We start from the raw sequence: 115,939 nt of genomic DNA on the forward strand, positions 1-115,939 counted from the left end.
CCACAAAGACTTCCATAATTGTTCTCTGCTTTTCCTCTTCCTGCCAACCTAAGAATCCCAGTTCCTGAGTGATCCCAGTCCCACAGGTGGTTTGCACATCCATGATGCAGCACTCAATGTCAACAGCAGGATCACCCTAAAAAAGCTGCTTTCAGGCATTTGAGCTTACCTATCCCATTCACAGCTGAACAAAAGCTTAACATTTCTTTTCATCACCGAGGCTGTAGAGCCTGAGTGCAGGGAGGGATTTGGTCAGCTCATGAACTGCACAAGATCTTAACCTAATGGTTTGTAGCTTGGTCATTCTCTCTGCAAATAACTGAACTGTGTCATTCTCCTCAGCCACCTTTACATGAAACCTCTCCATCCTCTTGGCAGCAGTTCATCTCTTTTCAACTCTCCTGCCTTCACAACACAAGAAGTCCTTTCTGAGGACTCTCTCACAGTCCCAGGCACCAATCCCAGCTATTAGGAAAATTACTGATCAGGGAATTGAGGCAACTCAAAGGCTGTTACTTGCCCCAGGTCAGATGATACACTGGCAGCTGAGCCAGGTGGGCAGACCCAAGGCTCGTGCTTGGGTCCATCGATTATGGCAAGATGATGTCTGATCTAACCCATCCAGCTCTCAGACACTCAGTTGCTGCTGAGACTGTAGAAGATATCCAGGAGCCAGTTTTTGCCACACGGGTGTAGACACTGCTGATGTTCCCAAGGTCGCATCTCCTGCCAGTTTTGGACAGTCACTGGATTTTGTCACCACATGCCATTAACCGTGAAGGAGAGGTTTGCAGTGCAGCAGCCCCATCTCTGCTGCCTCACACGGGGAGGCCAGCTTGGTGCTGTGGCTTCTGCTTTACAGGTACCTCCTGGAGATCTGGCCTAACAGCCAAAGAACTGCATCTTACTGAGCCTTGCTTAGAAACACACACAGTTCCATAACTCCATAGTTGAACTGGCATGTGAAGGAGAGGAAACTGTCTTAGCAACTACCTCAGGCACTCAGAGAACCCTCCCAGAGGAGACCAACATAGCATGAAATCTCTGAGCCTCTCACACAAAGCGTAAACCCATTTCCCTGGTCTATGTTTTTTGTTTGAAGAGCCTGCAAGGGAAAAGACAGACAGCCATGTAAGTAGCTCTCTTTTACCAAGTCCATCACCAGCCTATCTGGGGTTGTTGCAATGTTAAACACTCAAATCAGAGAGGGTTCTAAAACAATCACCTAGGGGCAAGGGGTGCTAAAAGGAAATTGCAAAAATGCTCCCATTCTGGGGAGAGGTATTATCCCCATTTTATAGACAGGGCAGCTGAGGCAGGAAGCCCCTCTCAGTCACATTAAGCTTTGCTCCTGGCACTCTTCATCTCAAGCTATTGTGGCTGGTCTGCATTCAGTGATTCAGTAATCCCAGCGGGAGTTAAATCCATCACACACACCACTATTTCTACAGCCAGGCAAGGGAACAGTGTTTAGTAACTGCCAAAGGTTTCTGTAAAGAATGTGTTGCCAAATCTCTGGTACACTAAATGTCCCTGAGTAACTGCAGCTGTTCTTCCATCATGGTGGCTGCTCCTTGGCCTGACACAGGATGGGGCAATGCATTAAATCTGTACAAATCCCACAGAATTCAGACAGAGATCATCAAAAGTGTTTTAATGATTAAACCATGTCAAACATTAACAATGAAGTATATTCAGATGAGCCGAGAGTTTATTTCTAGCACATTTAGACAGCCTATTTTGAACATTATAGCTGCTGTACTGAGCTATGTAAAGACTCTGCAAACCAGTACCTAGAAATGAAGACACACGCACAAGCTTTGATAATGTAAACATAACAGACACTGTCTCCTTCAAAACGAGGAATGAAAACCCACAAGGCTAGTAAGAGAACTTATTAATTCCTTAAGAGATGTGCAAAAATTTAAAAAAATATTTAAAAACAATTAAATGTGTTAAACTGGCATTTATATAAATATCAAAAAACCAAATAGTTAAACTTGAGCAATGACCAGCAGAATGTCTTGCACAATTCAATTTTTCAGAACTTAATGGACTCCACCATGGAAGATACCAGAATACCAGCAACAGACACTGGCTCTGCAAATGACTCCTCATATGTGCAAGACAGCATTTTACAAGAAGGAGTAACTTTAACCAGCACTCAAACCAAATCCTTAGATAACGAGCCAAAACATTACCAGTGATATACACAACTCACATTACAGAAACAAACATTTCCAGCACATTTCAGTAACATTTAAAAAACATTAGCTATGACTTAAACTGTTTAAACTTGCTTATTTGGGAAAAAAAATCTTTGTGTTAGGCACATTTTGAAAGTGAATATATGCTACATGAAGAACAGTTCAGATACCAACTTACATACAGACAATTCCATCAGAACAGCATCTTTCTGTCTCCACTTTTAAATATACTTTTAGATATGTCACAGACTTAAAACAGTAGCTCCTAAAATATGGATATGGCTATGGTAATAACACTTGAAACTGCCAGTTTCATATTAAAAACCACTCTTCATTTAGCATTTAAGAATTCTCAGAAATAAGAAAGAAAAAAAGAAAAAAGTAAAAAGAATAGATGGGTCCACCCTGTATATGCTCTAAACTTTAGAGACAATATTAAATCTTACTCGACTGTGTAAGCGCCAATTACTTTTATGTTAGTGATGTACTTCAAATAAAAAAATAAGATCTATTAAAAAGGTAAAATAACTTTTCCATCTGTTTTGTGACTGTTGAGTCAATTAAAGCCAAATATACAAAACTAAATGTGCCATTTCCAATTTCACTGTATCGAGTAAGAGATACGTGGTATCGTGTATCACATACAGAACAGTAAAATGATCAATGGATTCTTCTAAGAGACTTTTTGATAAAAAGTCAATCAACTGAAAAGTTGAAACATACCCTAATTCTTAAACCAGTAATAAGCTTTGGGCCCTGCTTTTTAATTTAAGGCATGTGTGTTTATCTACTGAAACCAGCATCATACAAATTACCTCTACAATCACATGCATGATCTATAGTTAAAAAATGGAGGTTTAGATTACAGTGTTTTCAAATTGTGAATCATAATTCAGCACCTATCATATTGACTAGTAAGGCAACAGCAGTGTCGGATAATATGATAATACTCCCTTCCATAGTCTATAGCAGGGTCAGTGACAGCCCAGAATTATTTTTAAACTTTAACCTACTTTTTTTATGTTCTGTATACAGTTTCTAGGGTGTTTGCACTGGTTAAGTCCTACATAAATCACACTATTCTAGGCAGGAATAGTTACAGTAGCCATTAGAGTATTAGTGCACAACTCTCATTGTGCTTACAATCAGATGATTTTGTTGTTGGGGTTATCAAAATGGTTTTTCAGTTTGGTCTTCAATCCTTCCTTTGTTTCCTTTGTTTCACATTGTTCTCAAGGAAAGAAAAGCTGTTTGTGTACCCGTTCGCAATGGCCGTGGAGCCATTCTGATACTCTTTCCTCCTCGAGGATGCCTTCTTGTTGTAAGTCTAAAATACACGGAAAGACACATGGTTTTGTTTAATTAGATACAAATAACCACTTCTTCACAGTAATTCTAAAAACACAAAAGTAAACTTGCATTCATCATTTTTAAAGACCTTGTGCCGGTGGTAAGAGTCTAACAAGCTCAACCACTTTTTGTGTATGAGACTACACTACGCCTTTCATTCATCACAGTGAGAGGAGTAGTTCACTTGAAAAGAAAAAGGCTTGGCAGTACGATGGCAGTGTTATACTAACAGTAAATTAGAAACAAGGGAAGCAATTTTATGAGCAGACTATGGGATAAGAATATACTCAAAATGACATGTGAGGAAGGAGGTTTGAGGCACTGCAGGTGACAGTACCTTGAAGAAAGCCAGAAGAAGTAGGTAAACAATAGAAGTGAGAGAAGTTCAGAGACAGAAATGTGATGGGAATTTCCATTGGCTAACACAAGAATCAAAAACTGACAGGATCAGGGAAACTAAAAAATTACAGACAGTAAAATATACATAAGTTTTTTTCAAAGGGGCTCAGCTGCCTGACAAAAGCACGTTTCCCCAAATTTCCATGTGAAAAGAATCTAAACAATTAAAAGTTAAAATATGAGCAAAATTGACAAAGAAAATCAAGTAACATCTGGAATATACTATAATGTTTAATTAGCATGTTCATATGCAGCAAGTGATAGAATTCATGGTTCTAAGAAGTACCAGAAGAACAGACAGGGAATCCTGCTGTGTATCCCCACCATGAATCATTCCAGAACCAAAACACCCAAATCTCTCAAATGACATTTGAAACATAACAGAGTTTGCTTGTCTGGGGGCAGCAGCCTGTTGGTTTGATTTTCTGCATTCAGTAGTACCAGATTTTCTGTGGACAGTAGTTGTACATCTTTGTACAGAGCCCAGTTATGAACTGCTCAGAATAACACACACCAAGTCTGGATCTGTTCAAACATGAAATCAGATTTGTAGAAAAACAACCAAACCCACTAATTTTCCATATGAAAATACAAAAAGGTGCCTGTAGAAGTGAACAAAATCCATATTTCTGCATGTTGTAAGTTTAGGAAATTTCCCTGGATTAAAAACCAAGCCTTCCCCTTGTAAAAGCAGAAATGAACAACTCCTTTGGGTGCTTCACAGGTTCACATGCTGCTGGTTTATTTCAGACTGGAAAGCTTTGTCTTAGATAAAGCTCCTCCTCTCCCTTACCTGCAGTTAAAATTGCAATAAGCCATTTTTTTGTATAACTGGCTTACTGAAATTACTAAGCATTCTGAATTATGGGTACAAAGCATCAGAAGATTTGAAAGTAGAGGGTGGATCACAAGCGTAGTACTTCAAGAACATATGCATGTTAGTGAAGGATAGCAAAAGGACATTTCAAGCATATCTTTCTGTCACAGCTTTCCAGTGAGATACAGCCAGCAGAATGCTAGAAAGAGTTGATAAATGTTGCTTTTACCTGAATATAGAAATTTGTGAAGAGGATAATCAAAGAAATCATGTAAGAAATCTGAAAATACAGCCACCCCTGAGGAAATGCACATGGCCAAACAACACCACAGCTGGTCTGGAAGATTGTCAAGACAAACTGAATCTGGGGAGAGAAAACAAAAATAAGAGAAATGGAGCAGATTAATGGAAGGAGGATAAAACCCATGAGTGACCAAAACCTCAACAGTAATTTCCAAAACAACTAAAGAGTATGTAATATTGTGTGTTTGGCAAGTGTTTTCTCCATAAACCTGAGGTAGCAGACATTCAGATTGTGGTATCCTGTTAAGCATGTTTATTTGTATTTTTCCATTTTAGAACATTAGAGGAACTTACGCAGAACTGATACATAAACGTCCCAAGGAAGAAAGACCACCTTCTTCCCAGTGAGACTTCAGTGGGATTTGACTTTACCATCCTAATGGAGTAGATCTGCATCTCACTGCTTCAGCTGCAAAAGACCTGGGGTTACTTGGTCTGCACACAGACCCCTGCAATCCCTTCCCACAGACAGGAACTGTCTAACATATGGCTCCAGTGGAAGAATTTTTGGGGTAAAGGCTGCAGGGAAGCTGGGGAGCCAGGGAGGAGGATAAGGTTCCAATTATCTTTAATTATCTATTTTGGAAAAACAGAGTTTGGGCTTATGTGATGCAGAGGGCCTTAGGCAAAATTCATCCTCACATAAAGGCTACCAGATTAGGGAATGTTTATTTAAAAAGGGAAAGACTGTTTGTTCTGCTCTGCTATTTTGCTGCCCTAACAGCTATGCATGCAGAGCAGGCAAGGAAGTGAAAGCAGCTATGACAATAGCCAGGGTAGCAACTGAAGCCCCCAGACACTGTACTCTGTAGCACTTGAACAACCAGGATAAAGAATAGAGCCTAAATCTGGAAAGAAAAACAGAAACAAAACTCAAACCAAAGCAACCCCCCCATGCCTCCCATGAAAATAATGAGCCCTCAACTACAATACTTAGCCATACTTCAGGAAGAACAGCGCTAAAAAAAAAACATGTTGAGAATCAACACTGTGAATTGCTGGCAGTAAATGTTATTAATCATCACCAGCAAATGTTATTGAAACTATTCACAGCTCTGAGAAGGAGTGGGGTGGGGGGGGAAGAATATAACAAAATAATATAGGTTTCAGTTTCTCCCCCTACAAAATGGGGAAGAGACAACACTCATGCACATTTCCTTGTGGTGTTCTGACATGTTGTACACATTGAAACCTGGTTCTCGTGCAGTATCACTACAGCATGTCCTGTATTACTTTATTTCACTGCTCTTACCACCTCCAGCACACAGTGGTCAGGCTTCATCACTGCACCCACTAGCAACAATGCAAACGGATACAAGGAGTCCAACACAGAATTACAAGAGGAAAAATCTGCCCATTTAAAGTGCAGAAAGTGAGCAGAAATATTGAATAGTTTTTAATAAACCACTTGCAACTGCATGCAAAAGTAGGACAGAAAAGGCATTGTCCTGCAGGACTAGAATGGCCCTTGTTAGCTGTGGATGGCATTGCACCCAGTTTCTGGTCTGTCCCAGCCTGACCAACCAAGCACAGCCAAGAGCAGGCTAGCTCAAGAGGGCTTGTAAGAAAAGCCTCCTCCCTGGCTACTGAGTGCCAGAAATCCCAGCACTGCAACTCCCAAATGCATCTAGCCACCCAACATGGTGTGGGGGAGAAAGATCCCACAGACCCCAGCATTGATTGATGTACATCCCCAGTCCCCATCGGCCTGAGAACAGAGCAAACAGATGTGCAGAAGCTGGATTTCCAAGGTGATGTAGGCACTAGGTGGAAGGTACTAGCTCTCATTCTCTCTTCTTCTATCCCCTGTCAAAACTTCCTGACCTGGTAAAGACAAGAGGAGCTCATCAGAACTACAAGAGCCTGCTGAAGCACTGAAGAGCAAACCACTCACCAGCTGCCCCTGAGTGATGTACTTCTTCCACCACAGATAAGGACGCATTGCTGGAACAGCAGACAATCCGTAGTAGGAGTACATGAGGACATGGATAAAGCTGTTCAGTGTGGCACCAAAGTAAGCTAAAAAAAGGGCAAGGGAAAAAGAAAGTACACTACATTACCAGGAAGGAACATGCTGTTTCATGGAACCTACAAAAATAACAAGTTCAAAATGTTACTATTTAAAATATGATTTCTCTTAGAAGAAAAGCAAGACGGTTCTTTTTTTACCCTGTTTTTTATTCTCCCTACCCAATGGACTAGCTGAGCTGCTTTGCAGCTTTGTGCTTTACACCAGCCTTCTGGTTTTGTTTCCTCAAATTACTCTTTTTTTACAACTATATCATAGTTTCTCAAGGGAAATGAGGAAACTGATAAAAAGGAGGAATGCTCACGTACCAACCAATCAATAGCTTCGCCCATCTACTTTTAGGCTGATTTCACTTCCTTCCAGGCAGGAGCCAATTTTTAAATTTATAACCAAAAAGCTTCAGATACCTTCAGAAACTGCAAGTTAGCTATTTTATTTGCCCTTGTTTACAGCATCTTTAGTCACTAAAGAAACTTCTAGCTTAACACCGAACTGCACTGAGCTGTGATTACATAACAGAACATAAAGCTTGGAAGAAGAAAAACACATGACTAGAAATAGTACAAAAGTGTTTTCAAGACCACATGAGCACAAGATAGATTCTACACAGACACAGTTTTGACTGCTGTATGAACAAGGACTGACTTCCTTGGAGGAGAATGTGTTTCCAGATGCAGACTTTTTATAAGTTCAGTATTACTCACTGTTGTGCTGACAACACAAAACAAATACAAGTTTCTATGCTGCTTGGCTCAGAGACCAGACTCCTGAGGAATGCAGCCTCTTAGTCTGCATTGCCTGTAGCTCACATCCATCAGGTTTGAAAAGGTTTCTCTTGAATGGAGTGTTCAACAAAGCCAGTACCTATGAACTGCACATCCTAACCACAGCTAAGCCATGATAATGCAGTTAGGAAACTAGATGCCAGCTAAATGCAGTAGAAGTAAAGAATTAAAGTCAGATGGCCAAAGGTTAGCAGGATTTAGACGAGAGAAACATGAAAATTTTCCACTTAAGATTAATTTGCTCATGTTCATCAGAGCTCAGGGGACAAGATTTTAATCGAAATTATTTGTTCTGGCCAGTGGTACAATGAGATTAAATTTAAAAAAGTAATATCTCAAGTGAATTTTACAGATACAAGGACTAGAGTCACTTTTAGCTGTTTTACAGCTGAAACAAGCTTCTGGCTTGACTTTCATCAGAGGGTCTGTAACTACAGCAAAAATAGAGAAACCAAGCTGCATGGGTATCTGACCTGGGGTAATGCACCTGATAAATGTCACACTGCCACACAAATTCTTCAATCTACATAGACATTCCTTCCCTAGAGGCTGTGCTGGCAGCTTAATTCCTGCAACCATCTACAATAGTCGCAATTCAGCAAAGAAGCTTAGTATGATACAGAACAAATCCTGCAGCTGAAGGTACCAGAGATGTTTGGTTTGATCACCAAAGACCACCAAAACAAAGCCCCTGTTGCAGAGGTTCCCCCACCATAACCCAGTACTTACAGTGACCACAAGGCACCCAGTTCATAACAAACCACCAGATGTTCAGCATTGTTGCATGGTGGTAGACATGCAGAACAGTGATCTGATGATTATTTTTCCTCAAAATGAAAAAGAAGGTATCCATGAACTCAATGAGTTTAGAGAAATAGTACCACCAGAGGACACGTATGATCTGGAAGGAGGAAACAAGTTTTAGAAGGATTTCACATTGTGGGGGTTTTCAACTCTTATGTTATCTAAGTGATTAAAAATCCAGGTTCTGTCCTGCACCACTAGGCTTGAAGACACTGCTGGGAGCTTCTGTAATACTTCTGCCTCGGGTTCTCCATAGGAGATATCAAGGTATAAATCTACAGCTACAGCAGAAAACAGGAAGACAAAGACGGCTTCATGAGGCTACTGCTGTGCACCTGGGTTCTCCTGGCAGAAATAAGAAAATACTTAATGAGAGCTGGTGCTGCAGTGCTCTCTGTAAAGGAAAGGTCACAAGTGTGACCAGAAGAAATCATCACCACACCTCAGAAAGAGAAGGGTAGCCTCAACACAAACTGGTTGGATACAGTCTGAAGACCAGGTCCTCATTTTTTGACCTGGGGACTCTTGAAAATTTGCATATAATTACTTACAAAAATACCAGCCATGAATATATCACAGATTAACTATTATGTCTGACAGTGCATTGTCTATTGTACTGCAAAAGGAGGAAAAAATATTATAGTTTAACCAAAATGTGCATAATCAATACTGTTCTGCTCTCCACTTACACTCAAGTGGACAATTTGAAACATTTCCATCTCTAAGTCTCAATTACAGTACCTTCATATCAGCCTCTCCTCCACTGTGTGTATCCTGACAGAAGAAATTGTATCCTCCTTCCAATACTCCTGTCACCAGCTGAGCAAATAAAAAAATAAATTGTTATTTGGGGAAGAGGCTGAACTCCATGGCACCTGCAAACCCACAGTGGCTCTGCCCAAACATCTGGTGTCAAGAAAATCCTGAGCACCTGAGGGTAGCATTAGGTGGAATTCAAGTCCCAAGCAATGACTTGAATCATAGCAAAGGGTGAATTAATAAATTCTCCCAATTGGGGTATACCAGAATAAAAACAGGAGAAAACATTTTATTCCCACTTATCCCACAGTGGGAGCATTTTCAGAGTGAAGTCTCCTTCTTTGCTGATGATCTCATTGTTAGAGAAAAGAAATAACCAAAGTTCAGTAAACACATTTTTCCTCTGATTACTTTTGGAAAGAGCTACATCTTTAAGAAATTTTATACTCAAGAGATGTGACTACAGTTTTTTCAACCACATGACAGGGCATATTTTCAGCTTTGCTCTCCTTAACAGCTAACAACACATGCTTCACTGCACTGCCATTCTTCAAGATCTTTTTAAGCAATTCACTCATCAAGCACATTACATCCTTCCCAACGTAAGTGACTTCCTCTGCAGGATATGCCACTGCCTGCCTGACTTCCTGGCATAACAAGTAACACCTCAAACATAACGGAGTTGCTATAAAGAGTAATGACCAGCTATTAGTCATGACAGATGACAGGGTGTCTGCTGTGGAGGGCTGGCTCTAATCTCTAGAGACACAAGATCCATGCTGGATGTTCTCACCCTTTCACAAATGGTAGGAGATGGTAGGACAGGTTGAAGGTTGAATGGGAGAAGGGAACATGTGCAAAGACATGCTTTAATATCTCCTTTAACAGCTCAACAGAAGGGACCATTGAATACTGTTTATAAACATGTTCTTCCTCTTGGTCATACTCCTCTTGGAGAGGAGTAACAACTTGAGGCAACTCCCAAGTGAAAAAAAAAAATTTTTAGGTATCTCATAAAACATCTGAAAGGCAGAAGCAAGTTGTATGCTTTTGGCCTTATCTATCTGCAGGATAAAAAACAGCTTTGCAAAGCCACAGTAGAAATTCCTTACACTAAAAGTAATTTTAAAAGATCACTTGATTAAAGGACTACAATAACTGGTATGACTAAATGCTGCTCAGAACTGTGAACGGGAAGCTAATTTTAAAAGGTTCAATAAAGATTATCACTTAAATGATCTACCTTTCCCCAAAGTTATTTTCTTCACGCCTCATTTTCCTCCTAAATTACCTTTTAAAATACTCAGTCAGCCTAGGTCATTATTTTTGACCTTCTGAGATAGTATTATTGCTGCAATTTAGGGGGAAAAATGTACATCTAGTTATATCATAATATACAGATCTGAAAGCATCTCTTGTATTAGAGATAAATCAATAGCACCCTGCCACAGCAAGGGCAGGGCAGCCGAGCACATCAGCAGCAGACCCAGGCACTTTCCCTACCCAAGCAACAAAGGGAAGGCAGCCATGGAAGGACTCCTCTCCTGGCTGCAGGGCCCTGCAGAGGACACCAGTTTAGCAGTGGTACCTTGCTAAAGGCCCAGCTGTGCCCAGAGCAAGCTTTGCACCCAGCCACTTTCAGCCACCGAGGGAAGACTGCGTGCCTTGCAAGCGCCCGCCAGTCCCCCAGACAGAACACCACGTTGTGCTGTGATCGTGTTAAGAGCTTACAGATGTTTTCTCATAGTTCAAGGAAGTGTTAGGAATAGAAGGATTATCACATTGTTTACATTGTAATTAATCCCAACAACATCCATCATTAATGCTGCACTACATAAACTTCTTCCCAGTAAAAGCTGGCATAGTGAATCCACAGCACTGCAAGCAGTACAGGTTCACCATCTAAAGTGTAATGCAACCAAAGGTGTCTCCATGGGTCCCACCGCTCTGAAGGACAATGGCATCAGTGTGGCCATGAGCAGTGGCTTCACCTCAACCTGAGTACTCCCTTGTTTACAAAAGAACATATTATTGTATGCTAGGAACTGTAATACTCTCACAGCCACAAATGACATAAGAAAAGCAACATTTGTAGGAAATGTCAGCATCTTTTATCATATAAATAGCTAGTATAGTCAGAAAAATAATTTTATTCCCCCACTTTCCAGAATGAACTAATTGGTTAGAAGATGCTACAGCTGCCCACAAACTGCTGTTGCTGCCCACAAACTTTACTCAGTGCAACATACAACATATAAATCATCTTCCCCATTTAGCCAGCTGCTCCTTTGCCTGGCATCCTTATTTCTTGCACCCACAATGCTTCCATCCCATGCTGGAAGGCTTCAGAAAACAAAACCAAGAGATCGCTCTGAAACATGACCACAAATGGCTCCATTATGCACGGGTGTGCAGTCGCAGGAAGCTGCTTCCCTGCCACCATAACAGTGGTAAGGAGGGGTCAGAAATTTCCAGCAGTGCATTTAAGTCCTTGCTCACACTTGCTGTGGTCTGCTCCCTGGATGGCCAGCGTTTCCAACACCTCCTGACACCACTGTACAGCAGGTCTGAAACTTGCCCAGACACAGAGCAGAGGCTCCTCTGCCAACACAGCCTTGAGACAACCTTTCATTCCATGCCCGCTCTCTCCAGAAGTCCTTGGTCTTCAGGCTGGCAGGAGTCCAGGCCTGCTGATGGCACTGCTGATGGACAACCACAGGCAATCTTCTCTTGAGAAATTAACATGTCCAGAAAAGGCCAATTATAGCCATTTGCACTTGAACAAACCACTTCACATGGTTTCTAAGCAGCACAAAAAGACAGTTCATAAGCCAATTAAAATGGTACTCAAATTCAATGTTAAGCCCCTCAGCTCAGGGGAAAACCTGCAGTTCAAGATTCCATTTGTGCTGAAACACATACTTTCTTCCCCTGCAATGAAGTCTTCTTTTTTCCTATTTCTTTCATTTTGTAATTCTGTTGCTGAATTCTTTGAAATGCTGTGGCCCATGCTTTTTTATCACCTTTGCTACCAAAATAGGCCAGGACACTAATACCAGTCTGACTGGGTGGAGGAGAGGTGTTACTGTGGAGGACTTTGTTTTTTTCTCATGATAAAACTAAAGTCTGAGACTCACTGGAGAGGGGCAGATAAGGGACCTAGCACTGCATCACAATGTCAGGGCGTGATGGGTTTACAAGGCTCAAAACAGAGCTAGATTAGAATGAGGAGAAACAGAAGTTAACTCTGATCAAAGCAAGCACATGCCTGCACAGATAGAGAACTTTATCTTTACATGAATGCAGTTACCCCAGGGCAGAGATAAGAGCTTCAGGAGGGTGGAGAAAGAAAGGGGAGAGGAAAGAGCAGCCCAGCTGCCACCCATGGCTCGTGTGACACAGCACCTCTGCACAGAGTCCCCTGCTTCCTACACTCTTCCTACAGCACATGCAACACCTCACTCATCAGGAAAACCTAAAACTTTTCTCAGGCAGATTCAGTAGGGAATTTTGCAGATGAAGAAAAAGGACAGTAAAGAGATCACTTAAGAAAGTGAGCTTTCATCATTGACCAGTTTTCTCTAATGTAAGCCCAGGTGATCCAGATCACTTGGCCAGTTTTGCTAACAAACTCCCCCAAAATAACAGGTCTGTGTGCAGTGTAATTGGGTACCTGGCACTCTCCCCTCTCAGCTAAGTTACCCAGCTGAGACTGAAGCAGAGGCAGGGGCCCTTGCACAGCCAGGGGTTGCAAGACACCTTGTGATCCCACACAGAGCAGCAGCACAGGGGAAGCAGCGCTGCCTCTGCTGTTCCAGCTGCTCCTGCAGCTCCTCAGACAGGCGTGCCAGCCAGCAGGTGATCAGCCCATGTCCCACACCCCCACTGCCAGGCCCTGCTAGCACCTTCTCCACACGCAGGAAGCCATTCCTTGATGCCCCTGCCTGAGACTTAAGAGTGTTATTCCTCCTTAAAGTCCAAGCATTGTAGATTTTTACAGAATACAGCATTGTTTGTCCCTAAAGAACATCCTGTCCTGCTGGAGTATGTGACAAATTAGCCTGGAAAAACCTCTCCAGCTCCCCTGGATGTGCCTTGTCTGTTATATTGTCTGGGACAAGAGCAATCCACTTCTCTGCAATTACCAAAACCCAGCCAAGTCATTAAATATTCTAATAAAAAGGTATAGCAAGCACAGACAGAAACTCTTAGGAATTCCACATAACAGCTCTAAAATTTCTAGTGATTTTAGACCAAAGTACACAACACCTAGAGTTACACGAATCCTATGATGCCAAATTCCCCCATGTTATTGCTTACAATCACTCAGACATAAAGGTCAGAAAACCAAGCAGGTCATCCTTTTCATCCCAGCTGGGAGGACACCTCACTTTAACATCTTGTTTTGGTCACATAATATGCAAACTGAGCTGTGATGCTATGACTCACGACCTGAATCACCATAGGTGTAACTCAGGAAAAACTTCAAAGTAGGGTTTCGGGTGTATTCTACACAAGCTATTAAAGCAACTTCTTTTCAGACACGCTACTAAAGAAGTTCATAAATGGTGACATTTTATGATTTCCCTCACAGTAGGACTGAAAAATTTCAATCCAACTGAAACTCAAAATGGAGTTTTGAGAGCTCCTCACAACAAGGAGGAGAACAGGGAGTTACTCTAGTTTTCTGAATGCTGTTCCTCTTCTTTCTGTCTTAAAAGCAAGTAAGTGTACTATAAAGTACTGATATATGGCTAATCCTTCAAAGGAAAATTTCCACGACTGATGAGATATGAGCAAGGGTATCACATGCTGTGCAGATACTTCAGATAGAGAACATACCTAGAGGTGCAAGAACCCAATTTTTCCCTATGCCCTTTAGTTCTCTCCCTGCAAACATCAAGCAGTGTGGTGTTAAGTCAGCATGGCTCTCTGCTTTGCATCATTTTTATGGGATCAGCCCCTTGTTGCAGAGCACCACTTGCCCTCACATCCAGCTTATAAGTGCTGCCAACCACATTTTACTGCCACTATAATGTGTTTAATAATTTTCATAATGCTCTAGCTTCATGTATGTCCATTTACAAGGAGAAGGTATATTTACAATACTAACAAACAGTTCCATATGGATAATACTAGATTAAGAGCAACACTCATTTTCATATTAAGTGTTTTATTATACAGGAAGGAGGGGTCTTAATATTCACTGTATTTTAGTTGTGTCATTGCTCCACAATATAAAAGCTATTTATCTGGTTACAAGTATGAGGACTTCTTCAGCATATAATGAACAGTCTTCCCTTAGTAACCAGTTTATTGTTAGCAAGAAAAAGACATTTACAGGATCAACAGTTCAGGTATTTTCTCACGTTCAAATTTACCAGCAGGTTTTGTAATACAGCAGAATGTTACAGTAATTTAGAAGCTATGAGTATTATTCCAAGTATTCACACTTGGTACAACTGAAGAAAAGTCTGCACTTCACTTTACTGGAGGTTAAAACAACAGATCACTATAATAACTGTAAATAATACATGCATCAAATGATGCAGATGGATATTGAAGTCAACATCAACGCTACATTTAGACAAATTAAACTAATCAACACACATTTTTCTGGATTATAACACCCTGACAAGGAATTTAGAAATGTAAGCACATCAAGAACACAAGTAGTTCCAAGTACCTACTGAATCCAACTGCTCCTCCAAGTACCTACTGAATCCTGAATCCTACTGCTCCCAACTGAACAATTAAGTATCAAATTTCTTAATAAACCAACCCAATAAATTTTGAGTAGACAATTCACTACACAAGAGAAACAACATTGAATTTAAATCCCTTCATCTCTAAACACTCCCCTTGTAAAACACTATAGAATTAACTACAAACTTAAAGGAGAAGCACAACTTATATACTCTCCTAAGCTCATAAAAAAAAAAAAGAGATTAGTAGTTTTAGTCCTAGGTTGTATTTGAATAGACCGTAGTGAAAGAATTGAAAAGAGGCTGTTGAAAATGAAATACCTCCTTACAGAAAGAAGAAACACTTTGGTTAAGAGTGTGCCAGAATATTCTGTACATTAAAGCAAAAGAGTAATTTTCTGACCACATTATTATTTACACTACCATAGTTCCTCATTTTCACTTGAACAAAAGCAGACAGTTCTGAGTAAAAGCAGCTAAAGAGCTCTCTGGGAAGTGGAAAACTTTACACTGCCTAAATCTTTGGGTTTTTACAAAAGAAAATAAGTCCACAGAAAGTTCAATTCAGTCTGAAATCTATTTTTATGTTTAGATTTTTAAGCTCAAAGAAACAGATGAATCACAATGGCACTTTTCAGCAACATTTTTTTTCCCAGCAAGACTAAGAGGATGCAAAAGAACCTATTGCAAGCTTACAGAAATAGATGCGAGGAGTGTGTGCATGATTAAACACAAATAAATAAAACATTTTGCCCTGCAGATAAAGCCACAGTTTTGCTACAAAGTACTTTGTACAGTCCACCAGCACAATCACATTGAGCAAGGAGACATTACTGAAGAAGCAGCCAAGTTCATGCTGAAGGATCAGGACCTCACTAGCTCTCACTGAGCAAAGTGCATTTGTAACATTGCTAACCAAGGTCTGCAAAGATATTTAAGGCAAGGTTTGTCTCACACCATCCTTAGAGGTAACATTACAATTAGGGTTTTCCTCCCAGACAAGTGACATTGAAAATGGTTGCACCTCTTCTGCAGATGCTTCCTGCATTCAGAGGCACTGCTCTACTTTCAACATGAGCCAATGTAATTAAAACAGACTCTGCAAAATAAGCCTGAGCAATCCTTTTTCTCTTACCTCATAAAACATATACAGAGAAAGCAGTGTAAGTCCAAGGTTGTAGACCACTAGAATACCCCGGCATGAGAAGGGCTGCTTGTTCCGCATGTACTTTGGTCCTAGCCATACAATCAGTAAGTACAAGGCTGAGAAGATAAAGGTAGGTGTATAGTTCTCCAGAAGAAGCCATCCTTTTACTCTGGGGTCTGAAACAAACAAACAAAAACAGACAAACACTCAGATTTTGTAAGGAGAGAATTCAACACAACTAAAAATAATTGTACCCAAAATTATTCCAGTGCTGGAATACCAAAGAAAGACAAAGGAAATGCAGCAAAGCCCTTTTGCTAACGGCCACGTTGCTAATTACAAACAACAATTTTATTTACATATTTAAGAAAGCAGAAATAATTATTTTCCTAAGGCAAAAATATTCTTAAGTTATTACTACTATTATTTTTAAATACTCATTACCATTCAGAACTGTCACCCACTTGAATACCACAGATAATTATAAAGAAAAGCTTCTACAAATCTCTCCCCTAGATTTTCTCAAACCAACCCTTCCTGATGGTACATATCTTATTTCCTAGAGTCAGCAAACCTAGGAGTGAACCAGATACCTCTGTAGTTATAGGTGGATGATCCTAATAATTATTTTCCACTCAATCCTAACACAATTAGACTTCGTACGTGCTATTAGAAAGAATTAAATTTTGGAGTCCTTGTATGAGCAATGGTACACAGAGCAGTCAGTCCTGCCTGAGTTACCAGTCTGGTTGGCAATGCATCAGCTTCTCAGGAAAAGCACATAAACCACCCTCCATCAGAGAATTTTAGGGGACTACTTGGAACATTAGTGCGATCCTTTTGAACCACATCTGTGTTGTCCATACCCAGCAACAGCACAGTACCTCACTCCTCTCACTAAAGTCATCCCAAAGTACTGAAACTAAGTTAACCAAACAATAAATGAATAATTCAAGTAATGCTGTCATTCACAGTCTCGACTTAGTTTTAAAGGAGTCATACATGGATCCTGAATGTATGAAAGGAGGCCTTAAAACTGTAGGTTGGAAAGTGGGTAGGCAAGGCAGGGAATTGTTTCGATTTGCCACCTTTATGGTTCATGATTTTTCTCATACAGCAAACAGAGACCATATGCCAGCACATGCAATATGTTATATCAGAACATCCAGGCTAATTTAAACAGGCTTAGTATGAAGAGAGAGGCAACAAGGGCACCAAGATACTAAAAAAAGCAAACAGAAAACACACTTAGAAGAATCAGAGGCTTGTTCCATCTCCTGCAGACTTTCTCCTGAGAAGAAGGGGCACCATCACTGGATCTTGAGTGGGACAGAGAAAAGGCATTACTGCAGCAGTCAGAAGAAGAAAGCACATGCCACTGAGCAGCACTGCTCTGCACACTCTGTGCAGGATGCAGCCATTCAATCCCCCTGGTCAGGACCAGGTGGAACTGGACCATCCTACTCAAGCCTGCAGCATGAGGCCACTGCTCGTCCTGGTTCCACAGTCTCTGGCTATCTCACACTGACCAGGACTGCAGTTCTTTACCTGCAGGGTTTTTCCCTGGGCAAAACCTACCAAAACTATTGCTGCTTCAAAAAAGAATGGTTTCAAAGAAGCAGTGTTTCTCAAAAAATATATATATTTTTAGTGAAAAATTCCAGAGAAGATCTAGTTATGAAGACAAGAGTATTTTTTTAAATTTCATTAAATGTAAATTAAATAGCTTTTTTAGAATAAAAGCTATTACTAAATTAAAAAAAGAAAGCAGCAAAGATCTGAGTGAGGTATGTCACCCTCTAAGACAAACAACACGATCTTAACTGATAGTAAGAAGAATGACCTCTTCAGGTCAAAATATTAGGAGCATTGAATAGACTCTTATTTATTACACTGTTCAGACATTTTGATGCTTTGCAGATCCTAAAGAAAGTAGTCACCTGTCAATATCAAGTTAGAGGAAAAATGTTTCTTATGTTCTAAGAAGATCCGTTTATTTATGTATTTATTATATTATATGATTTTTATTAATGCGTTTTTTAATTAACTTTTGAGACATCTTACCTCTGGGTCCAAGCCAAACATCAAAGTAACTATTGATTGTTTTATCCATAAGTTCCATTATACAAGCTACTGAAATGGAAAGAAAAGGAGAAAGTTAGTTTTTCTGCTCAGGAAAATAGTTTACTGTTCAGCATCTAAACACATTATGTTAGGGTTAACAAAGAATATACTAGTATGCAAAAATTCCAGCAAACATAAAGGACTTTCTCAGCACATATTAAGTACATAAAGCTTATTCTAGTCTCAGAGAGTCATTGGTGTATGAGCTACATTTCCCACTGAAGCACTTAATCATAGTTATAGGTGCACAGAAGCTTAAAATAATGAGTTCAGATTAACCTGAAGTTCTTTCTAGTTCTGTATTTTGTACATGGAAACAAAAGCTGGCATCTTGAAAGATCCCTCAGTGAGGAGGAGGACTGAACTTTGAGAAAGCCAGCAACACTGAAATTTTCAGATACAGACTATGAAGCTATTTTAACAAAGAGTCTCAAATAACTAGCAAGGCTAGCTAGGGAAGAGGAGGGAAGGAGGAAAAAAGTAAACACTGTCTCTGCTATCACCTGCAGATAGGTGACTGATTACAGCTCTGATTAACAGCCCATAAAACCAAGAGATCAACAGTCACCCAGGGACAGTGAGGGCTGCAGAGTCCAGGGAGAAAACAGCATCTCGTAGCATGAGCATCTCCAGTTCCACAAACTGCTTACTGGTAAGACATTACCAAATAAAATTCATCCAAAATCAGTAGAGTAATTCAAATGTCATCTGTCAGGTCCTCACACGGCCACTGTTTATTTGTTTATTGGTAGCACCTGATAACACAGAGGCACTCACGTTGTGGTACCCCACTAGGGTTAAAGCAGGAAAGAAGCAGCAACTGTCCACAAGCAGGGACAAGTGTGCACAAAGCTGTTCTCAAGAGAAGAGGAAGTAATTTTCTTCTTGATTAAGAAAAAACAAATTAAAAAAACCCACCAAAACCCAAAAAACCAAACCAAAACAAAAAAAAATCCAACTCTTCTAATTTCCTCTTTTCTATCCAGAACTTTACTGTATGTTCACTAATAAAATTTTACCCACTTCTAATACAATGGTTTTCACATTGTTTCTCCTTTCCTAAAGTACTAATATTAAGAACAATTTTAACTATGACAAAATAACATAAGCAACACCAGCTGTCAGTCAGCATACCCACAGCACCAACCAAAACAATTACACAAGCTTATATGTACTTGCTATGAAAAAAAAGTTAGTATTATTTTTTCAGTTCTACCTAAAGAAGAATCTTCTTTCCACCTGTGAAAATCCCATCTCTAGGGGATTTATGATTTATGCAAGTTAAATTAATCATATATCCTCTGGTTTTAGTCAGCTGGGACTGAAACCTCAATTTCATCCAGGTCCAACAAGAAAAGCCAAGCAGGATCCAAATTCAGTTTTCTGCCCAGTGCCAAGGGGCACTGGGAGGCAGTGCTGGAAGGCCTGCAGGGGCTTTGACTTCCCATGGGCCCAAGCAAATACAAGGGACTCGGGTCCTGCATTTCACTCTGTGCTCTCCTTCCCTTCCACTGCAGGGCCCCAGGCACCGCTCCCTGCAGGATCTCAGGAACACACAGAAGAGAATTCCCCTTCCGTGCCACAGTGCTTGGGACTGCAGAAAGCCACAGAAACATCACTGGAATCTGGTCACCAGGCACAAACTAAAGGGCCTGATCGAAATAACCAGAAGTGTTAAAAGTATTTTGCAGCCCTAATTCATACTGGTTTTATTTTCTGACTTAAGAAGCCCAGCCCAAGAAAGCAAACACTTCAGAATAAAGTGCATTTTTGGGATTATGTCACCTCACCAGCTATGGTACTGTGAGCACCTGTGTGAATGGCCACAGCACTGGCACACTGGTGTCTCAGGAGTAAGGAAATATAACTTGTGTCACCAGAAGCATGAACATCAGGAAGGCTGTGAGAAATGAGTATATAATTACAAGGAGAAAAAAAGATATTTAGAGAAAGCACCTTTTTTTGTCCCCCTTTTTTTTTCATTTATCAGCTATTAAATATTGCCACAGAACCCACTCCCTGCTGGATGATTCCTTTTGTTGTTTGAGATCCCCACTTAAACAATTTGTTGCTCTTTTCATCCAGTACTAATTGGTCTAGTTATGCAGCACTGCATCAGCCAATAATCTGCATCTGACTTCAACCTTGCTTCTCAGGCAAAGGCTTCAGATGGCAGAGGCTGGTACAAAACCAAAGGTTTGTTATACTAAAATATACAAAAAAGCTCAATCCAGAAGTGACTTGCTATATATATTGCAACATTTACTGGACACTAAAAATGCGTGTATGTAAAGGAAACAACTTAGAAACCAGAAACAAACTCTGCCTAGCTGTAGTAAAGACAGCAAGAAATGAAAGTCCACATTGAAGCCCTCTATGAAACTGGAAGAAAAACTCATTCCCCAAGAGCAGGAGGCTCTCTGCAAAGGTCTCAGCTTCTTTGGGCTAGTACCCCAAAGCAGCTTTTTGTGCCAGAATTATCCAACAGCAGATTGTAAAAGACACAGCAAAGGAAAAACTACTCCTGGTGTCGATTTCCAGAATTTGCAGAAAAAGAAATTGTTTCAAAAGGAACTCATTTGTGTAACAGAAAAACAGAAGGAAACAATCTGCTTTTGTTCCAGTGGGGGTCATGTGAAAATGCATCAAGTCTCCTGCCAACAGCCACACAACATTAAACACTGCTTCAACAGCAGCAACTACAAGGGTTCTTTTTAAATTAGAATAGTTTCCCAATTCAGAGAAACATCGACTCCCAGAAAAATTAAACCAGTGGCCATTTGAAACACTGTGATTGGCCTAATTCCTAATACTGGAAGTAAGGTAAGCAAATGCAGCAGCTGACCACATACATGAGCGGATCAGCAGCAATGCTCCTTTAGCTACAAGTCATCCCACAACAAGGCACACTGTTCACAGAATCATGGAACGGTTCAGTTTGGAAGAGACCTTTGAAGCTTACCTAGTCCAACTACCCCACCATCCTGCACTCAAGGTGCTCAGAGCCTCATCCAATAAAGGTTTTTGTGCATGGGGCATCTACCACCTCTATGAGCAACTTGTTCCAGTGCTCCAATGCCCTCACTGAAAAAACTTCTTCCTTACATCTAGTCTAAATCTGCCTTTTTTTAGTTCAAAACCATTGCCCCTTGTCCTAACACTACAGTCCCTATCCAAAAGTTTGTACCCATTTTCCTTGTAGGCCCCTTTTAGGTACTTGAAGGCCACAATAAGATCTCCCTGGAGCCTTCTCTTTTCCAGGCTGAGCAGCTCCAACTTGCTCAGCCTGTCTCCACAGGGAGAGGTGCTCCCTTCTCACTAACCTTGGGATCTACTTTAGTATGTCCATGTCTTTCCTGTGCTAAGGACCCCAAGCTGGATGCAGCATTCCAGGTGGGGTCTCACCAGAGCAGAGGGGCAGAATCCCCTCCCTCATCCTACTGGCCACGCTGCTTTTGATTCAGCCCGGGACACAACTGGCTTTCTGGTTAGCAAGCACGTGCTGCCAGCTCTCCACTACCTGTACTCCCAAGACCTTCTCAGCAGGGCTGCTCCCAATCCCTTCATCCCCCAAACCACACTGATGGTTGTGGACTTCCCCAGAGCAGGTACAGGACCTCACACTTGGCCTTGCTGAACCTCATGCAGCTCCCAAGACTCACTTCTTGAGCCTGTCCAGGTCCCTTTGGATGGCACCCCAGGCATGTCAAGCACACCACTCAGCTTGGTTAGTGCCAAACTTGCTGAGGGTGCACTCGATCCCACTGTCCGTGTCACTGATGGAGACACTGAACAGTACTGGTCCCACCAGGACCCCTGAGGGACACCACTGTGTACACCAGGACACTGAGTTGCTGACCAGTACCCTCTGGATGTGGTCATCCAGCCAATTCCTTTTCCAGTGAACAATCCACACATCAAATCCATATGTCTCCAATTTAGAGAGAAGGATGTTGTGGGGCACTGTGTCAAAGGCCTTGCAGAAAATGACTGATTACATCCATAGCCTAATTCAGCAACTACAGTCAGGGAAAAAAGACCCAACTGGGCCACAAATGCTTTTTAAAACACGTACCTCTTTATATACCAGTTATTTTTTCCTAACTTGCCTTTCAACAATGGAAAAATAAATCATCCTCTCTGCCACCAAATTTTACCAGTGTAGTAAGGTACTTGACCAGGGCAAACTGGATCAGAATCTGGAAGCAGTCAGGCTTACAGCCTGGAAGACATTTCACTCCTTCAAGTCCACATATCTAATCCAGAAAAAAACCCTATTTGATGCTTTAAACAAGCAAAATTACTGGACTTTAATTCTGCAACACAAACATAACAAACTTGCACCTTGTCCCAACAAGACTGAGCAACATCATTATAATATTACATTTTGAATAATCCTCTGGATTTTGACAGACAGGTTTTTATGGATCTTTTAGCATCCTGGGTTCATTTCTGGTACTACGAGCTGAGACAACCACCATGCTCCAGCAGGCACCCAAATATTTGGGCAGAAGACGTGAAGCTCTGCCCTACTGCTCAGTCCAGACATTGATAGTGCCGGTGCTTCTTGGTGTAACAATCAAAAATACAGTTTAAAGCCTATACAGAAACATGGTTTTTTTAATGTAGAATACATTTCAAAAATTTATTTATAGAAAGCTTCACGCAGGCTACCAGCATGGACAGTCTGCTCTTCTAATACACAGAAACTATTCTCTGAGGAAACAGCTACTACATACTGGAGGATTTCAACCAGCTTCTGCCCTTCAAAGGAAATTCTCTCCTATGCTTTCCACAAAAATGCCTTCTAGAGGGTTTATGCTATGAAGTAATTTAAGAATTCTTCATCACATTTTGATGGTGTTTCTTGAGTTTCTTCTTGGAGCAACTTTCCAGGTGCAAAGATGATGCGCAAAAATATAAAGGTTTGCTTTCTGTCCCATGGCACCCTATTTAAGCAAGTCAAACAGCAGCAGAAAAAAAACATTTTAAGCTGAAAGCACAAAGCACTGGGAGCCTGCTCCCTTTCAGAAGGATGCTCCAGCTCTCACCCGGCTGCTCAAGAACTCCCTGAAACAGATCCCAGTTTTCACAGCTAAGTGCCTGAACTTGAGTTCTAATAAAATCCCCAAAATAGGCATCTAAATAATTGTTCTGGCTTCTGAGAGAAATGTGCTGTCAGGCCTGGCTGCTCAGCCTTTCTGGAAAACAGCCACTTTCTCTGTTCTTAAATTAGGACTTCGAAGCCTAAATTTAGGCACTTGCTTTTGCTTTTGGAAATCTTGATTTGTGTTGTCTCTTTAAAGTAATGTTTCCCAGTCCCTGCCACTGCAGAGGTGACTCCTCTTTCTCCTCCAAAAGTACAAACTATCCCTCCTCCAAAAACCCAACAACCACGCTGCTGTTTGCTTTTGTAGATGTACTGGAATTGAAAACGTTCAGCTGTTTGAGAACTGGAAGACAGCACTGATAATCAAAGCTGTCACCGTTTTCTGTCCATTTGCTAAAGCTGCCCAGTTTCTCCTTTCAATTCCCCAAGCCTTAACCGCCCCTTGAATGTGTTCCTTTTGCTTTTCAACATCCTGCCAACTCCAGATTACCCTTTTTTTTCTGTCTGAACACCCTCGTATGGCCCAACCATGCTTAATGTTAGCAACAGAAATGACTTCAGAATACACTATAGTCCATATTGATATGAAAGTGTAGGTATATTTATTTTATGGGAAACCAGTTAAAGCATGAGTGCTGCAGATTATGCACTTTAGTTTTGTTAAAATACAAGAAGGTATTTTTAAACTTTATTTTGAATCTCTATCTTTAGCAATGTGGTTCAGATTTTTGGCCTCCTGGCATCAGCAGCAAACCTTCCAGCCTGCTGTTGACACATCAGGACCCACAGTGCTGAGCTTTCACACTCACCGGCAGCACCAGCATAAGAAAGTTTAGAAATAAATAATTTGTATAGAATTCAGAGAAGTGTAACAAATGTGGGACAAAGGAGAGAAGTTAGTTTCAAACAGTTTAACCTCAGTGGGATTTCAAACCATTTAAAAATGCATGGTTGAAAGAAATACTTTGAGCAGGGGGGTAACATATAGGAGAAGTAATGCAATGAAATTACATATATATATATATATCTGTAATTTCATAACATTACTTCTCCTGTCATTGCATTCCCTCAAATCCTTCAGTAATGGTTACCTTACCACATAAACAGAGATGTGGTAAGAAAGTATTTAAAGTATTTTACAGAACAGAAATGAATACAAGAAAGGATACTGCTAAACAGAATAATTAATTGCACTCAGTACGCAACACCTCACAAAATCAGAATCTAATCATCTTCAGATAGGTAAGTTAAGAGAAATAATAGGTTCCTGCAATTTTATTTACACCTTCAGCAGATCTAAAATAGATCAAATTCGGATTTGACTGTCCTAGGATTAGAACACACAAGAAATTCATCCCCTTGCCCTCAGCAGCTCTTGATATGGCATGGGATGACTTCAGACAGGGAAAACACCAAGGGTGATGGCCAAGCAGGAAGAGCAAGTTAGAAGCAAGCACACAAACACACTCATGGAAGTATTAAGAATCAGAGGAATATGGTTCATGACTGCCTCTACATGCCAGAAGATGCATCCAGCATCCATCTACAAACAAGGACATTTCATGCTGCAGAGCCCCCGTGAGCAGCAGCAGCTCTGGCATCACTCAGCAGCATGGTTTCCACAAGAGCATGCATTTTCCTGCAATGAAGTGTTCAAGGGGGTATATCCTGCGCCTGAACACCAGCACTGTGATCCTGGAACCTCCTCACCGCTGCCAGCGTACAGCCCCGTGCTGTGAGAGCAATACCATCAAAACTGAAGGAGTGTTTACAGAAATAAAACGTGGAGATAGAAAAGGCAAAGAATGCGGGTTTATTTCAACTGCTGTAATTGTAATATACAGCAATGACACTGCAGAGAACTTCTGCCTAGCGTTTAAGAACTGCTTCCTTTTTCTTTTTTCAATTGAAACAGAAGAGAGTGTCTGTAACAAACTAGGTTAGATGAAATAGGGGGAGTACGTACATGGCACAAGAGCAACAAGTTGACTTTTTCTAAGGAAAGCCAAAGCACAATGTTTGCTAGACAGCTTTGTTCCAAAGCCCCCCCTCCCAAAGCACTATGGGCAGTGTTTATTAACAGCTACTTTTTCAATCTGAAGCTCCATCTTTTTGCAAAGCTGTGCTGGTACTGCAACTGGGAAAACAAGAGAACTTGGGGGTCCTGGTCAATGACGAGTTTAGTGTGAGTCAGGGCCCTGGCAGGCAGGAGGGCCAACCCTGTCCTGAGGGCATCAGGAACAGCACTGACAGCCAGGCAAGGGAGGGGATTGTCCTGCTCTGCTCTGCACTGGGGCAGTGTCACCTCGAGTGCTGGGGGCAGTTTTGGGTGCCACAAGCTAAGAAAGAGATAAACTATTAGAGAGTGTCCAAAGGAGAGCAACAAAGATGGTGAAGGGGAAGCTGTGTGAGAAGCAGCTGAGGTCACTTGGTCTGTGCAGGCTGGAGGAGACTGAGGGGAGAGCTCACTGCAGCTACAGCTTCTTGTGAGGGGAGGAGGGGCAGACACTGATCTTTGCTCTGTGGTGATCAGTGACAGAACGCGAGGGAATGGCCTGAAGTTGTGTCAGGGGAGGTTTAGGTTGGATATTAGAAGAAAGTTCTTCACCCAGAGGGTGGCTGGGCACTGGAACAGCTCCCCAGGGCAGAGGTCACAGCACCAGCCTGACAGAGCTCAGGAAGTGTTTGGACAATGCTCTCGGGCACACGGTGACTCTTGGGGATGGTCTTGTGCAGGACAGGAGTTGGACTTGATGATCCCTGTGGGTCTGTTTCACCTCAGCTATTCTGTGATAACAGTGTTAGCTGCAGCTCACAATGGAAAATTAGCCTCAGGATGCCTGGGAAGCTAAAGAGAGTTGAGAAGATGAAGGGGAAAAAGCCCAGACTGCTATAAGGATTTTACTTTTCATTTCTGGTTTCCTATCTTTTATTCAAAAGCCACCTGCAAGAAAGTCTGAAAAGTTTTTCTCTCCTTTAATAACGGGATTCCTGGAATCTCTGTAATTACAGAGGAGAAAAATAAAGTTACAGTCCCCAAAGTCCATTTTAATGAGCCTTCTTGGTCAAAACAATGCATTTTCTAACAACAGAACCAATGAGACTACCCAATCAGTAGGGCCAAAAATGGAGAAGCCCAGCCTTGCATGGCCATTACATTCAAGAGCACTGTGTACTCAAGACAGTAAGCTTCAACTTACCTTTTCTTTAAATGCCCATGCTTCATAACTGAATAATAAAATTTAAAACTAAGTAGGAAAAAAAACAGAGTGACAAGTGGGACTTTCCCTCCACATGTCCCTCATTTCCTCCAACACCCACAGCTGCACCACCAAATCTGAATACCAAGAACATTTGTCATCCATCTGCCCACTCCTCCTGCCAAAATCTGCACTGAGCTCTGAACCCAGGGGACAACTCAAGAATAAAACTCAAAGCATGGAGATATATAACTCTTGGTTACCTCCCTTGCATTTAGTAGCTTGAAACATGAAAGTTTGCTATCTAATTTATAAAAGTACTTCAAATTCTCCTGCACATGTGAAACACTGTACAAAGCAAAAAATGGCTGTGTGCAGTTATCCTGTAAATGAAGCTTAGCTATAAAAGGTTATCTCAGGTTCACATGCTGACTAGATACAGCAATCCAATAAAAAGTAGAGGAATTAGAAGACCATGAAAGCTGAGCATGACAGTCACAGAGGTAATGCTACACCATACAAATCTGACTTGTACAGGGATAAAAGTGCACATAAAACCTGAATTAAGATGCCCTGCTAAGATGTGAAACTACAACCCCTGTGTTCAGGTGGGTAACTGACACCTTTCAGAGGACCACTTGTGTTTTGGAAACCAGATCACACTGAAAAAGCACACAAACAAGTCACCCTTAGGCAAGCTACACTATGTTAAGTATTTATTTGTGTGCTTACTCTATTTCCGATGCTTGTGGGGTCGTACCTGGAGTGCTGTGGGAGAAGTGAAATTCTCTGGAGAGCCCCAGCACACAAAATTACACACAATACACTGAAGCAGTTACGTTCCTCAATACAAGTGAATTTCTGCACTTTTACCTAAAATAAGAAAGGGTGCATACTGGCACTATAAATGCACTCCATTTCTTTATGCAGGCACCTATGCTATGAGAAGTCAATATTAAAACTTTTCTATGTTTTGGCTGTACACCTGTGAGACCCTGTGTGGTTGCAGCTGTACCAATACTAGGTGCCTTCATTTTAAGATGCTAAACATCATGCCAGACTGTACCATCATACATAAGTAAACAGTACTAACAGAGGAGAGGTCAGGCAAGTATGAATTACAGCTGGCTTTAAATAGAAGAAGGTACAAAAAAATCTTCCTTTCCCCACATTCTGAGAAGTGAAAAAAAATTACTTTAGGTACAAGTGTTATGCCATGGCATTGTACTGCTCAGGACAGAATCCTAACCATTATGTGCCCTGCCTTCAAAACAGTAATTAATTAATTTTTTTTAAGGTTAATTATTCAGAAAATCAACTACCTTTTAAGATCTAACTGCCTTTCTAAAGGAAAGAGCCGCTAGCACTATAGAAAGCAAGTTTTTGACCTTGTTCCTGCCCAGTATGCAGAAGGAGTACTGAAAGTGAAGACGACGTGTCCCTGCATAGGGACAGAAAACAAAGAGACAGGAGATTTCTTACAGATGCATTTGTCAGACCTTTCCCTTCGTGTACAACACTTTGCACATCTGTAAATTGCTATAGTTGCCAAAACCATGCAGCCATCTGATGGCATTTCTGTTACAGAAGCTCAGGACTGCAAAGCCTGGTGAGTCCTGAGGAGCTGAACATCCTTGCCTGCAGCAGACCCATGTCATACCAACTTCTGCTGAGAATTTTTGAAGTACCAAATCATTGCTGTAACAAAGGCCCATGAAAGAGGACTGACTCCTGGAGTAGTTAGAAAATAAAGCATTGGTACCTGCACATTTCCTTTGTTTGACTTTGGCAGCACTTTCTGATATGTTACTTCATCAAAATACCCTCCTCCAGGAGGCAAGTACTGTGGTTTCTTATATTTTATTATTTGTTTTAAGGCTAGAAAGACCAGCCAACCAATTAAAAGGAAATTCTGTAATGCTACAGCTGTGTGTGATCTTATCACTTACTCTTTCTATGAACTTCAAATAAAATACTGGAGGAAAAAAACTCCACATACCTGGCAACTTCCAAGATGTTTTCTGCAAGCTCATAATATAAAGGCTTCAGTTACTTGCAGAAGTTAGGCAATGAATTACAGGAAAATAGGTACCTTTCCTCCAAAGTTCAGCTACTCATTTCTTTCAATAAGAGGTATCAAATTCTTAGTGCACTGAAAACCCTGCTGCCATTAAAATCTGTTCCAAGGAAGAACACAGCTAAACTGAGCCTCCAGCTCCAGCACCAAGATGCAGAAGGTTTTGCTACATTTGCTTCCTACTTTCACAAGTGCTGGAGCAACAGGAGGGTCAGCACTGTAACCTGACGGAATATATCTGCCTTAAATACAGGGACAAAGCAATATCCAGCCAAACAGCAGGCAACAGGTTTCCTTCCCAGCCCTGCAGCTATCCCATTCTCTGCAGGGCAGCAGTCCCCTGGAAAAGGGGGCACCAGACATGCCTCCTCTGCTGCACAATGTGTGCAAAGCCTCTTAAACAACATCTTCAGCAACTTACTCTCCTAAAGATAAGCATCTCCAGCCATCCACTTGTGATGCCAGCTCACGTCCATCAGCAACCCTCAGGCTCAGTCATCACATCACTTGATCCTTGCTTAAGTTTCTCCATTCAGTCTGGGCCACTCTACAGCCATTACCATATCACCATCTATACCACCATACCCAGGGCAGACAAGAAAAGATTTTACACAACTGCAAGGCTGATTTCATTCCTTCCCTACTCTCCACCATGCCTTGGTGGAAGGAACCTGGAAAAACTGAGGTAGCCCCAAAGAAACCAAGCAAGCAAGAAGATCAGCTTTCAGCTGGGTCCATCCCACTGCTGATTCACTGCAGGAGGAGCAGCAGCACGAGGTGAACATGTGGGTGATGAAGAGGTCTTTCATGGCTGAAGATGAGCACAGCCAGCACACTGCACCAGGGAACCACAGCAAAAAGAAAGGCAAAATGGAAGACGTAGAATGTCTAATGCAGGACTCTAAAATGCTATTGAGAGAAGGCCAAAATAAAATGCATTGCACAATCAACATTTTACATGTAAGAATGGTCCTAGTGAAAAGTACAGAATTTGCAGAAAAAAGAAAGCATGAAGTAACAAAAGGTCACACAGGATATGTCAGGCAGAGCTAGCTGAGAACATTTCTTAATTATAATTGTAGCAGCATGAACTGACAGATTATTGCACTGTAAAAAGCAAACAACAATAAAAAACCCAACCTTGATATGTTCAAACTATGAAAGAGACAGATTTTAGGATGTGTTAGCCTGTTTCTGTCTTGAAAACTGCAGGACTAAGGATGGTCTCAAAGCAGGTGAGGTAGGGAAAGGGGAAAAAAGTAACCATCAAGAGACCAAATGCATGAAGAATCAAGAAAATGTTTCTTTCAAGAAAAGGCAACTTGAATGTTTTATTCAATTTAAACACGGCTAAAGTATTGCAACAGAAATGGTGCTAATGAAAATAAATACATAGAAAAAGATTGAAATAAAAAGCTAAGCAGACAGTGAATATGACCAAAGTGTCTTGCTACACCCTGGCCTGAGGGGCTTGAGAACAGAGGGGAAGAATCTCCTTTACTGCTCAGCCTTATATGTTATACTGTAAAGAACATGGTATGCTGTAAGAAACAACAAACAACTTACTAGTGATTTGAGACACATCATGAACACAGTAACCCAAGACTAAATTTCAGTGGGAAATTTGACTTTCTGATAACACCGAGTATTTTTTTACTTGATGGCCAAAGCTTATTATTCAATTTGTTAGATGAGAAAAACACATCGTTGTGTGATTTGTGATTTACACATAGGAAACAATGCTGACTGAAGCAAAGTGAAAACCTAACTTACAGTGCTTATGTTCTGCCAGGAGTGAAAGGACAGAATCAAGTAGTATTTCATCAGCAACACTTGTAAAGCAACTCTTTAAACTCTGGGCAAAAGACATGCTTTTCAGCCTCCATATTAAGATTCTGCACATTAATTATAAAAATGTCAGCATATTAGAAGTTGCTCAGCAAATAAACCCTGTACATTCTGAGTGTACCTATTTCATATATGTTTTGTACAGACTGTGGAGGATACAGTGCTTCAGGCAATTAAACTGCTTACTCATGTCAGCAGCTCTCTCAATGTTTTCCCCTCTGGAATCTCACCACAACCACATTTCTATTTTTATTGTATGCTAAAAGCAAAACATGTTTTTGTGCAAAAACCTCTTTCATTAAGCAATTTTTCAAGTATCAAAACACCATTCCTATAGTTGCAGGTTATTTTTCCACAATGTCCTTATCTCTGTGTAATACAAGCCCTTCACACAGATGTGTCATCTCTAAACCAAACAGCAGTGAAAGGACCCTTCAATTAAACAGACCTGTTATTCTCGATCAGGGAGTTAAGTGCTCAAGTTCATATCCCCACACTGCAACTGGTATGTGGTAGAGAAAAAACCAAAAATTAAAAACTACCAGAAAACCTTTGTTAATATTCTACTCTCACGTTAATGACTGACAGCTTAGGTGGGAATTTGGTAAGAATCTTAGAAAAGCAATGATGCTGTAAAGTGAGGATGTGCCAAACCACCAATGGCTGATTAGAGCTTCTTCACTGGTTTGGTGCAAAACCCAGCCTTGCTCCTCCATTCTCCTCCAAGTAAGGAGTGGGGTGGAAAACCACATCACTTCTCTGCTAGGCTTCTTCACACGTGCAATTGGCCACTTAGTCACTGTAGGTTCAAAGATGGTCATCTCCTTCCAAAGCCATGCATCTCTCCTTTGAAAGCAACACAACACTAAAGAATGTAAACAAAACACTCCAAGGGGATTGTCTTTCATACACTGTGTAGTTAAAATCTGGCAAAATTACTGTGCTCTCACAGAGAAATATCTCTGTTTCTCATCCTTCAGGATGCAAAACTGTACTTTAACAGCTTCCTAAATGTCTATTTTAAGACACAAAGTTAATTCCACAGATGCTTAGAAAACTGCACTGCTATATGCAACCAATACCTGAGCTGATGCATTGTTTGAGCCTGATGTGTTTTGTGACACCAAGAAGCATTCAGTCTGCACAACTGGAAATTCATCATAGCTCTGCAATTGTTCAACTAGAGTTTAGACTTGAGTCTCTGATCTAAACAAGTCCAGCATTGAATTTAGAAAGTATGATCCAATTAAGACAGACTTTAAAAAAAGAGAAGCATTTGAAAACAACATTGGCAGTCCCTTCCTGCACCATAATGCAGGCACTTAGCAGTGGTGATAGAACAAGAAATCAATACAAAGAAGTACCAAAGGATATTATTTTTATTCTGCAAGGCATGACCAGACTTGCAGCCTGCTTTTGTGTGTTTCAAAGGGAGATGATGATGGTTTTGAAGGGCTAAAAAAAGAATAAAGAAGTTAGAGGTTCTGGGAACCTGTCAAGTAAAAGTGGAGAATTGGGTATGGCCTCTAGAAAAAATTACCTGGGAACCTAATGAAGGCTGCAAAACCAGAGGACAGAGTGTCATGGTTTGACCCTACCTGGTAAATAACACCCCACTGCTCCTTGCTCACCCCTCTGCAGACCTGATGGAACAGGGGAAGAATCAGAAAAAGGTAAAGCCTGTGTGTTAAGAACAGTTTAATAAATGAACTAAAATTAACAATTACAGTAACACCAATAACAATGATGATGAAAAAGAGAGAAAGGGAGGAATAAAACCTAAGAAAGACAAGTGATGCACATTACAGCTGCTCACTGCTCATTGATGCCCAGCCCATCCCTGAACAGCAATTGGAGCCTCCAGCCAACTCCCCTCAGTCTACACACTGACCATGGCATTCTGCAGTATGGAATATCCCTTTGGCCAGTTTGGGTCAGTTTTCCTGATTGTGCTTCCTCCCAGTTTCTTATCCACCTGCTCACTGGCAGAGCATGCAACACTGACAAGTCCTTGATTTACAGTACACCCTGCTCAGCAACAATTGAAACATCAGTGTGTTATCAACATTATTCCCATACTAAACCCAAAACACAGCACTGTACCAGCCACTAAGAAGAAAATTATTCCAGATGAAACTAGGACACAGAGCTCTTAATATTTAAACTCACATGACAAGTGTTCTGACACTGTCAACTCTAAAAATGATTTACAGCCATGCACAACTTTTACCAATTAGAAAGAAGATGCAGCAGCAACAATGCATGCATTAGCAAGGCAATGATCCACATTGAAACACAGTGGCCTTTCTGTGATTACCTGTATTACTATTATTTTACTCCTCCTTTTTAACTGAACAAACAAATGCAGTACTCCTTACTGACTTGCTCAGTGGCATCTCTCTCAATCTCTGTGTAAGGATTTGCCACCCCATACCGCTGGTGTTCTCTCATACTTGTGCTCTCCTCTAGTCCTTACACTGTGTTTTCAGCTCTTGCAGATGGTGATGGAGACACTCACATAAAACTTCCCAGCTATGGCTGAGTCTAGTGGCTGAGGCCTGGCAAACACACCCACCCCTCCTACAGCCAGAGCAAACAAGAGGCTGCAGAGGCAACCATGGTCTAAACTGCACCTTCTGGGGGGCAAACAAGTCAGAATTCAAAAAAAAAAAGAAAAAACTTGCTCAAATCTTTTGAAAGAGGCTTTTCTGCTTAGGCGTGTTACAGACCCAGAGAAGAAAATCCATAAATAACCAGGCCTACTGGACTGGCAGCTTACTTTCTGTCACTGTGTCACATATGTTGATAAAAAAAGAACATTCTGCACCATGCTGTACAAACACAGGCATTTTCCCCATTAATGAGGCTTTATGCATGCACAAAGTCATGCTCACAAGATTAATGCAAACCTTAACAACACACCAAAATGCCACTGTACACCAAGTGAATCAAAGGATAAATGTAAGATGCAAGGGATAAATGCAAGATGCAAGGGATAAATGCATGACCCTAATTTAGGGCAACCAGATGAGTTTGCACAGTTCACAGGGTCAGTGATCAGCTAAGAGCAAACTCTCCACATCAGTACTGCAAAACGAAAATGAACCACCAAACCACAATCAGACATTCACCATAAGCATCTGCTGCCCTGCAATCCACAGAAGCACGTACATAAAATGCAAGCACAACTTTCACTGTGTCCTTCAAAGCCAAATCCAGATTCTTTTGTGTGTGCCTTTCCCAACAGCGGCCCTTCCTCACGAGCACACGAGCAGCCATGTGAATGAACCCACCCCACAGGCGGTTTCCAGCAAGCACACAGGCCATGCACCCAAAGTAACACGACATTTGAACTTCAACATGCAAAAAGGTTTCTCAAGTTTCTTTTTCTAAAGGGCAGGATGATGTTAAACATTAAAGAATGTCATCCTCCTAACCCGTTAAAGGTTTAATTATTGTTATTTAAGTCAAAGGTTCTCCCTACTGTTTGGCAAGGAGAAGATTCTCAAAATTATGATTTGAAACACTAGTATTTTTTAAAGTAACCCAAGAGCAGGAAATATTCCTTCAGAAAAAGGTTAACCGAAGCTTTCTGATTCAATTATGTGCATAGAAATAGTGTATCTATGGGGAAGCCTACACAGATTAAGGTATAAAGGCCTATAGCTTCCCAAATCTTCATTGTCTCAAATGAATCCAAACCTGAGGACACAGGATCAGCTCAAGGACTAGACCTCTACTTTCAGACCACTATATTGACAACAATACAGTAGTGGCAAATGTAAGAGTGAATTTATTATATTAATTTCTAACAGCTGGTTTTAACTCAGCAGAGGAGCTGCTCCTCCACAAAGTTGTGGTCTGCTCCAAACCTTAACCATATGGTGTCTAAGGGAAGAAGGCACTTTCCCACAACTAGCACTTGCTAAGGGCTCTTCAGTCACCACAGGCACAGCAGAAATACTGATTTAACCTGAAATGCTTCCCAGCAAACTTTTAACAGAAAAAAGTGAGGGAGAAAAAAAAGAAAAATGACAAACTTGACTGCTTATGAATTAACTAGCTAAACATATGAGGTATATTTGGTTTAATAAACTAAACTACATTATTCTGCAAAATTAATACATGTTAGTTATTGTCTAACCCTGATAACATCCTTAAGATGACATCAACAAGAACTCCCACTGGAATACAGAAATTACCTGAAATCAAGACTACATCCTTTTTGAAATCAAGCACATGTTTTAAAGCAGAGAGGCTGAACATGTGCATAGGAAGAAAGCACTTACCCTGCAATCACTGCAAAGACAGCTGGCAAGAAGAGAAACAGTTTTCTCAAGGTCAAGAGGGAGAGGAGAGGAGCACTTCCAAGTGATAACAGAAGAACAGTCACTTTGCTCAAATCACTGACCCAGAGTCTCACAGAAGAGGGTTATGTAGGGATCAAAGTGCAGGGCGCAATTTGATAATGCAGGAAAAAAGGTTTATTCCATATTTGCTGTATTGCACAAGCAAATTTTATCTCCTGTAAATTCTAGGGCAACTCGGCATATTTAGTCACTGTCCAAACATATCAGTTGGCAGGCATATGTCTGATACAAAGTTTTGACATAGAGGTCAATTAAATACACACAACTTTAGCTTAAATACAAGTTCATGAAATGTCTGTATATTTCTACCTGCCCAGTATGCCATTGGTCATTAACAAAGCTATCATTAATGAAGCACAAACTCTACAGTTAATAAAGGTCTAATAAAGACATGAAAAATACCCAGTTGCAAGGGGATGCCAAGGCAAGCTCAACTCACAGAACTGAGCTCAGCTTAAGTAGGATGATTAATTTCTTCATGGAGAAGTGACAATTGCACTTAGCAGCATGCATTTTTTTGTAAAATCTCTACATCTGGTAAGGAGGTTTATTCCTGTTTCACGCAAGATGACTATTTCACCAAGAAAATTAAATAATTCTCCAATGCATCCAGTACAGCAGGAAAGCATTTTACCAACCACATACTTCAGACAAGTTTGCTCTTGTGCTCTTATTTGCCCTGTAAGATAATGTGTTCTAAATGCCAAAACACAAACAGAGAAACCAAGGCAATAAATTTCAGGAGATTAATTTCATTAAATAGGTATAAGGAAACCAAATGCATACACAGTCCACAGCAACTCTACAAGTTATTTCCGTAATAAGACTGAAGGCAGCATTTATTTGATTTGTCAATCAAAAAAATCAATTCATGTCACTGTTTGCATTATCCTCATCAAACAAAGATCTAACTGCTGTTCTGTTGGATGATGGGGACAGGCTTCAATGCCCTCAGAAACCCAGCTATAAATCACTTTTACCAATCAGCACTCAGGAAATGCAGGGATGCCAGCCTAAGCAATGCCCTCTTAACTGCATTGCTGCAACACCAAATTTAAACAGAATTAGAAAAGGTCACAGCAAAGCAATCTGACCTGGAAAAAAGTTTTTAAACAGACCAACTTCTACGTAATTCATTGATTATCCTTTTCATTTGTCCTTGTGTGTTCTTCCATTTAAGGGAAAAAACATTTTCAATGCTAGTGTGCACAAACTGCAGGAATCTCTGCATTTTTAACAAATTTAAGAATCACAAAACAAATTAGCAACTACATTACAAAGATTATTGCCAGTTTTTTGAAGTGTCTGGACGCACATGGACAAGTGTGCTCTGACTACCATGCAGAAAGCATCAATTTCTCCAGTCTACTATATAGCAAAACAGCTTTGAAAAGCTTATGTTGCAGCCTGGAAGAATGTAATTTTGTACACTGTAAAAACAGAAAAACAAAAGCATTACTGCAGAGCTGAAGCAAACAGCCCCCATGATATTCCTATGTCTAAACAGTTTTATAGATCTCACTCCCACACAACCAATTCACGACATGGTAATGACAGAAGGTAACAAAAGGGGATTGACATTAAGAAGACAACATGAATGAGCTGTTATGCAGGGGAGGTTATAGTAAACAGCATAATTACCTACACATGCCTTCTCACCCTAAAGGAAGAGCTGCCAAATCTAAGTGAAGCTTTTGTAGCTGTGAAGAGCCAACACTTTGCTTGTGATCCACTTTAAGACAGCACGAGTAAAACAACATGCCAAGAATAGGCAGAGATATTTGTGGCTCTTCTCTTCAGCAATGAAGGAGCATCCCTGCCTCTCCTAGTTCAAAGTCAGAGAACAAAACCTTCATGTCCTGAACAAAAAAAAAGACGAAACAAAGCCAAAAAACTTAAAACCAAACCACCAAGAGCCCATTCACTCCAAAGGACTTTCTCAGTCCAAAAGAACCTTCCTGGCATGAGTTGTCACCGGGAACAACTCCACACAGCACAGGCATTCTGGCTTCCTGCCCTTGTGGTGGGAACCCAGACCCTGAGAGCTAAGTCTCCTGCCATGTGGGCAGCAGGGTGACAGCTGCCATGGCACGGAGCCCACCCTCCCATCCAGCCACTCTCCACACCACCACACTGCTCCTGCCCTGGGGCAGGCAGCAGCGAGAATGAATGCTCGCTGGTGACATCCTTTCAGCACTAGGTCCAAGAGGGTCAGAGGGGACAACAGTACACACAGGCATGACACTGTTTTAACACGGCACTGTAGGCAACTGCTGTTTCTCTCCCAAATTTTTTCTCAGGTGGGATGCAGACAGCATTAACTGGGAGATTTGCTTTATCTGCCACCGAGTGAGGGTTGCTGAGACCACCAGAAGAAGGCAGATGACAAGTATTTTAACCTTGTGCTTTAACTGGGTGTCTTTTTTTCCCCCGAGCTCAGCAGAAACAGAAGCTTTTGATGTTGCAATGTTTACTGCCCCAAAAATGAGGAAGGTAAAGGAATGAGGTCAGCTCAGTACTTGAGAGCATTTAACCAATTAGCAACTGAATGTCCCTTACAAGGAACATGCTTGCAAAGGGGCAGCTCTGGATCACTTAGCGCTGGGCTCTCCATCTGTGGCTGCTGGACTTGAGCACCAGGTCAGCTTGAAATCCTAAAATACTGTCAATTCCACCATCATTCCCAAAAATCTGAATCTTCAAACGTATTTTCAAAATCTGCTCCTAGCAAGCTGCAAAAGAAAGTGCAATTAAAGGAACTGCCCAGAGGCCTGACGGATCTACAGTACTATTTCATATTTACTTTTTTTTTGTTCTGTTAACTTATCTTCTCTAAGTTAATTCCTCTTATAAACAACACAAAATGAAAGTCAGCAGGGAAAGAAGACATTAGACTAGAGAATTCAAAATATTTTATTTCAATTCTGGCTGTACTAAAGACAAGGAATGTAACAAGAAGAATTCATGCTGAGAAATTTAAGAACAACATCCACTTACTAAAAATACTGCAATAAGTAAACCCAGAGGCTGGTCAGACAGCACATAAACTAAGTATCATTAATGATGCTATATTTAAGTACCAAATATGTATGAGTTTTGATGAAAGATAGTCCATATGATCAGCTGCTGCTAGGTAAAAGGCACTACCTCACAAAGTGCATCTGTTTTTTAAAAAGCAGCATGAGGCACAGAGACCATCAGGCAGACCTTTGCCAGCTTGCAAGACAAAGCCACACTGCATATTCATTGCACTGCTGCTCTCCCAGGTTGCATTTGAATGCTAAAACACAGGAGACTTAAGTCAGAACACATGACAAATACATTTAGCTACTTACAAATAAAAGTCACAAAGAACAGCTTCCAGCATGCATTACATATGTTATGTGTGCTTTGTATGAAATTCAATAAAGTCAAGCAAAATTCTGGCTTCTCTTCTAGTGCTCTTGACCAATATCAGCTGGCAACAGCATCCCAGGGGCAAATCCAAGCGTAATTTCAGTAAACTCAGCACAGCGGTCCTTTTCATTTGCTCCTAAATTCACATAAGTTGGGAGGAGATCTCCAGCCAGCTGACCCCAGCTATCTGCAGGTATCACAAGTTTCAGGTAAAATCCTGCCAATGTGTGAAAGAACAGCTGCCTCCAGCCAGAGTACACACGTTGGCTACTTGCTGCTATGAAAGCAGCACCACAAATACATGAATACTCATATTAAAAATTCAAGCTTTTATTGCTAAACAGCATCAGATGATCATGTGTGCCACAGGCTGACTCTCCCCGACACAGCTTCAGCTGCTGATAGCAGCCGTGAGCCTGCACCAGGACTTATCTCTAGCTATGGAGTATTTTAACAGCAGAGGAAAACCTCTGGCTGTTAAAAGGAGCAAGAAGGGCTTAGAGTGAAATACATCGCAAAACTCCTCAGCGTTATTCACAAGTTGTTACTTAATACTGATGCAGTAGCACCATTAGCTCGCATCTACAAAAACTTCGCAGCCGCCAGCCCTGCAGCCAGCGGCGATAGCTTCAGCCCGCGGTGCCAGGGAGCTGCTCTGGCACAGATAACCTCAGCCTGGAAGCAACCTGGCCCAAAACTCCGGCGAAAGGCTGCGCCGCCACGGGAGACGCCTGCACGCTCATCCTCCTCCAGTTTCAGCTGCAGGGCGTGTTTCCATTTGCACAGAGCGGTTTTAGACACTTCCTGATGGGAAGCATCCCAACTGCAGCCATGCCCCTGCCTCGTTTTCCCTCGCCATCGCTAGGAGCCGGCCGAGCTCTTTGCTGGAGTTTTCTGTCACAGCGCAGAGAACTCGGCCATGGCACTGAATCCCACGGCATCAGAGAACACCCGAAGCGCTGAGAATACAAATGAGCCGTACGGGCACTGCCGTTCAGGGCGGCCGGGGCACGGAGCGGGCGGAGCGAGAACCGCCTCTGGCGTGCCAGCAGCCCTCCGTGCGGAGCGAGCCAGGTGCTGCTGCTCCTGCCCAGGTCCGCAAAACTGACCTTCTGTCGGCACACTCACAGCACAGACCGAAACCAGAAAGCGCTCTGGAGCGGGATCCTCAGAGGCTGCATCCCTGGGAGTCGGGGAAAGGAATGAGGGCAGAAAGGCAACAAACCCAGGCAGAGAAGGAGGAAACACACTGCCCACGACAGCACCTCACATAACCCCAGGCACTGCCTCTAATGCTGCTGGTGCCCGAGGGCTTCCAGGAGAGGAAGAGATAAAAGCAAAGCCATAAAGTTTTTAAGAAAGTCCCTGCACAGGCATCTGACACACTGACACATTTCTATCGTCTACCCTTCCTTTTCTGCACATTTCCTAAGGCGTTTACTCTTTAATCACCTAAGTTTTAAAACGGGCCCTTTCAGAAGCACTGCACATCTCCGGGGCGCTGGTTGAACTCGGCCTCTGCCCTGTCCCACACACGGACCCGCGAATTAGCGTGCCAGCGGCTCCAGCTCTAGACCAGTGAGGCGGTCAGGGGCGCTGGGCAAGAGCTCAGGGAAGAAGGAGAAGTAACAGCCTTCCCCTCCGCGGCCGCCGAGCCCTTCCGCCGACACCGCGCCTCTCCGCCGGGCTGCTCCCCGCCCGGCAGCAGCCGCCTCAGCGGGGCCGGGCGGCGGGATGCACACCCCACACACCCGCCACGGCGGAAAAACACGGATCAGGGTTTCTGTCCGGAGCCGCGGCAGCGCTCAGCCCGCCGCCAGCTCCCCGGGAAGGCAGCTACGGCCGAGGACGGGGCCGAGGCGCGGGGTCTCCTCCCTTCCTGCCCTTGTTATTTCACCCCACCCGTGCCCCGCACGGCGGAAAGCGCTGCCGCCGCCGCCCGGGATGCAGTATCCATGGCAATGCGGGATTGCATCATGCTCTTGACTAAACTGCACCGGGGAAAAGACGCTCCCGGCGAGAGCCCCGTCCCCTCCCTTCGCCGGCCGGCCTGCCCGCCACCGCCGGCCCCGTCCCCGGCCGCAGCCCCGCCGCTCCCTGCCGGGCACCGAGCCCCCCCCTCCGCTCCGCGCACGGCCAGCGCTGCCGCCGCACTTGTTGCGCGCCCCGCGGAGCGGCGCCCCCCGCCCGCCGTGCCCGCCGCCCCCCATGTCCTCCGCATCCCTCTCCGGGCCCGGGCGGCCGCGCCGCATCCCGTCCGCGGGCGGGGAGCCCCGGCGCTGCGCTCCCTCCCGGCCGCGGCCGCGGCCCTACCTGGCGGCGGCGGCGGCGCTGGGGGCGGCGGGCGGCACCGGCCGGTCTGTCCCGCTGCGAGCCGCGGGGCGGGGCCGAGGGGCGGGCGCGGGGCGGCGGGCCCCGCCCCCCCGCCGGCCGTGGGCTGACGGTGACGTCAGAGTGGTGCGGGGGGCTCACGGGCGGCGGCGGAGGGGCGCTATGACGTCACGGCGGCAGAGAGCCAATCGGGCGGCGGGGGCGGCTCGGGAGCGGCTCGTGCCGCCTGGGCGCGGGGCCGGCGCGTCCAACAGGTCCCGGCGGGAAGGGGAGCCGGGAGCGGGAAGGGGAGCGGGCCCTGAGGGCGCTCAGCCCGGCCATGGCAGCGGGGGGCCCCGTGAAAAACAATATGGGACCGTGTAATTAAAGACTCGCGTAATGAGGTGAGCCGCGGGCCTACATTAAAGGTTCCGGCCAGATGTAGTTGATGTTTCCTGTGTTTTGAAGTAACGGGCTTTGCAAGGTGACAGCATTTTTGAATGTAAGCTCTGGCTGCAGTTAAGTAGGTAGTATTTTTAACTCGGTCATATAATAAAACCGCTGGTTTTGTTGTGTAATTTACATGCATATGTTGAGCTGGTCCCCGCAGTGTCAGATGTCTGAGGAAGGAATCTCAAAGCTCCCTCCTTGGCTCCTTTCCAATGGCAGGGATGCTCCACAGAGGAAGAAAAGTTCTGTCCATGCTCTCCAGACTCTTCATTGCCTCCCTGAGGTCCTGACGGGGCAACAGTGAGGGTGCTCGATGTTCCTATGGCCACAGGAAGAAACCAGTTTGTTTCTTTCCCTCTCTCATGCATTACCTCGTGATGGAAGATGACCTTTTAATTTTTTATCCCTCCGTAAGAGTTTGTTCCATCTCTTTGTTAATTAAATGAAAATGCTACATAAATAAAGAGCAGCTTTGCTTTGCAAAGGAGAGGAGTCAAGCAGCAATTTGCATGGGGTTTATTCAAGATCAAGTATCTCCACTCTGTGGGAAGCAGTTAGCAATTACCACATTTGGTCACCACAATATAAAAAGGACATTAAGCCATCTGAGAGCAGTAAAAGGAGAGCCACAAGGATGTGAAGGGCCTTGAGGGGAAGCCATATGAGGAGTGGCTGAGGTCACTTGGTCTGTCCAGCCTGGAGGAGACTGAGGGGAGAGCTCACTGCACTTTTCAGCATTGTCAGGGGGGATGGTGGAGGAGCAGGCACTCATCTCTTCACTCTTGTGACCCGAGGCAGGACTTGAGGAAATGTCATGGAGCTGAGTCAGGGGAGGTGTAGGTTGGACATCACAGGAAGGTTCTTCACCCAGAGGGTGGCTGGGCACTGGAACAGCTCCCCAGGGCAGTGGTCACAGCACCAGCCTGACAGAGCTCAGGAAGCATTTGGACAATGCTCTCGGGCACATGGTGACGCTTGGGGTGCCCTGTGCAGGGTCAGGAGTTGGACTCTGATCCTGGGGAGTCCCTCTGATTCAGCATATACTCTGATTCTATTAGTACCATAATGCAGCGTTTCTTGGTGGGATCAGAAATTATGTTCCTTAAGCTTTTTCTGGAATAAGAAAAAATCTCTCACTTGAAGTAAGCATTGAGGCTATGCCACTGTTCTTTAATCTTATTTATTTTATTAGAGTAAGGTGTTAGGAATGGTATTTGATGGAGGGGTTTTTTCATCTTTTTTGTTTTAAAGATCAAATCTTTATTTCCCTGAAGGACCAAACCCTTGACTATGTTTTTTAACACTTAGGGAAAAAAAAGCCAAATCCTAGGAAAATCGGCACAACTGTCAGGTGAGCGTGTCTTTCAGAAGGCCCTTTGCCCAAGTTTGTGTTTTGGATGTTTTTGAGGCATCCCTTCCTATTTGTGAGAAATCAAGCCATCTTAATTGTATAAGGCACAAGTCCCATTTTTTCTCACTGGAGCGAAAATGTGCTGAGCTCACTGGAACATGACCAGCATTAGGTCTTTTCACATCTTTCACAGTTTATTTAAAGCACTTTTCAGTGTGCTTTAAATAAAATTCTTTCCCAACAGGCGTACACATTGTTTCCATGGTTTATTGATGAGAGATGATTGCACTGAGTGTTAGTTTCACAGCCAAAACAACTTTCTAAATCTGGAAGGTGCTTAAATAATTAAGACTCAATCTGGCTGTTTAAAAATAAAAAATAAGAACTTGAGATGCAGAAAGGGATGGAGTGGGGCGTAGAGAGTATAGCTGGGCAGTGAGCAGCACCCTGTGCAGGAAGGGGACGTGCTGCTTCCTGATCCCCACGCTGCATCCCACAGGCAGGGAAGCGTGCCCCAGGCCCACCAGAGGCTGGCATGTACCTGCTGTGCCTCCCTTCACCGTGGAGCTTGCTTTTCTTGTTTGGTGCTGAGGTTTTAATGAGACTCTGTAAGCCCAGGGTGCCACGTAAGTGGCACTGGAGAGGGACGACACAACAGCTGATGGAGGAAACGATGAGGCTGGGGGCTGAGATTTTGGTTTTGCCAGCCCAGCTCCAGTGTGAGACTCTCAGACTGCCAGCTGGTCTGCTGGTTCATCCCTCTCCAGGTCTGCTCAAAGTGCTCATGCTGTTACCAGTCAGAGAACAAGAGCAATGTTCCAGCATGGGAAATGTCATTTCAGAATTACCCATTTGGGAGAACTAAGCAAACAATGCCAAATGTTTTGGCACTAAATGTTTGGCATTTAATAAGGGGAGGAGGTGGCCAGTGTCATTCTGGTCTGCAGATGTACTGAGTCCCAACATCATCCTCATCTTCGTGGAGCCTCTGCAGGTTTGTGAGGAGTGAAAACATTACCATTGACCTCTCCATTGTGCACTGATGAAATTGCTGCTGGTATGTTTGCTCAGGAAGGGCTTCAGGGTTCAAAGAAGGGCAAATTAAACACTATTCAGGATTTAGACAGAAGGATTGCTAGGGCTTATGTAAAATAAGTTATACCTTGCATGTAACTTTAACCTGTATCTCATTGTATTGTACTTCTGCCTTTTGAGAGAGAAGAGGCAGGATCTGAGCACTGTGGAAAGCCAAGTCCTAGGTGACCCAGCCTAGGCAGCCGCAGCAGAGGTGACAAAGAGGCCTCAGCAGATAGGGCTGTCCTCACTTAATCAATGGTACACAAAGGGAAGAGGTTAAATAGATACCAGTGTTTGAGAGTGTGGGTAGGAAGAGAGCAGCTGGAACGTTTGGAAGTAGAGTGAAAAGTCAGTGAGAGCTGCAGCATTGAGAGGACAAAAGAGCTTGGAATGGAAGGCCCACCAGCATGGTATTTGAAATTAGCCTGGATAAAGGGTTAGAAGTGTGTGCTCCAGGGAATCAAGCCCAAATGGTCTTCTTTTGGGGGGTGAGTTACCAAATCTGTTTTCTTTTTTTTAGAAAAAAGATTGTTAGAAATCCTAGCTATGCCTATGTAGTAGTAGTTCATCATACACACTGTAATGAATAGGTCCTTGTTTTGATTAGAAACAAATTAATCCAGATTTTCCAGAAGTAAATTAACAAATTGATTAGAATAAATAACCATCATTTGCCACTCAGTCATCTTAACGGGATTTTTCAGTTCTGCCTGAGTTTGTCTTGGCATCCATCCAAACTGACTGTGGCAGCTCCATATTCTTTTATCAGCACAGTAAATGGGATGTGATTACTGTTCCTAGATCAAACACTGCACTAAAGGATCAGGCTTGAAACTGCAACATCTATTTCTTCTGAATATGGTGTTTTCTTCTGTTGTGCAGATGACAAATGCCTCATGCTGCGTGTACAGCTTTGTCTAACTTTTAAGTACTTGACTGTTGCAGAAAAAGCTTCCAAGCAAGTCTTTCTTCACAATTTTGTATCTTCAAGACTCACAAGCCAGTGACTGGATGAAGGTGCTGCTTTGAGATTCCAGCACAGAACTGGTGTGAACGCTCTCACTTTCTGTTCTGAGACATGATCACATTACAAACTGCTCTTAGCTTTTTGCAAAATTCTTACAGGCTAGAGTGGAAAAAAATTCTTGGCCCTGTGTTTATAATCCATTTTTGTGCATTTTACATTAACAGTGGTTACTATTCTGCATTTCCTCTTCCTCTTATGTCTCCCTGCAATGTGTGGTACTGTAGGCAAATAATTGAATGGGATTGAAGACCTGCACCAACTCACCAAATTTTTGGCATATTTTAAAACCAGATTTACTCCAAATAGTGTCCCATAAGACCAAAATATTTTGTATCTTGTAAAATAGGTCAAATAATTATGGAATTTTCTCTCTCACTGGTGTTAGCATGTTCTTCTTTCTCGTGCTCATAATTTCAGAGAGAAAATGTGATTGAAGTCCACCCTTGCCAATGCTGCCACAGCTTTAATTACCCCAAATTCAGAAAATAATACCCTTGCCACTACAAAACAGCTAATTTGCTCCTATGTCACTTCTGGGGCTGCTAATAGGAGACGCAGAAAGAATAACAAGGTGTTTCTGATGATCAAGTTCCAAAATGGGCATGAAGAAAGAGGTGAGTTAACCCAGAGTGACGCAGTGATTAACTCAGCTAACGCGAGGCTGGTGCCGTCTGTCCGCAGTCTGCCCCCTCTTTCACAGCCTCTGCAGAAGTGGAATTCTGTACTGGCTTGTTCATAGCCTGCACTCAAAGCACACTCTCTGTCTGGGGCAGGCCCACCTTAGCCCATCAGGGGTTTGCTGGTGGCTGCAGTGTGCCGGGGAGGGGCGCAGGGAGAGTCACCCCGCTGTGCCACTGCCACTGCCCCAACCCCAGAGAGCCCGTGAGCCCGGCCCTGCTCTCTCCTTCCCTGACTACTTTTGGGTATGCCCCTCAAAATTTGGGCACATCTACAGTGAAGAGTAGAAGCTCTTGAAGGGGAAAGTATATTTTCACTTCATACAGAAAGCAGCTTCTGCTGCAGGAAAGTGATTTTATATGAGCTAACACTAATGACAGTAGGGTGAAAAAAAAACAAACCTGCATTATTTTGCATTAGTAATTGGATGCCTTGCTCCTTGCCTGTTCCTGCTATGGTGTGTTTTTGTTGACTTGATGTACGGATTACAACGTCTAATCCTTCAAAACAAGGTGTGGTTTTCCAAAGAATCATAAATCCATCATTGTCCATTGCAGCCTGACAACAATTTTCTTCTTAATCTCAGAACTAGTGGGACTTGGATTTGGACCTGTCATATTACTCAGTATAAGGAGCTGGTAAGAGTGCAACACAATTTCCATGGAGAGTGTTAGGTGTTCTGATTTAGAGAATCAGTTAAGGGCAGCATTTGCACCCCTCTTCGTGCTCCATGCTGTCTATCCCTTTCTCTTTAACCACAACCAGTGTAAACTGTTTGAGATAATCCTGTTGTTGAGAAAACACACTGTCTTACTGCTTAAAGCAAACAGTGAATCATATTTTAAAAAAAGAGATGCGGGAAAGTATTTTTGTAAATGCTCTGGTTTGTCTGAATAGATGTAATGAATCTGAATCGTTGTCATTACGTGTTGGAATTTTTAAAGTATTAAATCTATTCAAACTTCTTTGTTGGTGGACCTCATGATGCCAACTCCTGATTGTCAGGATGGTTATTAAGTGATCATCGTCCTCATGTTTTTGAGTGCTCTGTTTCCCTACAGAGCACTCTGATCCTGATATAAGTCCTTTCCTCTTTCAGCTTTAAGTGTGCATAGAAAAATCTCTTGTGCATTTTGAGAAAACCATTATACCTGGACATTTGTCCTGAGTTAAAACTATTGTATACTATTTCCATAGGCTGTTTTATTGAAGTGTCACTATGTGTGCAGAGCAGTCTGCAGCCTGCCTTGCTGGCTGCTGGGTACTAAAGCCTCAGCACACAGCTCTGAGCCCTCCCCTGTCCATCTTCCCAGCAGAACCTGCAAATCCAATTTGCTGTCTCTGCTAAAGTGTTCAGCTATCCTTTCCCACTTTTAAGGATTATTCCAACTCTCACCTGGGAAGGCAGAACCTGCCTTTGCCCTGTGGTCATTGCAGCCTTCTTAGAACCTCCACTCATGCAGCCTGGGAAAAAGGAAGGCTGAAAATGTATTTTGCAGGCAGTTGGAAAAAAATGCCAAGATAAAAATTAAACATACAAAATAACTGGTGTTTTGGGTTTTTTCCCATTCTCACTCACCATCTTCAGAGAGCCCTGTGGAGATGTGCAGCTGAAGAGTGAGCCTCTCACAGCAGTCAGTGGCTGCTGTTGATGTTTCTAGCCCTGCTGCTGACCTGAGGAGAACTGTGATGGGGCCCTGGGGGGCTCCTCAGCTGTAAGCTATCAGCAGCAACCTGCCAGTTATTGGGAGTGATACAGCAACCAATCCAGGTCAGGTTTTGTGTGGGAGGTATTTTAACATAACCCTACTTCTTGTCAGATGAAAAGTATTTTGGCTTTTCTTGAGATGGATGGGTGGTTTGGTTTTTATTCTCCTAGGAATAAAATTTTTTCCCAGCTGTGAACAATACAAGATATGGGTAGATAATGAGATAAAAAATAGTGGATATTCCTCTCTTCTCTTGTTTTGACCACTCACACTGTAAACTCGGGGCTGGGACTCTTTCCCACTATGTTCCAGCATAGTACACTTCAGACACTTACATGGGAGAAGGGGACAGAAATGTCACATCCCCTGGAGCAATTTAGATAATGACCCAAGGAGCTCTAGGGGAAGACTGGGTACACTCCTGGTCTCTATCCAGAGCAGCTTCATGGGCTCATCATGAGGTTGTAAGTAGGCAAAAGTCTCAGAGATGGGTGAATCCATTCCCTCACCCGTAGGCAGACTGAGATTTTCCTCTGCATAGCCAAAGGTGCTGAACTATTCCTGCTGTGCAAGGGCAGCAGCCAAAAGAACATCCCCAGCCCCACAGATCATCACGTCCCAAGTGTGTAGGTTGAGACTGTGCCTGCCAACCAAAGCCATGTTAAAGTCCACAGAAGGTCATGATGGGGTCCTGGGAAAGAAGAGTTCTTGCTTTGAGCTGCAGTCTCTGGGGACTGGTCTTCAAAGAAGCAAGCCTGATTTACACTTTTGAAAAAAAATTATATTTAAAACAATGCTCTGGTCAGTCTCATTGGTTTCTTGCGTTTTGCCTTCCTCACAACTCTTTTTAAACAAAGTGTCTAGTTACTTCAGCATGAAAATAGTATTTAAAATACTTGGGTTTGCTTCCAAAACTTTTTTTTATGCTGCTGAGGTGACATTTCTCCAGACTTGTCTTTTAGGTATAAATACATTTGAGCTTACAGTCCTGTATTTTAGGTTTTTGCTTTTTTTCATTGAGACTTACACCTATTCTGATGACACCTAACATTTCTTCTGTGCCTCTGGTACATAATTTGGTCTATAGTCTTCTTTACAAATTCCTGCTTTCATAATTTATTGCATTTTTAGCATTTTCAAGCTGCAGTCTGCTAAAACCTGTTTATTTGTCTGCTGTAATTTTTGTTTCCAATCCTGTGACACAAATTTTCATTTCAGTACTTGAGCAGCAATATCTGACTAGCAATTATTATGGTTTCTTGTGTTTATTGGTCTGTTTGAAAAGGAGGATGGCATGATTACACTATTGTCAGAATCACATAGTGACCTTTCACATCCATATCCATCCTACATAGCTTCATGGCACTGATGATGTGATGGATGTGGGTCATGTTGACTGCTCCCCTGAGTAGAAGGTTAATGCATCCACATCTCTAAGCAGCCATCTTTATGAAAGTATTGGAATTATGAGATCCAGTCCTTGTTTTTGGTCTGTCCTTATTTCTCCCACATAACTCCATTTTAAATGAGGCAAGTCCTGCTTTTTGAGTCCCACCACAGTTTTGTCTCTTGCATTTAAGGTTTATCTTTTCCATGATTTCTGTGACAAAGTATTTTGTTTCTGAACTTGATCTCATTTTCTGCTTCAGCTGTATCACCATCTAATTGTTGTACTCTTATGATTTGATACCTTTAAATACCAAATTTGTATCTAATCAAATTTAGAGGCATTCTGTGTTCTTGTAATTGTGTTTTTCTCATTTAAAAGGAAGTGCTTTAGTATAGTTGGACTAAAGGCTGCTTTCATTTTATTGTTGGAGTAATTTTATTCACTGAATTATTCTAAAATTGAAAGTTGCTGTGGCTTGTTCAGTGCTGCCCCCGGCCTCTGCATGGGAATGGCTGTTGCGGGATATCCCTGGACCCTTTCATCTTCAGGATGGCTTTTCTGTGTCAGGACAAAACAGCTGGAACTCAGAAATGCCAGGTTACTGGTCTTAAATGAATCACCTCATCAAGCCACAGAACTAAGTTGTTTGTGCTCTTACCTTCTGTTGGAAATGAGAAATGAAGCGCATGAGTCTAAACCTTTGCAGATCAAAGGTACCATGCTATGCTTTTGCTGAGGACTGAGAGCTTTTAGCTCCTGCTCCTGCTCAGGCACTTGGTCAGCTGCAGGCACCTGAGTCCTTAGGTGTATTTTAACAAGAGCTACAGTAGTTCAGTGTCTGCTGAGGACACTTACTGCTGCTACCAGCTCTCCTCGGCACCACCAACTCTTCTAGATATGTATATGAGAGAGCCTCTGTTCTCATAATCATAGTATCACTACCAACATGCTAAAATTAGACAAGTTAAAAATTGTCTGAGCTGAAATGCACTCAACTCCAGATGCAATTATCACTGAGAAAAACTGCTTTGAGGCTTTAGCTCCAGATGGGTGACATCCTGACACCCTCCTCACCTTTCACTTGAATGGAGCTTTTTGCATGGGCTTAACATACATGGATAGTCTTTGTAAACAGCTCTTCTTGTCTTTTTATTGTATATCAGTAGAAGCATTAGAGGCTCAATGGAGTGTGTTTTTTACATAATTCCTTTATGCCACCTGCCAGACAGGGGGTTGCTATTTTATTACAATAGTTTCTCATTTAACTATGTGGATTTTCTTTGTAGGGTGCTGCATAAAACATCCTCTGAAACTTGGAAGAATAATAAGTTCACTGCTTTATTCTGTGCGAGGTGTCCATGCTCCTTGTTTCTTATCTCTTGCAGATAGTGGGTGTGAGCCCCGCACAGCATGGACAAGACATTCTACCTTGGAACTGCTGCCAAGTTCAATGAACTGCCAGCTTTGATGTGTCCTGCTTTTTTCAACCTACTTTTGTGAGGAAAAGAAAGCATCACTGAGTCTATTTGCTTTTTTCCTATAACCGCTCCTCATATCATTTTGACAAGGTAGTTGCCTTGTTACATCCCTTGTATGGATCATTGATCGTGTCACTTTTTATAATCATTGCATTTTTGTTCCAGCCCAGCAGTGAGAGCACTGTCAGCAGAGAAAAGGTAGTGCAGAGCTCAGACTTCTGCCCTGTTCTCACGAATGCAGTAGCAGGAGATTCATCATCAGAGGCTCTCATCAGAAACCCCCATTCTTCACATAGTTTGGAGCTCTTGGCAGACTTTCTGCTTCCACCCACACTGTAAAGACTTGTCTAATAATGCCAACAGCGTGAAGCCCATTAAGATCAGAATGGCAGAATAACTGAGTCCAGCTCTGCCTTTTATAGTGGAGAGTTGTCTTTTTTAAAGGAAGGTAGAAAAGTGTTTCAGCTCATAGAGCTGACAGATTTCTGACACTGAAGCAGCAATGTATGTTTGCCCCATGAGTGCCTGGATGCCAGGGTGGGTTGAGGCAGCACATCTCTTCCTCAACTGTGTGTTGTGCCTGCTGCAGAGAGGTCCTGCCCCATCCACAAGGAGCTCTGTGGGATGTGACCTGTGGGCAAGACTACTTACCACCCCTCCTGCTTCAAACACATAGCTTTGTTATACTTGGATTCTGTGTTTTATTTCAAGGTGCTTGCTGTTCCCCTGCCCTTTCCTCAACCCTAGCCTCTGCCAGATTGACTTAAAAGCTGCAGTCATCTGATTTCTTCTGGAACATTGCTCTGACAAGGAGGCTTAGCGTTCCCAGCGCTGCGGCTTTAAAGGATGACTGTCCCCAGGGGTGGCAGGATGGGCCACACAGGCACTGAGGGGCTTTGACCTCCACTCTGTGTGTATTAGCACCACAGACCAGTGCCTCTGTTTAATACAGTTATCAGTGTTTCTTACTGCACCATTGTACTCTACAGTATGTAGAATTGATTTGACATGAATCAGCAGGGGAAGCTTGCAAATCCCAAATGAATGATGGGCAATGTTGGCTTTATAAAATACTCATCCCTAGTTGATGCTTGCAGCACAACATTGCACACCTAATTGCCCACATGTAGAACTGTGTCAGCAACCTGCCTGGGTAGGGTGCAGTAAACTAACATAGCTAAGGTGTGATGGGTTTCTTTTTTTCAAAGAGGGAAAGATCTGGTTTACATTTGTACAGAACCAAGATCCAGCTTCTTAAACTCAAATTGCCATTGATTCTAACAGCAGAAGGAACGAGCCTCATATTGATTTTAGACAACAACTAAAAATTGGATTTTGTGTGGCAAACTGTTCTTGGATCATGAATAATTACTTCACTTTGGGTAAAAGCTATTTAAAACCCCCATAGTTATCATATTTCCTTTTAAATGCTATTTTATCTGAAAAAACCCTCCATCTCTTGTGAAGAGGAAAAAACCCAAATTCTGTACTCAGTTCCGTTTTGTCTGCCAGACAACATTCTGCATTCTGAGGAAGCTGTAGGCGGAGGAGTGTCCTTGCAGGCTCTGGGAAGGAGCTGGGAGCGGGGTGCCGTGGCTCTGTGCCTCAGGCTGGATCGGGGGATCGCCTCAGGGAGCAGCTCCCGCCGCGGTGACTCAGGTGCCGGCTCCGGCCCAGCCCTTGCCGGGAAGCTCCTGTTTTATTTTCCGCAGTCAGCTCTGCCTCGGGATGTGCTGCTGCGGGCCACTCCCTGAGGTACTTCAAGGCACGGGTTGGTTTTTTTTTTGTTGCGAGGCCGAGGAGCCGTGGCTAAAGGCATGAACAGGTTGTGCTTGTGATTCATGCTCACTGCTCTTCTGGGAGTGCCTGGGGAGGTGCCCGAGGGGCAGCTTGAGGTGCCGGTAACATCCCAGCAGATGTGCAGGGACAATTATTTACGACATTCCCTCTTCACATTGCCTTAGCCTTAGCTGAGGTGCACATGTGCCCTGCCCTGGCCAGGGGCAAGTGGCCCAGGCCACAGCAAGCATCTCTGGGGAGCGTGAGATGGGAAGGCGGCACAGAGCTCGCAGAACCGACAGCAGGGGTGAAGTCCTGAGCATGGCTTTGAAAAGGAAGATAAGGACTGTGGAGGAGGTGTTTTGTGTCTTAGGAGACTTCTTCAGCAGATCTGGAGCTTAAGGGAGAAAATCAGTTGGCATTATTTGGAGCCCTCTCTCTGGGCATGTATTGTACAGTAGGTATCATTTCCAGAAGCTTTGCTTGGTGAGACACCTACAAGTACCTTTTTATGTTTGGATGGTTCATATTTTTGTTAAAATTTGAATTTAATTATTTAAATTCTAGCAAACAGATGGATGTGGCTGTCATGCTGCCATGCCTGGCACAGCATCTCAGCCTGCACCACTATGGAGACTTGTGCTTACCTGTCAGGAAGGATAGTGGGCTGGGGCTGAATGGACATGAGCTGAACAGAAGTTCGGGACCTAAATTGCTTCCAATCTCATCCAGTACCTTTATCTGTTGGTCTTGCCCATTTGCAGGCCAGTTTTGAGTTAGTAACACAAACCTCTGCTTGGCATTTTCTCCCCCCACTGACTGTCCACTGGCTGATGTTTCTTCCAGTCTGTCAGTCTGTGCTCTTCTAACCATGACTATAGAGTGCACCCTTACAGCCAGCATGGGGATGTTTGGGCCTTGTTCACCAGAGAAACACAGAAGTCTCTTGCTTCATACTGTATTTGCTTGGTCACATTGTCATCTTAAATCCTGTGGTTAGGACCAAAGTTCCTCCATCAGACCATGTTTCATTCCTCAGATAAATTCAGATCAGAAAAGCATTCACTCATTGCATATACTATTTTTTTTCAATACCAGCATTGCTGGCATCTGTGTTCAGGTACTTTCAGAACATCCTTTTTTTCTTCTAAAAATATATACTTCCTTCCTGTACCTCCCTCCTTCTTATATGATATAGTATCACCAAAGTCACAAATATTTATGGTGTTGGTTGTTCAGTTTAGTTAACTGAGAAAAAGAATAAAAAAATAAGATAATAAAGTAAAACTGAAAGCTAGTAGAACACTGGTGAGAAAACAAAAGGAAGTTATCCTAAGGGCAGAGCTGAGGAGCAGAAAGAAATCAGGTGAAGTTTGAAGAGATGCTAATGAGGAAATGCTGCCTGGGAAAAAATATAGCATTTTGAACAGCCCAAATAAACTGTAGAACTATAAAGAATACATCCATTAATATAAAATCTATTGTAACATTCTCTTTTTTTAAATACCAGTGGCAAAACCCAGAACCATATCTTATTTTAAAACAGCAACAGAATCTGTACGCTTCACTTTCTTGGAAATATTTGCTAGCACCAGCAGTCCAACCAGCTGCAGGTAAACCATCTCCCTGGCTTTGCCAATTACCTGAACCTTCCTCCTGCTAAAGAAAGGCAGAAAACCAGAGGGGGGAAAATGCCAGGGGCTGTCAGCACTTCTGCTCAGCTCTCCAGCTGGTCATTGTGGAAAGGGCAAATGGCAGGAGAACCGCTCAGCAAGTGGGAAACAGCACCCTGTGCTCCAAGCCCAGCAGCAGCTCATCAGCCCTCATCGTTACTGATCCCTGGTGCCTTTTTTGTACAGTGCTAATAATCATCTTCGCTGTTTTCCAACTCACATGTCTGCCTTCTACCTGTTGAAATTATCTTCAACAGTTTGAGCTAGGTTTGGTGTTTTTCTGCATGTCCTAGGAGTGCTAGGCTGATGTGTCTGCACCATGTCCCTACTGCAGCTTCTGACTGAAGGCATGTAGGTGATGCCCTTCTCTCTCTATCTCTGCCACTTTTTCATGTCTTAGAGCAAGGTGCTTAATAATTTTGCTGGGTTTCAGATCACGCAACTGGCAATTGCTTTCAAGGTCTAAAATATGGCCCTAGCCTTATTAACAGCTATGTGCTTCCAGACAGGAGAGACCCTGCATGTAAGTGCCATCTACTACTTAAGGAAGTGTATGTCCAGGCAATTGAACAGAAGTGCCTTGTCAGCTTCCCAGGTGGCCTCCATTGCCTGTTTGCTGTCAGCCCACGGGATGATCATGTAAAACCTGTTGGCTGCAGGGATGGAAATAACAAGTCTTCTTTCACAACTGCCCCAGGCTGAGAAAGGCAGAGCAAGACTCATCAATGTTACACGCAAGGCTGGGCAGCTGCCTGTGGCAGCAAGACAGGGGAGCTGTGAGCTGCCTGCCTTGGCTGCACTTACTCCCAAAATCCTGGCACCTGATCCCACTTTGCTTTTTCACCTCTCCCCAGAACCGTAAGCAGAGTCTCTTCACACTTGAATTTTGCTTATTCTGCTGAGAAATTTGGAGCCGCTGTCCTATACCAAATTACTGAACTTCAACTGACAAACATAAATCTTTAATCACATTAATTTGCCCTCAGAGTACCACTGAAAGAAAACAGATCAAATTATTCTCCCAGCTCTGTTTGGGCAGGAGCTTAAGTGAGGGGAGGATATAGCCCCTAATCTCCCAGGAGAGTCACAGTTGCTGCTCAGAGCACCTCCTCCCAAATCCTCTGAGCTCTTGGGCAGTTTTCCTTTCAAATTGCCTTGAAAGTATATTAAAAAAAAAAAAGTAGAGTAATCTGTTGAGGCAAGCTCGGCTGAATGTTTAATTGTTCCTTTGTTTCTCAACACGTGGAAGCTGATTTACTTCTGCTGCTATCCAGTTAGAGAGGAACAACTGCTTTATAAAAATAACACTTGGGAAACACAAGGGGAAACAACTGGAGTTTGAACATGAATGGCCATAAGCCCAAAGAGAGTCATGTCTGACAATGAAGAAAAACTAAACAGATTTATTCTTTCTATATATAAAGCAAACTATGTTTTTAAATCCATAAGAACAGATGCCCTTTGTTTTCAATGCATGGTTAAAACAGTGGCATTGGTAGCAGGGGAAAATGGTTTTAATGCTTTGCTGGGAAAATGGCATTGGCACTTCCCATCTTTGTCACTGGACTATTCCCCAGCTGTGGCTAACAGCCAGCCATGGCTGGGGCACACTTGAACACTCCCTGAAAGCCATGTTTTCCCCTTTTCCCTCCCAGCTGTAGAGTTCAGTGCTTGCTTCAAGGTCACTGAGTAAGCCTGTTAGACAAGCTCAAGGTATTATTAACAGTGAAATATTCCTGAGCTGCTCTTGTGATTTTTTTTACAATGCTACCAAAAATGTGCTAGTGCAATATTTATTTCCAGGCAGCAACTGAAGAAGCCAAACATATAATGATAAGTACAAATGTATTTTTGTCATCCACAGAGGGCCTTACTGAAAGCACAAGAATGAGCTCTAATGTCTGCACAATCCTGTGCTTGATTTCTTACTCTTTCTTCCAGGATCCACAAGAAATTTAGCTTGCAGCAAGAGGAGATTTTGGTTTTGCTACGAACAAAATAATAGTTTTTGCATAAAATCTTCAATTGTGTGGTAATCTTAACTACCAGAAGATGAGAATAATTTAAGAGAAACCACTTAAAGTACTTTACAACAGTTTTGTGTCGTCTGGTAGAGGCTTTAAAATGTGGATACACTTCAGGCTATTTTATCTTCCCAGAGAGATGTGTGTAAGTACATGTGTCAGCAGAGCAATAACCACTTTCTTCTCTTACATTAATTTGAAATTTTATGCCATTCCTTACACCTCCTGCAAAAGGGGCTATTAAGGACAAGGCCTAAATGCAGCAAAGTCATCTACTGTCTCTTCTAGATTTTTTAAAGGATGAAGCTTTTATCAAAATCACCATTTTTGTGATTTTTGTATTGTTCTTATAATTGCACAATTTAAATGCAACATTCAAAAGGGGTAAATACTCCTCAGAAACAGCTTTCTCTCTCTACCCATTGGATACTCATAAATGCTGTAGAGGACAGGACAGGACAGCCAGCATGCTGTACTATTGGTCTGTCTTCCTCTTTTAAAAATGTTAAACAAAACTTTACCCAAAATATGTTCAATGTATTTGCGAAGGACTCTAAGGGTATTGCCTTCATGCATTTAAACGAGCCCTGAGTGCAGATGTAGGTAATACAACATCATCAGTGAGTGGATAAGCAGACAAGAAAAATGAAGGAGAATCTCTTTACCCATTCCAACTGCCAAACCCTCCTGCTGGATGTCTCTCTGATGTCACTTACTGCCTGTGTGATGCCAAGGTAACCTCAGTGCTGTAACTGCATCCACAGCAACACGGGTGAGGGAACCCACATCTAGCAGCCTGCCTTGAGTTGATTTTAAATGCTCTGGAGATGCCTTTCTGTCAGGCAGTGGTTTGCATGGTTCTGTGTAGTGTTCATAAGTAACAGGTCTCTGATCTGAGGTGTGGTATCTTTTAAACAAATGCCATATGGGTTTGAAGATAGAGGAGTGAAATATGAGGTCAGTAACATTGGAAATATGGAATATTGGTCTTACACTGGAAATCTGTGAAGAATTAGGGTATGTGAATTTGTGCTTAGAAGATCAGGAAAGTTTCTCCAATGGTCTATGAAAAGGGCACCAAGCTAGAAGATGAAGGCGAGCATCAGCAGAGGTGAGGATATGAGGACATTGTTCATCACAAACTGGAGATAGGAGGAGATGCACATGTTCTGTCAGCTAAAACCAAATGGTTGATGTGACTTCCTATCTGTCATGTGTTACCTGACACAAGTAATAACCTCATAAAACATTAATGGATACAATCAGGCTTTATGGTACAAATTTGAGGAAGCATAACACCTATTAAAACTCCTTTGGTGCTGTGTTTTTCCATGGATCCTGGGTATGCCCCAAAACATAAAAGCAGACTGGGGAGTAGCAGGGAATCAGGAAGGAGGGATATCCTTCCTGGTGGAGTCTGACTTCTGAACATCAGGATATGTGCCTTACATCCTGCCCAAACTTCCTGATGCAGTATTTAGAGCCCAAAAAACTTCTACTTTGAGAAGATCCCTTTCTGCTTTTAGTGTTACCCTCTTTTAGTCTGAGATATTCAGAGCAGACCTATGATGTTCCATCACACACAGCAGTGCTCTGGCTGTTTAATTTCAAAAAGCAACATCATGTTCTGGACCAACCATGATACATTTTCTGATCTTTTCCTCTCTGTGTTTGTGTGTGTCTCTGCCACAACTTAATCATTGTCCACTGGACTACATTAGAAACCTTCCTGAAGTTGAATAGTTATTAATTTTGTACTAGTGAATACACCAACTTGGGTTGTGTAGTTGTGTGTATCTTGTAAGATTACTGGATTGGAAATAAGAAATAGCTGAGGCCTTCTTCAGAAAAGTGGAAGAAGCCTTGTTTGATCAAAGTGATTTGGAATAGTCAGCATAGATTTATGAAAGGGAAATTGTGCTTATTCAAACTCGTGACCTTCTAAGATGAGAAGAGTGGCTTGGTGGATGAGTGGATGTTCTCTTTCTTGGCATTAGCCAGGATTTCAAAACTGTCACCTGTAACATCCTCATAGCAAGCAGAGAAGTGTGTGATGATAAGTGGACAATGAGGTGGACTGACAACTGTGTGAATTGACAGGCTTAAGGGGTTGTGATCAGTGGCACAAAGTCCACTGGGAGGCCTGTTACTAGGAGTGCACCCAAAGGTTGATACTGAGACTGCTGTTACTTAACATCTTCATTAATAACTTTGGTGATGGGTGATGGGACAAGCTCAGCAAAATTGTTAGTGGTTCAAAATTGTGATGAGTGGCTGATTCCATTCAGAGAGACTTGGACAGCCTGGGGAAAGGGGCAGAGAGAAATCTCATTGAGCTCAGTAGAGAAAAATACAAAGTCCTACACCTGGGGAAGAATAGCTCCATGTTCCTGTACAGACTAGGGGTGAACCAGCAGGAAAATAACATGGGAGGAAAAGGCCCTGAGTATCCTGGTGGACAAGCTGACCATGAGCCAGCAATTCTCCCTCATGGCAAAAAAGGCTAATAGTACCCTGGACTGCATCAGCAAAGTGTTGCCAGCATGTTGAAGGAAGTGACACGGCCTCTGCTCAGCCCTGGCATGCTGTGCCAGTGCTGGGCTCTCCTGGATGACAAAGGTATGACCTCAATGGATTGGGTCCCATGAAGTATCTGAGAGTTGGTTAAAGGACAGGAGAAACTGTCACATGAGGAAAGGCAGAGAGAGCTGTGAATGTTTGCAGTGGAGAAGAGAAAGCCTTTTTATTTGATATAAATACCTCATGGGACGATATGAAGGCAAAGCCTCTTCTCAGATATCAACAGGATAAGAGGCAATGGGCACATACTCAAGCACAGGAAATTCTATCTGAAATAAAACCCCACTTTTTTACTGTGAGGATGGCCAAACACTGGCACAGGTTGCCAGAGATGCTGTGGAGTCCCCATCGGTGGAGATATTCAAAAGCCATGAGGACGTGGTCTTGGGTGGAGTGTTCTAGGTGACCCTGCCTTAAGAAGGGTGGCAGGGCATGGGCTAAATGATCTCTAGAGGTCCCTTCCAGCCTCAGCTGTTATGTGCTTCTGTTCTCTAATTTCCAAATTGTTATGCACTTGAACTGCACTTTCCTTTACCAGGAAAGGAAATCAGTTCCTGCACACATTACAAGTAACAGGCAGTAATATTAGACCCCCTCCATGCATGAGAACCTCTCTTTCCTATTTCAGACACAAAGTGAGGATGTAGCTTTTAGATGTTTTAGAAAAAGTTGGACGTGAAGACAGTGTATATAAAAAACCATTGTTAGATGAGACTCAAATGCTGCTTGATTTACACAAGATTGAATCATAAATGTCTGAGTCTTTGCTATTGCCTGGAGCTGCAGTGCTTGACCAGTCTCCTCATCTGTGAAGGGCTCCTTTGGTCCTGTATATATCATCAAGTAGTGCTGGATGTAACTCCAAGGCATAACATTCCTCTAGTTCTGTAGAGAGTCAGGTGACAAAAGCAAGAAAATATTTGGGTACAGGAAATTTAAGATGTCACCATGTCTAATTTACAGATATAACCTGGTTTGCCAATAATCAAAGGCACATAAGCTACATCTGTATTAGTAAATCAAATAGTCAGGGGGGCTGATTCACCTGCCAGCTTTACTTGTATCCACGTGCTGGCTTTGGCTAGGATCATTTTCTTTACAGTGGCTGGTATGGGGCTGTGTTTTGGATTTGTGCTGAGCAGGGGTTGATAATACAGAGATATTTTTGTTGTTGCTGAGCAGGGCTTACACAGAGCCAAGGCCTTTCCTGCTTTTCATAGTGTCACACTGGTGAGGAGGCTGGGGGTACATGGGAAGCTGGAAGGAGACAGAGGTGACCCAAACTGACCAAAGGGATATTCCAGACCATATGGCATCATGCTCAGAATATAAAGTGGGGCGAAGAAAAAGGATGGGGGCATTTGGAGTGATGGCATTTGTTTTCCCAAGTCACTGTCACATGTGATGGGGTCCTGCTCTCTTGAAGATGGCTGAGCACCTGCCATGGGTAGCAGTGAATTAATTCCTTGTTTTGTTTTGCTTGCATGTGTGGCTTTTGCTTTTTCCACTAAAATGTCTTTATCTCAACCCACAGCTTTTCTAGCTTTTACTTTTCTGATTCTCTCCCTGATCCCACTGATGGGAGAGTGAGCAAGCGGCCGTGTGGGGCTTGGCTGCTGGCTGGGGTTAGAGCACAACATCACAGAGCTAATTCCAGCTGCCTCTGGACAGTGTGGCTGCATCCTGCCTGTGTGACTCGTGGGCCGTGCCTGCACAGTGCAGGGGAGCTAGGACCATGCAGGGAATAAGCTAACCATATATTTTTGTACAAATATGTGACCAGACAGGTCGTGTATGCTTTCCTTAGACTGTATCTGAGCCCCAAATATTTTCTGCCTAATGGGTAGGGCTAGGTATCCATTCCATGATTCTAAGCAACAAGTAATTCTATCAAAGTGTCTAGTTAATATTAACAGGCTGTTAGAACAGTATTGCCCAAGATGTGGCCTGTACCCATTAATCAGGTTGTAGGACATCATTGGGAAAGTAGTCAGGGCATGAGAAAGAGCAACTAGAGGTAGATTAATACATTACTTAAGTAGATAGGGAGATGATGTGAATCCCTCTTGTTCACCTAGAGCAGGAGCATGGAGCAGAGCAGCTGAAAATGCTGCTGCACAGCAAAGTCAGTAGGAAACACTGGGGCTTCCTCTACATTCTGCATAGTCAAGGCTGCTAGACAGGGCTGGTAGCCCTGTGAGAGGCCTCAGTCATCTCAGGAGAGGCACCTGCCTGTTCCGTGTGACTGCTGAGAGGGCTGGGCAGGCTTCACCCTGCTGTCAAGGAACACAGTAACAGCTGCTCTGGCCATCTCCTGTGCAATGCTGCTGTGTTTGCAGGGCCCACCCAGAAAGCTGAAGACTAATTCAGTTGCATGCTCAGTCACTAACTGAGCTCAGCCATCCCCAGGGAAGAGTCCCCAGGCATGGACAAGGTTCCCACTGGAGCAGGGAATGTGCAGGCTGGTGATGGGAATTTACCTGCTAGGGGCCCTCTTCTAAATGGCCAATCCTCTTCTCTACTCTACTAGTGACTGCTTGAATTCCAACCCAGCTTCCAACATCCACCTGATAGGCTGAAGTCTGTCCTTTCTACTATGCCTGCTTCTCAATTAGCATTGAATTTTGTAAGAACATAATTTAGTCAGACCAGAAAGTTCTCTCCCTGGTAGATGTGTATGCTTAGGGAAAGAACACTAGGAACAGCTGGTACAAAATGGTCCTTCCCTAACTTATTTACCCCATTCCAGCATCCCATGGTTTTGGATTTCCTTGGCAATGGTAACCAAAACACTGAATATTAAGCCAGATAAAAACAATAATAGTAATGACAATGATGATGATGCCATTATCTAAGTACTAGCCACATCTTTTCCATTAATTTGTCTGATCACTTGGAAAACCCTTCTACATTTTCACCTCTTGCAGTGATCAGTTCCACAATTTACTTAGATGATTCAATCATGTTTATCTCCCAGACACTTATTTTCAGGAAAACAATTTCTAAATTATTTTGTCTGTATCATTATGAAAGAACTTATATTTTTTTCTGAAAATTCCCCTTTGTCCTTGGCCATCTCTTGCTCTGTTTTATGTGTTTTGAGATTAGGCAGGGAGAACACTCACATCATGCAATGTGTGTTACACAGAGGTTTACAAATATGCACTCTTTTGTTCTCTGTGGTAGCAAAGTCCAATAAAAATAATTCCCATCCTTTCCTTTCTCTCCACCAGAGACTCTTTATAAACCATGTTAAGGAATTGGTTTAGGTACTCTGTGTGGAGATTGTGAATATGCAAACCCTCAGAGGCAGCAGCACATCTCTGTTGGGTCTGGCTGAGATAGAGTTCAGTCGTCCCTCACTGTGCTTGCTTGGCATCAGTAGCTGGAAGGGTGTTGATAACACAGCAGTGTTTTGGCTCCTGCTGAGCAGCACTGTCCCTGTAACATTCCTTCCCCTCCACCAAGGGGCCTCACCTGGAGCCTGTGGCAAAAGACCTCAGGACAAACCCGAGGTCGACATGAGGGTTTTGGAGCTGGAGTTATCGAGGATAAGAGGCCACAATACTCCAGCTGAAAGAGCAATGGTAGCAGCCTAAAAAGGGGTTTGAGCTGCCTCAGAAGTTGTTGAGACAGAAGCTTGGCACCTCTTGGCACTGTGATTGCCCATCCTACACCAGATGTTTAGAGGAAATATCCCCTCAACACCTCACACAACCAGCACTACATGGAGTAAGTGGGTAGAATTGATTACACAACAAGCTCAAATGGGAAAACCCTATTTCCCAGGAATCCTAGAAGAGCTTAGGACTGGCCAGAAGCCAGAGATTTTGGAGCATTGCCTGAGAAAGTGACTCATGCCCAAGAAGCACCACCATATAACTTCCACTTCCTGAGAAGTGCCCTAACCACAAAGATCTCCTAATAACTTTGAAGCTAAGCCCTTCTTGAAAAACAGAAAGTGACCACTATTGCACTTGGTGGACAGCCTGTTGCTTTCATTCCAGACTGAGTCCCTCTGGGACTTGAGCATTGCTGGTTTGGTCAGTGACTGGACCTACACAGGTCTCTGGGTTCTCCCCTCTGTTTGGAGAGGTGTGTGCTGAGATGCCTGGGAAACTTCGGAGGTCAGAAGTGGAAGGAGTCTGGATGTCAGACCCTTGTAGAGGACAATAAATGAGCAAGGGTCTGATGCTTGAACCCGACTTGGAAAAAAATGTCACCATAAATGGACTTTTATCACTCCTGATCTACACAAATGCCTAAGTTCATGTTAGGATCAGTAGCACAAGCAATGTGACACTTGACAAAAGCTTCACCTGCTGTCCCATGGCTGATAGCCATCAGCACAAGGAGCATTTGTCATGGTGGACCCAGCTGCTTCCCAGCCTCACCCTCTCTTCAGCACCAAGACCTGACATTTTGACTGAGGCCATTCCTGTTTTAGCTCAGTGATGCTTCATTCTTTTTTGGTTTCTATCTGCCACACAGAAAGAAGCAGAAGGAGGATGGAACCCCCAGCTTTTCTTGGGAAGAAGGAATTGCTCAGCTTTCTTAGCCTAGAAAAGGGCTGCCAGCTGCATGTCCAAAACAGGTTCCACGGGAGCCAGACACAGGGCAGTTCCTGGCTGCCTCGCTGTGTGCCAAAGCTAATGAGGTAAGAATATCAAAGCATTCCTTGGCAATCACTTGATGCAAGGAGAGGCTCAAAATTAGAGAAGTTTTTTTTAATTTTTTTTTTAAAGATAAAATTCTGCAAACACAAAAAGGCCTTCCATCCAAATTACATGCCAGACTTATCTTGCCTGGACCATCAGGTTCCACAGACACTACTAAACTCTCCCTGCTATCTAAATCTTCTCTGACTTTTTCCTGTTCTGCCCACTCTTAGGTCACCTCCTGACTATCACCTCACTTTACTAGGTGGGTCAACCTTTTGGTGGGTTATTTTCAGCTTCTCACCACTCCTGTATATCCTGCTGGTCTCCATTTCAGCTGTCTATTCTCCTGTCTCTGAATAAATGCAGAATTTCCTTTGCCTGTCTCCTTACAGACAATTTATAACTCAGTCTCTACACCAGACCTGTCTTCTTCTGCCCACACTGAAATCTGACCTACCAGATAAACTGAACTTGGACAAACTGGAGCTCCTTAGCACCTCCCTCCTTTCCTTCTTCCTTTTTTTTTTTTTTCGTTAACCATAGACAAAAAAAACCACACACAAACTTGTAACTTGTGCACTCTGTCCTCAAGTCTAGGCTGCATAAGCCTTGCAGTCTTCCTTCATGATGTTAAGTAATGAGGCATTTTAAGAGGACCATTGTGTGGCTCATGCCCATGCCTGGCTTCCCAGGTTTTCTGTGTCTCTTCCACCACCTGGGTAGTGGAAGCAGGCACAGCCTCCCATTGTGCATCCCATGGGTGTGGGGCTGCTGACACGGAGCTGCAGAGGGGCAGGCAGAGGCAGAGCTTACTCAGGAGCCATAGAAGCAGTCAGTCAGACAAGAAACAAGCACGGAGATGTGCTGTCTGGGGAGAGGAGGGGGCAGGAAGGGTGTGGTCCTGAAGGAGAAGGTAAGGCTGGCAGAGAGGGAAGTAATGATGAAGCTAGCCTTTTCCCCTGGAAAAGGGAAACATCTTTGCAATTTCTCTTGACTAGGTATAGCTTTGCTTCCTGGAGCAGGCAGAGCTCCTGGGAACACCTGGACAGAGAAGCTGGGATATGCTGGGTACATGTGGTTCAGATTTTTTCCTTTCCTATCCCCACAGAAAACATCAGGCAGGTTTCAAAACTGGGAACTTGGTGTTACATCAGTGCTTCCTGCCCCGTTGAAAGAGTTTTTGAAAGTTGCTGCTAAATCACCAGTTCCTGTTGTAGGGCCTGTCACAGCTCTGGTCTCCAGCTGGAGGTATGCCATGAAGACACAGCACTAGTGTTCAGTGATTTCTCAAGAGTCTGTAACGCCCTCTTGGGAGCACATGCCACCTGCGGTGTCCCAGGACACAGCCCAGAGGTGTTTTTTCATGACAGGTATTGGAGAATCTCCAATCTGGCTGATTTTGAGCCAGTGGGCTCCACCAGTAAAAGTTGTTTACAAGGAAGTAGCTAAGACAAACCAAGTTTGTACACATTCTGTATTTGTTGTCATTAAAAGATAGGAAATGGATGGGCAAGGCTGTCACTATGTCATCTCTCTCAAACTCTAGGCACAGCCAAGGAAAAGTTGTAAAGACAGTGCAGTTTGATGATAAAACTCATCATAACGTTAATTGCAATTAGAGCATCAAACTCAACACCTCACATCATCCTGTGGGCACTTCCAGACCCATGCTGTGCCTTTGGTTGGGTGCCGTAGCATGGCATTGCACCAGTAAATGTGCTTGGCACCAAAGTTTTGACACACTACAAATTTTTGGCTGCATCAGGACAAAAAGAGATAAATCCCCCCTTTCAGGATGAAAGCAGAGCTGGAAACAGTTTTTGGTGATGTCCTGACAACTGGTGTGCCTAACAGATGATCCCCTCTGGACCGCGTGGTCCTGGAAGAAGTGTTCCTCTTCCTGGAGAGTAGCTTGCTGTGGTACATCTTGAAAACTTGTACAGAGCTTTTTGCAAACATCTGAGTACAGAAGGCACTCAGTGAGAAACACAGCAGCCTGCTGGGATTTTCCCTGGACACTCTTGTTGCACAGTTGTAATCCTCTCAGTTTCCTTTCTGTTCTGTGGATTTTGATTTTCTGAGGCAGGATGAGAAAATGTGTCATAGCACTGTGTTGGCGTTCAGGGCAAGCATCACACTTTATCAGTTAAAAGCAAGGCCAAACATGCCATGTTTCTGGAAGCCAGCGCACAGCTGGAGGGACTGAAGTGGGATGCCTGGCTACCTTCTCTCTTCCTAACTGTGCCACCTCTTTGAGTGCCTGTGGCCTGAGTGGGAATGGCCAGATACTGATGACACCACATGTGCTGTGATGAGTGGGAAGTGAAAAGCCAGAATGAATTTCTAGGGATATGTGGAAACTCCCTTCTGGAGCTCTGCTTTTCACATGCTTCTCTAAAAACAGCTGCATCCCTCCTCCACAAGAAGCTGTGGGATGTGTGCCAATTGGGCTGCACTAGAAGTAAAGGGAAAAAGACAAAAATCTGAAATACATTGTTTTATGCCATTCTCTAAGGAGTCCTGGGCAGATTTTTTTTTAAAAGAGTGAGTAAGTTTGTTGTCTAGAAATTATTATTTAAGAGCAGGAGCAAACTGCATTTAAATGGGGAATTCACCTCTTCACCTCACACGGTTGTTCAGGATGTGTCATGTCCGGAAGCACTGGAATGTTACATGTTTTAATTTGGACCATGGCAGTTTTGCTCCCAGCAATTGTGTGTCTAAACCAAACGCTGGAAAGGGACACACTGGTCTGGAGTGCTCTTTAAACACACAGAGGTCTGCCCTGCTTATGGGGCACATGTGCCTGGAGAGCTCCCAGCTGGGTGTCCCCAAGCAGCCCCACCACTGGCTTCATCTGCTGTTTGCCCCTTCCCAGCAGGAATGCCGCAGGGATGGAGAGGAATAACGACTGCTCTGCTGTGCGACCCCATGGGGAAGAGTTCATGGGTTAACCTGTGAGTGGCTACTTGGGCATAAATCCACAGAGGATTTGGACCTGGAATCCCCCTTCGGCCAGAACAGCTGTTTTCTCTCCCAGCTCACTGCAGTGCCTCTTACCTCAGGAGGACACCTAGGGCTGGCTCTGGCCTTAGCAATGAGCTTTGTTCGACCTCATTGCTGTGCCCTGAGCACACCCCAGCGAGGATCCTGCCTGGCTTTCTGCTCTCTGTGCCAAGGTTATTTCATTTTGCTGGCAATGGTCGTGCTGCCAAGGCCCAGGGATCACATCGGAGTTTATATGGCATTGCTCTGGTTCACCCTGCCAGGGTGAGAAGTTAAAGGCAGAAGTGGTTTGTGCTCAGTGGTTCAGTTTGTGTCTGAGCCAGAGTACAACAGCCCCATCTCCTGCTCTCCACAGTCTGGGGGGTCTGGAGAGCTGGCTGCCAGCTTGGCCTGCCTCCACTAACATCCCATGCCATCCTCTGTCCTACTGCTCTTTAGAATCAGATGCCTGTAACTCATGCCAGTGGGATGAATAATGCACAGAAATGCTGCAGAGTGGGATGAAAGGTAGGAAATGTGGGTGATGCCAAGTCTTGCTTCCCCTCAGCAGAGAGGTATTTTTTTTGCTGGAAGGCTTTCCTGTTTTTCGTTAGGCAGCTGTGTGACGGTCTCTGGGCAAGGAGTCCCAGTCCCTTGCAGTGCCAAGAAAAACACTCTAAGTTCTTGGCCTCTGAATGCCCATGTGGTGAGTAAGCTGGCAAGGATTAGATGTCCAGCTCTGCCTGTGCATGCACAGATGGGAACAGACGGGAAGGAATATAGTCCAAGCTAGAAAATGGTTGAAGGGAAAGAAAAAACCTAACTGAAAAATGCTGGAGAACTTGAGGTCGTCTTGGCACAGATGCTTCCCCAGCACAAATCAAAGAGTAGGGAGAAAATGGAACTCTCAGGATGGTAATAGGCTTCTCTCCTTCATTCTTTCCTCTTCCCTGCCCCAGTCACCTCTTTTGAACATGACCTGCCAGAGCAACACGCAGCAAGCAACTCCTCACTGCCACACAGACTGGCTGTAGTCAAGGCACTCCTTAAGATCTTTCATCAAAATCTGTACCATCACCCTGTACCAACAGATAAAAATCTGCTTACTTTTGATCTAATTGCATTTAATAGGAGCTTGGACTTTTTCCAGAGTAAGAACAATTGTTGTTGCTTAAATATTTTATAAACTAGCATTTTTCTGGCCAGAACACAAACTCTTAGAAGTCAATGATGAGGAGCCATCACTTTTTGTACCAACACTTATTTTTTTGGGCACAATGTGACTCTGGGTATTATTTTAACTTTCCTTCACTGGGAAGTGAAGGAAAATTTACTTTTTACTTTCTCACTGTCAGCATTATTTTAGTTTTCCCTTTGTGTCTTGTCTCAGAGGTGTAACTTTGGAGTACCTTTGTGATACGTAACTAAATTAAATTACTAAATTAACATTGTTTTCAAAGACTGAGAGAAGAGTTTATAGCCATTTCTTACTTAACATAAGCCATAGTATCTTGCCCAGTTGTTCAATTCATAAGCCAGCATTTACAGTTACACTTTTCTTTGGGAAAAACATTGCTTTGTTCAAAAGGAGACACAATGCTGCTACACAAGCTGCAGAAACCTGCATTTGCTGCTCCCACTGCTGTACAGAGTGGATCCTCATACTTGAGAGGGAATGGGCAGAAAGCGTTGCAGCCTGCAAAGCCTTCCTGACTTTTCCTGACTAGGAGAACCTTACAAGGAGATTCCCATTTCTAAGGGAATCTTATTCCAGGGAACACTGTATTGGATTTGCATGGCCCCATTTTGGTATTGGGCAGGCTACAGGGGTGGCTTCTGTGAGAAGCTGCTGGAAGCTTCCCCCATGTGCAACAGAGTCAAGGACAGATGGCTCCATGATGGACCTGCTGCTGGCCCAGGCTGAGCCCATCATCAACAGTGGTAGTGCTTCTGGAATAGCATTTTTAAGAAAAAGGGAAAAAACTGAACATCAGCACTCAGCTGGAAAAGGGGACTGAGAATATGTGTGAGAAACAACTGTGCAGACACCAAGGTCAGAGAAATAGGAGGGAAACGTGGTGTTCCAGGTGACAGAGGTGAGACTCCCTGCAGCCCATGGTGAGGCAGCTGTGCCCCTGCAGCCCATGAAGGTCCATGGTGATGCAGAGATTCATCCGTAGCACCTAGAAGACCCCCCAGCAAAGCACATAGATGCCCAAAGGAGGCTGGAATCCTGTGGGAAATCCATAATGGCACAGACTCCTGGCAGGACCTGTGGTCCCGTGGAGGGAGGAACCCAGGCTGGAGCAGGCTTGCACCACTGTGAAAAAGGCAAGCTGCTTGCAGAGCTCTGTGCACATATAAAAGGAGACATTTTAAGGATGCAGGCCATGATAAAAGCATGGCTATAATAATTCAGAAACAGACACTTGAACATAAATAGTCTGATGCAAGAGAAAACTGGAATCGGATTTCATAGCATCAAGAGCTCTGGAGATCACAATGGGATCTCCTAGCTGAAAACGGAGTGGAAGGCATGAAGTACATTACTGGGGCTGAACTGGGGCCAACACAATGATCACTGAAAGTGCCATGACTGATGCACAGCCAGTCTTTGGGCAAGGAATCAATCACAATCCGCCTCAGGTGCCTGATATTTCTTCCTCTCCCTTTGCTTACGATTGATGGGAAGGTCATCATTTCCATGAAAGAATTTCATGACTGCAGAACCAAAAGTCCTGCATGCATAGCCCAAAGAAGTTTCTCATGCTCTCTGCAAAAGGCCAGCCAGGGCTTGAGGCTTGGACTAGGGTTTGCTTCTTTACCTCAGTGTGCACAGAGCCACCAGAACACAGCCACCTCTAAGCTGTATCCAAAGACAGTGGCAAAGCTTGCCCCCTGTCCCTGCAGCAACTCTGGTTTGCACTGACAGCCTTCACCACACTATAAAAAACAGGCTGGATCACGTACCTGAACTCTTCATTTAGTGAATGTACAACGCTTAGACACTGCAACCATGCATGTCTCAAAAACCAGAAGCAGCTTTGTGTTTGATCTCACTCATCCCTTCTGGAAACATGCACATAAGAAATCAGGAGGGAAACTTCCAGCCACAACCTTTAAGGCATCATGACAAAATGTTCTGTATCTTACAGGACACATATTTGGCCAGAAGGGAGATTCAATGTCAACTGAAAGGGAATAAGGACATGCATTGAAGCAGTACCAGCAGAAAACCATTCCAACTATTTTAAAGGGTTTTCCAAGCATAGTGGCTCCATGCTGTGCCATCAGACAGATGCTACAATTTTAACAATAGCAAGGGTTTCTTTGCTGTAGGAGTGTTAGACCATTTGTCTGAGTCCTGAGAAGCTCCGCTGTGAACAAATTAAATCTGGGTGAGTTGCATACCTGCCAGGTATGCAACTCCTCCTTTTTTGAATCTAAAAATGTGGGTTCAAGTCATGCAAGTGACCAACAGATACTGCAAATTTTATTTTTATTTCCTTATTACAGAAACTAAATTAGCATATGCCTACATCTTAATTAAAACAAATTCACCACTGCAGAGAAAGAGTATTCTTTTTATTCTCTAAAGCACACCTGTGAACACAGAATGAAGTGTAATTCAGTACATAAAAGCTTCTTGGTGCACCTCTCACTGCAGTTTCTCCATTAGTTCTTTTAAAAAAAATCATGAGATCTTAGGTATTTTTATATGCTTCCATAAGCTTTGCATGTTCTACCCCTAATGCAATTCACTTTTAGAAATCAGTTAAGAAGCTAAATCAAAAAGGCCCCTTAAGTTTGCTTTATTTACAGATGCAATGGCTGAATTTAAATAGATTACAGTCACTCCCAGCACCAGCTTCCAATTTAAAGGATTAGTGAATTCCAAAATTTCTCTTTAAACTGTTTTCTAGAAGGGATTAAGTTGTCCATAACTACAGCTATGTAGGTAATCCCAGCCACCTACATAAATTACCTTATAGAAAATAAACATGCTGACAAAAATATTTATAATTGACAAAATGACAAAATGAGAAACTCAACCTTCAGGAAGAATGGACAGAAGTTTGGTTTTGTGCTGCAGTCATTGCTGACCATGGGAACAGCAGCAGTGTGGGAGAAGAGCAGTCAAGCAGGCTGAAGTCCAGAGCAGGTGTCTCTGGTTCCTTTGTGAAGAGAGCTGTATGTCCAGCTCTCATTTCCTCCTCCTTTTGACACATCTCCCATTACCACTTTTTTGCAAAATCATCGGTCAGATTTTCTGAACTGAGACATCATGCAGCTTATTTCAGAGGGGAAGAAAATAACTGCATCTGCAGGGAAGCTGACTTGCATTATCTGAATAAAGACAGATCTGTTCCTCTGAGTTTTAGAGTTTACAAGTGGATGAAGGTCTTGTGGCAACTGAGAAACTACTGTAAGATTAACAACTCGGATGCACATGTATTTGTCTGTTCTTACATACTTTCAAAACCCAATGGAAGGAAGAAGTATCTGTGATTCAGGTAGATCCAGAAGGATTTTTTTCTTACACAATAAGGTAAATTACTTAGCACATTCCAGGTTAAAAAAATTACAGTAAACATTCAGTAACTGGAATGCATATAATATACAAGTACCATTACATTTACAAAGCTGTTCATGACAATTTTTCTTTCTATATTAAGCATAAAAAAGTTACAAGCTAATTCACAATAACCTTAGTTACAATGTTATTAAAATACATTGATGTTAATCATAAAAATATTTTACTATTTACATGTATATTGTATAAACCTTAACAATAAGAATATGCCTATTTAGGATGCCTTAAATGAATATTTAGGCAGATTGGCCCATTTTATAGTGCAGTATCCCTGTTTTGGTCTTCACACCATGAAACTGTACCAGATTCACAGTATCTTTGCTAGTGCTTTGCTAAAAGGCTTAATCTTTTTATTATTTAAGAAGCATTCATTCATTCATTCATTACAAAGAATCAGTTTTATTTCCACTTTGTTTCTTATTAAATCCTACCCCCAATAGTTCAGGACACTCTGCCTGGCCTTGAGCGATTTGGTTGCACTTCCACATAAGGCTGTAATTCATTTCATCAGTTATCACACTGTCCTGCTTGTAGTCCGGATGGTGTGCGATGAACTCCCTCATCCATCGAGCAACTGTCATTAATTCTCCTGTGGGCAAGAGGAAATTAAATTTCACAGTTTATACATCTAATTCAGCAGTAGAACACCTAAAGTTCTGTGCACTATAAACACAATTAATGAGTAGCCCATGCTTTCATGAGAAATACATTCCTATACTTTTTTGTTTTCAAATATGGCTAAACTGTGGCACAATTAAGCTGGCATATCCCTGATGGTCCAAAAGACACTTATCTGGTGCAATTTTCCAACTTTCAGATGTTCAAATGATACAATGCAGAGAGATGCAGCAACTGGAACAAGTGCTACTAACAGATTGTACAGCAAGAGGTCTTAAACAGTTCATTTAACAGAGAATCTGGCTGAGATGAATCCACAGACACCTCTGCACTACTACATTTATATAAAATAAGTTTGTAGTTGATCCATCTAACTGAGCTGCTAGTTTTGATCAATCAACTTGGGCTTATTATTCTTTCTCCCTCTGGCAGCTTCTAGCAAAAAATAGGCTGGTTCTCAATTATACCAACTTCTGGTTTGTACACAGTGCCTCTGCTTCACTCCACAGTTCTTGGGTTGGTCAGCAGGTACCTAAGGGTCCCCAGCACCTCTGTAAAAGGTCACTGAATGACACACACCACTTGCAGGAGACTGGCATCCCCATGAGGCTGCAGCTGGGGGCTGGCTGCACACCAGAGTCCAGGCTGCTGAATCTTGCTCGTGAATGCAGCACATGCAAGCAAATATTAACAAATTTAAGGTAATTCTGACTGTTAAGACATTAAGATGGGCTGATGGGATGCTCAAAGAGCCTAGAAAAACTTGCATGGCTAGCTACCAGAACATCAGCTTCACTGTGAGAGTGGAAAGAGTCAAGGGTTTCCACTAGAGAAGTCTTTGCCTTAAGAATATTAAAAAAAGCAAGATGAATCAAGTTAGAGAAAGCATCAAGGAACACACAAATAAAAAGTAAAAATAATCCAACATTATTAAAAAATATCCTAGCAGTGGTCTTAAACAGATGTACATGAAGATAAATCAGAAAAATTGCAGAAAAGTACTAGGAAGAAAAGAAGAATAAAAACGTTACTAGAAATCAAAATGTGCTTCAAAAAACAGAAGTAATGTTTTAAAGGAATGAGGCCAGAGTTTACACTTCTACATAAAAAGCCAGGAAAAAAAATTACCCAAGAGGCTTTATTTGTTGAAGGCACTAAAAACTCAAGTTGAAAACTTTCTGACACCAACGAGAAGCAGGGGGCCTGCAAGAAAGTCAGTGGAGGCAGGAGATGAGCGGAGTGAAGCTTAGGGAGAGACGCGGCTGAAGCGCAAGGCGTGCAGGCAGTGCTGCAGGAGCCGGGCAGTGTCCAGGGCACAGCAACACGGACACCTAGTGGCCAGGCAGCCCAGCCTCGCCCCCTGCACGCTCCACTGGGAGCACAGCCGGCAGCCCGCAGAGGTACTCATGGGAGTATGGCACCACTGACTGACAGAAGGTGTGAGACACCTTCCAGGCAAGGAGAGGCAAAGGGAATTTTAAGTTCAGAAGCAGCAATATACTGGAGAGGTCCACACAATTATGAATGCTGATGACAAATGAGTAGATAAACGTGATCCTACAACACAGGAACTAGAATGTGTATCATGGAGTAACTGTGAAGAGCATTTAAACATGAAAAACTACAGAATTATTTTTTTCAAAAAGCATATATAATAAAACTGTGTAATTTCTTATTATATGACTTTAGGGGGAGCAAAAGTGTAACTGCTTCAAGAAAGACAAGGCAAAGATCATGGAAATCACATCTGTGAATGCTCATCAAGCTCTGTGATTACTGCACTGCAGGCAGCCAGGAGAGCACACCAGGACAAGGATCACTTGATGCTGCTACCTCAGTACTGCTTTCATCAACAACTGGTGGTGGTCAGCAGCTGCTGTTTGCCTAGCAAATCTGTATTCTCACTGAGTGGCAGCAGTCACACACCAGCTATAGAGACCAGGAGGGAAATACCTTGCTGTGCTGCAAGAGAGGAGGTGACTGAAGCTCAAATGAATTATGCCAGTGCAAGGTTACACCCACAACAACTAAAGTGTCGGTGTTCTTAACTCATGAATGCTGTGCTCACCATTGGAGAAATCTGAAAAATGGCCACTCTTTGCAGATATGACTCATACTAAACAGGCTGTGGATAAGGAACATTTGATTTAAGAGCAAGGGTAAACTGGAATAATCCAAAGCTTAAAAATGAGAAACATCATGGCACAGTAATACAATACCTAATACTTTTTTATTCTGTGAATTCTAGTTCTTAAGAAGCTTCATTTACAAGTCATTTCAGTTCATAAGACCTGAACTATAAACCCTACACTCTTATCAACCTCACTCTCACAGCTTTTAGGTCTGTGTAAATACAGGAGCTGACTTTTGCAATGACTGTAACGTTGCACCAGGTAGCAAAGTTTTTCTTTGGTGGGGAACACCTGCAGCTGGTCACTAGGCCTTAGGAAAAAGGCCTGCTACAGTTATGGATTCCTTGTTTTCTCAAGATCATTTCTCTGAAGGAAAAAAACCCACAAACAACAGACAAGGGAATGTTTAAAAGCATGTTACCATTCTGAAGAACTGCTGAAGTAGTGAATTACCAGTTAAGACAAAGTCCTGATTTCCACCTCAGCTTTGGAAAGGTCTTTACCTAGAAGCTTCTACAGCAATTTTCAGGAATTAAAAAGGAATGCAGCACTTCAGTTTAAAACTTGGCGGGGGGGGAGAGGGCTAAGAAAAAAACCCATTATTGACTTGGGAGGCTATAATTAACCACCTAGCTAAATTTACATCAATACAGTTATGCAGGGGATTTACACAGAAAAGTTAAAGAGTTGGTGCAGACTGAGCTAAGCACACAGCTCTGAATTAAGTTTAGCCTGCATCTTTTACTCATTACACTGCTGCATTGTAAGAAGAAACACAAACAGTCGTTATACACCTGTCCTGAACGACTGTGTAAGAGCCTGCTCTGCTCTGCCTTGAGGAAGTTCTGCTACTTACAGAAGGACCTTCTTATCAGTGAGCTAAAGTCTAGGTCCCATGGTCTAGCAGACCTGAGTTTACACTTATGAATGCTTTGGAGTCACACCGGTCATATCAGGCAAGCTATCAGACCCAGCCTCAAATACTCTTACAACACTCAAATGACAAGGCAAAGGGGACTAGTGTATGTTTAAACTACTACAAAGTGGACAACACAGTGGCAAAACAGCAGTAAATGGTGCTGAAAAGCAAAATCGAGGACTGGGTACATACTACCCTCTAAACCATGATTGTTACTCTATCAGTTACTCTGAATATAAGTTCTAAAATGGATCACTAAACATTAAAGAATAAAAGCAGACAGGTCAAAATTTAAGCCAGAGAACACACTCCAGTCCTTTGCTCTAATGATTCAACAGCTAATGAGACATCCACAGGTCCCATCAGTCTTATCCAACTGAAAGTAGAAAAATGTCAAGAAAGTTAGTGTCCAAAAATATCAAACATACCAGAGGCTCTCTTTTTGATTAGCTTCAGATAGTTTAAGATGGTGCATCTTGTATCCACATCCACTTCCATGTTTTCAAGATAGGAATTCAAAATTGGGATCAAACCAGGAAAGACTCCTTCCTGTGTAAGAGAACAGAATCAGCATAAAACACACTCAGTCTGGTTTCTGGGAGGGTAGAATAGAATGTGTTCCAGGTAGAAGAGGCTATTACCTTCCCATTGATAATTGTGTCAATGCTCATTAAGGTGTACTCTTCTGTGTCAGTGCCTGTCCCATTCTGTGCAGAGCCACATCCATCCAAAACAGCATTTCCACCTTCGCGTGTGACAAAGGGAAAGGAAAATAATGGTTAAAAGCCAAGATGTGCTAAACATCCACAACAATGTTAGTCAGATTACTTGATGTGATACCTTTGCATATATCTTTTCTGAAGTAAAACATTCCCTGTCGTACAGCATCTCTTTTCTGGGCCACCTTCATGTTTTCATCCACCTGGCAAAAAAAATAATTTCAGAGATCTGAGACATTTTAGAAAAGCAGGATTCTACCAAACTGTCACATTTGTGTTTCATAAGTTGAAATAGGTACTATATTTCTTACTATTTTATCACATAGGGTCAAACTGTAAAGCTAAATTTTATTTTATTTGTCAGTGTCCAGGACAAACCCACCAAGAGATGACATTTTATGAAACTGGGTCTCCAGCAGAACAGGTAATGGTATCGTGTTAGAACATGCTATGCTCATTTCAGTTTGGATGAAAACACAGGAACAGTTACAATTAACAGGTTACATCCCTTCTGGAAGACTACTTTGCATATTTAGATGCAATTTAAATAAGTATGGAAGAAAAGAATTTCAATTTCCCTAGCCATAATTTTCTGCTTTGATTAACAAAATCATCACTATCTTTAGAAGGATTATCATTCAGAAACAGCATTCAAGTAAGTTTGTATGGGAATTTATCTATTCCATCCCAAACATGTTTGCTATTTAAACTTAATACTGCCAGCAAAAAAAGTTCTTAATTTCACGCTTCTCCAAAGTCCCCCAAACTACAACATTTGCTCTGCAAATGACATAAGCATTGCTCTGCCTTTCCGGATGGAAGATTTTGTCCAAGTTCTTTGGTTGGTGTGTTCTCAGGGAATTAATTAACATCATACAGCTTCTGGAATTAGCTTTACCATACTGTCTTCAGAAAAAGAGATATAATTTGCTGAATTCTTTGTCTGATATTTAACTAAAGGCTATACAAAATCTTTGCTTACTTCTTACCTTTCAAACCTTTGTTTTCAATTAATTTTATATTATGAAACCTATTTACACAACAGGTTGTTTTGAAAGTTTGAAAGAACTCCAATCCCAGCTGATGAGTGTTCAACCACATTCAATCAGACAGTCAAGATTAGTGTGAGATTAGCCCCATAACCCCCTATTATTTTACTTGAAAGAGGCAGGCTTACCAATGGTTGTGCAATTCTGTGTTGTATTACCTGCCAAATTGCTTGGCAAGCTCAAGCAATTTTAAGCCCCCCAGCCCTCCAATTCTGTTCAGGTTCTTTCAGCACCTGATCTCTTATTCACTCTTAACTGGCAGTTAAAATTTTTGTGCTTTTGAGACACTCAAATAACAACGTAATTATGTAATCTGTTAAATTGCTGCATTATTCATGGAGTCTGAACTCCCTGACATCTCCTTTTAGAAGTCATATCAAATCATACCATGTATGTATGCTATGATTACTCTAAATTTATGACTTCAATATTTTTCTCCATTTTAATTTAAAAAACTATGAAAAACCACAGGATGCCTATAGCTATGCTAGATTTTCTAGCATAGTGTCAAAAGCCTCCTGCCCTACAATATCTTTTTTAAAGCTACCTATAACATCACAGGAATGTCCATCTAAAAAGACATTTTTTGGTCAGGTGCCTCAGAAAAAGGATATGCATGGACAGCTTCACACAAAACAGTTCAGCAATTGTGAGAGCAAGATTAAGGAAAAAGTACATTTTGCATGGCTTGTCTGTCTAAAGACAAGCCACAGTTGTGACCAGAATCAGCAGTGTTTGTTTCCAGTCAAATACCGTGTAACACTAAGCATGCTGAATTCCTTCTTTCCCCCCCCCCCGACTCAATATAAACAAAACAGAGTAAGAACATAAGACACAGGCAATATTCATGTTAAGATAAGTGTAAAGTTCTTATTTTGAGTTCCACATATTTCTCCCCTGCATGTAAAAATGGGGGAAACATGCCCTTTCCCAGCCTCAAAACAGCTTTGTGACAATGCTATTTCTTAACATTTCTGCAGTACTTCAATGCTAGGCATCACAGAAATTCCTACACCATTTGTCTATGTTTAATTCCATGAGACAGCAGTAAAATATTTGTTTAATATTGTAGAGTTTAAATGAATTCAAAGTACTGGTACAGATGAAAACTGACAGGAAGAGAAAAATGACTGTTCTGTAAGTGGACAAATATTATTTCCTAGCTTGCAGGGGATAAAAATCAGACTTGATTCATTACATTTAGCTCTAACAGATCTGACCTTTCACACCTACCTTGGACAAAGGAATGAGAAAGTCCAGCTTATATGACAGAATCACTCTGGTTAGCAATACCACAAACACAACATAAGCAGAATTCTCAAAGTCTGTTAACTGGACCTAGACATGAAAGGAGTAGAGATTCAATTACTTAGTGGAAACACACTTGTGCAAGGACAGTCTGGGCCAGTTTGGCTCAGAAGCTCATGCTGGCACTTGTGTTCACACACGCTGTACTCGCCGAGGGGCGATCCACACGCGCCGTCACCAGCACCGACTTCCAGCGCACAAAGCACGCACATGCTGCAACAAACTCAACCCTGCAATTCGATGCAAAGCATGCTTGTGTTTCAAAAGACTAATAACCTGCACCTTCAGGCTCTCTAATTACAGAAGTATAGTAGCATTTAAATTTCCACTCTAAAAGGATTAAATTCAGAGAGCTTATAAACAGACAACTATAGAATAAAAGCACTTTGTGAAAAAACCAGAACTGTGACAGTGGAATTGTTCAGTACCAGGAAATGTACTAGAGAAATACAGTCTCTAGAAGCTAAATGGGGCTTTGTTTGCTGCTGCTTTAATACAAGCCTAATTCCTTTCCCCATCACCCCAAATCCATTAGCATGCACTGATGTACTGCAGTGGATTCTCCTGTCAGTTACATTCCCACCGTCCATGTCTGATTAAATAGTGCTGTCCACTTCACTTGCATCTAGCGAATCAAAGGGGAGAAAACACAGCACAAGTAACAGGAGTTTGATACTGGATGGCAGAATGCCTGGTACTTTTCCACTTAAAAGGAAATGTGCTCTTGTACATACTGATGTCTTCCTTACCTCCATAGGTCTGAATTCCACTCTCCATCCAATATCTGAATTTGGAGGTGGCGGCTTAAACCTCATTGTCTGCCAGTTTGTAGACTGAATATTCTGCAAAGCACATGAAATAATCTGTCACAATCAAGAAGCACATTACTCTATAATATAATTGAAGAAAAATAAGCAGATAACTAGAGTCCCAGTGTTTTCTGTAGAACAGCATAGCAGGTTAGAGAAGTGGTTCCCAAGTAAGTGCTGTAATTTCCTAAAGCCCACAGTACAACTACCCAACCTAGGAGCAAATATGTTGTACTTTCTCATGCTGTTTGGGTTGAGTATTATGTACAGGACACTAAGAGACTGGCATGCAGCTGACTTTATTTTTTTCTTGAGGGGCTGACACATCCTGAACTAAAAAGGCCTAACGCTACCACAGCTATCACCCATAAAGCTGTAAAAGAGAGATTTCTACATAAATAAAATACAAACCAGGTTGGAGGAAGCTTTAAAAATTGACAGTTTCCTTTAACATTTATATACATAGCTATAGGCTCACTCATACACACAGCATAGGCTCCTCATATTTTATTTAGTTTAAAGTATAAGCCATCACCTTCTAAATAAAAGATAAAATGAATAAATGAATGTGCTTATAACTGCAAAGTCATATGCTACAAAACTACCTGAAGTGAAAAATTAATAAAAAAAATTTAGCTAATACAGCCATCCTCCAATTTACTATTATGAAGATAAGCAATTATATACATATATTTATTAAATTCCTCTAAATTAGACATAACCTCAAAATGGTCGGATTCATTTGCATCATCTAGATGTATTTTCTCCTCAAACAAAGTCAATGGGTCTCGAATGAACAAGTGTGCAATATGCTGTGCCAAAAGGTGGTCAATACCTACAAAATGAAAATTCAAACAAACAATTCATACATATCGAAACAGGCTCCAGGAATTTTTTTTTTTACAAGACTGTAAACATCTAACACTGCAGTGCTACCTCAGCCCACCACATCCTGTTACAGTGATGACTTCAGGAAGGAAGGAAATGATTAAAAAGAGCAAAAACCCCCAAATCAAACAGGCTCTTGTTTGGAAATGGCCGCTGAGTATTGGTGTGGCTACCATTCTTCCTGTTTTGTGATGCATTCTGTGCCCAGTTTCCTAAACCAGTCTGGCTCTCTCCATAAAAATAAAACATGAATTCCAGCTTGAGAAATTCAGTTTGATGCATTAGGGACAGTTTCTGTTACAAATGAATCCTTTTTAAAAAAACTCTTAAGACCACTCTGCACAGCTACTTCCTGAGTATGAATCACTCTTGAGGGCTGCACAATGTTTGTAACAAACAACAACAAAAACAGTAAAATATCCCCACACACTGCAAACATAATTCTTAACCTGCTCATAATGAAGCAAACACTTACCTTCCTTTATTAGGTGCTCGTAGATATCTTTGTCTATTGTCAAATCAATGTCATTGTATTTCTCACCACATTCAGATAGATAACTGTCTATGGAATCATATCTGGATTTACTGATTCTATAATGGTTGTTCTTCAGTGGCTATATAATTTAAGAATACAATATTTTAACAGCTTGTTAACAATGTTACCTAAGTTTTGCTCACTAATGACACTTATGTTGAGAATTATTACCCTATTTAAAAACCCCTACCACCTCAATTAAAATTATTAAAAGCACGAGTCTTAAATAGGCTCAATATAAAGTGATTCTGGAATTATGACTATTTTGTTTGCAGACATATATATCTGAACAAAAAATCAGTCATCACACATTTACTAGAATTCTCTAGATGTAGAAATGTTTTCCTGATGTAATATGCCATCACCCCAAGCACCTGGCAGCAAACATATACCAGCTGTTTCACTATGTGCACACTGTTAGAGATGCCCTTAAAATAAGTAGAGTTCAAGAAATATTTCAAGTAAATTAAAAAATTATTTATTTTATGTAATTTTGTAAGTGCATTGAATGGAAATTCCTGCTTAGAGAAACTCTACAAGTTCTGATACCTAACTCTCTTGATTTAGCTCTAGTTTATGCTACTCAGCAGCACCCACTATTTAATCTAGTGCAATTTTTTCCTTTCAGGCTCAAGCATAAATTAGAAAGTTTCATCACTGGGGTGCTTTTCAGCTAGCTGTGGAAGACTGGGATTCCATACCTAATTAAAAATATCTGCTTGTTAACACAAACTGACCAACCAAGGCGAGTGTTTACACCATCTTTCCTGTATTTACCACAAAGACCATCACATTCCCTCACTAGAGATTTGATAAGCACAAGCAGAATCTGATGCTAAAGGAGACTTAACTTTTTTGCCCCAAAAACCCCAGACAGCTACTAGGTACCCTGACTGACCTCCAGGCCTCGCTCCTCGCGCGTTCGGTCGTCCACGGAAGCGGAGATCACTCCCCAGCGACAGTCAATGTCAGACACGTAGCCTCTGTAGAATGGAGACGCAGCACTCAGCGCCATCTAAAATGGAACAGCCTGACATCAAAACAAAGGACAGGCCAAGGAACCAAAAGCAAAAATACAACCCCACTGGAAAGGGATCCAGAAGGAACTGAAATATATATATTTCAGTTTAACACCCAGCCAAAGCCCATATAATTGAGAAATATCTCAACTCCTGCCTCCTAAAAATGCCTGGGTCAAGCGTTAGCATTCCTGAAGGGGCTTCTGACACTCTTCAAAGGTTTCACCTCTACAGATCAGCATTTAAGGAATGCAAAAATTACACTGGTAGAAGCACTTTAGAGACAAATCAGCAAGTATTCTGCTTGCTCACTTCCGAAGTTCACCTGGCAATCATTTTATTTTGTTTATTTTTGTTTGGCCAAGCACCTTAGTAACACAGCTGGAACATACCTCACTCAGGGCAGGATGTACTCATCATTCAGACCAGACAGATACTTTAGTTTCATAACTCCTGTTATAAACAGTTGTTTATGACAACATGCTCATAAAAGGGACAGATTTAAACAACTTAAGCTGAAATCCTCTGTAGCACCAGAAGGTTTTCAACACCGGTTGAAAAATCAAAAATTGTTTTAAGGAGCAAGATTGCCTTGCTTTCATGAAATCTGCCCAAATCTAGTTCTAAAACTATTCAGCAAGAGTCTCACACATGTGGGAGTGAGAGCAGAGAGGAAGAAATAGACACAAGGACCAAGAAGGAACAGATATTATCTGTTTTCGGTGTCATTTGCACATTAAATAGTTAACATGACTCACATGGCAACCTAGAAAGAGTCTTCTCCCAGAGTACCCAATTTGTGAGCTTGCAATTTGGGTATTATTTTTTTAATATACAATGCTTTCTGCTACCAAGGAAGAGTTCATCTGACAGATGTCCATTACTTACCACAATGGGACAAATCGTAGCTAGCTGATCATAGAGATACCTTGCTTCAGAAATGCTGCAAGCCTGAAAAGTTACCTGTTGGAAGATGTACAGTTGCTATCAAATTTCTGTCATCATACAACAAGCACAGTCTTCCTAGATTTAAAATCAAGTCTATATTAAAATTATTCATATACTGAAAATTTTAGGGTTTTTTGTTTGGTTTTGTGTGGGTTTTCCCCCTAAGTCTTGGACACCTTTCTGCCCCACCTATCAGTAGTATTTATATTACAAGCTTCTTTCCATACCACTTTCATGTTCATTAAAAGATTTCAGACCATAATGCTTCTATGGTGAGGCTGAATATACAGGCACTTGCCAGAATCAAAAAAACCTGAGTTAACATCTAGAATACACATGGGTGAGTAATGCACCTCCAGGAAGTAAGCCAGGAACCTACTTACTTAGAACAACAGTCAAGACTCTATTGTAGATTTAACATTTGTTTTACGTGACGCTAATCCTGTTTTAAAGAACATTTCAAGATGCCTTTAATCCTGAAAAACTGTGGGGGAAAAATGAGTATCTGTATGTCTACTGTAACTTTCATTATATATATACATAAAAAGTCCATATTTTTCTGTATCAGAGGCTAGAACCCAGCAAAAAAATATAAAATAAATATTATTTGCAGAAGGCATTAATGCTTTGGAAGCCCTACCACAGAGAGGCCACTGGAACAGAATGACCCCCAAAGCACAAATTTTCATCTCAGCTTGCCACTAAACCAAACTGCACCTCAAGAAAGACTAAAAAAACAACCCAACCAACAAATCCCTCCAAAACTCCTAAGCTCACTGGTGCCTCAGTGATGGATTTTTAGGGGGTGTTGATGATGATGTGGGGGTGGGTTGACAGAACCCCTACAGTCTTACCCCATACAGTGATATTTGCTTCCCCTTTCCTTTTATGTTTATTCCAAACCACATTAAATCTGAGATTCAACATGGTTTCTAGGCAAATGTCCCATTAGAGAGGAAAAGAGCATGGCTATCTTCTCCAGAAGGGCTACATGCTCTGCCAGTGCAGGCCATCCCAGCCCAAGCTCATCAGGACATTATTTTAACCTCTGGAAATGCATCAAACCAAGTGGTAGCTTGGTGTGCAGTACAAAAAAAAGGAACAAAACCCAAACCAACAGACCACACCCCAAACACAAAAGGAAGTATATATACTACAAATTACCTTACAAAAATAGGTGGGCAATACATGTTTTCTTCTAGCCAGTTATCAGGAATTATCAGTTGAAACAGAAGCAGCTGCCAGCTTTTTCATTTTTCCCTTTGATGATTACAGGGCTACCAAATTTGAATTTGGCCACTTACTACCATAATGTAATAATAAAATGTAGCAGTATGCAATAGTAAAACAGTACTTCTTTAATAATGTTTTTAAAATGCATACAATGACTGAGTAAGGCTGGATTTCTTTTATTGATCTTAAATAAGATATGGTATAAAACAAACCATGACAAAGTAACACCTTGTAAAACCACAGAGTATTATGTACACTTTACTATCTCATCAGATATCTCACCCTGATTTGCCCTAGTGACAAGAAACCATATGTAGTACCTGTCAAGAACTTTTATACAGCTTTTGTAGTTTCTCAAAGGGAGTGCTTTTTATGAGGTTTTCTGTCCTTGCTATGAAACAAGAAGTCTAGAGAGTTTAATCCTATAGAGAGTTAACACTAGCCTCTTCCTAGCTCTGCTTCCAAGACTGGTGGCAACAGGCACATTTTATCAAATTTTGATAAATTTTATCAAATACACCAGGATTACCTAAGGTGTTAGTGCCCAGCATCAGGGAAACATTTAAAGCAAACAAAAAATGAAAGGATTAAAGCACTCTTAATATTCAGCACCTGGATTTAAAGGGAAGATACTGCAAGACAGGAATAACTCAGGCAAATTACTAAAAAACATAGCAAGTGGGCATGTTCAAATGAGAGAAAACAGAATCAAAAACATCTTCCATCACACAGTCAGAGAAGACAACTACCCACATGGATTTGGTAGATTTGTGGTACAAAGCAGTGAGAAGATAAGTCCTTAGCAGATAGCTAAAAATATTTAAGAATGAGAAACTTTATATAGGAATTCATGATGTTTGTAAATTAAATAAAATTAAACAAAAGCAGAAAGCTACTAATTTTTAAAAACATTCCCACAACCTCTTCACTCCCTGCTTTTGATGCTCTAAGGGTGCAGAAGAAGGAAAACACCCAAATGAGTAACTAATAAACCTCTCCCATTCCTACAAGACAGCTCAGTTTCCATCTCTGCAGTGTCCTTTGGTTATGCCTAAAAGATGACTGGAGTGGAGGATGACCTTTCACACCCAAAAATTGCTGGAGTTTCAGGAGCAGGTGCTTAATCAAATGTGGTTTGACCAGTTCAAGAAACTGTCTCAGCAAGTCATCCAATTATGTTTGAGTATTAGCAAAAAAAAAATTAGAAAAAAAACCCCATAAAGCAAGCAAATAAACCTGGTGGTATCGGACTGACCCTGGCTGGATGCCAGATATCCACCAAAGCCATTTAATTAACCCCTCTTTTGCTGGACAGGGAAGAGAAAATGTAACAGAAGGCTTAAGAATCAAGGTAATGCCAAGGGGACAACACAGAATCAATTAGATTGGAAAAGACCTCTGAGATCACTGACTCCAGCCTATGACTGAACACCACCTGGCCAACTAAACCATGGCACTGAGTGCACATCCAGTATTTCCTTAAACACCTCCAGGTACAGTGACTCCACCACCTCCCTGGACAGCCCATTCCAGTATCTAATCACGCCTTCTCTGAAGACTTTCTTCCTGATGTTCAAACTAAGCTTCCCCAGGTGCAGCTTGAAGCCATTTCCTCTTGTCCTGGCACTGGCTACCCAAGAGAAGAAGCCAACCCCAACCTGGCTCCAGCCTCCTTTCAGGCAGCTGTAGACAGTGGTAAGGTCTCCCCTGAGCCTCCTCCTCTCCAGGCTAGACACCCCCAGCTCTCTCAGCTGCTCCTCACAGGACTTGTGCTCCAGACCCTTCACCAGCTCCACTGCCCTTCCCTGGACTCATCCAGCCCCTCAATGTCTCTCTCACAGTGAGGGGCCCAGAACTGGACCCAGCACTGGAGGTGTGGCCTCAGCAGCGCTGAGAACATGGGACAATCCCTGCCCTGCTCCTGCTGGCCACTCTATTGCTGATACAGGCCAGGATGTCACTGACCTTCCTGACCACCAGGGCACACACTGGCTCATGATCCTGGATGTCAACCAGCACCCCCAGGTCCTCTTCCACCAGGCAGCTTTCCAGACACTCTGTCGCCAGCTTGCAGCTCTGCATGGGCTTGTGGTGGCCAAAGTGCAGGACCCAGCACTTTGTCTTACTGAACCACCTACAACTGGCCTTGTCCCATTGATCCAGCCTGTCCAGGTCCCTCTGCAGAGCCTTCCTACTCTCCAGCAGATCAACACTGATCCAGCTTGGTATGGTGGAGATCACTCACCAATTACTGTCACAGGAAAAACAAGCCTGACTTGGGGAAATTAAGTGAATTTATAACAAGTCAAATCAGAGTAGAACAATGAGAAATATAAACTAAATCTTAAAATCCACTTCACTCCCAAATTCTCTACTTTCTCCCCTCCCAGCAGTGCAAAAGAATGAGGAATGAGAGCTGTGGTCAGTTTGCCACACATTGTCTCTGCTGCTCCTTCCCCCTCAGGGGGAGGACTCCTCACACTCTTGCTTCAGCGTTGGGGTCCTTTCCCTGGGACAGTCCTCCAAATGAATATGTTCACTGCTCCAACATGAGTCTTTGTCCTAGAATCAGCTGGGATACTTACTTTTGTACCTAGTGGCTGGGTATAGTTCTGTGTTTTAGATTCAGTACAGGAATAATGTTGATAACACAGTGATGTTTTAGTTCTTGCTGAGCAGGGCTTATTCTAAATTAAGGACATCTCAGTTTCCCATGCTCTGCCAGTGAGCAGCTGCACAAGAAGCCAGGAGGGAGTACAGCTGGGACCTGAATTGGCCAAAGGGATATCCCATACCATATGGCATCATGCTCAATACAGAAACTGGGGGAGTTGGCTGGAAGGGGCCAATTGCTGCTTGGGGACAGGCTGAGCATTTGTCAGCAGATTGTGAGCACCTGCCCTGCTGAGCATCACTTTCTTCTCAAGTTTTATTCCACACCCCCCCCCCTTATTTTCATTACCACTGTTATTGTTTTTCAATTTATTTCAATTAATTAAGCTGTTTTTATCCAAACCCACAAGTCTCAGCTTTTTCTGATTTTCCCCCTCATCCCACCAGGGGCAAGGGGGTATATGTATGTATGAGGGAGCAATGGCATGGTACTTATTGCTGTCTGGGTTTAAACCACAACAGCCCTTCTCATGGGCTACACTTAATTAACTGCTCCAACATGGGTCCCTTCCACAGGGTTCATCTTTCAGGAACTGAGTGCTCCAGCAGGTGTACTCCATGGGGTGACAGGTCCTACCTCCTTCACGCATCCACCTTTTTGAGGGGGGGGGTCCTCCAGGGACTCCAGGTGGATCTCTGCTCCAATGCCAACCTCCTGCCTTACCATGATCTTCACTGCAGGCTCCAGGGGAATCTCAGCTCTGTCACCTTGAGCATCTCCTCCCCCTACTTCTCCACTAGCCTTGGTGCCTGCAGAGCTGTTCTTCTTACATATTCTCATTCCCATCTTTACCTGCAGTGTCATTGCACAGTTTTTCCCCTCCTTCTTGCTCTATGTACCTCAGAGGTGCTACCACTGTCACTGGTGAGCTCACCCTTGGCCACTGGTGGGTTTGTCTTGGCATTGGCTCTGTTGGACATGGGAGAGGCCCCCTTCTCATTGAAGAAGCACCTTCTCACAGCAGCCACCCTTGCAGCCCCTCTGCTAGCAAAACCTGGCCACAAAACCCCAACACAGTTGGATTTTAAGACTAGAATACTAGACATACCACTTGTTCTTTTATCTCCCCTTTTGCCACACTGATGTACAATGCATCAATTGAAGAAAGTGAAAGTAGACAAAAGACAAGTCTTAAAAAGGGAAGTGTTGAGTGAAGACAATGTGTAGTAACATCTTGAAAGCAGAGGCACTTTACCTGGAGACAGCAGTTTCCCATTCCAAAACCCATAGCATCCATATATATGTAGTCTGGCTTCGTTGCCATTGCTGCTTCTCCATCATCATTAGGAAATGTTTCAATGAAAGGTGATGGTGTGTTCTTATCTTTAAATACTGTGTGGAAAATACAGGCAACTCAGTAACTCAGAGCATGAGACTAAACAATTATTTTGAAAAAGAACACAGACAAGACTGAATTTACTCACTTGGTACATTTATCACAACCTTCTCTCCTCTTCGGTGTCGAATATTTCTGGTCAGCGTACTACAACAACAGAAAATGTTTTTTTAATGATATGAAATTTTCTCTTTATGCAAATATTTTTGCAGCTACTTTCTAAACAATTTTTAGGGTTTCAGAATGTCAACTTTCTATTTATTTTGAGCACACTCCTTCAGGATGCTTCTTTTCCTAGTTTTAAGATAGACTGTAAAAAATACAACACTGAATTTTTCTTCAGTAAAGTCAGTCTTATTTTGATGGACTTCAAAATACTATATTAACAAAACAATAAAAGGCTACAGACCTGAAGAATACAAGTCCAAGTTAAAAGGTATACTTAGTTTTAAAACAGAATGATTTTCAGTGGCCAAAGTCTCATTTTACAGTGAGAATTACATTTCAAAGTAACTAGGGAAAGATACTGGGTACAGAGATGTCAGTGTGACAGACCTAAGGGAGAGCTGGATTAACCATGATGGAAGCATTTAGGCCCAGAACTTGAAATTGGAAACAATTTTGCAGTAGCAAAATCAACACTTTTTGCCCCGTAACAGTGTGAATGATTATATAAAGTTCCTTTAACTTAACAATTAATTTTCTTAAGACACTATGAAAGGAAAATACATGTTATCACAACCACTTCTGTCCAAGTCCTTCTGATATCTGCAGCAACCAGCTACAGTGTTCTCTATTCCAGTAATGTAAAGAATTTGCAGATATGTCTATGATATTTAGGTAGAGACAAAATATTTGATTTCTCAAATATTCTTACCTAAATCTAGGATGTTTATTTATGGCTTCATCTGGAAAAAAAAGGGATTTTGAAGCTCCTCCTTCTACTGGTGTTGGCATACAATCCGGCAGTGTAAATCCAGGACAGCCTAACCTATGTAACACAACAATGAGATCTAAGCTGTAATGAAAACACTGTGATTTTAGAATGGTCAGATGATCAGAGATTAGGATTCTAGTAGACAGCCAGCCAACAACCACCTTTCACAGCAGTTAACACAGCCTTTTTTTTAAAGAAACCCCACTAGTCCATCATTAGACAGCATTTGGACATTTTCAGCGGCTGAAGCAGGAAACTTCAGTACTATGTGGGGTACACATACATTTTAGTGTGTTAGTGCTTGTTATTAATACTGACATGCAGGTGCGTTCCATGCTTCCAAGTTTATCTTGAGGATACAGGTTGACTGCCAAAGTAAGTTATCCACCCTACTCTTAACCATCTACCCCTTTTAAAATATAGGCTTAACCAACTCCGTAAGAATTAGAGGCAGTTTCAAGTGCTACACATATCCTAAGTCTTATAACACTTCTAGAACTCTGAAAACCCCTACGAGACGAATGTCATAAGCAAAGAAAAATTGCAGCTATTAGGTTTAAAAAGCTGAGAGATATGCAAGCTAATCAGAATACACCCCTCCCCTTTGGGAAACTCCATTTTAAGATTCAGAGTCACCTGAAACAAGAATAAGCTCTCAGTACAGCTGAGACAAAGGATCATTTGACAAGGTTGAGGTAAAGCAGCAGATTGGTTTCTTCATGTTGCACAGTAAAAAGGGCAAAGATTGTGTTGAAAGGCTCTAGTATTTGTATAGTTGAAAAAAGTTAGCTGATAAAATTACAAACAAACTACTCAAAATATCAGGAAACACACATCTGAGAATATTATTAATGTTCAATTTTGTTTCTTCTTCCTGGTTTCAGTAAGGTGTCCTACAACTTGTAAACCCAGCTTCATCACTTACCTAACTGCTACACTGTAAACTGCATCCCTCCAGTCCTCAAGAAAGAAAACAACTTTCTGGCCCAGCAGTGATGGCTCACAAATTTAGGGACTAGGGACACTTATTTAGTACCTAAGCTATAATTTTTGTTATTTCAGCATTTTCAAACAGTTCACTTTTAACTGAATTATTTTGATTTGAATAAGCTTACTTCTTTAGCCTACTTCTGTCAGCACACTAATAAGTTTTTTTATCTTTTCAAATGCACAGATTTTATTATGTACATGTGTACATGCCCAGATGCACACAGGCATACGTACATGTGACTGTAGAGACAATGTGGAAAAAACTTCAGCCCCATGAAACCTCAGAAATACATGTTAGCAAGACTCCAGTCAAATCAACAAGGACTTGAATGGGAAGATAGCAAAAGGCAGAAATAATAAACTAAATTAGGCTAGCGTAGGGAGAGCAATCTCTGAGGGATGAAAGTATGTTTGGAATGACCCATAAGTCATAAACATTTTATTACTTACTGGCTTTCACTGAAGTCCAATGTACTACTCCTACAGTGATGCAAAAAGGATTTATCTGTATCTACAAAGGGATTAACAACTCCTCTCCCTTTATTCCCCACAAGACCAGGACCAAAACATTTGTATGTTAAACTTATTAAATGACATAATGGACCTGTAAGGTTGCAGGGGAAGAAAACACAGTTCTCTAATACACTGACTGCTTAACCACTGACTTTAAATAAACTCATTACATCTAGTATAACTCTAATAAAGTGAAAGTCAATTTTGTCAAAGAGTGTTCTTAAAACAGCATTTGTGGGACATTATGCAGATATTTTGGCACCACTGCTGCTAAGGCATATTTTGTATTGTTCCCGCTCTCAGCAAGAATTTTGGGCTATTGCATTCTGTATTACACAAGAATCCAGCCAGGAAGGCCAGCTGCTTCTCTACTACTGCAGAGCAACTTTTATACCACTATAAGCATAACTATCTTCCTTCACTTCACTGACCAGGCTAGTTAGAACAAATGTAATAAATCTCAGCCTAGAATTATATTTCAAAGGAATATTTCACAAAATAGAGTTTCTCCTAAGTAATGAAGTTCATTCTAAATTTAATTTCTTCAAGAACTCCTTTACAACAATAAAAAGGATGAAATCTATCCTTTGTAAGGGTGTTATTAACCCAGGAGAGATGCTCTCCTTTCTAGATTCAGTAAGTAGAGTATTGTATAATAGAAGTACTAAGTCTAGGTGCCCTGAACTACCAGAAGCTTGCATGTACTTCAGTGAAAATGTAGTATTAAAAATAGATCCCGCTGGCCATTTTTTGCAAAACGGCTACTCATAAAGAACACAGTTTGCAAAATAGGTAAAGAGAAACCTTTTCTATATAATTTTCTGTATTAATTCAAGGTGGTAGACTACTCTTTAGAGTTAACACTTTATGTTACAAATATTTAGTATTCTCTTCTAATACAAAATTATCACAGGATAGAAGAAACCTAAAAATGTAAAAGATGCTTATTTACTTGTCTTGTTGCAATAAAAATTTTAGGAAACATGACTGGAACATAAAAGCCAAAGTACTTTAATCAAATAATAGTTTTCTCCATTTCATTGAACAGTATAGCTATATGAAATAAGGAGAAAAAGTGTATAAGGAGAACAGGAAACATGGCATTACACTTGAACAACCATCTCACCTTGGAAACGATGTCACTGTGCAAACAGCCTCATTTTCTTTGAGTACAGAAGCAGCCTCCTGCCGTCTTTTCCTCATGTTGTCTTGCACAGTGTTGAATTCAGACATGGTTCCCCCATATGGCTGTCCAGGTGTTCCTTCAATCATGTAACTTCCATATTCTGGTCTCCAGAGCGTTGGGTGACTATAACAAAAGAAGAGTCACTGATGAATTATCTGTGAGAATTTCAGAAATTAGTACCACTTGCAAGAAAAATCCCCTAATATTTGACAGAGGGACACAATGTACCTTCCGATGTACCTTACCATCAGGAAGTGGTGAAAAGAAAGCAACGTTCAGTTTGGCAGTAACAAGTGTCGCTGTGTAGTACAATAAGCAGGACTTGTTTATACCAAATTGCAGTCACCCTTAGCATCTGCCTCAAGCTTTGTTTCTTGGGGTTTTAACCAGAACCAGAAAATACAGTTCACTGCTGCTGCTTTTCCACAGGAGAGGATAGGGAAGAACTTCCCTCCCATTCTTACATCTACACTCTAGTTCTTCCAAAAATGGGATAGTGGTCCTACAGAACAGGCCCCCCCTATACAGCCCTCACTTGCTCCTTGTGGTCAAGAGATACAGGAGTTAGTACAGATGCACATGTACTTTATGGGACATGGATTCCTGCATAGACACAGACAGAAAAACAGAGCAAGACAAAACAAGCACCCAAACTGCAACTTCTGTGGGCTCACCATTACATCCTCCTTAATTTCAAAGCATAGTAATTTCAAAGCAAAAACTGTATGGTCTGCCTGCAAGTATGCTCAAAATCTTTCACTTCCTGAACCCCAGATTCATCTGAAAATATCAGTATCTGTGGTTTACAGTTTTACCAACAGCAGACTTGAATGTTAAGCCAGGTTAACAAAATTTTGCACAGCATCATAGCAGCCGGATAAAATAAAAAAAGAAACTGGAAATGGCTACTCACTTGGGGTTTATCTTCTCCCCCTTGTCTTGCAGTGTTTGAAGAACTTCTTCGCCACAGAGTAACAAACGCACTTTCTTATTTTCATGGTCAAATTTTACCAACATATATTCCACCTTGTAAATAATAAAAACAAAACAAGCAATTAAACAGGAAGGGTTTTTCAGGCACAAACACATTGGCATGCAATTTTAAGCATCAAGTGAAATAACAAGATATATCACACTGAAATTTATGAAGGTTCATAGACATTACTAACTACGAATGCAGTAAGCAGTACTGGCAAAGATGGCTGCAGGCCTGCTTCATCTTGAATAAAGACTTGAAATTCTTTGACATTTCTTTCCCTCCATTTCTAACTGGAGACGTTTCACCCAAAACATCCTGAATTTGTACTTGCCTCCACATTGCTTCTGGACAGAATTAAATTCTAGAATTATTTAGAACTATTTCACAATATTCAGAATTATTTCTAGAAGGAATTAAAACTCCATGCAAGCTGTATGCAACCCACAAACATTTCACTGTCATCCCATCAGTTACAGTCTCTGTTGCTGACAAAAAAAAAACCAACCAAACAAAAAAACCCGAAGTTATTCTGCAAGACATCCATTTACACCCATCACTTGTTGGAGCTATTAAAGACTAACACTGTCTCATTTGCACCACAGAAAGCCCACAGCTGTTGGTGACAGCATCAGTCCTGTCATTATGATATTCCAGCTCCTGGCATAACACAGTGGTTTTCACCCCCACTTGATTCAGCTTTGCTGCCACATTTTCTTCTCCTCCTGCCCAGCAGCGTACCTTGTCCCCAGAGCTCTCCCCCTGTCCCCGCTCCAAGCTGCAACCCACACTAGATCCAATAAGCCACTCGTGACAGCACTGCTGCATCCCAGCACTAGAGAGTATGTTCCCCTAATAGACAAACCCGGAACACCCTTGTCTCAAACTTCCTGATCTCCATGCACACTTGCTGTCAAAGCCCCCATAAAGACTTTTAGAATGCTACCCAGCTTGGCAACCTAACAGCTGCTTGGACCTTGTAGCCCTTCACTACTAATGCATACATGCTATTTGCTAATATCTCTAGGTCAGAGGATGCTTAGCAATGTTCTGGGAAGTGTAAAAGACAAACCAGCCCCAGTTGTGATGTGTTGCCTACCATGTAAATACAGAAGTCAACACATGGAAATGCATTACCACAGTACTAGCAATGCCTTCAGGGCTTTCAAACCCCAGCTAGGCCAGCAGTGACAGGCAGTGCCTTTTTTTGGAGGCTCTTGAACCACTGCCTCCAAGACTTACAAAAATCATCTAGATCAAACATCAACTTAGAGTTAAAATTTCAGATTGCAATTTCACAACTAGAACTGTCAGAGGTGCACTGTACTCCTCAGTTTCATTTTCCAACACTGTCTAGCACCACATCCCTCTGTATTTAACAAACATGACTGCTCCAGTCCCAGGAGCTCAGATTCACGTAAGATGCTCATGTTGAAGTTGCAGCATACCAACTCATGGCAATTTCTATTTTGTACTGAAGTCTGATGAAAATAGGAGAGCAGCTTACCAAAAGACAGGGAACTTGTGCCATGTTTTACAGCACACTGTAAGTAGATTTGTGGTCTTCATGTTCTTTGGTTGGTTCAGTGTCTGTGGAAGAGTTATGGCTTACTACTATGACAAAAAATATAACCCTTGGTTGGGATTTGTGATTAAATCACAAGCAGTATTATCCAAGAGTGTTTGCAATTCTACAGAATCTGATCAGAGACAAAATCTGGATGGATTCATCCAGCAAGTATACACATTTGCTGTATGTTTCCTAAGATGAAATTTTAATTAAAAAAAAAAAAAAATTCTGGTTTCTGTGCAGATTGCACTTTCTTGCATGGTATATTTTGTCAGTTGTGTGTATTATGCCACAATAATATACTTGAGATAACTACAGATTATAGTCAACCAGAACACAGTTGAGCACTGATTTAATTACTGCCCAGTACCAGTCACTCCAGTGTCACTTGACCTTGAATATTGGAAGGAAAAAGGGACTTCCAGTTTCCTACCACATTAAACATCATCTCCTGCTTTTAAAAGTATCATTCTCACTAGGAGCCAGCCTAATCCAGAGGGGGTATGGAGTCCACAGGTCTGAGTCATTCAGATGGACACAGAATGAGCATCAAGCTTGCACATCCCTGGCCCCTCCCCACATTGCTTGTGGGAGCGGGTAGCAGAAGGGAGAGCACAGGAACTGCAGCTGCTGTTGAGAGACCCAAAGTTGAACATTTGTCCACCTTTACATGAGTATGCTACTGTGATTAGCCTCCTGTCCTAGAACTCCCTCTCCAAATGTAGCTGTAAATGAGCTGGTGGGGAGAACACTGTATTTCTCTGTAAACCAAATTGCAAGCTAAAAAAAAAAAAAGAAGCCAAAAGTGTAAGGAAACACTAAGTCAAGAGACAAGCCCCAAAAAATCCAAGTGTTTCACACTGCAAGTACAGTAGTTCATATATTGCATTTATGTGTGTAGTTGTAGAAACACTATTACTCTTGCCTCCAGAAACACTGACTAAATCTTCAAAGCTGTCTTAACACACAGATGATCTGCCATTAATTTTAATAAGAAAAGAAAAAACTTCAGACGGCTGCCAACAGTTCCAAGTAACCCACAGAGTATCTTGACAACAGAGGGACTGACTGAATGGGCATCCTTAAAGAATGTAATTTAGGCTCATCAAAAGATTTAGCCTAGAGCTACAAAGAAAGAAACAAATTCAGAGTTCACACATTTTTACATTCAACTTCAGGTCATCATTCACAGAGGTCTCACATGTTTTTTATCCACAACAAAGTTCAGAGAAATGCAGCCAAGCTGAGAGAATCAGCATGTCTGGCAGAGATTCCAGTCCAAAGGCCAAATACGAGGGGCTTCACCCAACATCCATAATTCATTATTTTGCTGAGCTCTTTAGAGATCACTTTTCTCTGTAATTTTAACTAGGCTCCTTAGCAAGAATCAAAATACAAATCAGATCAAACTACTGATGCAGATGGCTGACCAGCAGCCTTGCTTAGAGCCAGTGAGGACAATGCACCCTGGCACAGGCAATTTGGACCCAAGTTTCCAGTCAGTGCTCTCACGGTGCAGCAAGCCCTACACACCTCTGTCTTCTGGCTGGCACATGCTGCAAGGCTGCTGAGGACAAGATAGGGCATCCCAGCTCCTTCCTGCAGACAGACAATGCTCTGCATAACCTCAGTGGATGAATCTCCCTGACCATCCCTGCTCTGCCAGGCTCACAGAAGTTCTGTGGTACCTTACCAGTCAAAGGAACAACAGCATGGCCAGCAAGGTTGCAAAGCAAAAGGTGAAAGTCCTTACCCTGTTCTGACACAGAGCACGCCTAAACCAAATTACTGTTCACAGTTAAATGCATTAAAAAAAGCAAATACAGTCTTAGTTAAAGCAAATACTTGGAGTATCAGAACTACTTATGAGCCAACACAAGGAAAAACTGTTCTTTAGAGGCTTCCTTCCTCTTAATTACTGGCTTGCAATGTAACTGCATCTACAGAGTACTTCGATACAACCTCTGCTCCATCCCATTGCTGAATCTTCTCAAGAAACACTATGCTCCATTAGCTTGCTAGAACCCAGAATACTGCTACTGCACTCACTATGACCTTTACTCACAGTTGGCCACCAAGAAAATTTCAGGCTTTTGAAAATTCTTTGATATCGCCTCTGTAAATACAAGTGAGACCTTGAAGCCTTTCAACTGTGAAGAACCACAACCACTCTCCATTCATTAAGTCAAACAATTGTGCTGGACTTGTCTGGAGGCAAAATGAAAGACGACAGCTCTCTAGAAATGGGTAAGCATGTCTGAAATTGTTTGAACACCTGAGTTGTTTGACCATAATTACACATATTATTTCTGCATAAGCAATGCTTCTTAAAAGTGAAGCTGTATTAAAAAGAATCACATCAGCAGTAATTCTAAGGAACAAAGAGGACCGAAGTTGTCACCTATGCCACAGTGTTGTCCTAAATGTGGGTTTGTTGCCCTGTGTGCACAGCTAATGTACACACCAAGATGAGATACCTCTATTTAATCACAGAATCTTCAACATTAGAAGAGACCTTAAGGATCAGCAAGTCCAAGTGTCAACCCAACACTGCCACTGTAGGCCCCAAATCACTAAACCATACCACCGAGCAAGACCTAGATGCCTTGTTAACGTCTTCAGGGATGGTGACTTCATCCCCTCCCCATGTAACCTATCCCAATTCCTGACCCCCTAACAGTGATTTTTTTTTTCTAATGTCGAATCTGAAAGACCCATGTTTCAACTTAAGGCTGACTATTTCTTTATTCTAATTTGTGCAAAGCAAGGAGCTAGGTGATAGCCCACAAAAGGTTGCTAGCACCCCTATCATCAAAGCTTTATACCATTTATACATTTTAGCAAAGAAATCACAGTTCACTGACTACAAGTTACATCATTCTCTTATTAATTCTACCTTCTGTTGGTTAAATGATTCTCTCGCTTCTTATGCTACTTAGTCTGCATGCTCAGTACTTCTCTTGAGTTGGTGGGTTTCCTAAGTCAGCAGACCACAGACGAAGAATCTCTCCCTGTCGAAATTACCTTCCACCTTGAACTGATCTCTGCACAGTTGCTGAGTTGGCTTTGTTAGTTTATTACTTATCTTGGAATAAATAATCTTGGTATCTTGCCAAATGTCCTTGTGGCCTGTAAATTCTGTGTCCTTTGTGCCCACTATAAGTAATACATCCTTCTCCCCAAGCTTTGCTAACCTCTCCCCCTAGACCTAAGTCCACTGAAGCATGTTAAGCCCTAAACCTTAACACAGCAATTCTCCTGAGAAGTAATTTATCTTTCTAACACAGGGATAGCAACATATCATTGTCCAAATACTTGCCTTGGCAGTGGTCTGCTTCCCAATATAAAAACCTGGGCTCAATTTAACACCATCATGCTAACTACACAGGGAACAAAATCTATTTAATAGATGGCAGCAAAGCCTCTGCTGTAGCATTAAATGTTAAAATCCTTTTAACTTTCAAAGTATGTGCCATGAGGTACTTCTGCCTATGAAAACACTGGTAAGCACAGAGTCTGGACCCTAGTAAGCTCAGAAGTAAGGTGCCAAGATTATATAATAGAAGAAAATAGTTTAGAAGAATGATTTGAAGAGCTTTTTTAAAAAAGAAAAGCAATGAAAAAAGCATTGCTTCATGCTTTCTGCGTGTGAAAAACAGCACCTGCATTAGCCTTGTACCACACTCCTGACCATCCATCTCAGATGTGGATGTCCCATCCCTGGAAGTGATCAAGGCCAGTTTGTATGGGGCTTTGAGCAACCTGGTGTAATGGAAGATGACCTTGCCCAGACCATGGAGCCCAACAAAATGATCTCCAAAGGTCCATTACAACACAAACTGTTCTGTGATTCTAAACAAACCTGACCATAGGTGAGTCACAGACCACTCTGTTTCTCCAGGATAGAAGCTGTCATTAAGATTTTCTCCTTCTACTGGGCAGCTATTGCCACACACACCTGGAACAATTGTTAGCAGTCTCCTCATATGAACCTTCCTTCACGCCTGAAGCTTTAAGGGAAACTGAACATTTTTCCTGAACATCCAATTAGGTCTTATGGGTATTGTTTACTGTTAACAAAAGCCACTACCAACATTTAAGTATTTTCATGCAGTTTGCCTCATATATACCTATGCCTATTGCCTTATGTATGAAGTAGGAAATACCCTTTTCACTAGTTACTAAGCTCACTTATGGAAAAAAGTAATTCTTCCATATCTTTATTCATCAGTTAATGCATCATTAAAATACCATTAAGTGACAGTCTAAAGGAGAACAACGTTTTAATAATCTGACTGTTCATTAAAGAACTCTGCCACAAGTTTTCAGTGTTAGATGGAAAAAGCAGATTATTTTCTGTAGGTACAAATACTTCTGATGGATATAAAACATAATACCCAACATGGGTTTTTTTGATGTACTTATCTTCTCACCACTGATGTGATAAAGCATGGAGCCACAGAAATAAACAGCTGGTAATGTACCTTTAATGAAAGCTTTACTATCTTACAATAAGTCTAATGCCCTCAGGAGCAAATTTCAGAGGAAAACAAGTCTAGAAGTGCCACAGAGGCTGGTTACCCTGTTTCTAGCCAACAAGCCCCCACACTCCACCCTGGCATGAGGCAAGACATTTCCACACTCGTGAGATTACCATGGATGTTCTCTGCCACAGAAATAATTTCAAAAATCTGCACAGGAGAGACAAGATTAAAATGAAATTCCCAAAATGCTTAACTTTGATCAAGCAGATTGGAAGTGGCAATCCAATTAAAAAAGCATCAGCCTTTTTTTTTGCCAGCTCTAAATAAAACCAATTCACAGAAGGCATGTCCCAGAAACAAAACACAACTCATGTTTTACATTATGCTGACAATAATGAAAAAGTTAAGAACTGCTTTGCCACATTATACATTATCATAGACAAAATGAAGAGGATGCAGAGGCTCTCATCTCAGTCAACACAGCCAGCCACAGCTAAGCACTCCTGCCTGTTCCCCCCATGTGACAACATCAGGGCTGCAGATTTTTTTTGTGCATGACACAACGTGACTAGAGGACCTTCTGTACACACCACAAACCAGGAAGCTGGGTTATTGAAAATTGAAATTGAGAAGTTATAACCTTTTGCATGATTCTCAAGAAATAAGATGTGGTGCATTACAGAAAGAAGTGCCACTCATCTTTGACTTCTGCACTATGTAACTGAGTATTACTAAAAAGACTATGATTATGTTAACTTTAGATTTCTGCAGCAACGACAACATTATTTATTCACCTGTCAAAGAGAATGCTGCAAGTTTCTAATTCACCTTTTGCATCAGAAAAAAAATAAAAAACCTAAACAACTGAACATGCAACATCAACAATAAAATTTTTCTTGTACTAATCCTTCTGACTCCCTCTTTCTCATACTGTTAACTAAAATAAGGCATCTGCATAGCAAGAAGAGGTCCTGAGGGAAAATAGGAATTATAAGAGAAAATGTCCCATGATAAAACCACAGCAATCCACTTGATATCCACAGAAGGAAATACACTGTGAACAGAATATTTTGTTATCAGAAATATACAAACAGTAGGTAATTTAAATTTCTCTTATTAAAATCTGAGATTGGGAAGGAGGAAATCAATGTTTACTATGGGGGCAGGTCAATATTTATGACCAACTGCAGCTTGCTTTGAGAAAAACACTACTAAAAAAACCTCCTAAAAAACAGCCCTAAAAACCCCCAACCAACCAACCAAAACGATAAACCTTCCCAACTGGTTTCCATTGATTACAAACTTCAATTTTCAAAGAGCGTGCCAGTATAAACTACAATGAGTCTTGCACTGTCACATACACAGTGCATCTGGAATACAGCTCTCAGGTAGGTCACTGTTGCTGCACTACAACCTTACATCATACACACATACCCATCACCCAGCCACTGGAAAAGCCAAGCTGAGGGAGATGAAGCAAATTATCAGCCATCATGGGGTTAGCACACTATGCATGTTTTGAGAGCTAGAGGGTTTAGTTTAGGTTCTTCCCGATGCCAGGAATAAAACCAAGCAGAAAAAGTAGTTTCATGGCAGTCAAAGTATCCAGGGAAAGAATAAACATGAAGACTCTTCAAGGGCACCTCTCTTGCTCAAGTCAAGATTTAAAGAGTTACATTTCTGTGCATTAGTTTATTCCTTTCAGAGGTTGCATACAATGCGTACTCATGGCTGTCAAGCAGCATAAAGTGATGCATTAACATCATACCTTCAGACTCAGCCCCAGAAAACACCACTATTTGAAACAGCAGGTATCCATACAAGAGATAGAAAGGAAGCACTAAGTCTAATTGTAAATAAATAATTCTACTGTCCCTTTATTTAGCCAAATAAAGCTCAGAGAGAAAGGGTAAATAAGCAGACATGTGACAAATAACAAAATCATTCACGAGTGCTGCTTCCCCCCAAGCTGCCAGTGGGTGAGCACATCGATTAAGACAGCTCCATTGAGAGTATCTGCACATGCCACATTTGGCAGAGGCCATCATGAGGAAATTCTGCATTAAAAAATCAAAAATGCATTCTGTTGGGGAATTTCACTGGGGCACGGGGAGACTAAAAGCATTTGTTTTAAAATGACAGGAATGCAAAAAAATACTTCAGGCTGCCATTAGCTTTAATATAGGCACAAGATTACTGAGAAAAGCTTTTAAAAATGCAATTTCTGCACACTGGTATACTGCAGCAGTCTGTACAAAGTGAGAATGTGAGATCATCATAGTACTGATGATGAATCTGTATAATGACTTGGAGTAATATTTTTAAAAGACCATATATTACTGACATTCTGGAAAATGTAATAACTATTCTTTGTGATTCTGTTTTATTTATAATATATAAAACAAAAAGCTAGTTAGAACGTTTCAGACAAACACTAAAGAAACCCCACAACTCACTATACAATTATCTAAGTGGTTTGGATAGATGGACAAACATCTTGCATCATGTAAAGTTTAAAGAAACCATAATAAACTGTCTGTTCTTGTTGTTCATGTAAGTCAACGTCTATCTCAGCATCAGAGCCATCATGTGGCATCTTGTTCCACAGGGCATCTCGGCTTTGTGAAATAAGTAATTATCTTAAAAGGACATCTGTTCTTCTGGCCCATTAGGTTAGCCAAGTTTCTTGTAAAATGAGAAATGAACACTACCTTTCTGTACACCATGATGCTCTCTCAATGTGCTCATTCATTGGTCTGGTCCTTTCTTATCTCTTTTTGAACACTTTTATGCATGTATATCCATCTCTCACTAAGCCTCACTGGCTGTCTTTTTAGCAAAGTGATGATGAAAACTTCCTCTGTGTACATTAGGGATAGTACCTGTACTTATTTCATGCAGCTGGTAAGCTATATACACCATTGCTAAAAAATGCCCTAGATTTTGTTCCTGGTTTTAAAAGAGTGACAGGCAAACTGGAGCCTCAAACCGTGTGCATCTGAACCCAAATTAATTTCCTTAATATGCAGCAATAATTTTACCAGTCTGAAGTTCTACAGACTGTAATGTAACATCTCCAATCATACCATTTACAGGTTGCTGCTGCCCTGGAAACACCCAAAAACATCTCAGGCTAGAGACTGTAACAACACACTAATGCAATAGCTAGTTCCCTGGAAAGAATCACTCAAGAGGAAATACAGCTCTTTTCACAGCCTAGCCTTTCATTAAGAAAAAAGGAGAAAGCTTTCAAGAGAGTCATGCACCTTCTGATCAGAAGTAACACCTTTGGGACATTCTGGTAAGAAACCTCTGGCCTCTCCTAGCTCCTGAGAAGTGCTACTTTGCTTCTTGCATGAGGAAGTGCTGATTAGCACAGGTTCATTTTAGCTCTCATTTAACTTATTTACAAGATATAATTCAAAAACTAAAAGATAAGGAGAGGAATTAACTGAGTATACAGAAGAAAGATCAAAAGAAGCTTAAAAAGGACTGAGAAAGAGGTAAAAGGAAGGAAAGAAAACAAAGAACCAAAACCAAACTAGAATTAACTCAGTAAGATTTCAACTTGCAAGCAGTGCAGTGGTACATTTTTCAAGCTGTCTCATAGCAAATCTTTTTAAAGGCCTCAAAATTTCACTTCAAGTTCCCATTAAGAAAACAACTTTTAAAAAGCTGAAGACGCTTATTGTGTGCTAGGTCCCTACACTGATGGGAACAAGACTCATACAAAACAAATATGTTATGTCCAATTTCACTAAACAAGGCTGAGCAAGTCAGATTCCTACTTCATTCACATGTACTTTAAAATAAAACTGTCATGTTTTGCCCATGCTTGCTTTCTAAATCCCTTCCTTCTGGCACACCTTTCTCAAAATTTTCTTCTTATGCTGAAACAGCTCCTCGTCAGTCCTTACAGACTGTGGAAGACAAGTATCACATGGACATATGAATACACATGTATATGTAATTTGGTGTGAAATGCTGTGTCTCTACACTTGTGTGCACGCTCAGCACGAAACAGCAGCAGTGAGTCCTGCCAAGGGCCAGCCATTCCACTTGCCTGATCCGAGTGTCCGCATTAAGCTCCAAAGGGAAATTTAAGCAACCTCCGTCAGTTAGAGGAATGCAATCAGCAGACAAGAGGTGCTGAACAGCACAGGAGACTAATAATACACTGGCACAGAAGGGAGCTTTTGGGGATAAAAGCTGGGAAGCAGCAGAGCAGGCTAGCATCTGCCAAGCTGCACAAACCAATTGTTTCAGATAGTATCTGCTAACTGTACTGGAGTTCTGAAACAGTACTGAAAAGATTTTTGGTTCCGCTGCACAAAAAAACCCCAAAAAACAAGCAACAATCACAACTCTGCAACCCCGAGGTTAAGCATAGATTATTGGATGGAAGAGGAAGATGAGAACACAAGGACATTGTACTTGTTAGCATGACAGCGTCTCACCAGTAGATGTAATTGTTGCCCAAACGTTGTGTGCACTAAGGCAATGATAGTAAGGTGGGGTTTGATGACGGGTAATGAGACAGTTCACTGTTTTGTATTCTCCACAGTCAGGAGAAGTCAAGCATAAAAACGGAGATCAACTGTTAGTTTTAAATGAGGTAAAAGGGTGATTAAGAGGCAGAAGACCTTTACCTGCAAATTCAAATTTAAGGAGACCTTTAAAAAGCTTTTTTTAGAGCAAGTCGTACTCTGTTACGTATTTGGTAGGCTTTTGTTTTTTACTGTTTCAAAGGCTTCATGGCTGTGGAAAATGGAGTAAAAAACAACTTACCCCAAAACAGACAATAGCTCTCAGTTCTATTAACACTGCAAGGAATACAAGAGCTGACTTTTCCAAAGGTAGCAGATGCAGTGTTTTGACCTTTACAGCTCTTTACTCAGGAGAGGATGGGAGCACTAGGGAATGCTACCCTGCAATGTAAGCTGTGATTCTGTCTCACTCGCTTCAAAACAGATGCCACCATCATGCTCTGTTAGCACTTAGCCTTAACACTTCTGTCTGACACCCAAGAAACAGCACATGATAATTCCCCACAGTTTCATTCCCTTGGAACCCCAGCGAATGATGTCCTTAGGAGGTTACAAGCACCCCAAGGGATCCCCACAGCTCTGTAATGAGTCTTGCAACACACACTGAGAAGTGGGAGTCCTAATGAAAACAAAACCAAAGCAAAGGCTGGTATCTACACTTATGAGCAAATACAGTATTTCCTTTTCACAATGGCATCACCTAGATGGGGAACAACCTTTCAGGTATTCGCACATACACCCTGAAAGACAAACTCAGTATGTGCTACAGAAGTTGAGTTTTTTCGCATAAGCATTACTTAAAAAAATTTACAAGATACATTTTTTCACTAAACACAGTCACAGAAACACAAAAGTAATTTTGTTTACTCTGATTTTATCTCTACCACTACATGAGGGCTGTCATCTTCATTCTTGATTTCTATCTTCAAGAAGTCTTTAAAACAATTAAACACCCTCAGGCTATGACTTTATAAATGAAGGTCAAAGTGCAAACAAGACTTTTTATTAAACCTGTCCAATTAGTCAGTTGATTCATCTAAGCTGCATATAAATGTGGCGCCACTTTCTAACAACTAGATATCTGAGAGGAAAGAAGGAAAACAAAGGCACGGCCCTCCGCGTTAGTCTATCGACAGCACAGCTCAAGTAAGCTACAGACCGAGGTATAGCTTCGTGTTTGCACAAGAGCAGACTGGCTACAAGTACCTGGTCCATTAACACACTTCTAAATGCTATGTTACATAAAAATATACAACTGCATAATACAGCAGAACAAAGTTGTCACACCTGAGTTTATTAGCATTTCCTACAATGAAGAGGTAGACAGTGAACCAGGTTACCCGACCTTCTTGGAATGTCCACAGACATTTCTAATACAGCTCTCAGCTCCTTATCAAAATTATATCTGCAATGATACTGCTCTTAAAATCCTGCCTCTTGCCACGCTGGGGCATGGTAGAAAAGAACTGTGAATTTCCTTTGCCATTACACTCCACTATTTATTGAGCATGAACACTTTGTTCAGCAGGGTCCCCGGGCCAAAGGGAGAATGAGGCTCCCAGAGTCCAGTCTCACCATCCATCTAAGCCTACCGAGGGATCAGCTGCGGGTGCTGCAGGGGCCGGCTGTACTCAACCCTTTCCTCCACACACACACTCCGGTACTTCGCTCACATTAAGCAGAGCTTGTCAGGTTTACCTGTGAAAGAGCTGAAGCTCTGCTGAGAAAACCAACCACCCTAAAATACAGAATGGAAGAAGAGTTTTCTCCAGGGTCAACTTTTTGAACTCAGCTGGCCACAACACAAGGCAGGCAGCAGAAATAGGAGCCTGGAACACAGGGAGGGAAGTTGAACCAGCTTGCTAGTAGATCAGCCTTAGCTATCTTGTGCAATCTCACTCTGAGAAAGCAAGGACAACTAAGATCTACCACCCATTGAAAAATGAGTACCATCTCTTAAAGATTAATGAGAAAACCCTTGAGCTAAGTTTCAGAGCAACAGGAAGACTGTCATATTCCTGGAGTCAAGACTGTGAGGCTCTTGTGTCAGTGTAGCTTTAGTCATACAAGACATGCGGGTACACAAATGTCAGACAAGGATAGATAAAAGTACATTTAAACTTTCTGAGTCCACACCACTCTAGCTGCAGAACTCTGTGGCGTAGACTACATACTTTCATTAAACAGATTTTAGTAGCCAAGCCCCCACTCACTCATGGAAGCAGCTTCTGTGCACTGACGCTTGCCCTGGTGTTACGTGAATTATAAAAGGGATTCATTTAAAGAAGAACTGACTTTAAGAGAGAAGCTCTCTCAGAGTGCACATGGTGAACAGCATTCTCCATTTCTCTCAGGCAAAGAGCATCTGTGAGCAGCTGCTATTACCTGAAGTTTTCTCACAAATGCCTTTGCTGCTCAGAAAGCAAACTGTACATGAGACACAGGTGCAATGGCCAAGTCCCAACATTGCTTGTATCCTAATCTGTTCTTCCAACTTCCCTGCAGCTGCACCTAGAACACCTTCAAGTGACCAGTGCCGGACTTCTCCAACACCACGGACAAGGACAGCTTCTAGTACAGCACAGGTGAAGCTGCTCCCTGTCTCCTGGGGAACTGACGAATAGAGGAGGCAGCCTTTGCTCCCTGCAGAGTGCTGTCAGGCTGCGGCACAGCTGAGTGCAGGTTTACAAGGCAACACACCCAAGACCGGTGAACTGAAGTTACGGTCCTCGGGCACAAAGCACCTGTAACAAAGTTCAAGTCATGACCCGAGCGATCATCCTGGTTCTTGTTCAGAAGACAGGCGGACGCGTACCAAACGCCCAGGAAACTCAGGGGTAAAGCAGGGCTCGGCAGGTCGCTCTCACGCAGGGATTCAGGAGAAACGCGCTGCCACTGCAGCTCCTGCTTCCCTCACTTTCCTCCCAAAAACTGAGTCTGAGTCCGAGCAGGCACTGCCTTGTACTCGAAGCATAGACATGCTTTACTCAGATTCATCGAGAGAGCATAAACAAACTCCGGAGAAGGAGCGAGCGCTGCCGAGCATCACCGTCCCGGGAATACACCTCCCGCGGGGCTGCCCGGGCAACCGAGCGGTGCCAGGCGGAAACACCGAAAGTTCTCCCGGCGTTTCAGAGCCGCGCTAACAGCGGGGCAGCCGCGCTGCGCAACCAACGGCGGCGAGCGCGTGTGCGTGCGCGAGGTAAACAAAGCCCCACCGGGCAGCCCGCAACGTCCCCTCCCGCCGGGCCAGCGCGGCCGAGCGGCCGGGCCCGCTGCGGGCGGCACGGCCCGACCCGCGCCGCACCGGAACGGCACCTGCGCCCGCCACAGCGGGCGGCCGAGGCCGCGGCGGAGGCCGCGCCCGCAGGGCTCTCACCCACCTCGTCGCCCCACTTGAGCACGTCCTTGTGGCGGTCGCGCAGGGCGCGGTAGATGTGGAGGAACTGGAGGATGCCGTGCCGCCGCACGTGCTCCGCGTACCGCCGCGTCTCCTCCCAGCTCAGCGGCGAGCCCTGCGACAGCAGCCCCATGCCGGCTGGCTGGCAGGGAGCGAGGCCGAGGAAGGAGCGGAGCGGAGCGGAGCGAGTGCGCTCGGTGCCGCGGGTGCGCTCGGCGCCGCGGCGGCGGGACCGAGCCCGGCGCCGCACGTGACGGCGGCCGCGCGTCAGCGCCGTGACTCAGCACTTTCCGCCGGCAGGCGCCGCCCCCGCCGTGCCGAGCGCGGGGCCGGGCGCGGCCTGCCGGCCCCGGGGCGCTCTGGGCGCGGAGCCGCCGGGCAACGAGCGAGGGAGCGCGTCCGGCGAGGCAAGCGCCGCTCCGAACGCCCGGCCCTCGCCCCCGACTCGGGAGGAGGCGCCGCTCGCCGGCAGCAGGGGACATGGCGGCGGGAGCGTGTCCCCGGCAGGACGGGGCGCGTCTGGTCGGGCTGGCGTGCCTGGGGGAAAGGGACCCTTGTGGGCCTGAGGGCGCCAGAATAAAGATCCTGATGGCCAGGCCCAAAGCGCTGCCAGAGTGCGAACGCTCCTGTGTGTTTTACAGATCAGAGCACAGGGCAATAACGTGGTGCTCGGAGTGGGTGAAGTCCAGAGAGGCCGCGCCTCGTGCCCGATGGATTCTCCTCTGCATCTCTCCGGCTGCACAACCCACGTGTTGTGGTGTCAAGCAGTAAGCGCAGCTCGTGAAGATGTTGAAAACGAGTTTGTTACCCGGGGTTGTTCTGGAGGGAATTGCAACAGCATTGTGTCAGGAAAGAGGATGTGGGGGCACGTCAAAGCATGTGTTTTACAGTCCATAAAAAGTAGAAGGAAGGTCTATTAGTGCTAAGTCTTTACTAAATGAAGAGACCAAAGGCTGAATGTTAACATGAAGGGAAAGTTTCTCACTGCTGAGAAGCAGAAATTCATTACTCCTGGACCCTCATTGTTACATTCACAAAGCTCATCATCGGCTGCAAGGCTGGTATGTGATAAAACTGATACTTTGAGAATTAGTGAGGTATTTAAATTGTGATACAGCCCACTAATGGATAAATTGTATTATTAGATATTTCCTTTCACATTCCTGAATGACTATACTTACAAGAACTGTTTGTCTCATTCCAGGATATGAGGTGCCTAAAGGATAGAATAAGCTCCCAAGATAATAGAATAACAAAACTGAAATGCATTAGTGGAAGATACCAAATACTAAAATAAAACAACTCAAAAGTATTTTAATGGCATAGGTTTCTACACAAAAGGCAGCACTGACAGAGCAAGGAGTAATTGTTAAAATTACAATTTATAATAAGCTGGTTTTTAGGAGCTCATGGGTTTTTTTAAAAAACGTCATGGTTTTGGCAGAAGTTGTACTGGCTGGCCTGACTGAAAGCAGTGCTGTTGTTGGTACTGTAGTAGATCTGAAGATGGCTGGTTGACTTAGTTTGGTGGACAAGAAAACAATATTTTCTTCTAGCTAAGAAATCCCATAGCCTTTTTTATTTTTGAAACATCAAGGGCCAAAAGTCTCACACTTGGCAATGGTAGTCTGATGAGGCATATCCCTCATGTGAAAGCCAAATTGTACTTTATTTCAGATCTAAGTGGACAAAGCCTTGCATTTTTGAGGGCAATTGCACCAAAATATCAAGATACCATATTGGTGCCATCATGCTGCCATCCAGCCTCAGCTTTTCCACAGCTTTGAGTTAGAGCTGAAGCACCTCAGGATCCTGGCAGTGACAAAAAGCACCTGATAGCCAACAGCTGTGTCAGTCCCTTTCTAGCTCTTGGGGGAGTGAGCCTGGGTCTGGAGCAAACCTTGTATCAAAGGTAATGTTGTCATCTTACAAATCTGAGCCAAGGTGTCTCTGTTGTTTAGGGTCCATGCTCTCAGTTCACTTGGCTGACAGCAAGAGCCCTGTGTTACTGAGAAACTTTTCTGGAAGAATTGGGTGTTTAGTATAATCCCAGCTGCTTTGAGTGTGCTGGTGTATAATGCACTGTGAACATTTCCAACAACATACAAAAAATTTTGAAATTAAGATCAGTTTTATTATATTGCAAGCTGCTATTCCGCAGTCTGTGCTCTTCAGCTGACCACTAATGCTACTCTTTGACCTGCACTTCAAGAGCACATTTTCAGTGTCCTGTCTTTCTCAGTATTTAAACTCAGCTCATTTTTGTGTTCTTTTAGTGTCCATATCTGCTCTATTTCCAGTCCTGTGTGCTTAGTCTCGTCAACTATTGAGCTAATACATTGTTTGTAACAGAAAATCAAGGTATTTTCCTTTTGCACCAGTAAAACTGATGAAGATGTAAACTCTTTTCTCACACTACAGTCTCTAGCATGACAGCAAGTCAGCTCTGTTTATGAAGTGTTCACTGCCTTCAGCTGAAGCTTTTTCCCCTCCAGTTCTAATGTATGTGTTCTGGCAGTGTGGGGTGAGCCATAGTGGAGGACTAAGCCATTCTAAAGTTGGCAGCATCACATGCAGAAATGTTCATTTGCACATCACCTGAAATATTACTTCAAGACAAACCACCATTGTGTAATATCTGCCCACATGCTTAATGTTGTATAATTATTTCCAGTACACTGAGTATCATGTATAATTACTTCAAATACACTTAATATAAAAAAAAGCTTCTCTGAACATACAGGCAGTACTTTGGTTGATGTTATTAGTTTACTCTGTACCCATATGCCCAGCCCCAAGGCTTAACTACTTTTTCTGAACAGTTCAAAGGAAATAGTTGAGGGAAAGGCTGATGTACCAGTAATTTAGTAGGTTAATCGGAGGAGAATATGTGACTTGCAGCTTGTACAGCAAGGAGCTGTTTGACATGTTCCTGTCTTTCTCCACAGAGGATAACTCACTTTTTGTTTTGTATAGCTGCAAAGCTATTCAAATCAGCTGCCACTAAATCTAAATAGAGTAGCTTGGCTCTTTGAGAATATACCCGCTGGGAGAGATGAAAGATATGTAGACTCATAGGTGAGGCCACTCCTACAGAATCCTTTCTTTTACTGGCTGTCATTAAAAGTAATAAGTAACGAGGAGACGTCTTGTGATGAGGCTGTTATTAGAAGGAAGAAAGAAGGATTAGTTTTACTTCATGAATCATCTGCAAAAAATATTTAAAGTAGCTTTTTTCAAGGTAATTTTTGAGCTGGCGTTGCTGTATATTGTGTTATTTTCTGAGTAAAATGAAAAGACTTCAAATGAAACAATTGTCTTCCAAAGTTTTCGAATGGTATGTTTGGTAGAAAAAAATATCCTTTTTTTTTTACCAAATATTTTTATGCTTCCATGTCTATAATTTATGATATGCACTTGTGTCCAGTATAATTAACCTAGGTGAGCAGTACGAGCAATAACTGCTTCCTTTTGAGTGAGGAGAGTGAGGAGGTCTCCAGACATTCCCCGAGGCACTGGAGAGACCTGTGCTCAGTCTCAATTATTTCTTGATGCAGAAACTCTTGCTGGCTAGCAACTTGGATTAAATGATCTGTCTGGGGAGAGAAGGAAGTCAGGACACTGAAAAGATTCAAGTGAAGGATCTTCTGATATGTCTTCCAGTTAAAGTCTTCCTGCTCTGCATTGAGGAATATGACTAATGGGGACTTATTCTGGTCTAACTAATAGTACTTATTCCTCCAAGCCAACTTCTCAATTAGTGTATGAGAGACACTCTTGTGGCTTGTCAGTATTGCTTTAAAATTTCTTTTTCTTGCTGTTGCCTGATGTAGAAATGACTGTAGTAGCATTATGTCATGAGTCTAAGTGGTGTATTTCTAGGAAGTTTTTCAGTGAATTTTTATTGATAACCATTAGTTTTTGAGGGTTGGAGTTTTTTACTTCAGTAAGGATGAATTGTGCATTTCATTCTATAAAGTTTCATGCATTTATGTAAAAAGTGAATGTAATCACATTGTTTCACCACTTTGGTCTTTATTAGCATGTTCCTTTTGCAAGGATCTTGAATTTCTCATTTCTGAGTAGCTCACATATTCTTTTGCTGTGTCTGTGGATAGGATATGATTATGGTGCCTTGACTGACGTGGGCATATCCAATCATGCATGAATGCTGCTGGCAGTAAGAGCAGTTGTAGTGTGTGAATTACTCTGTGTGCACAGTGCTGAGCTGCTCCCTCTCAGAGTGGTCTGGCATGGTGACTGATGCCCATTGCATCCTGTTCACCTTTTTGTCCTGCCACCACCAGTTCCCTTGTAAGTGCATTCTCCTACCAATTCAGCTGTCCCTGTGTCTAAATCTGTCCTAAAGAGGCTCTTCGATGATGTGCGCAAGATACAGAGTATTCAAAAGAAAGCAAGAACTTCCAAATTACTTTCCACTTTATTTTCTTTCCAGCACCTTCTAAGATGGAGATCCTGTATTATAGGATTATCTTTATATTTTTTTCTATAGGCTGACCTGTGGGTTTTTTTTTCTTAGTAGACATGTTTGTAATATAAAATAAAAGAAGGCCAGGTGCTTGATAGCAAAGCTGAAGGCTACCTTCTCATCCTCTCTCCATGTCTAGTTGTTGTCTTTAATGCATCACTTCATTCACTCTGAGTATCAGAAGCAGTGAAATTCTTCTTTAGACATAAGAAAAATGTGGCTGAGTGCAAAGTCCTTCTAAAGACTCTGTTGATAATTAAGCTTTACAAAAGCCTGAATTGAGAGTGTGCATCTTAACGAAGCAACTGAGCTCCTTGGTTACTTGAATTCCCACCACAGGCAGGAGTGTAGGTGTGTGCACTTCTTTTGCACACATGTATCCTCTTGAAGGACAACACAGCTAAAAGTCCTAATTCCATCATCAACATCTCATGAAAAGAATCCACAAACCCACAAATATTAGTTAACTGTGGGTTGAAGCATTCAAAAGTTAGTTGAAAAGCAGAATAAATAAAAAATATTTTTCTCTTTGGCAACTGTCGCATCTTTCCTGCCATACTCAAGCTGTAGCATATTTTTTACATAAAGCTTAGCAGCTAAGAATAAAGTACTGATCCTTAGTGAAAAAGATAGTAGAATTCCTAAGTAAGATGCGTAAGTAGCAGCTTTTATATCTTTTTTAATATCAGTTTTCAGTCTCCTTTTTTTTTTTTTACAGGCTGGGAAATAAGAGCAGAGCCGGTGAGCTGCACTACCAGGTAAGGAACGCAAACCCTGCTTCCCATTACCAAATTCCCCAAGGCTCAATTGTTCTAGTATTTGAGGTCGATAGAAAATAACTGTCTGGTTTCTCTCCTATGCCTGTAAATGATTATAGGCCTCACATTTCTAACCTCTCCTAATTCTGCCAGTAACAGCAATACAGCCTCCATGTGGTAACCCAGTTGTTCACATCCGCAACTTCTTTAATCTTTGTCCAAATTCCCATTTTTGCCAAAGAATGCATCAGGCAGCAAGATAAGACTCAGGGAAATGTAACCCTTGCCCCAAATAACCTGTCATGAACTGTAATGTTTTATCACAAGAACTGTACTTTGCACAGTTGTGTAAAAGAGCAACCATCTGCCTGCCAAACCTGCAGCTCTCCCACGCTCCGTGGCTGACACCAGGATTCCCAGGTTTTGCCTGTCAGATTGCTGCTGCCAGCTGGTTCTTTCCAAAGCCATGGCTGTTGGGCAGCAGCACCAAGGCAGCATTGTTGGGCTTGTGCCCTGCCCGGATCCATGCTTGGTGCAAAGAGAGAGAAGAGGCTGCAAGGTTCCCTCAGTGCAGGCTGTTGGGAGCATACAGCAGCAGAGCAAGAAGGAAGAACAGCAGATACAGCTGAAAGATTCCATGCTTAAAATAATTCGGTCTAATGCTGGTTATAAGCTCCCTTTTAGTGCACATATGTGTGCAGGTTTTCGTCATATGGATCACTCCCTGAGAAACCTTTGTTCTTCTCAAATTTCTGATGACTCCAGTGTGCTTTAATCTTTTTCGTAAAACCTGTGTAATTCTGTGGCACTCCACCAAGGAAAGGCTTTAACTATATCATGAAAGAGTTGTTCAAAATCCCAAGCAGAAACCTGTGTATTACTGCATGTAACAGAAGATTGAATTTATTAATAAGCCTAAACATGTTCCAGGCATCTCGAGTGAAAAATGCTGTTAGCTAGCTCAGCAAACATTAGTGAGGCTGAACTGCCAATCTCCAAATAGACTGACTATATCAAGAAAGATGGCATGGGCCTTCCATTTAATAGTTCAGGTACTTGAATAATTTTACATTCCATTTTTATCTTTCTTTGGCAGCTTGTATTTCTGGATACAGCTTCAGGTACTGAGAAATGGGTGGAATATAAGCTGAATAAGTCTGCTTTTTCCCAGTGAGAAACTGAGTTATGTGAGGGAACAGCTCCCATCAGCTGTCTCCCTGCTGCTTCCACATGGTGCATAAACACCACTATTGGAAGTAGCTATAGATCATGGGCTGCAGTGTCTTTGGTGGTCTTACCACGCTTGTTTCTCAGCCTTTGTTGCTGAAAGATGCGGTCCTAAATGACCCAGGAGGTTGTTGAGAGGTAAGAGACAGATTGTCAGAGACAAAGATGCTACAACTACTACAACTGCACAGGCATGTGCAGCTCTCAAAGGGATGGCTAAGTGCTTTGGAAACACCTCAGTAGATACTACTTGACATTTTAGGCTTCTAAACATATTGGAAAAGTAGCTTTCTCTTGGAGTTCTTTTTGTTCACCTTATCACATTATTGCTCAGTCCTTGAGCCAGGCTATATAATTACTGTCAGGCTGCAGATGGCTATTAGGAGAAGCCTGCAGGACACATAACAAAGAATTAAAGTGTCTGCAGCAAAACTGCACAGGTAAATTTACATGTTTGGGCTTGAGATTTTCTAACAGCTCATTTCCACTTAAAGAGGTTCTGTGCCCTTCTCCCTGTCCTCCTTCTGCCTTGGCCTACCTCCCCGTACATGCACTGACTTGTGTTTTCTGACCCTGCACCAAGCCAATTCTAATTACTGGAATTGGGGAGAATATTAAACTGGAGAAAAGGTGAATCATTTGTGATAGCATATGGAGTTGAGTCAAAGCATGAATGTACTGATGAGCACAGAGCTAATGCAAAGGATGTGACTGGATCTGGGTCTAGGGAAAGGAAGAAGAGAAAAACGAAATAAGAGTTTTACAGCAAGGGAAATGTGGTTAATATTCTTTGTGGTAAAGTGCCACTACTCCTGAATAACAAATGGCCAAATTCTGTTCATGTGCAGTCCAGCATCATCCTGCATATATATGTTATCCTTGTCATTATGGTTTTGCCTTTCACAGCGTGGGTCTCAGTGGATAAAGCTGGGACTGCAGTGTGGCAGATCAGTGAGACACCAGCAAAAAGGCTTTGCTCTGAGGGAGGGTGGTCGATAGTAGTGGCATATTTTGTAAACTTGCCCCTCAGCTCTCTCCAGGTGATAATGTCTCTTGTCAGCTCCATGGGACTAAGGTAGCTTGCTTTCTCCTTTCTTTTTTTTTCCTAATTTCTTAGCTGTTTTTTTTTCCCTATCATAAATTCTGAAAACAGATCAGCTTTCCATCTTCCTCTGAAAAATCTGTAGAAAAGCAAGACAGCAAATAAGTAAATGACAATGAAACGTACTCCCCCTGAAAGATTTGGCATAATTCAGTTGGAGGAAAAGGAAGAAAGTCAATGGTTGGCAGCAAGTAGTAATCACTCCAGCATTTCAAAGTTTTTTCCAGATTAACTGAAGACATTTTCTGTTTTTGTTGAAGTGAAAGACAATATTTCCATTGGCTGCAGTTGGGGCAGTTTTAATTCCTTAACTTTTGAATCATCCTGTTTTTCAATCTAAAATAATGTAGTATGATATTCTTTCAAAACTGGGTCAGTTATCTGATGTGTGGATTCATCATTCACTTTGACACTTATCTGATTATATCCTCATTCTTCTACTGAGGTTAGTTTAAAAGAAAAGGCACCTCCCATGCTATCCTCCCTTGAAATGTCACCTGAGGCTTTCTTGTTCACTTTTTAAGCTCTGTGGGAAGTACAGCTTCAGCCCTATTATAAACAAAACACAGCAAGAACTCGTCTTCCTCACGCAACATGTCTTGGGGTGAACCCAGCAATGATTCACTCTGGCACCCTGTTTTGGTTGGGCAGGTGCAGTGGCAGGAGCGTGGGAGCATCAGTTGCATGGGCAATTAATGCACAAGGGCAGTTCATGCCAAAACACAGGCTGTGCGTGCCGGGAGCAAGGCAGCTGCCTGGACATAAACTGCAGAGGGTGGCCAGGATATCCACCCAGGGCTGAAGACACAACACAAGACTTACTGGACCTCCGTGCCCTCTGCCTTGTGGCTGGAGGCTGGGTGCAGTATGCCAGGCACTCAAGAGGGCATCTACATGTGAAAACCTGCATCTTTCTTGAAAGAAACACACCCTAGAGCTGATGTGTTAAGAAGTCATGGGTGAAAGAGCTAACCCACACAGAGAAGGTACTTGCTGGTTTTCCTTTACATATTCTCCTCTGAAACCTTTAAATGCATTATGGTTTCCACTTTTTTTTTTTTTTTAACAAATGGGCTATTTGTGCTGGTTTTTTCCTTTGGTATAGCATATTGGACCTCTTGGCAGCCTGAAGGTCAAGGTTCCCATGTTGCAGTTGCCACTGCCTTACAGGCAGCTCTCAGCCCAGTGCTTCTGGTTGCACAAATGCATCTCTCATGTTTTGTCTCCTGGAAAACTGGAGGAATGGTCCACCTTCAAGTGGACAGATTAACCAAAACTCAAGGAAAAATATGTCCTTCAGGTGGACAGATTTCCTTTGAAGAAAGTAGTTCTTTTCTTCTTTGTCTGTGCATGTAGGCGTTGGACACACTGGTCTGTCCTGGCATAGATCAGAGGCAATTTCAAGCTTTCAACTTCATATTTCCCTATGATACCTTCAGGAACTCTTTGTAGTCTGTGCAAACGCATCCTACAGTCAGTCAGTCAGCCTGAGGACACTGGTGTAACTGTGCCCAGTGAGTAAAAAATGTGGATTTTCTGGGGTTGAGCTGAAATATGTTGCTCTCTGAAACGTCATCTTTTAGGGTTGAGTGGAGAACTTTCAGTGAGGTTAAGAGTACTGCCACAGTAAATGCAGCTGGACATGGCTATCTCACACAGCCTGGGGACACAAAGACATAAAACTAGGTTTTCACAGCTTGCTTAGTCTGCATTTTTTAGTTAATCATCTGGGATTACTGAGTCATACAACTCAGCTGCAGCTGACTTGAACTTTAGAATAATTACATAAAATATTACATTTTTAATTTCCTATTCAGAGCTGTACTGGGAGTCAGTTCAGTAAACAAAAGAGGGTGTAGAAGACCAGTGCTAATAAAAATCCTGCCTAGAACCTCTTTAAGAAATCTCATTTGTTCCCGTGTACGGAATGAAGCAGGGATCTCTTGAAAGAAGCATAATGCAGTTGTCTAATTAAAAAAGTGTATCATCATATGTACACAAAAGGATGTGACATTAAAGGCAAGTTTAATTCCGTTGCTTCTTGATATTAAAGGTATTGACTTTGCAATAACAGTTTTCTTTCAGTGCATGACCATTTTTGTTGGGTGGTGTGTGTGAATAACCTCATAACCTCACCTTCACAAAATTGGGAAGGTGAAAATGCAGGCCTCCTATGAATACAGCACTCATGTTGTCATTTGTGCTCTCCTCAGTGAGTTAGGATGCTTTTGCTTCATAACACATCCTCTGCCCTTTGAACTGCACTCAGAGATAGGCTGCTCTTCCCAGGGAGTCTGTGCCAAAAGGATGCTAAGACATCTGTGTTCTCATTGCCTTGACACATTATCTGCTGATAAATGAAACTTGCTTATTCCCAACTCCAGAAGAAGCCGAGATGAACTGAGCACAGAACTGTCTGGTATTTGCTTTTCATAATTTCTTTGTGATAAGTTGTATCTTGTGCTGATGCATTGGCTCCCTGTGCTGATCCTTGCCTTGGGGCCTTCACAAGAGCATAAAGCTGTTGTAGCGACCTGGTTCTAAGGAAACGCAGCACGACGGCCCAATGCTCTTGGCCGCTCGGGCTAAGGACACGCAGACATCAATGTGATAGACGGTCCAAAGGCCCTTTATTGGTTTTCTCCTCGGTATATATACCCTTGGTCCTTCCCCTCCCTTTGGGGTCTGACTTTTACCTTATATGGTTAGTAAGGGGACTGGGTGGAGGCCGTGTTAGTGGGGGGTTACAACATTCTTGAGGGGATTACAACATTCTTGGCCTCTTGTCCTGCGGCTATCCTTATCTCTGGGAGTCAGGTGAGGGAGGCCCTATCAGGTTTCCGTGACAGCCCGAAATCTTCCGACCGCCTGTCCCTATTCTCTCTGCCACATCTCCCCCCCCTTCTCCCACAAATGGATGAGGTAGTCGTCTACATGCTGATATGAGGTATCTAAGGTTGTCGCTTGACAAGGAAAGGGGATTTGGGGTTCCTGAGTTAGTTTTTCTGCCTGGCAAGTTCTTTCTCGGGTTCTTGCGTCCGGCAGCGTTCCCTGTTGAACTTCTTGTTGAATTCACAGCATCGGATGTCTGCCTAAGAGCAGGATGTTGGTCCGTTCCAAGCGGGTCCGGACGAATGAGACTAGCTTGTTCAGTAGGCACGGTCCGAAGGTGACGGCTAGAAGCAGGATTGCTAACGGACCTATTAGGGAAGAAATTAGAGTGGTTAGCCATGGTGATTGATTGAACCAGGATTCGAACCAGCTTTGTTGGTCGTCTCTGTCTCTCTGTCTCTGAGCCAGTCTGTTTCGGAGTTCCGCCATGGAGTCTCTGACGACTCCTGTGTGGTCTGCGTAGAAACAGCATTCCTCCTTTAAGG

General features: G+C 42.4%; 2 protein-coding genes and 4 long non-coding RNA genes across 10 annotated transcripts; 3 read left to right on the plus strand and 3 right to left on the minus strand.

Moving 5' to 3' along the window:
- Window positions 1–1,639: 1,639 nt before the first annotated feature.
- ELOVL5 (ELOVL fatty acid elongase 5) lies at window positions 1,640–40,832 on the minus strand. 2 transcript variants are annotated; one of them, XM_064412206.1, is made up of 8 exons: window positions 40,744–40,832; window positions 18,370–18,438; window positions 16,294–16,481; window positions 9,436–9,513; window positions 8,620–8,791; window positions 6,971–7,095; window positions 5,003–5,137; window positions 1,640–3,534 (listed from the first exon to the last, which is right to left on the minus strand). In XM_064412206.1, the coding sequence occupies exons 2-8, from the start codon at window positions 18,425–18,427 to the stop codon at window positions 3,403–3,405; spliced, it is 888 nt and encodes a 295-aa protein (XP_064268276.1). In that variant the 5' UTR covers window positions 18,428–18,438; window positions 40,744–40,832; the 3' UTR covers window positions 1,640–3,402. The 2 variants fall into 2 exon arrangements, with proteins under 2 accessions (XP_064268276.1, XP_064268277.1); XM_064412207.1 differs by having other exon boundaries at window positions 18,370–18,435; window positions 40,744–40,810.
- Window positions 5,132–7,757, plus strand: LOC135296179 (uncharacterized). The gene is made up of 2 exons (XR_010358227.1): window positions 5,132–5,243; window positions 5,353–7,757. It is a non-coding gene; the product is annotated as an uncharacterized LOC135296179 (long non-coding RNA).
- Window positions 40,833–41,022: 190 nt separating the features above from the next.
- LOC135296180 (uncharacterized) lies at window positions 41,023–41,677 on the plus strand. The gene is made up of 2 exons (XR_010358228.1): window positions 41,023–41,144; window positions 41,410–41,677. It is a non-coding gene; the product is annotated as an uncharacterized LOC135296180 (long non-coding RNA).
- Window positions 41,678–44,242: 2,565 nt separating this feature from the next.
- On the minus strand, window positions 44,243–47,046 carry LOC135297965 (uncharacterized). The gene is made up of 3 exons (XR_010359910.1): window positions 46,903–47,046; window positions 46,720–46,787; window positions 44,243–46,109 (listed from the first exon to the last, which is right to left on the minus strand). It is a non-coding gene; the product is annotated as an uncharacterized LOC135297965 (long non-coding RNA).
- A 4,482-nt stretch (window positions 47,047–51,528) lies between these two features.
- On the plus strand, window positions 51,529–80,159 carry LOC135296181 (uncharacterized). 3 transcript variants are annotated; one of them, XR_010358231.1, is made up of 4 exons: window positions 51,529–51,655; window positions 62,448–62,613; window positions 74,949–75,008; window positions 80,047–80,159. It is a non-coding gene; the product is annotated as an uncharacterized LOC135296181 (long non-coding RNA). The 3 variants fall into 3 exon arrangements; XR_010358229.1 differs by lacking the exon at window positions 80,047–80,159 and having other exon boundaries at window positions 74,949–79,249; XR_010358230.1 differs by lacking the exons at window positions 74,949–75,008; window positions 80,047–80,159 and adding an exon at window positions 63,726–70,128.
- GCLC (glutamate-cysteine ligase catalytic subunit) lies at window positions 69,167–105,237 on the minus strand. 2 transcript variants are annotated; one of them, XM_064412187.1, is made up of 16 exons: window positions 104,970–105,237; window positions 90,923–91,035; window positions 89,950–90,132; window positions 87,261–87,374; window positions 86,472–86,530; window positions 86,243–86,379; window positions 81,081–81,155; window positions 80,072–80,188; window positions 79,114–79,252; window positions 78,473–78,585; window positions 77,691–77,783; window positions 76,867–76,971; window positions 74,706–74,787; window positions 74,507–74,610; window positions 74,294–74,414; window positions 69,167–70,785 (listed from the first exon to the last, which is right to left on the minus strand). In XM_064412187.1, the coding sequence occupies exons 1-16, from the start codon at window positions 105,117–105,119 to the stop codon at window positions 70,580–70,582; spliced, it is 1,911 nt and encodes a 636-aa protein (XP_064268257.1). In that variant the 5' UTR covers window positions 105,120–105,237; the 3' UTR covers window positions 69,167–70,579. The 2 variants fall into 2 exon arrangements, with proteins under 2 accessions (XP_064268257.1, XP_064268258.1); XM_064412188.1 differs by lacking the exon at window positions 104,970–105,237 and adding an exon at window positions 96,218–96,268.
- Between the last annotated feature and the right edge of the window lie 10,702 nt (window positions 105,238–115,939).

The sequence above is a fragment of the Passer domesticus genome, chromosome 3, assembly GCF_036417665.1.
Source record: "Passer domesticus isolate bPasDom1 chromosome 3, bPasDom1.hap1, whole genome shotgun sequence".
In the NCBI taxonomy this organism is placed as follows: Eukaryota; Metazoa; Chordata; class Aves; order Passeriformes; family Passeridae; genus Passer; species Passer domesticus.

What these genes read in the sequence shown, in the direction of transcription:
- ELOVL5 (XM_064412206.1), bottom strand. Translation starts at nt 18,427, where the DNA reads ATGGAACTTATGGATAAAACAATCAATAGTTACTTTGATGTTTGGCTT. An exon ending in GAGGAGAGGCTGATATGAAG is followed by an intron (nt 8,792 to 9,435) that starts GTACTGTAATTG and finishes TCCTCCTTCCAG; the next exon opens with ATCATACGTGTCCTCTGGTG. An exon ending in CTGGGTGCCTTGTGGTCACT is followed by an intron (nt 7,096 to 8,619) that starts GTAAGTACTGGG and finishes CCCTTTTTTTAG; the next exon opens with CTTACTTTGGTGCCACACTG.
- GCLC (XM_064412187.1), bottom strand. Translation starts at nt 105,119, where the DNA reads ATGGGGCTGCTGTCGCAGGGCTCGCCGCTGAGCTGGGAGGAGACGCGG. An exon ending in CTACGATTTGTCCCATTGTG is followed by an intron (nt 80,189 to 81,080) that starts GTAAGTAATGGA and finishes GTTCCATTTTAG; the next exon opens with ATGGCGCTGAGTGCTGCGTC. An exon ending in ATGAATCCGACCATTTTGAG is followed by an intron (nt 77,784 to 78,472) that starts GTTATGTCTAAT and finishes TGTGCTTTGCAG; the next exon opens with AATATTCAGTCTACAAACTG.